This window comes from Micromys minutus (genome assembly GCF_963924665.1).
Source record: "Micromys minutus genome assembly, chromosome: 1".
In the NCBI taxonomy this organism is placed as follows: Eukaryota; Metazoa; Chordata; class Mammalia; order Rodentia; family Muridae; genus Micromys; species Micromys minutus.
The window spans coordinates 149643271-149787449 of NC_137969.1; the positions used below are offsets into that span (position 1 = coordinate 149643271).

A 144179-nucleotide genomic window follows, 5' to 3' on the forward strand; every position below is an offset into this window, starting at 1 on the left:
TATAAACCAGTTAGGAAACATGCCTAGCTATCCGCCTAGATATTTGTAAATATACGTGGATCTCAGAGTCATTATTTTCTGGAGTTTGGGACCAGGAGGAAAAATGTAAACTGTACCTCCCTTCCTCCCTCCCCCTTCCCTCCCTCTATCCTTCCCTCCCTTTCTCCCTCCCTTTCTCCCTCCCTCCCTCCCTTTCTCCCTCCCTCCCTCCCCTCCTTCCCTCCATTCAAACTTCCCTCCCTTCATCCTTCCCTCCCTTTCTCCCTCCCTCCTCCCTTCCCTCCCTCCTTCTCTCCCTTTCTTCCTCCCTCCTCCCTTCCCTCCCTTCCCTCCTTCCCTCCTTACCTCCCTCCCTCCCTCCATCCCTCCCTCCTTCCCTCCATCCCCCCTCATGTTTTTGTGACTATGCCTCACTAGGAGCCCAAGCTTGTCTCAGACTTGTGACAATCCTCTGGTTCAGCCTCCTGGGTACTGGGATTACAGGTACATGCTGCCCACACCCAACTTCATTCTGTTTTTGTTCTACTGGTTTTTGTTGTTGTTCCATTTTTCTATTATTTTTGTTGATTTCTGTCCTTCTTTCTGCCTCCAGCTTTGTTTGTTCTTCTACTTTGGTCTCCTAAGGTGGAAAATTCGCCTTTTATTTACACACATCTTCTTCCTAGCACATTTAAAGCTATCGACTCCCCTTAGAGCACTGTTTTAAACGTCTCACACGAAGCTAAATACTCTGTGGGCTTTGTTTTCATCCAGTTTAAATTATTTTCCAATTTCCTATTACCTCCTCTTTGACCCATTGGTTATTTAGAAGTGTCGTTTTAAACTTTCCAAATATTTGGGGGATTTTTCAGATGCTTTCTGGCTTTGGTTCCTGGTTTAATTCTGCTGTGGCCAGAGAACATGCTTGGTGTTATTTAAATTCCTTTAAATGTGTTAGTTTTTTTTTAAGTCCTAAATTTGGTCTATTTTGGTGATTGTTTCCATATGTTTGTAAAAGAAAGTGAGTTCGCTGCTGGTGCTGCTGGTGCTGCCGGTGCTGCTGGTGCGGCTGGTGCTGGTGCTGGTGCTGCCGGTGTTGCTGCTGCTGGTGCTGGTGAAGCATTCTACAAACATCCCTCAGATTAAACTGACCTCTATATCTTCTATGTCTCCAGGGACTTTTTGACCACTTGTTGTATTTGTTGTTTCCAGAGGACCATGGTGGTTATTAAGTACCAGGTGGTGTTTCCAGGCCTCTTTTAGTTCCATTAGCTGTTCCTTCAGATATTTTGAAGCTCTGGCATAGTGAACACTTGGACAGGATTGCCATCCCTTTCCGGAGGATGACCCTACAGGCCTTGTTACTGGCATCTTCTGTCACTAGCAATGCACTTTCTTCTGAGATTTATTTTGCTCAATATTCATGTGAGCGCTCTAACTTACTTCCAAATGGCTTTACACAGTATTTTTTTATGAGCTTAGTTTAATCTATGTCTTTTTATTAATAGACAGAATGTAATTTTGTCTCTTAAAATAATCAAAGTGTTTGTTGATGTTTAGATCCTTAGCATCCATGTAGAGAGTCAAATGTGGCTGGGTACATATGTAACTCTCGTGTTGGTGTGAAGTGGGGTAGAGACGGGTAGATTCCTGGAACTTGCCGACCAGTCAGTCTAGTCGATTAGAAAGCTAGCTCCATGTTCATCGAAGAACTCATGTCTGAGAGGGGTAGAGGAGGGGGCTACCTAACAAAATTCTCAAAGCTAGTCATGGGAAGCTTCCCTTCGAGTTGTTGGTCGGGGCATCAGAGTCTTCTAAGATAATACGGTCAATTGCTGTTGCCCCTGGTTGTTTCTTAGACCTCAGAAGTAAGGCTCCACTGCTGATACCACACATTTCAGACACTGGACTGGAGGGACCAATCTGGAACTACCCAGGAGCCACCTGCCTGAGGACAAGCTCTCCCAGCACTGGGAGGAGCTACTCAAACTTTCACACAATGGCTAAGATGGCCAGATATTCTGAGTCACACTAGTGGCTTCCATATCTTGAGGTAACCAGCGTCTTTTGAACTTAGCCTTTTAGGTCCACTTGATCAGAGGGAATTGTAAAACTAGCCAACTCCCCATGGATATTATTAACTCATGAACCCTGAAGAAGCACCTGTTACTGCCATTTCCTAAGACAGTATTTTTTTTCTAACTGTATTCTAAACACTTAACTTTAATTCCACAGGTAAGAATGTTTTTTGTGTGCAGTAGGTGGGGTCCCTTACAGAAAGCCACAATCAGACAACCTGAAAATAAAAACTGGCTGTGGGGTCATTAACCCCAATTCATATATATACAACACAAGCCCTGTTCCCAAGGCGTGATTAAGAGGGTGTGGAGATAGCTTTTGCGAGCCAGAGGATGAGGATGCCACTGTGAAATAGCATCTTCCACATATGATGGGAGCAGAACTCAACATCTCGACAAACACTGTATTTGCTTAAATAAGACCAGCACATTGATAATACCATTTGACATGTTGAAGTGGATGAGGGAAATTCACCACACACATGTACACACACACACACACACACACACACACACACACACACACTCATGTGCCACACAGACATTCAGACATACACACACCAGACACACACAACACAGACACACACACACCACACACACACACATACACACACACACCACAAATAATTGAAGAATAAGAGACCATGAATTTGAGAGAGAGGGAGGGGACAGCAGATGAGCTGGAAAGGCACAGGTAGAAATTATGTAAATACAATAACTTATGCATTGAATTCTAAAATATAACTTTGAATTAAAAAGGAGTGACAGAGACAACATCAACCTCTGGCCCCTACACACCTGGAAACACACATAAATAAGCTCTCTCCCTGTCTGTCTGTCTATCTGTCTCTCTCTCTCTTTGTGTGTGTGTGTGTGTATGTGGTGTGTGTGTGTGTGTGTGTGTGTGGTGTGTCTGTGGTGTGGTGTGTGTGTGTCTGGTGGTGGTGGTGGAGGTGGTGGTGTATGTGTGTGTGTGTTGTGATGGCAGAAGAGGGTATCAGATCGCTTGGAGCTACAATTGCAGACAGTTGTGAGCTGTCCATTGCGGGTGACGGCAACAAGCAATCCTACCCACTGGTCACCTCTGCAGCCTGCAACAGCATCTTTTAACTGGCATTTGCATTCCTCTGTTTGGGCTGTTATCAATGCCCCCAACAAAGTGCCTTAAAAACCATCACTCAGTTTTCTTTGTCCTGGAAGTGAGAAGTCCTGAGTTAAGATGTCAGCAGCCAGCACATAATGGTTTCTCCTGAGACCCCTCTCCTTAGTTTGCAAGTTTATCTTTAGAATCTCACATAAGCTCATTTACCTCCCAAAATCTATAAACACAGTCATATTCTGAGGCACTAGGTCAGACGTTTTCAACTAATGGGTCTTAGTTCCCTAAATACAATTTGTAACAGTAACAAAATTACTGTCATGTTGGGGAACTAACTGTGTTAAAGGCCTGCAGCAGAAGAAGGTTCATAGCCCCTGGGACAGACAGGGGCCTAGTAAGTCAATTCTGGAGGTTTGACAGTCAGCCCATATGCCATGATGTCAGTTAATGAGACAGTAGACATGTTTGGGTTGAAAATCCATACTTCTGGCTCCTGGTGATAGTTTCCTATGTTCTGTTTTCCTTGTGTCACATTTTTTCAGGTTGAATATTTATTATTATTCTCCTTTATTCATTTAACTTAACATTTACTTTAGTGGTTGCCCCGAGTCTTAGAACACCTTCAAAGGTCAAAGGTCCTTCATGTGCTTCATGAGCTGCCAGGCTCTTACAACAACACCGTTGGGGCAGGACTGCCTTGTGCTTACCTTCACGTGTGCTGTAAGCCCCGGGACAGGGACACTTCTTCGACCTTTTACAGTGATTTAAGATTCCCCTCCATGTCTGCCATCTCTGTGCTCCTTCTTCCTTCCTTCTGTTATTCTTGGCTTTGGCTTGTAATCATCTATTTTGTCCTGAAGAACTTTTTTTTATTTCTAAGCATGCCGGTCTGCTGGCAACTGATGTTTTTCAGTCTTAATGTTCAACAGGAATAGTTTTCGTTGGCTGCTTGTGATGACAGGTCCCATTACATGGAGTGGAACCCTGGGTGGACAGTCACCAACCCTTCCCACGTCCCCTCTCAGACCTTCACAGACCTCGTTCTGTGGTCCTTCAAGTGTTGTGTGTTATTTTTTTTCTGCCTATTTCAAACTTTGCTTTTGGATATTGATTTCAGCACTTGAACCCGATGTGTTTGAGGCCCCCCATCACCCCGGCTCCCCTTCCTTTCACCCCAGCACCTGCCTCTTCTATCTTCTCAGAGCTCTTACATCGATAAACATGCATGGCTGGGTACCTGTTATTAATTTTTAAATTATCCATGTGTAAATAACACATACATAATAAAATTCTATTTGTATGTGTGTAGGTGTTGGGTGGTGTGATGTGGTGTGGTACGTTGTCTGTGTGCATGTGCGTGTATGTTCATGTACGTGTGTGTGTACGTGTGTGTGTGTGTGCATGTGTGTGTGTGTGCCTGTGTGTATGTATACCTCAGAGCACAACTTTGTGGAGTCTGTTCTCTCCTGTTACCTATATGTTGGTTCTGGAGATGAAGCTCAGGGTGTGAGGTGTAGGCAGCAGCTTTTTACACACCGAGCTGTCCCAGTTCTCCCAGTCAGCGTGCTCTAGAACATTAGCTGTGCTTGCTCTTCCTTGTCACCGTCTAGTTCTTTGCTGTTCTGCCCCCCTTACTTCCTGTTTGGGTGACTTCCATTGCTCTGTCTTGGTTCACTGTTCCCCCTGCTCTGTCCAGTCTGCAGACGAGACTTGGAGGTCAGATGTCACTCTCTTCCCATTTCTCATATTTCAACTTGTGGTGCTCCCTTCTGACCTGTGGTGCTCCCCTCTGACCTGTGCTGCCTCAGATCCCGCTGCTTACACTTTCTATCTCTTTTCCCACTGTTTTTGCTAAAAGTTTTAACACATTATCTACAGTTATTTTAAATTTCTTATCTGATAGTTTCAATATCTGTATCATATTTGTTATATTGGTTGCTCTCATTTTGTCTATCTGTGTCTCTAGCATCTATCAATCTGTCGTCTATATTTCTACCCACCAACTACCTTTTAATTATCTTTCTTTATCTATCTATCTATCTATCTATCTATCTATCTATCTATCTATCTATCTATCTATCTTCCTATCTATCATCAATCAATCTATCATATATCAATCAATCTATCAATCTATCTATTATCAATCAATCAATCATCTGTCAATCAATCTATCATCCATCAATCATCTATCAATCAATCTATCATCTATCAATCATCTTTCTATCTATCTACCTACCTATCATTATCAACTATCCATCACTTATCATTTTTTTCTTGCTTCATTGTGTGCTTTATAACTGTATTGTTGCTGAAAGCTGAACATCTTGAAGTAAACACTGGGCATGGTCAGGCCTCCTTACTCTTTACTGGACCTTCATTATGAAGGGTTGAACAGTGTGAGGAATCGAGATACCTTTGGATTTTGTTGTTGCTATGGTTATCCCCAGTGTGCCATTAATTTAATTTTTTCTCACACTGCTGCATGTTTGGGCAGCAGCTAATTAGCCACAATGTTTTTTTCTAATGTGAGTCCTAACTCATCTTTAGGGCTTTTTTTTGGCTTATAGATCAAGAAAAATGTTTGTGGGTGCGTGCATGCTTATTTTAAGATCCATTTTATAAAACAGATTGATGTTACTTACTCACTGCTCAATGGATTTTGGATGGGAGTTAGTGCTTGGGAAGAGAGACAGTCTAGCTACTGAGTTCTGGCCTTTCATGGAGGTGTTTCTGACTTTCATGTGCAGGAGAGAATATTCTCTATCTGCATGTGCTTTCAATTTTCGATTTGGGATGGAGGATGCCTCATCTTTCTGTCTCCTGGATGCAGCAGCTGATCAGCGATGCCTTAAATATTTATTGTGTTCCGTCTGTCCCAGTAGCATGTTTCTCCTCAAAGGAGGCTCTTTTCAGAACTGCTTCAACACTGCTCCTCTCTCCCAGACCTGAACCCCTTTTGTCTTTGTTCTTGTGAGCGGTAAAAGTAGTTCACATAAAAAAGATATCTGGGAATCAAGCCTGCATCCTTTAGAAAAGTGGCCCATGCTCTTAACCATGGAGCCATCTCTCTGACTCCTCTTTTCATGTAAAACAAGGAGTGTGGGGGCTGGAAAGATGTATCAGCAGCTCAAACCCTGTTCAGTTGCCAGCACCTACATGATGTCTCACAAACACCTGTAACTCTAGCTTCAGGGCATCTGATGCCCTCTTTTGACATCCATGGGTACCAAGCATGCACTATGCATGGTGCACTCAATAAATGCAGGCAGGAAAAATACCCATACACATAAAATAAACATTAAAAACTAAATCAGGGGTTTTCTTTTAATAGCCACAGGATATCTTATTATATGAGCATATTGTTCATTTACAGATACCACTTATGTGGACAGCTTTTCCTATTACCATTTAGGTTGGCTGCTAGTCTCAATACTATTTACAGATGGTTTCCCTATGGACAGAGGTTACTTGTGGCATAAATGTCTGCTCATGGACCTACACACATGTGCGTTACGGTTACTGCCTCAGCAGGGATGGCCTTTATCTCAGTTCTTCCCCACAGTTCAGGAGAATTTGCCTGGTCTTGCAGTTTTGCCCAAATAAAATGCCCTCCTCCACTGATCTAATGGAGCAGAGACAGTATCTCCGTGGGTTCCATTTGCATTATCCTACTAAGAGTTAAAGCAAGGCTCTCACATAGGATAAAGAATGCTTTTTGTTTGCCTTTTGGTTCTTCAGAAGTTAGAGGGGTCTGGGGTGTCTTTACAGACCTCAGGGAAGACCATTCCCAGGGTCAGATTCGCTCCACACTTTTGCCTCCTCTAGATTCAAACAAGGAGATTGGGTTTGCCGTGAGAAGCTTTAGTGTGTGTAAGAGGTTCCTGACACATCTGTTTATGTATTCATTTATTTATGTAGCAAAATTGGGCTTTATCAAGAAATTTTGAAAATCTGAATACGAGTTTAAGTACAAGCCTTAAGGGGGAGAGAGATATTTGGAGAAGGAAGACTGTGAGTCTAAGATGTGTGTGTGTGTGTGTGTGTGTGTGTGTGTGTGTGTGTGTGAAAGAGAGAGAGAGAGAGAGACAGACAGATAGAGATTAACTTTTATTCCATTAATAAGTAAAAAGAAATTACCAACTGAAGCAATGTCATCTTGAATCACCTAAAAGTCTTGTCAGAGATGAAGTCCCCTGATGTGTTCCTTCCCTCTGGAGGGTCAGTCTCTTAGTGACCAGAGGGATGGACATTTCTGGTTGAGTTGATGAAGCTTCAGGAACTGAGTTCAGGTGTTTTCTGGGGAATTTGAAGTATGGGCTTCTCCGTGGTCCACTCCAGCCTCCTGGACAGGCCAGCTCAGAGCACATCTCTAGGGTATTGTGGAAGCTGAGTTTGTGTTTCCCTGTAAGGGGCTGCTTCTGGATGACTAGAGCACACTTCTGCAGTGTGGGCTAAGCAGAGATGGGTCCAGAGAATGCAGGAAGGCTCTCAGCTTTGAGAAGCTGGGGTTTTATTTTATTTGTTCCATAAAGGAAGTAATAGTCTGTGACTAGGGTGGCAGTAGAGGAGATAAGGGACCAGCATCAGACAAATCCCAGAGCCACGGTCAGAATGACGGGATAGGAAGTCATGGCTGAGCATAAATCTGTGGGAGAGAGCCGAGCTCCCTGCCACATGGGGCTTGAACCAATTGAATTTTATTTTTTAGGACCAGTTGGAGCCTCATTAATCTGTGGGTTACAAAATTAACTGTCCAGTTTGCAAAGCTAACTCTCTGACTAGCTTCTTGTCTCTCCCTGTCTTAAAATTCTAGTCGAGCTGCAGAGATTGATGGGAATGCAGGTGGTTCGCTCAGTGTCTACATTCCTTAGTCCTAGCCCTTCCCATCTCCCAAAGCACTGAACTTCAAGTCCAATGGTGCCTGTGCTTCAAATATCTCTTCTATTTAAGGACTATATCATGGCTTCTGGTTTTGTCCAACAGAGCCTCTGTATACCCAAGTCAATGACGGGCATATAACATCCAGAAACTGGCTAGCCATTGCCCATACCAGTGTGTTTTTCAGTTTCTGAGAAGCTCAGTCTTTCAGGGTTCCACAGTCTCAGAAGTGGAGAGGAAAGAAGAGGGTAGCCATCCTCAAGGGATGAATACAGCATTTATGGATGCTCTAGGTTACACACAGAGTTTTTACTGGTCTCTTGCTGGGAAGAGACACCATGACCATGGCAACTCTATATAAGAAACGCTGGATTGGGACTTGCTTGCAGTTCCAGAGGGTTATTCTATTTTCATCGCGGCAAGGAGCATGGCGGCACACGGGAAGACGTGGTGCTAGAGCAGCGTTCTACAGCCGGATCCCAAGGCAGCAAGGAGACATTGGTCCTGGCTTGAAACCTCAAAGCCTACTTTCAGTCACACACTTCCTCCAACAAGGCCACACTTCCTAATCTTTCCAAATAGTATCACTCCCTGGTGACCAAGCATCCAAATCTAAGAACCTTCAGGGGGTCGTTTTTATTCAAAACACCACAAACAGCTCACTCCAATTGTTTTCTATGACCTGGTGTTGCTTTAAACTTGTTCTTCATAGTTTTTCTTTCATGTAAAACTATGGCTTTCCTTATTTCGGAGAGAAAGAAGAGTTCCTAACTTCATACAAGAGCATCCCTCTTAAAGACAATCAGAGTACAGAGGGAAGAGAGCTGTGTTTTCTTAGCTGACAGTGCCTGATTCAGAAATACCATACACAGGATGGACAGCCTTTGTCCTTCCTCGCTTTCAAAGGTACTTCAGCCTGACCAGCTGGTCCCAGAAGCTCCAGCAGGAACACATGTGGCTGGCGCAGAGATTCTCCGGGAAATATTTAGAATGAAGAGATTGGCGGGTGAGTTTCAAATGCAGTGGCTAAAGGGCTCAGTAAAAAAAGGATAGTCAGCAAAGGGTTGGAGGAAATTTCTCATAATCCAGTTTGGCTATTGGCAAAGATTGCTTTGAGGATGGAAGACATTCTCTTGGGTGATTTCCCATGGTTCCTAGTGCCTACATCAAGATTGGACGTGCTTGGTTCCTGGTTTTTCCGGTAAGTGGCTCCTTTTATCAGAGACTCTTTTCTTTCCTCACAAAGCCAAAGCACTTGAACTTCTGTTTGTGAGAAGCACTTCCTGTACCCCGGTCACAGTAAGAACCCAGCAAACAGCTCCTGGTCACTGTTCCTGGGCCTCTGTCAGCATCTGCAGCCTGTGAAGCAACAGTCTGCAAAGAAATGCTCCTGTTCTGTGTCCCACGCTGCCATCTGGAGGTCATGGTGAAGAACATGAAAATAACTGAAGATGACGAAGATTAAAGATACTGATCACATTACTAGATGTAGCATAACCATCTAGGCACAGACCTGACACTTGTCAGGACTCACCCCACCTGATGATTAGATTCGGAACCTCACTAAATAAAGTGACATCACCTCTGTTACTTGGCCTTTATGACCCCTCCTCTCCTGAAATAAAGCACTCAAAATCTAGAAATGTTAAATGCTGTCCTAGGACCACACTGCCGAGAAAAGACAGAGCTACAGTTGGAACCAAAATTCATGCTTATCTGGAGTGAGAATTTTGGTTTCTTTTAAATGAGTTTTATGTGGATATGATTTTGTTTTAATCTCAGAATGGAATGTGGGGCTGCTTCAGTTTGTCCACAGCAGTTAACTGACTGTCTCATGCTCAGGAAGGCGGGGCGTAGATAGTTTAATTATGGGGACTCTGGAGAGGGTATGGATGGGAGAGTGCTGAGGGGGCCTGAAGAAGCTGCTGCTCACCCCCCCCCCCACTGCCCCTGTTTCAGGTGGTCACCAGGTCTGCTCCTTGATTCTTATACTTGTCCCCACCTCAGAGGCTTCCTGTGGGAGGCGAGGTGTGATAGCACTGGACATCTTCCCTTGCTGTGGCAGTGTCTTGACTTGTAAGAGAGTGATAACCCATCATTCAGCTACTGTGGATCCCACAGGGTCACAAAGAGCAGACGAAGCCTTTTGACAACATCATCTTATGTAATTCTCATATTAACCTTAAGATGTAATGTTTCCTTAGACATAGTACTTTAAGAGGCTACCCTTTTCCTAAGAGGTTTAAGGGTCATAGCAAAATTAATAAGGAAGTGTAATTCCTTCTGTTTTTACACCCCTAAACCCCCTCAACATCAGCATCTTCCACCAGAATGACCCATTGGCAACTTATTATCTCCCAAAGTCCACAGATTCTGTCGTGAGCATTAAAGCCACAAGACTAGAGATTGTATCTTCCATTATCTATTTACAAAGGAGAACAGCTGGGGAGCAGCAGCTAAGATGAAGGTCACATATCAGGAAGTGGCAGGGATCCCAGCCTGTATTTTATGCCCATCTTTGTGGCTTCCTGATGAGGGTTCATCCTGACAGGCAGAGGCAAAGCTACTAGCTGGAGCTTCCACCTGGGAGAGCCACAGTTTTTTGGGGTTCACAGATGCACCTTAATAGGCTTTCTTTTGTAGTTAGTGGTTTCCTGTTACCCCACACTTGCTGGGCTTTCTCACGGGGAGCATGGGCTGGCTAAGGAACAGAGCAACGGGATAGGTTGGTGCTGGAGACGTTCCTACAGACTGACTCAGATTCCCGATCTGATATCATAACACTGACATGTATTTATTGCCATTGAATCAGTTCCTGCACCATAGGAAGGCATATCCAAACCCTCTCCTAGACCATCTCTCCCTCATTTCCAGTACCTAGAAGACTTGGGGTATAAGGTTAACATCCTTTCTTGCTCCTTTAGAACATTTCTGACCTCTCTGGTCAAGCTCTGGCTCTGGTATGCTGTCTAGCCATTCCAGTCCACACCTGTTCAGCCAGTGTGAACTGCACTGCTGGCAGCCAGACTAGACTTAGTGGAAAGAGCGCAGCTCTGTAGTAATCATCCGTGTTTTAGCCTCTGAGCTCATGGCTTAGGGCACAGCCTTGTTTTCTGAGCTGATAATTGTGGTTTAAGGCCAGGAAGGGGGTTTAGGAACCAGAGAATATCACAGAATTCCTATCACACCACAGTTTAGCAGCTGGCAGCCCCCATTCCCAAACAGGATGCTCTAACTCTGAAGAACCTCCCATCTTTAAAGTATGCCAGATGGGGCTGCTAGTCAAAAACCCGGGGGTCTCAAAGCTCAGCCTGACAAACAGCAGCCAGCTCTGTTTCTGTCAGAGGCATTACAACTCCATCCTAGGCAGATCTACAGAGCCTATTGGATTTCCTCTGCCAACAGCAGGTGTCGCTGTCAGTCTTCCTGTGAGGTGCCTGGCACCTTCCCCTCCTGCAACCCACGAGGCAGTGCTTCTAGCCCAGTGTGGAAATACACACTCCAGATCCACATATATTGATTTAAATACCACCTCTCTCAGAAATTATTAGTTGGATGCTTACCTCAAGCTACTTCTCTTAGTTTTTAGTGTTATTTTAACGCTGAGAAAATGAATGGTAATCTCTACTTCAAAGATTTACATGTCACTAGATACATACAAAACACAGAGCCCAGCATTGTCTCTCAACTCAAAATCTGTTCTTCAGTGCCTGACTTTGAAATACTTGACTTGGATGTACCCTATATACTTGTCTTTCTCCACCGGCGCAATGTTCATCTTCACCACTAGAGGATGATAGTGAGACGCCGCAAGGCTTAGTGTGATAGCCATCAGCCCTAAGGGAGTCCCAGGTCCCATCTCCAGTGAGCCTCTCCAGTACCCAGCGAGGATCCTCCTAGGCCCCAACTTCAAACTTTTATTTTTGGTAATTGTACATGCACAGGAATTAGTTCTCCCTATTTAAATAGTGGGCGTGACATAGCAGGTATTTTGAACCGGCAGTACAATAGCTCTCAGCTTTAGAAGGTTGATGTTAAAAGTGATTTCAAAACAGAATGTGGCCACGCCCCACCGGAAGCTATGGCAACTCCAGAATTTGTACCTTCAGTCTGAGCCAATTGCCACTTCCTTCTGGGAGGGCTCTGATGAATTACCACTGTACACACCTCTGCGGCGGTCCAGGAATAACCTTATCCCATGCGTGTCTGTTTTTTTTTTTTTTTTCCCCACCGCAGACAAGGGCATTTGGGATGAGCTGAAGCCTTGGTACACAATATCTGAGTCAGTGACCTGGTTATATGATTCTGTTACACAGCCATAAGGAGATGGGAGTGGACAGAAATGATGACCATAGGTGAAATCCAGGGTTCTCTAATTGGGCTTTGGGCTACTCCTACCTGGTAAGAACTCAGTATTACTTTTGGGGAGCAAGGGAGGGCTTCAGGGGCTAGGCCAAACTAATTGAAAGTAATTAGGGACACACTGGGGCATAACTTTAAGAAACCCACACCAGTCCCCCAGTGCTCACATTGTGAGTTATTACTCTTGGTTTAGCTACAGCCTGGAACTGGACTTCTGGCAGGCAGGGCGAGCCTTGCGGATGGACCGTAATTAGTAAAGATCGCCATTAGGTGTCACTGTCTCCCCAGCATCTGTCCCCAGGCATCCGCTCCCGTACTGTGGGGAGAGGGCGCTGTCCGACTTGCTGCTCCGGGCAGTGTGAGTTGTCCTCAGGCTGTTGGGTAACATGGTGATTAACTGCTGCTTTCTGTGATGGTTGCTGCTTAGACTGTTAGGAACTTGCTCCCCAACACTGTCATATCCTCGAGCCAGAGTCTTGATTTTTTGGAGAAACAGCCCAGACAGAGAAAGCTTTTCCCCTAAGACACACAGGGGATAGAGACAGAACAGACCTCAGGGCTGGGCTGTTCCAGCTTAAAGCTGTCTATCTACGCCACCATGTTCCTTGTTTTCACGTTGCTCTGTGCTCTCACCACTCACAGAGCAATCGGTGTGTACCCAGCACAGAGCTGGAAACCAGACACGACAGCATGGCATGTGATCGACCCGGACAGTGTGTGTGTCGGGGCGGCATTGCTCGGTAGCAGGCGATTTTCCTCTCCTCAGTCATATCCAAATGTGTATATTTCCCCCTCCAGTAACAATGCCTTCTGCTCTGAAGCACGCACCTGCAGCCTTATGGGGTGTACCTGTGGTTGGCTGACGGGGAAGAGAGGACTAGGGCCTGTCTGATGATGCACTATACAGGAACCACCCAGAAATAGTCCCTCTCTGGGACAACCCCGAGAGACGCCAGTGGGCAGAACGTTAGGAGCTACATAGGGTTGTATATTTTGCTGTGGCAACTCAGATGATTACCAGGCGGGGATCCTCAGAGGGTACTGGACTCAGCAGAAACCTTAGAAGTTGGAGGAGTTGAAGTGGGAGCTGCGACCACCAGGGGGCAATATTTCACCACATTCCACTAAATCTAGGACCAGTCTCCCAACACTGAGGAAAGTTATATCTTCTAAGGGAATCAGTGTGTTTGCAATAATGTTCTGGGCGCAGAAAATAGATAGGTATATCAGCCGAGACGGAAATCTACTTCCCAAAGGCAGCATTGTCTCTGTTGTCCCCCTTATACTCCAGCAGCTATGGAGTCAACACAGCTGCAAAACCGAAGAAGCGTGGCCCAGAGTTATTCGGGGTTGTTCTCTGAGGACGTTTTGTGGTTTCAGATCGAAGGATACAGCGTTCCATGTATGTCCTATGTGCAGCCTGTGGGAGACCAACCGACGAGTCCAAACGCATCTGCAGAGGGTTCTGGCGTGCCACAGAGTGAGAGTGGGCACCGCTGCCTGTGGTTAGAGCCTCCAGCCTGCGCACTTCCGAGCCAGCCTTGTTTTCCTCCTCTGCCTTCTACCAGACTGCAAAACTGGGCCCCATTACCCATTCCGCATTCATCGTCTTCAGATGTGGCCAGCCCCACACTGCCGCAGCCGCATGCCCCTGCCGCAGCACTGATTATTGACCACTCTGCTGGGATATCAAGCACTTTGGGCTTGGTTGGGGGACCATTAATCAACAACCTTGTCAGAGTGATGGATTCTGTTAGGATTATTGCTTAATTAGCTTGTTTGGGGCAAGAAAATCAACCGGGACATTAGTTCTCTAGCCAGAAGGAAGAGGGAAAGTGAACACAGGCGGTAGGAAGGGGTCTAGGAGCTCCTGGGAAGGAGGTAGCCAGGGTACTGGGGGCGGTGGGGGGGGGGGAACCTCTGACAGAGCAAGCCTTTTACGCTTGACCTCCAGACATCTCTGCTCTGTCTGGCTGTCCCAGCCGAGAGATGCCCAATTCGGTGGAGTTGAAGAACAGCAAGTGCTGAGATCTCCGGGAAGCTGTAAAAATCCAGATTCCCAGGCCTCGGTTTGAATGTGCCCGATCAGACTCTCTGAAGATTTTTGTTCTGTTTTGTTTCTAAGACAAGTTATTCCACGTGGGTTTTGTGCACAGTACCACGTGAACAAAATGGAGCCTCAGCCTCGGAGGTTCTGAGAGTTAGTTAACTCCAGTGAGAGGTGAGCAAGTCCACATTTTTTTTTCACCAGATACGCGTTTCCTGTGGGCTCGGGTGGACTTTATCTCCAGCTCCTCTACCAGCTTCTGTGCACGCGGCCTCCTCCCCGACTCTGCTTTGGTTTCTGTGTCATCCCATCTCTCCTGGCTTTGCTTATATTGCTCCCTGTCAGGCTCCCTCGGCTTTCCTGCCATTGTTTTTGTTTTGTTTTGTTTCTGAAGTCCCCATGTCAGGTCTTTCCATCCCTCATCTTCCTTTCTTCTTCTCCATCTTCTTTTTCCATTTGTGCATGTGACTATCTCTTGGCACCAGGCTCATTTTACACCCCCTTCTCTATTCTTTCCTGTCTGGTTGGGGCTGTTGCAGTTTGATGTCAGAGTGTGTTTGTGTGGTGCTTAGAAGGCAGAAGAGGAAGACTTGTTCTACAGGAAAACTGAGTCCCAGAAAGCATCTGCAAATACATATGCAGTGGTCCGGGTGTGAACTTCTTCAGCTTTGCTTCCCCCTAAAGCAGAAAACACCCACTTGGTTATCAGTTTCTCCAGGTTCACGGAATATTTGTAGTACTCAGTACTACAGTACAGTACTCAGTACAGCAGCAAACTCACAGGCTTTATCATCGGTGAACTGTGGAAGTTGGCAGGGCTGTGAGCATCTGAGGTCTTTAAGGCAGCGTGCTGCCCTTGCTTTGGGGCCTCTCCTGACCTTTGCTGAGGGACGCACAGAGTCCAGAGAAGGTGCAGAGAAGGGATCATGCTGGCTGGTCCCCAACCTCCAGACAGGATGTCAGAGTCTGTGTGTCATGTTATGGCTACTGTATTCCCCACCCCTCCCCCCGTGTGCCTCTGTGAGTCAGCATTTCGACCCACTGGCCAGGTCACCTCTCTCCTTATATGTCCTGCTACTTTAAAGAGAAAAATTAATGCCGGGCCTGGAACAGAGTCTGAGGAAGGATCCTGTTCTGAATCACTGAGGACACCAGTCACATAAATAAAAAGGAAGCCTGGTCAGCTCCAGGGCTGCTGGCTGTTGACCCTATGGCCATAAAACGAACTGCTTTCTTGGTACTTCAAACCCAGGCCAACCCAGAAGGGGTCAGGGTAACATGGGAACAAGGCAGCCAAGGGTACAGGTGTGCTGGACTTTATACACAGATATTCAGAAGGTCACCCTTGAGCTCTTCAGAGATGGCTGGCTCTGTCTTCTAGATTTGTCCTTGTAGCAGAGCTTGTGGTGACCCAGGGGCCCAATATTTTTGCACACAGAAGATTGTATGTAACAGAGCAATTCAGCTCATTAGATATTTTATTTTAAATTTCATGAAGGGTATGTGAAGTGACCAAGATCAACTCTCTGCAATATGTGAGTTGGTTGGCTATGTTTGTTGTCTGTGTACTGGATGTGGTCACTTCCAAATGGTGACCTTGTTCTTGCATGAGTGTGTGTGTGACACAGCACTCTTGCCTATGCTGTCTAATGGGATTTTTTCACAAAATCACGCTTGGAAGGTTTTCACCTTCCTGTCTTTTCCTCACAGACATTTGCTGTTCTTGTTTAAACCCAAACCTCCCCCAAGCTCTTGTATTGTGAGTATCTGCTCTCCAGCAGGTGGCGCTGTTTTCAGAGGTTGTGGAGCTGGGAACCTACCTGATAGGTATAGGTCCCTAGAAGTGAGTTTTTAAGGCCATACAGCCTGGGCTCTGGTTCTGGTCCTCTTGTTTCTGCTTTCTAGACCGCTATGATGTGAGGAGCCTGTGCCCCATGCTGCATGAACATTGCGATTGCTTTCCCACCACAGCGGAATAAAATCTGAAGAAACCTTTCCTCCCCGCAGTGGTTGTATCAGGATTTCCATCACGCAGACGAGGAACTGACTAGTACAATCTCTTCTTGGGAGATGCTTCCAGAGTTGAGGTCTTACACTGCACAACCTCCAGAGAGGGGTCTGGCTTGGTGAGCTTTTGAAATGACCAGGATTCAAAAATGAGCATTTTGAGATACTTAAGGAGCAGGTGAGGAACGAAGAGGAGGAAGGTGCCCATTTTGCTAGAATTTCCCCCCCCCCCGCGTTGTACTTTCAGAACCAGACCCGAGGTTCTTCTTTCACACCAAGATGTTTCTGTAGAAATAAATTTTATTTTGCCATTTAGTTGTGAAACAACTCTAGTGCGGATACAAAAGAATGTGGGGATTTTATTTTATTTTATTTTATTTTTGTCAAATGACACTGATTAGACCATTCTTGGGTCACCAACCACCTGGGGGTGCATAAACAGGATTAGACTGGTTTTTCCAAGAAATGGATCCAGAGAGAGTGTGGGAGGGGACGGAGTGCCAGTTTCTTTCTGCTTTCTCTCAGGAGTGGACACTTCCTGTTTTGTTTTCCTGCAAGTGCTTAGTGATGTCAGAAAGTGCTCTGGTGACCTGTGACCTCAGGTTAACGAGAGCCTGCCTCTGCTAAGACCTCCACTCAGTCTCTCCACAGGCATCTTTGACTCTGTTTCAAATGCCAGGATTAGCTGCCATGGGGTTTGGTACAGTTCCACTGAGAAAGCCGTTTCCTCTGGTGACCACCAGGAGCGTATCCTAGAGAAAGACACAGAATCTCGTAGGCAAAGGGTTCCGGGAAAGCAAAGTCTGTCCCTTTCTTCAAGTGACCATGGAGGCCTAGCCCCATTCGCACTACGTGGAACAGATAGTGAGCCTGGGATTTCCCACTATGACAGTGACTGGTCTCCCAGGCTCCCCTAGCAGATGGGGATGGTCTTATCTTCAAAATCCGAGGACGACACGAGCGTGTTCCTTGCCTGGTTTTATATCTCTATCGTCTCTCTCTTCATCTTCTAATATATTTTATCTCACTTTTTGTTAAATCAATATTTAATTTCTACTTTATTACAATTATATATGTACTGTTCACCGCAGAGTGAGAAAAACACTCTTGTATTGCATTTCCTTTTTTTTTTTTTTTTTTTTTTTTTTGGTAACTTTTTATTCTTCCAGGAGTTACTAATTACCTCATTTTTTGTCTGTATAATATGTCATTATCTTAATAATTCTTACAAAATTCTTTAGCAGAATTTCAAAGCTTTCTGCATGATGAAGCCGCCCAAGGAACTATATTGATTCCCCCTCCCTTCAGCTCACCCTTCTGATGCTCTAGGTGCTCTTGCCCTCTGCACAGTGTCTGGTTCTGATAACTGTGCCTTTACACTGGGGGGTCTCCTGCTTCAGACCCCCTCCCCCAGCACCCATCATGCTCTTAGAGTGTGCATGTTAGCTTCATAATGGAGTACGTTTCTCTTCAAAGCCAGCTCAGAAGGCTAGACACCGATCTGGGTTGGCTGTGGTTTCTAGTGGGATCTAGTAATTTTCGTGTTCCCAGCTTCTAATCCAGATGCTCAATTCCTTTTTGTTAGTTTTTTATTTGTTTTTTAAGACGGGGGTCTCTGTGTAGCCCTGTTGTCCTGGCTGGAGAGGTCACTTCAACACCAGGCTGGCCTGACATTCAGAGAGATGCACCTGCCTCTGCCTCCCAAGTGTTGGAATTAAAGGCATGTACCAACATGCTTGGTTCCCAATTCTTAATATGATTTACATGGGAGAATTTGATCTGAACTTCTGATGGTCTCCTCTGCTTTGTGATGCCTTCTTCCACACAAAGTCAGCCAGGCATCACAGAAGGAATTTCTAGGTCTGAAAGGTTAGAAGAGATGCATTTTTTTTGTGGTCGAAGCAGGCCCACTCTGAGGAGTTGTGGACGGCAATAAACAAGATCAAGGTTGTTGCTGCCTATTTTCCACTTGCACATAGATTAAGGATGGCTGTGCGGTGGAGACTGGTAGAAACACTAATTTGTTAGAAGGCACTCTACTGCAGTACTGTCACCAAGTCAACATGGATGCCAATGGCTTTAGCTAAACAAGCTTTCAACGAGATGAGACCCATGGTGTTCTAAACCTCTAGACTCTGAAGTCAGTTAAGATCAACATGCTTTTTCTGTCTTAGAGCACTCATAGCACCTTCTGAACTTGATCTTTTAACAAAATTGTCACCTACAATGTGGCAGTGGCGGTACATGCCTTCTTCAGAACAGATAGGTTGGAGGAGAGGGTAGAAGAGCTGACCAGTCTGACTGAGGTTATTCACATCTTAAGCTAAGTCTTAAGCAGGGGCTGGGGTTGAAATGAGGCAGAAATAGAGGAAAACGCAATTCTAACATCTGACAATTGTAGTACAAGCCAAGCTACTCAGCAAGTCTGGGGTACATGAAAGGTTTCTTGTATAGTTTACAAAATGTGACCCAGAAAGAGAACGGGCTAATGACGTCTCCATCACTTTCTTCTCTGGGGAAGAAGCTCATGTAGTCAACATGACATGCCCCTTGATTATTCCAGCAACAATATGGCAGACTCAGCAAGACCCAAATGACAATACCAATGGGCATGCCAGCATGGAAGGGGGAACCTTTACAGGGTTTCACATCTAGACACAGGACAGCTAATGACCACTGAGAAAGGGTGAATTACTCTCTCATGGATGAACTCCCTGATTGCTTATATCTAGAATCATCCACTCACAAGCAACACCAACAGACTCAGCAGGCTGTGGTTATATATTTGTACATTTATGTATGCTTACATATATGTAATTATAATGAAAGAAGAAGCCATAGATTTGAGAGGGACAGGAGAGAGGTTAGAGGGAGGAAAAAAAGAAGTGATGTAATTATGTTTTAATTAAAATAAAATCTAAAAACGAATGCACAATTTCTTCTGTGACCTGAGAAATGGTTGCTGAGTGCCCACACAATGCTTTGTGCTCAGGTAGCAACAAATAAGACAGATCTAGGCTCAGCGTCCAGCAGGAGATGGAGCCATCAGGCAAAAAGCTAAAAGAGTATCAGCCAGCTACACAGAGAGGAGGTCCCGTATCCTGATGGATGATATCAATTAAAAACTCGATGTTAAGTGGGACATTCATAGCACAGCCCTGCCTCCCAAGGCCCAGGCATCTTCTCAGATGAATTCAGAAAGAATGGAAAAGGCAGAGGTGTCGGAGCACTGTTCTAAAATACTGGTTTCCAGACATGACGGGGCAGCTGTGCATGTGACCCAGAGCAGCTGTGACAGTATGCCCAAAACCTGGGCAAGGCAAGGTCAAGGCAGACAAGATTTCAACATGGAGTCATCCAAAAGCCCCACCCCTAGCTAAGGAGCTATTGGCAGGTGGTGAAAGGGACTCTCTCAACTGCATGGAGATCGAGACAGAGTCTGTTTTCTTCAGAGACATACTCCTCACGAGGCTGTTCAGGTTCTGGTAGAGAGTCCTGCACCCAAACACACATAGACAGCACTAAGCAGACTTTTGGGGGAGGCCTGGGAGGAATTATAGGGGAGGAAATGGGAGGTAGATTTGATCAAAATACATTATATACATGTATGAAGTTCTCAAACAATAAAAGAGAATAAAACCTATCACTGACACAAGTGTTCACAATCATGGACATACTACTTATTTCTGAATGGAATTTGGATGCAATGCTTTCTGAATAGAAGATAGACTGGCACCTAGACATGAACACAGTATAATCCAACCACTGCATCGCGGCTGCAAAGGCACCACAGAAAAAAGTGAAAGTCACAGACCTGGTTTTTAAACCTCAGCCTGGCCTTGCATCTTGAGCAACTTTCTCAATTGTAAAATTGGGAAAATAGTAAGGAGTATTTGTTGTAACATTAAACACACTGCACCCCCACCCCCTAAAAATAGAAACCTTTAGATTTAACACAATATGGAATACTCAACGACTAGTAATCTTTGCCAAGATCAGGAACATAACAACGTCTGTCTGCCTGTTCCTTTATTTTTCTTTGCATCTTAAATATCAGTTCAGAACTGTAGTAAAAATTTTATCCAGGGTCACCAAAGGAGGGAAAAAAAACCCAAACCCACAGACTAAACCAAAGCAAACCAAGACAAAAACCCAAAGTAATAAGTGAATATGATTTGGAAAATATCAGATATGATTTATATCTTTAAGTGCAGAGAAGACCAGAGGTCCCCAGGTGAAGCTTTGCACAGGCAAAATCCCCAACCAAACAAACCCTCAAAATAGTTCCAAAGTCTAAATGACAAAAGCTAAATTGCCATAACGGCATGTTACAAGAGAGGTAGAAGTCAACGTGTGTGACCCAAGGCTAGACCCTTGAGTACTGCCATTGAAAGTGTAAATAACTGAAGAAAATTAGACATGATCGACCTCATCAAACTTAGAAGCCCACAAACTTCAGATGATACCACCCAGAATCACAAAGACAAAAATGAAACAAACCCTCACAAAAACACAAAGGAGGAAGGATCTGGGAGTCGGGGGAGGGGACATGTAATAAAATATATTATACAAAAACCATTTTAGTTGAAAAATAAATAATTTTTTTTAAAACTGAGAAGACAAGCTAAACAACAGGAGAAAATATGACAAATAACACGATAAATGATTAGTAGTTAAAATATAAAAATAACTCTTACAGCTCAGTAACAAGAAGATATTAAAATATAACCCAGTTTCAAAAAGCAGAAAGGATTTGAATAGAATTCTCTAAAGAAAATGTACGAGTAGCCTATAACCAATGGGAAAGAGGCTCAGCATCATTTGATATCAAGAAAGTGCCAATCAAACCCACAGTGAGGTACCAGTACAAATCCATAGAGACAAACAGCACCAAGTGATGCTCAAACCTTTCATTCCCGGTAGGAAGATACAAAAGGCAAGCAGCGTCTCAAAACTTCTCAGTCACTCAGTTGCCATGTGTCCCAGCAGGCCCATCCCTAGCTGTGTAACCATGTGAAGTGGGAACATGTATCCATCTTGACGCTCACCCACAAGCATTCACAGTGTAATTATTAATGCCAGTCCTGAAGCAGAAATAACTTCAACATCTACCAGTTGTTGAATCAAACATGGTGCGTGGCATCGACAAGATACTTCTAGGAATTAAAATGGAATGAAGAATTGAGGTACTCTTCAATGTAGGTGAGTCCGAAAACATTTTGCTTAGTGAAAGACAGAGTTACTAAGGGCTATTCATTGAGCTCGCTCACATGATTCGACACCCAGAACAGGCAAATCTACAGATTGGGAACATAGATTAGTGCTTGCCTAAGACTAGAATGCACCTGGAGAGTGGCTGCTGGCTGAGTGGGAAGTTTGTTTATAGGCAGATGAAAAATGCTCTAAAATTACATTATTGGAATGACTTTCAGTAAATGGAATGGAATAAATGCAGGCCTACAATTATGCTAACACCACAGATGTAGCATGATTGTGTGTGTGTGTGTGTGTGTGTGTGTGTGTGTGTGTGTGTCCGGTTATCGTCATGTAGCTGGTCTGGAGCTCACAGTATAGCCCAGGCTGGATAGGAAATTGTGATCATCCCATCTCTTCTTCCTGTGCTCTAAATTCTCTAGGTGTGCACCTCCGTGCCCAGCTTGGACTCCATGCTTAAAGTGGGTAAACTGTACCATGTGAATTGCGTTTCAAACCTCACTAAAGAAGAGAGAAAGAAACAGGCAATGAGAAAACTATGTGTTGAGTTTCATAACTGGGGAAGGGTATGTGAAAAACTTCTGTGCAAGTTGTCTGCTTACAACTACAGAAAGAAAGCGCAAGTGTTGAGCTACTACTATCCAGGATAGAGCAGACAGTAAGGTCTGAGATCTGAGGCTAGGAATAACAGTGTCGATGGTAATGGTACTACCCAGGCATGGTGGAGGTAGATGAGGGAACAGGATGGTCAGATGGATGGGCAGAGGCAGATGGTACAGGCCCCAGGGACTGACATTAAGGACAATAGACTTGCCTTGTACAAGAAGAGGGGGAGATGTTGAAGGATTTTCAACTTACAATGCAGTAAATGGATTTGAATTTTTAAGAGCGTAACTCTGGACTCAGAAAATTGATTTGAGGAATGTGAATGGAGACAGAACAATAAGATCAAAAGCCAAAGCAAAATCCAGGGAGACAGATAATTTCTCAGAAATCCAAATTGGAGTGAGGATGTGGAGATACTTAATTCCTATGTGAAATTCATCTGTAATGGGAGGAGAGGAGAGAGGCAGTGGTTGTTGGAAGGGATTTGGAGCTGGAAGAAATTCAAAAGATACACGTGCGTGGATGAGGCATAGGTGAGCCGCGGGAGGTGTTAGCATTCAGAAGGTAGAAGAGGGAGTTCGTTCGATTGGGCCCCTGCAAAGTTGGACAGCAATGGGATATGGAACTCCTCCAGAACTTGAGAGAAGGAGGGATGGTACCAAAGCAAGTGCAGTTGTACATGTTCAGTCAGAATGCCTTCATCTTCCTCTCCTTGGTTTCTCAGTGCAACTCACAAGCTGTGTGTGAAGGGATGTGTGCAGTGTTATAATGTCAGAGGGAGCACTGTTGGGGTAATGACTAGCATTGATGAGAGAGATACATGCATATGAAATACCTATGTGGCATATAATATACTTCCTCCTTCAGCCTTCAGAACAGGAGACCAAACAAGAGTCAGTAAAAAAAGAATTGGGTTTCCCCAAAAGAAACAAGGTAGAGACAATCCAGTGAGCTTAAAGTTTCAAAAACATAGATCCTGTCAGCCAACGTAGCTTCAAGGTAAAAATAAAAAGAAACATTCTTTACATTAAACATATATATGTACATATACATATATATACATAGTGATAGGCACAATAAAATCGGAAATGACCTTTTTCTAAGGAGTGAAAGGGAAATTTAATATAGCTGAGTAAAATCAACTCTTGTAGATTTATAATCACTAGCAACCATCAAAATGTTCATCAGGAAGTATTGATGCTTAAATATTACATCTTTATGCAGAGTACCCTTCTTCTAGTTTCAACATGATTCATAGATTATCAATACTATTTATGGAAGTGATAGAATTTCAGATTGTGTGGTGGTGAAATCTGATCATCAACTTGACTGGAGTAAGACACACCTATGGGATCAGTGGGGTGCACTTTTGGGTGTGTCTGGAGGGTATTTTCAGAGAGTACTGATGGAGGTACTAAGACATGTTCTGAATGCGTTGAGGGGTACCTCCCCAGGAATTGGGTCTATACTGAAGGAAAAGGGTGGGGGAAGAAGGAATCCAGGTGAGTATGGATGCAAAGCACCAGCTACCCTGCTGCCATACTTTCCCTGTAAACACATACTGTGTCCTTTCCAACTATGGGCAGAAATGAATCTTCCCTTCTGTAAACCACTGTCAAGCATTTTGTCATAGGAACAAGTAACTAACAGAGAGGGCGTTGATCACAGGGTTGTTGCATGGAGATCCAACCATGACAACTAAAGAAGAGAGACTTTGGTGGGGACCTCAAGTTCTGGCATGTCTAGTTTGTCTATCTGTCTAGCCTGTCTGTCTGTCTGTCTCTCTTTGTGTCTTTTCTGCAGAGGTCTAGGGAGTAGAGTTTCTGTGGATGCATGAATAGAAATTTCCAGGGCATTAGATGGCTTGTCTTTAGGTAAGGACTACATAGTACTTGAAGATCCCCAGACAGTGGGAGCACAAACTCAAGAGCTCTTCAGATTCTAGAACACTCAGCCAGAATTTCTGCTATAGCAGAATTGGGCAATGTGTCTGTAGATGCCCTGTTACTCTGGTATGTTCCATCAAGGTTAAAGAGGGAATGGGCTTGCTGTTAAGTACAGGTTAGAAGCATACACGCCGATAACCATCCATGTCTGTCACCGCCCAAAGCCAGCCAGGCAACGAACGGTACAGCTGCCGTGGCTGGCTCTCCTTCGCCAAGGTCAACAGTTCATGTTGCTCCACGGTACATGTTCACCATTTCTAGTCTCTGTCTGGAATGAATCATCACCCTGAACATTAATTAAATGTTGTAAATTTCTCATTCACAACTTTCAGGATGCTCTCTTCACGAGCATGTCTAGACGGAACGAGCATTTTAGCCTTGAAACTCAGGAGCACGGGGCAATGAGGTCTTGGCTCCTGAAGATACACTTTCTGAAGTCTCTCAGAGGCTGTTTCTAGGGAGTCTTACGTGTCCTTCTTACAGGCAGAGGGGGAATGTTCAGAGGAAGGAGGAAGGAGGAAGGATGCTGATGCTGCCATGTCTTACCTGGTCCAGCGGGTTCTGCTGTACTGTACTTCCCACCTCAGCTGTACATGACCAGGTTCATCCACTGAGAAATCAACATCATTAGAACAAATATCCCCTCTCCCCTGATTCCCGCTGCGTGAGTCTGCATGTGTGCAGGTGCACGCATATGTACAATATTCGAGTTTGGGGCAGATGTCTTCCTCACTTTTTGAAACAGAAGACTCCATCGAACCTAGAGTTTACCCATTGGGCTAGGCTAGTTGGCCATCAAGTTTCAGAATCCTCCTGTTCTCTGCCTTTCTGGGGCTCTGGGATTAGAAGCATGTACCACCATGCCTGGGCTTGTGTGTGGTGATGTGGACCTGTTTTTAGGTCCTCAGACTTCTGTGCTTAGTTCTTTCCTGACTGAGCCCCAGCACCATGGAACCAATGCTTAGAGTCGGTTCCCTTAATATGGAACAGGGCAGACACACACGGAGGGTCTCCCTCGGAGGGTCTCAGTGCAGCGTCAATGCCTTTTTCCGCCTAATTTCACCCCCAACGCTCCGTCACAAGACATCTTTCCCCTGCTTTCTAGGTAACTCCTCTACAATCCTCCACTCTACCTGCTGAGCAATTGAAGGGTCCCTATCATTTTCTAAATAGCCCAGCAGAGAGAGGTGTATGTGCGTTGACCAGCTGGCTGGTTAGGTGGCTCTAAAATTTAGGCTTAATGTACAGTGAGCTTGGTGGATTGTTTTTTACTTCCCGTTTGGATTTATGACTCCCACATAATCCTCTGCTTTATTAAGCTATTGGAAAAAAATAAAATCTCTCTGCCAAGATCCTAAAGCAGCCTGGCAGCCTGCAATATATAAAGGCAGTAATTGGAAGCAACTCCCCCCCCCCCCATCCCTAGCCTGCCTGGCCTTTGATGGACTATTCAATATACCCAAGGAAGAAAAATGCCCCTTGGAACTGGATCCGGAGAGTGTTGTCTGGGACTGTGCCTGGTGGGGAGGGGAAGGTATCTCACCTCCATTTCTGTCAGGTAGATGCCTCTGCCATCCTTGGAGAGGTTTCGGAATGCCTCTAGGGTAGACAGAGAAAGGTTTTGATAGGCTTAGAGGTCATCAGCTTTCAGGTGTCCCCAGAATATGCCTTTCCTCTCTTTTCCTCTCTGTTTCCTTGGGGTAGCTCGGGGTTCTCCCAAAACAAATATGAATATTCTCATCTCTCCCTTTCCAGATTCAACCTTGCTTCCCTTTTCTTTGCCTTTTGTGAGGGGATATGGGATATTTTTTTTAGATGGGCACAATTAGGATCTCCTGAATCTATTTCAGAACTCGGGTTTCTATTTTACCATCGCAGGGCTGTATTTTCTTCATTTTTACTAGGAACCTTGGGCTTTTCAGATGTGCCCCATGGCAATTGAGATATCAAGATTCAGGGGTGTTTCTGAACCCCGCTCTGCATTTCCCTCATCCCCAACAGCTGTTTTGAACTGCTCTGTGGCTTGGGGCCTCACATAAAATTAGTTTTAAAAAAAGCTATTCTGCTTAAATGTGTGGAAACCTCTGGCCTCCAACTTTGGATTTTTATGGCTTGAAAAAAGACCTTCTGCCCACATGCATTCACTTGTATGAAATTCTTTCAGTAGAGACTAAAATACTCCATTGCACAAGTAAAGAGTAGACTTGGTTCTAAGCATAACCCGGAGAGGGTGATTTAAATTAACCTCACTCCTCAGACAGAAGAGAGTGCAGAAAGGAAGACAGGGACACAGTTAACAGTACTGCCACTGGTGGGTATTAGAGTCTGGTATTCTCTGGAATTTCTAGGTCCATGTGTTTGAGAGTTCAAACAACCAAATGGACAGACATGTGGATAGGAGCTCAGGCAGAGTCAGCTTATTAAGAAAGAACATACACCTGTGCTGGTGGTGGTCAGAGTTAATTGTCAACTTGACAGAGTCTAGAGTCACCCGAAGAAATGGGCCTCTGGACATGCCTATGGAGGAGTATCTTGACTGTGTTAGTTGAGGTGGGAAGATCACCTTGGGCATCACCATCCCCTGTCTGGGATCCTGAACTGTGTAAGTAGAGAAAGGGAGCTGAAGAGCAACATGCATTTATTGCTTTCTTCTCAGTTGTAGATGTGACATAACCAACGGTTTCAAAGTCTGGCTACCTTGACTTGCCTGACTGTAAACTATTCAGCCTCCTTTTCCTTGTTGCCTAGGTCAGAGTATTTTATCACTGTAACAGTAAAGTAAGACAACTTTCAAAGGAAGTAGGCCAGAACATGGAGGAAGGTTTGAAGCTCAGCAGCCTGGTGCTAAGAAGATAGCACACCTTTCTGTGTCCTTTCTATAACACCGATTACCTCACCATTTGCATAATACTATGGGCTTTTTTTTCTTTTTGAGAATGCATTATATATTCTGTGTTGGTTTTGGTTGGGGAGGTTTGCAGTCTTCCTCTTGCCCAACTGGTTTCACTCATACATGAAACTCACAGCAGTCTATGTAAGGCTTTTGCAGACCTCACCTTCTGACCTATTCCTTGCCACAACACTACTGAAGTCTAACTACCTTGGCCCTCTTATATCATGAGAGTCTCAGGCAGGACAGCAACCAGGTACTAGGACATCAGGGCTTTTCTGGCCATTTCTTGAGTTCACTGGTCACTGTGAATGTCTACAGAAAACCCCCAGGGTCACTTACTTGCCATGGTTTCCAGCCGTATCAGGAAGCAGACAAGACTGGGGAAGCTGACCTGGCCAGAGCTATTGCTGTACCTGAGTGTCATGAGACTCAGCAGCTCATTGCTGATGAAGATTTCTGAAAGGAAGACTGGGATGGGAAGGTGAGCTGAGAGGAGACTGAAGATGGGGTGGTCCTCTGCCTCGTGAGGCTCAAGAAACCTGCTAAGACTGCCCAGCATCTGTCTATCTCATCCCCCACTCAAGTCCAGTATGTCAGCCGGGCCCACCCCACTCAGGGTCTCTCCTGTTTCTTTAGAGGGTTGGCTGCTGTGTAACGTCACAAGTCTGCAGCTTGGCCAGAGACCAACTCAAGAGACTCCAAACACTGACATTCCTCTAAAACACATTGTCTTTTCCAATAATTAGATAATCCTCATGCAGCATAGAGGTGCCAGGACACCTAAGGGCTATAGTCCAGGCCTGCCTCTGCCAGGTTTTTCTTTGCTGCTGATTGCATTCAAGTATCTTCCATCTAGATGTCATGACTCTATGTGAGTCCTGTATATGGGCGCTTCTAATGTCGGCAGGTGTGGTCCTTGTGTAAGAGGGAGATTCAGTCCTAATGTGCTCATCCACGGATGGGGCACAGAAGGGAGATGACAAGTCAAAGCTTTGCCTCAGCTGGGAAGATGGTAGGCATCTCGCCTTCTTTCTTTGACCTTGTCATTTCCATCTTTAGTTATAAGGTCCAGGGAGGCGCTAACCACACAGGTGGCAAGTGCAGAAGGCCAGCAGATGTTGCTCTGCTAGGTGGACAGACCCTGGAAAGCTGTGCAGAGATGAGCTTGGTGGCCCACGGGCCTCCTGCAGCTAGAGGCACATTTGTGTTTTGTAGCAGAGCTGATAAAATAGGAGCCAAATGCCTTCAGATCAGGCTTGAGTGTTCCCAATAGCCACCTGCCCTGCTTCCGAAGGCTTCTGAGCTGAATTGGAAGTGGTCTCTATTCCCCTCCCTTGTTTTGTTTTGTGGTCATTAGGCGCTTTTGATGATGTCATCTTTAGCTGGATCTTCAGTAGTTCTCCAAGTGGTTTGCCTCATGTGTCAGCCACATAAGTCTTAGGACTTGCTGGAAATATACCTTCTTTAGTCCCCCCAGACCTCCTGAATCAGAGACATGGGGCAGATCAACCTTCCTAGTTCTAACAAGCCATGCAGGGCACTGCAGGGCATCTCAGCTCTGAGCATCTCGGCCTTCTACTTCGCTGTAGATCCATGATGCTGGGGTACTGCTGCTGACAGTCAGACTTAAGGAGAGGATCTGTGCTCAAACGGAGAGCAGCGTCTGGTATTTCTATCACTTTCTATGCCAGTAACATGGGAAGAAGAATTACAGAGGCACTGTCTCCAGAGTTAACCTGGGGGAACATTAAGGAAGGTGGCCATTTTCTTCTGTAACCGTTATGTGGTGTGTCTTCCCCACAGGTGAGTGGAGGTAATGATTCTCGCTCTTCCCAGTTCTCAGCCAAGTGGAGACAATGAAAGAAGATAAAGTGAATAGTTCTTGGTCAACTATGAAGCACCCCAGGTATCGTTATTATCATCTCAGGACAGAAAGCTTATGCCTACTTGAATTCAACACACGCCATTTGGTTTAATTTAGCCTTGAAACCTTCTGTGAAGAGAGACAAGTAAGATCCCCAGCCTGCTTTGTGGATATTTAACCCTGAAAACCCAGACAGTGATCTGGAAGCTTCTGGAAGATGAACTCCATTCCTTGTAGGTTACCATGTACTCCTGCCCCCCATTCCTCTCCCTCTCCCCCCTTTTCCCCATAAGTCAGAGCTGTGCTGGAGAGAAAAGGTGGCTGAAGAAATTTATGGGTACGGGACTGCTCAGTCTGTAGGCAGGGAGCTCAGATCTGAGTCTGGTACTGAAAGCTGGTCAAGGTCAATGTGGATAAGGGAGGACACACAAGCCAGAGCTCTCTTTTCTCCCAACCACCCAGTTTCACCATGCCAGCCTTCCATATGACATGCTGGGAATACAGGCCTCACAATGCCCCATAGACCCATGCCATCTAGGCTCACGAGCCCCATGTTACCTGTATTGTGTACGACCTTCCATAAGTCTGAGCTGAGGAGAACTCCAGAGCTCCTCTGGATGTTCTGGAAAATGTGCTGAGGGGTAAAAGAAGCAAGAAGGCTGTGAGGATGTAGGTCCTGCAGGTCTATTTTCCATGCCCAGTGGAGACCTTATTGAAGTGTGTAAGGAGCCAGCTTACAGAGAGGTAGAGGAGGGATGGCCACACCCCTTAAGCCTGTCAGTTGGTTCACAGCTGGGCCTGAAGCTCCCCCCTCCCAACCAGTTCCCATTTCTTCTTCTCACTCTAGACACATGGGGCATTCAGCTGCCCCTGGAGAAGCACATGGTCTCTCTACAGCAGTGCTTCCCAACCTCCCTAACGCTGTGACCCTTTAACACGGCTCCTTGTGTTGTGACAACCCCGAACCATATCATTTTTCATTGTTATTTCATAGTGGTAATTTTGCTACTGCTATGAATTGTAAATGTGTTTTTTCTTTTGGAGATGGATGTTTGCAAAAGGGGTCACGACCTACAGGGTGGGGAAAGCTGCTCTAGAGTCTGTGCTCAGTAGTGGTCAGGAGTACAGACTTAAGAGATGATCTGCCTGGGTTTAAGTTCTAGCTCAACCATTGGCCAGCTCTGTAACTGACCCTCATCAAGTTACCTCATATTTCTAGGCCTCAGTTTCCTCATCTGCAGGATAAGAAGCCAATGAGCAAACATCTATAAAGTACAGATAATTTACCAATACCTAAGCGTGCTTTATTCGAAGATACCAAAGTTTACATTTTCACATACAAATCTTGCTTGTGCATTAGTGAGTGCTCCACAGAAAAGACCAGAAGCCGGTTAGAGCTGAGTCCTGGCTCAAGTATGGTGCAGGAGGTAGTGACGATGGCAGCAGCAGCCACTGTTGTCTCCACTCTTGCATTTACTGGAGACCTTTTCTATCTTTGTAATGCTCATTGTAGTCCTGGCCTACAGTACAGTCATTAGATGAGGAAGTTAAGCCTCCGGCAGGTGCGGACCTGATCTTGGATGGAGCGGGCAGGTGCCCGGGTCTGAGCAGAGAGTGCCTGACTGCCATCTACGTGCTGCTGGCTCACAGGTGCTTTCTCATGTCAAATTAGCAAATCCCAGATATGTAAGGCAAATCCAACCACGGGGTGGGGTGGGCAGTGGGTGTGGGTGGAGGCCAATGGCTGCAGGACAATGTCTTAAGAGCCTCCTGTTGGCCTTATTTGGTTTCTGGTAGGTCTGAAGGCAGACACTGCGTGATTTCTATTATATAGCCTTGTTCATTTCGTAGCTGACTAGCTACGGCAGGATAGAGGGATTTTCAGTGCTGCTATGTTAAACACACTGTGGAGGTCTCTGGGGAAAAGATGAACATGGGAAAGAGCCTGCTCTGGAGGACCCGGGAATGTAATGGTAGGAGGTTCCTGTCAAACCTTCCAGTGTCTGACAAGAAGTCAAATCCTCCCCCACCCCTGTCCTGTCAAGGGTCTTGGCAGGAGGATTCAGCCTTACAAAATGTTCAGAGATAGTGACTTGATTAGTCATATGATATATTGGCACTCTTCATTTTTAAAGCAGTTTGTGTGCATGCACATATGGCTGATCACGTTATTTATTTATACACTCATTTACTTATTTGACATAGGGTTGGTTTCCTCTATGCAGCCAAAGCTGACTTTAAAATCATAATCTTCCTGCCTCAGCTTCCTAACTGCTGGGATCACAGATGTGTGCCATCATGCCTGGCCAGATTAGACTTTTATTTAGTTTGTATAAATATGCCCACTGCAGAACACAACCTGGGACCTATTAACTGGGTCTTAGTAGTTTCCCTTTAGCAAGATAATCTTTTCTTTTCTTTTCTTTTGTTTATTTTTGTCTCATCTATAATTTTTAGTGTGACTAGATATCACTTTTAAAACAAGGAAAAGTTCTTTTTAAGTGTAAGATATTAAGACACGCAACGTGGTTTGTCCTACAGGTGTCCGCCAGAAGGTGAGGAGTCAGAATCAACAATAATCAAGTCACAGGGACAGGAAAGAAAGACTTGGCAGGAAAGGCATGTCTGAAGCTGCCTGCATTCTTAGGACGAATGAGCAGTGACCAGGCTTGAGATGTGGGGATGGGAGAGAAGGGGGCAGAGAAACACAGGCTCAGCATTTATAGCGAACAGCAAGGTATCTTACAGTTGTGTTTCAGATGAAGTCTGATGAGTACACATGGCCTCTTCTGGACTCAAAATTAGAGACTTAGCTCAGGAGGTCTGTGTGCTGCTTTGAAGCATCTGGACTTTGTCCTGAGGACAATGGAGGCCACACCTAAGCCAAAGGCCAACTGTGTTTGCTTTGGTAGATTCTCCCACAGAAGCATTAATACAGAAAGAGATGGGTTCAGACTAACAGTGTTTCAATATATATCATGGCAGTTCTAGACACTGTCCAAGGTAAGTCCTTTCCCCAGCCTCACAGAACATTCCTCAGCCTGCCACTCTGGCACGCAGGCCTCTGTTGTCTGTCTGTCTCCCTAAACCAAGTGTGAGGTGACTTTGAGGACAGGGTGATGTTTCCCATCCTTTCATACCCAAGTGTGGGGACATCCAATAAACACTTGCCCGCCCGGGTTCAGTAAGAGTGTTAGTGACATCATAGAGAATGCAGCCGTACCTGGTAGTGGATAAGGCGACTCTGTAGTCTTGCAAAGTCCTCCTGATCCAGCCGCCCATTGGCTTTCAGCTGGAGGACAAGTTAAGAGCTAAGCCGTCCAGGGGGTGATGGGGGAGGGGATCTGTGTGTCCTGCTAATGAAGCCAGAGCAGCTTCAGACTTCAGCTAGTAATCCAGGGCCATATTGGCCCCTTACCAGCTGGCTCCCACTCTATCTGAAGGTGACCTGGTTTAGATTCGTTTTCCAAAATCAAATGTATTGTTAGAAGGAAAGATCTCTGAGAACAAGGCATCCAATTCGATTATATCCAGCAGGAGGGAGAGTGCCCCCAACCACCAGTTGTCTGGGCTCCCTGGGAAGGGAGGGGAGAGAGGGCTATGCAGGAGCCTTGAAAATGCAGAGATAGTGTGGCTAGGTAACCATACCATCCCTTCCTGTGTATAAATGCTTCCCTTTCCACTCCTTTTGACCGGCAACTAATTTGGGGAAAAATAATTGAACTCTGAGAGATACCACACTACTCTAGCCCTAGACCCCAGGGGAGGCTCTATTTGCAGTCCCTAGGACAATGCACAGGTCTTTTCTATCCCTTTCTCCTCTGCCCCCAGTTGGGTGCCCTGGCCACAGGGCTGCAAGGACCATTTGGATTCTTCTGCATCTTCGAGTGACTTCAGATCACAGCCAGCTGAGACAGGGCTGATTTATGATTCCATCAAGAAGCCTTCTTGTTCTACAATGGCTGGCTTCAAATTCACAATCGAGTCTTGTTAACCGTGTGAAAGAGGGGTGATCTGTCTCTCTCTGGAGACAGCTTCGGCCTTGGGAGCTTGGGAGGTGCTGCCAGGCTTGGGATCCCTCCTCCGGTGTTTCTCCTGCCTGGGGCAGGGTGGGGGAAGAGGTCAGACAGAGGGGGGAGGCTTCTTGGAGAGGGTGTTGGGATGAGAGCAAAAGCAATTAAAGCTTGATTTTTGGTCCTGTTCCTTATGGCCATGAAACTGGGCTAGCCACTGAATTGTCTACAGGTACAAACACATGTGAGCCAAAAGGGGCTCCACAACTGTGCACTGTGGGCCAACAAGGTTTGTGAGTTTTCTGTGGTTATCTTTTAAAGTTAGGAGTCTTTTGAACAAGGAATCCAAGCAGTGAAGAAGGAAAGGATGAAGGGATGTAGCTCAGACTGTAGAAGGTAACACAGGCGGAGGTTAGAATGTAGAACCTGGAAGCTTAAAGTCCTGTTTCAAATCTATGCATAAGCTCCAACTCTCTGAGTGGGCTGGGAGAAAATAACCTCCACGGCCCCTGTGTCTTCCATTGTTCAATGGGTTAGTAGCTGTTGCATCTCGGGCTGTTGCAAGTGTGACAGATAGACTTCCTTATGATTCCCAGTCAGTAGTGACTATTGCTATGGTTTCAGTGATAAGCTAGATTCTGGAGTGACTCCGTATATAATTAGGATCCCAGGGAAGCCCACAGGGGGTGGTGGGTTCCTAGGGCTGCAGGAGGGGGTGACTGCAAAGGATACATCCATCAGCGCCATGATGCTTTGGCACTGGTCCAAGGAGAAAGTGTCCTCTGGAGGCCCTGAGGAAGGAGAAGACTGCAGTGCTGTAGAGGAGGGCACCGTGGTGAGGAGGGGGAGCCAGCAGGCGCCTAAGCTGACGTACCTGTTAGGAACTCCTGGTTGAGAAGACTCTGAAGTTGAGTGGCATCGATGTCTAACCCCTGGTCCAAAACACGGGAGAAAAAACGGGTTGTGTGAGACTCTGAGGCATCTCTCTGACTTCTGAGCCCTTCCTTTCCATAGTGTGCCTACCCAGTCTTTGTTCCGGCCTGCCCTGGGTTTTGGCCATGTTGATAACTCCCTCCCTGAGCATCCATCACGATAGTTGGTCCTGGCACTGGCTCCTAGTATGGGCTCCCTCATAGTGCCCCCCTCATTTATTACTGAACAAGACAAGAGTTTCTTCCTCCCCTTCTCATTATGGCTGGCACCAAGGGAGACCCCCAGGGAGGACGGCGGCAGGATGACCAGCATAGCCCTTTGGGTGTATTCTCCACTGTCAAAAAGATCATGAGATGTGTGGTGACTTTGTACATGTACGTGTGTGACAACAGAGCTGAAAGTACTCAAAATCAGGACTGCTAGAAGCTGCTCTGGTAGAGCATAATACTTAGTCTTTCCAATTCTAAGGGAAAAGGAAGGTATTATAGTTCCCCTTAGATTAAAAACAGAAATCTACTGCAGTTGTGGATAAAGAGGCCATTTTCTCGGCCTGCTCTTGGAGTGAGGTCATGGCTCTGGCCTTTCCCTGCAGACAGGCCCTGGGAAGCCTGGTGGGTAGTGTCTTCGACGGCAGTTTTATAGAGAAGTACGGATGCTGTGCTTCAGGGACTTTGGATTCTCAGTGGGTGGCCCTGTAGAGTGGCAGTCCGTGTCTCAGAAAGTGCTTCCTAGACGCCTTCTGAGAACAGCCCACCACAGATACCAGCTCTCACAGCTTCCACATGTTGTCCCTTCTTCTCCTGACTCTGACAGCACAACTTTGCTCCAAAAGCAAGAGAGCAGCTTCATATTCTGTTCTTGCAAGGCCCCAGATAGAGAAGCATAGACCCTGAGCTGCCCTTGTCAGATGCTGGTCTTCAGGCCATTCTTCTAATCTCATTGTTTGGGAATAACAAAGAAGCTGGCTGTATGTGCCCTCTATCAATTGAGTTTCTCTTTGAAAGAATCGTGACCCCTTACAGTAGCTAAGGAGGGACTCATTTTCATAACATTATCCACTAGTCAACTGAAGTGAGCATGGACCACATCAACCCCCTTCTCCATATTATACTAGGGCACATATGGACCTGAGTCTACACTCCATCACACATCAGAAGCACGTACAGAATTTACAGCAGGCATAGCAATGGTGGTTGCTCAGACAAGTCCCCCAAGATCTACATGTAGGGACTGTGGAATGTCAAAGCTCCGTGCCGTAGAGGTCCTTGGGGGAAATGTCCTAGGAGTTTGGAAACTGTTTGCAATTGAATTCATAAAGGACGGTGTTTAGATCTGCTCTGTCTAACCCTGGAGCCCAAATACATGATTTCTTTCTGACAGGGAAACCTGTTTATGCCATCAGTGCTGCCATGGCTAATAAAGCGACTAGCATCTCAGGGTGCTGGTAAATACTGTATGAATAAAGCCAGTTAAAACCAAAGCGAGGAACCAGGAGAGAGGACACAGTGAGTACATGAGTGCTCACAACCTCTGAGCATGGTCTGAAGGCTGCACAGGATGGTGCCAGGGTGCCTTGCTCAAGGATGCCTGCCTAAGAGGTGACCTAAGCACAATGTCCCATCTGTCCTATTCTAATTCCAATAACCGATGTCTAATACCAGCTAACAACCACTCTAGAGGGAGCCAAACCTTTGGCTGCTGCTTGGAAGAGTCCTGATTAGGGAGTCTGTATCATCCTATCATATGACAGATTATATTTTTATTTTAGAAGTACAAGTGCGTGGCCCTATGTGAAAATGTACCACCTGCCCTGGAGAAGCCTAGTCTCAGGCATCTAATCAGGTCTTGCTGGTCACCTCAGAGCAGCTAGCCCAAAGTCGGGCATCTGCTCCAGGGGAGCTAATCTGTCTTAATTCAATCTGACAGAAATGATTGAGCACCTCCTCTGGGCCAAGGACAGTGATAGGTGGTTGGGGACAAGGACTGCATATGAAGTTGTCTCTGCCTTTGGCAACTCACAGACAGAGACAGTGGTCTTCTGGGTCAGCCTTGTTTCAGTGAGAGCTGACCTGAATCCTGGGCAAGTGCGGAAGAGCTGCTCTTTCCAACATTCATCCCTCATTCCAGCCACCCTCTCCATCTACCCCCTCTCCTTTTGGTGTGTGGGTCCATCCACATCAGAGATGCCACTGTGCGATTAGCCCTCTGAGTACAGAGACAGGGGCGGCTGGCAGCCTTCTTTCCTCGGTCTCCACTTGGCCCACAGTACACAAAATCATCTCTGTCATTTTCTGCTTCCCACACCAACACTGTTATTAATGGTAAAAGGCCCATCCCACGGAACCACTGGCAGCTCTTTTATCCTGAGGAGTCAAGGAGTTCTTTATAACAGTTTATTAAACCATTAGGAAAGCCCCATGTGCACATAGGTGGCTTGGCAGGAAGAGAGCTGCTGGGGCTTTCTGAAGCTGGCCAGCTCCAGGGAGGAACAGTGCCAGGTTTGGGGTGGGGGATGGCAGAGCCAGAGAAAGAGAAGTTTCTGCCAACTGCTTGTCTAAAGGCTTAAGCCACAATATATCCCTTACACAGATCATAATTATCTTCTCATTGCCTAAGCTCTATGTTCCAATGGGATTCTACCCACATAGGGACATCACATGTCTCCAGAGCTTGGCAACCAGAACATCTGGGGATGGTCCAGGGCTAATATGATCAAGTCTTTTTTTTTTTCCTCTGTGAATTCTAATACACAAGTGGAGATGTCTCTGTTCCTGGACTTTCCCTCTCACCACGGTGAGATCCATGGGTGTTAGATAGCATACCTGATCCAAGTATCTGTAGAAACTGCCTTTTGGGGATCCATTTTCTGAAAGGCTTCCCTGGATCAAAGGGAAAACAGTTATGTTAAATTTCTGGGAAAGAGACCACTCTTCCGCTACAACCTTGTTTTAGTAAAAGCTGGTCTGACTGAAAGATGCAATCAATCTGCCTGAATCTAAGACAGTAGAGTAGTGGCTGGGATGAGGTAAAGGAAATGGAAATTTAAGGGGGTTGAAAACTAAAGTCTGTTAGGAGGAAGATACTTGAGTCCAGTCTGGTCTTAGAGGACTGGGCTTCTTTTCTGCCACACCTCTTAGAGCTACCAGTAGCCTATCAGATTGTCTTTACATTCCATGGCCAATAGCAAATCCAGGAAGGAGAAAGAGACTCTTGGAGGATACATTGACAGACAAAGACAATAAGCAAGATCTGCACACCTACCTTGAAGGTTCTGAGGTTGAAATTGCTGTTCAGATTCCTAGAAAACCAGGGGAACAATGTGACAAAAGTGACCTGCACCGTATTCCCAGGGGCCCACCTGTGGAGGGTACCCGATGACACAGAACATCTTCCACAAGGATGAGAAGAAGGCAGCCTGGCAGCAGATACACGATAATCTTATATTCATCTGGGGCGGGCACGGTCTGGGCTTCTCACTGTTGACTTGTTCATACAGAGATACACATGGGTGGTGACTTTTACTGCCAGGATGCATATGACCTTTGACTCATGGTCCTTCTTGACTTGACAGCGAAGACCTCTATGACTATGTAACACCTGCCTCAGGCTCAGAGGGACAGGACCTGCTGATCTCAATCTGTCCCATGACTTAACATTCAAGGCCCTCTAGAATCAAGGTCTGTTTTCAGGACAGTCCATCTTCCTGGTCTATCCTATCCGAATTCTGGCCATGTTTCAAGCAAGGGGATAAAACACACAGTGTGATTTTCCTGTGCACACTACTGACAGCACTCATTTGACACAGCCCTGGCTCACTATGTCCCCACTCCTGATTAGCCTCTTTCTTCTCATGTGTATGGTCTTCTTGAAATTATTAAGTTCTGTTTACCTTCAAGGACCAGCTTAAATGCTGTATACTCTGAGAAGCCTTTCCTAGTTCTTGTGGCCAGAAGCAGTCCCTCCCCTCTGTCCTTTAGTATGGTTTTACACTGCTGTTGAGGGCAAGTTACTTGTTCATGGACTTTCTCATTCCCCATTGTAGTTAGCATCTCAAGAGCAAGACTCATCTTGTGTCCCTGGTGCACCCTGTGCTAACACACAATGCACAGGCCACTGTTCATAAAGGCACTCTGAAGTAGACTAAAACACCCAGGGCCCTAGCCTTCTATACCTGTCCTTGCCTGGCATTTTGAGGAATATTCGGAGCAGGAACTCCACTTCTTTTCCGTGTGCTGAGGGAACCACTACATAGGTCCCAGGATTCAGGTGGAAGGACCTTGTGAAGTTGCACTTGGATACATAGTCTATGCCCTGGGCAGCAGTTCTAAATGGGGAGAAAAATGCAGGCAGCAGTCTTTTCTCCAACTTCTGGAACTAGAAGAAATGAGATTATTGTGAGAAAGCCCCTTCTATACATACAACCTGGCCGTGAGGACAGGTGACTCCCCTTTAGAGCCTTCTCTGCTCACTGGGACCGCACTAGTGCTGACTCAGACTCAAAACTAAAATACCATTTCCCCCACACAACAGTATTTATCTGCCAGGTGTATCCCATCTGTTGTCTGTGGCCACAGGAGTCCCAGCCATGGATGTGGCCCAATACATTTGTAGATGACCAAATCATGTTAGAATGTCAGAAAGCTGAACTTGGCAGATTCCAGATACTATAGTGGGTGCACAGACATTTGACAGGTGATTTTCTCTCACTAATCTAATGGCATTCTGGGGTCCTGGTTTTCTCTCTTATTTATGTGCAAACAAGACATGGGAACCAGTGACATTGTTCCAGTGTTGAATTTTTCTGGAGTCCCCAAAGCTATGTCTCCTGTAAACCTTTAATCATATGCTGCCATACAGCTGCGGGGTTGAATTTTCTTCCCCTGCTTACTTTCGTCTCCCCAGCAAGAGTCCTGGGATTCCTTCTCATTGGAAACTAATGGTTCTCAATCATACTCCTTTTATTTCAAATTTTCTCTCAGATAAAACAATAAATATAATGCAATTCCTATTACCAGATGTCACATACATATTCTATAATAAAAACCCCTTACTAAACAAATTTTCCTACTACATGTGAACATGGCGATTCCATTTAGAATGGTTATGCAGCATGAAATGGTTATTGATGGGCTCTGCCTTGGGGGAAGAACAGGAATGGGGAAGCTTCTATCAAGAGATAGAGATGCGACTTGGGCAGGGGATAGGCCACTGCCTTGGGTACACAGCAGAGGGCAGGTAGAACCCCCAGAGCAGTTTTACCCCTTTCAACAGCAGCCCCTATAGGCTTGGGAACCTGGTTTGCTTAGGTCCTTTTGACAGAAGTAATGAATGGTGGGGCCGGTTCTTTTTCAAAAGAGCAGCTATGCCCTCTGGCACTATGTGTGCAAAGGGGTGTGAGCAGCCTTCCTCCTATAATAGGTTCGATGGCCATGCTTACCAACTGCTCTCCACCCTCGTGGCATTTCAGAGTGGACTTGCTCAGTGGCAGTGAGCAGTGTGGCCTGGGGATAAAAGGAGACCTTGGTCCAGTACTCAGAGTGGCCGTGTCACACAGACCCAGGGCCATGCAGCACAGAGCTGGCAGTTACCCCATAGCAGAGCTTTTGCTGTTTTCTGGTTCAGGCCCTGCCATGTTGTGTTCTCCAGCTCACTGAATGGATGTGATCCATTCCATTCATTTGAGAGCTTCTCTCAGAGCCCTTTTAAGTTTCCTCCTTATGCAGGCACCAGGGACCAAGGCAGACTCTAAGCCCAGCTTTGTGGTTAGGCCACAGTTAAGGGACAAACCTTTTTGCTGCCAACTTTCTGGCTGGATTTTTGAGTACCCCTGCTCTTGGAGTTGCTACCCTAGATACTGCCTATTTCTTGGGGCCTTGTACTAGCTTTGGGGTGGGGCACTGTTACCATCTGCTGGCTGTGGCTATGAACACATCCTGTTTCTTGTCGATACACTCTATTTTTCTCTTGGCAGCAGAAGAAGTTACTGCTGAGTTTATAGCCATGGCAAGGCAAGGCCTGTGTCTGTGAGATCAGGCCCTCTGAACTCCATTGTCTGTCTCTATCTTTCCTCAAAACCTTCAACATTTTCTTTTCAATCAATACTTGATCAGGTCAGGTAAGGTTATTGGATTTTAAAAAAAAATGTCTATTTGCTTATGAGAGATGTAGGGGTCTGCCTTGAAATTATATGAAGCCTGTAAGCACTGAGGTATGGTAGACCTATTTGGAGACTAATTCAAGCGTCTGTAGGTCCTTCCCAGATATCCCTTACTACTGTCCTTATGGTAAATGCATAGGAACCAGTTGGACCAAGCTTCTCTTTGAGGACCAAATGTGTCAGGTTTTTTTTTACAGTTGAAGCCTCTTTTGGGTGCTCAAGAGAGAATCATGTGAGGTCCAATCATATACCAAGATGCCAAGTTATTCATGCCAAATCCTAGTTTGTTGACCTGTTTGGAGATACCAAGCTAACTGGTGATTCAAGGTGTAGTAAGGATGTATTTGTAGACCTGGGCATGTGGATAGGTATACAGTTGGAAAGGGCATAACAATTTACCAAGGAGTAGCATTAGAGATGTGGGAAGTCAGTGAGGACAGCAGTGAGCCATACCTGGGAGTCTACCTGTGGAAGAGAGAGAGAGGCTTCAGGAAGTGGACACAACAGAAAGACAGCTGGGTCCCCCATTCTAGCTCAGGACCCATGCTATTTCTTGTGTGGTCAGCCTGTTTGCAAAACAGGGCACGTGCTGGGAGTGGGGATACATTCTTCATTTATTGTGCAGAGTTGTAGAAAAGGAATGCCATACTGGTGTAGGGAGCAGCAAAGGGAGGAAGACTGAAGGAAGAAGATTATCTGAGATGGGGTAGTGTCTACTTTATGTCTTAGCAGGATGTGGTTATTGTTTATGCTATGATGGTGGTTTAGGAGGAGGCAGGAGGACATGGCAGGACTAGAGAGAAGACACAATTCTCAGTCAATGGCAGGTTTGAAAAAGTCAGAACAAAGGCCTTAATATGGAGACTGTCAATGGAAAGACAACTTCTTTGATCTCCTTAGACAACTATCAACATGATAGGAGTTTTTATGGATACCCACTCCCCTTGGAGAGAATGTATGTGCACATACAAATGGGGGAACAGGTGTGCTTCCATCTTTCCATCTGCTGGAAAGACACAGTCTCATCTTTATTGCTACAGTAGTTGTATCACTACAGTTTTAAGGGCCCGTCTATGCAATATGCAGGGTATTCACTAAGTCATTCGAACAGATGTTTCAGTCCTAGTCCATGTGTGTGGAAATGAAGGCCAGGCAGAAGCAGGGAGGAAAAGAGGACAGGCTGTATTGCTTCCTTTTCAATGAAGCCCCACTTCCTACCAAGTGCAGTCCTTCCCTGTTAGCCTGGGTTGAGGTCCTACATGTGTAGACCAACCACTTGATGGGTGTGATCAGACATTTTAGCCATGGATACTGGGAGTGAGGTGCCAAACCCTGGCCTGGAGTAGAGGGTCTCTCTAGGGAATGAGGACAGAATAGCACACCCTCTTGTCCCTTTTATCTGTCCTGGTTTTTGTACCCACCACTGGGATTTGGTTGATATGACAGAGCAGTGTGCCCATAGCTGTTGGGGAGTCACAGGCTCCCACTAAGCTTGGAGCCCCATTTCAGCTGCATCAACACTAAAATAGCTCAGCCCTAGGAGCTCCATAAGCTTGGATACTGGCAAATTCACTGCTTCTTTCTGGCTGGAATACAAGGAGAACTGAAGCTTCTTTTCAAAAATTGATTAAAAATTTTGTTTATGTTTGCTAGCACTTGGTGCATGCCCAGTGCCCAAGGAGTAAGAAAACATTGAAAACCCTGGAACTGGAAGTTTAGACAGTTGTGAGATACTATATGGGCACTAGCAACTCAACCTAGGTCCTACAAGATCAGCAAGCACTCTTAGCCACTGAGCAATCTTTCCAGTTCCCCAAGAAACTTAGCATGAGATCGAGATGATTATTGATATTCAACTCAATCAGGATCCTAGAAGGACCCCTGTGATCACAAGAAGTCTGAGGAAGCCTCTGGTCTGAGGGGCAGCTGAGAAAGAATTCATCTCTGTGCAGAGGAGAGAAGGAAGCTTAGAGAAATGTTAGAAATAGAGCTGATTATAACCTCACTGTAGCTCCTGAACCATAAGCATGTTTGCCCATTGATTGTGGGTGGGGCATCTAGAAAATGAAGTTCAAAGAGTAGGAGGGAGCTGCACAAGACAGTTCCACAGTTAGACACGACTCTACAGACTGGCCTAAATAGCTACTTCTGGGCTCAAATATTTGATATAAATAATGCGTGAACATTTCAACCTCCTTTGTTTAATTAATAGCCAAGTATGGGCATGGCTGGCTAGGGGTATATAGCGAGGTGGCTGGAATGAAAGTAAAAGGAACACCCAAGTGGAAACATCCAGGTCACAAATCTCCTTCAGCACCCAAGGGCTAAAGATGGGATATTTGGCTTCCTTAGCTACTGCAGTAGAAACCTTCATGTTTCCTCCCCCCAAAGTGGAGGCAGGTGCTGGGTGGCAATTCAAATGACAATCATCATTACTGCATCCTTAGAAGATGTTCTTGAATAATCTGGACAGGCCTGAGACTTAAATGTATTGTGTTGAATCCCAACAGTCTCTTCTGCTGGAGCTCTGACTCTTAAAGAATTAAGTAAAAGAAGTAGGAATAAGGAAGGGTGAGCTATGTTAAGAGAGTAGAACCCAATGGGCTCTCATTCCAGAGCCTGAGTCCTTGTTCCTCTTGCTGCTCTGGATACCATGAGAAAGGAATGTATCTAAGCCCTGCTGAGACCTCTGGGCCTGGCCTATAGGTGCTGAGATCAAACTCCACTCATCACCCCCAGCAGTTGGGAAGATAATTCTTTTTCTCTGAGCTTGGCTTTTATATCTATAAAACTGGGGATAACCATAGTTTTGAGACACTAAATGAGAACATGTTTGTGACTCTAAAATGTCACATCTTTTAAGGTTCCTTTCTGGCAAGAGCCACAGCTATGAGCAGAACAGTTTCCTGTGAGCAGAGGAGGCAGGGGACATGTTTGGCCACAAATGGGCTGAGAGTACTGTCTTTGAAATTTACTTTGTCTCAGTCATTTCATATAACTGTGTACCAGCTTCTTCTACTCTAATGTGAGAAGAGGGAACTACTTACACCTCAGGGATTCATAGTCTCATTTGAACAAGGCTGCAGGACAAATCATGTGAGAATCACTCACTCTATTTCTGGGATGCTTTGAATTTTTTAGAAAAAGTGACAGCAGAGTCATTAGATTTTTTTTTAATTATAATTTTTCTCTTTTAAATCATGAGTTTTTAAAAATAAAAAGGTTATTTATTTATTTTATGTATGTGAGTACCAGTACTGTCACTATCTTCAGACACACCAGAAGAGGGCATTGGATCCCCATTACAGATGGTGGTGAGCCACCATGTTGTTGCTGGGAATTGAACTCAGGACCTCTGGAAGAGCAATCAGTGCTCTTAACTACTGAGTCATCTCTCCAACCCTTAAATGGTGTTTGTTTAAAAAAGAGTTTCTTAGTTAACCATTTCATGGTTTGTGTATGTGCTAGCATTGGGGGAGCAAGGGAAGTGGTTGGCAGTCAGTGGAGGAAAGGAATCTGTGCTGAAGGGAAAACCTGGCTTTGGATGAGCAGCGAACAGATCTTATATGTCAATCACTGAGCTATATCTGGACTTGGGTCTAGAGTCTAGACCACAGACACAAGAGGAAAAATAATTCACTGACTGAATTTAAATGGGTGAGTGTGTATGCACGTGTGTGTGTGTGTGTGTGTGTGTGTGTGTGTGTGTGTGTGTGTGTGTGTGTGTCTTAAGCTCTTTGAAATTTAACCAATGATCTTCAAAAGCAACCCAACTAGGCAGTCTCTGAGGAACTTGTTAAAATGCAGACCGTTAGACTCTGCAGGTAATATTCTTTGATTCAGGGGTTATGGAGCTAGTCTAAGAATCTGCAGAATTATCGAAGCTAGTCTTAGGCTTGAGTGCTTCTTGAGATCCAGGCATTAGATTCTGAAGCATGCCTGGAAAAGCTGTCCCATAAAGTGGCAGAGGTAGGGGACGTCTGCCATTGAGGTAGGGGACATCTGCCATTGAAAACATGGTCAGGAAGCTGGAGGGTTTCTGAGGGGTGAGAACAAATGCTGCTCTTGCCGAGCCCTGTTTCCAGCACCTGAAGAGTACAGCTCTCAACTGCCTGTAACTCTGGCTCTAGAGAAACTCAACCCTCCTCTAAAGTCCATGAGCACCTGCACTCATACATGCACATATCTACACATAAGTAGACCCATAACTAAGAATAAAAATGTAAGTCACGTGTGATTCTCCTTCAGTTTACATTTTTCTTAAAATATCAGAGCTGGACATATGAATGCCTTTAGGATTTTATTACTAAGTCTTCCAGCTTTGCCAGTGTCTCTACTGAACCCGAAGTGTACACAGTATCTTCAAAGAACAAGACCCAAAGCACATTGCTTACCTTGAATATCTGGAACTGTAGTGGAAATATCTCCTCTTCTATCTTGCAGCTTTGTGGCATGATTGTGAAGGCTATGACGACATTGTTACCATCAGTGGGTTCTTGAACACTAAAGAGGTACTGCACATCCCTCTCCTGTCCTCCTGGAAGGGAAAGAGCCATTACTGGGGCTCAGAACATTCCTAGGGTTCCAAGGATACTGCTTATGGGATTGTGTTTAAACTCTGTTTGAAAAGTTAAGGCCCACCACAGCCATAGTCAGTAGTTATGAAACAAGTTCTTTATATTCTAAGCCCCAGTCTCTTCCTCTCAGAAACAGAAGAGGTAATATTATACCTAGTTGAGCAAAATTGTCTCCTATAAATTCAGCCCCATTCCCCCCTTTCTCTGTGTGTGTGTGTGTCTGTGTGTGTCCTTGTGTATGTGTGTGTGTGTCTTCAGGTATGTGCTCATATGTTGGTGGAAGCCAGAGGCCAACCTCAAGTTTTAATTCCTGCCCAGTGTCCTGCCCAGTGTTTTGTATTGTGTTGCTTTGTTTTGTGAGACAGGGAGTCTCAATGGTCTAGGACTTGCCAGCAGGACAGGCTGGCTGGCCATCGAGCCCCTGGAGTCTGTCTGTCTTCACTCTCTCAGCACTGGGATTATGAGAGCCCATCACCATGGCCAGCCCTAAGAGCTATCTAGTAAAATTACAGAATCTCCCAGTGTGCATGGACTTATTATACTGGTAATAAACATTGGAACCTTGAATGGCATCAGTCACCAAGAGCCAGTGTACACAAGAGAAAATAGATGGTGGACTGGTCATGTACCCGATCACACTGATCCCAGCCAGAGCAAGAGGAGAGCACACATGGAAATTATTAGACTCAAGTGCATGAAGTAGCCAGGAAAGCCAGGATACAGATGAGTGGATATTCTTCAAAAGGCCTGGGTCACAACAGTTGAGTTCTGAAAGGTGAGTCGGGAGATGTCGAAGACTATCGTGGTCATGGCCTTTCTATGAGTACTAAAGAAGATAGTGATTAAAATGCACTTAGCAGCATATAGCGGGCACTCAATTGATTATCCTCTTCCTTCTCTTCCTTGGAAGGTATTCCTAGAAATGGGCCTTGCTGTGTAAGTCTGGCTAGTTCACTGATTCTCGTCATATCCCAGGAAAGGGACTTTTGTGCTGCGGCCAGGCAGGCACTGCTTAGGGAGCGGAATAAGAGCTGACTCAGCATGTTTAATAGTCTCCTCCTGAGCCCCTCAGGGACATGGCTCTCTGAGGAGCAGAGTGATCACAAGAGCCCGCAGAACAAAAGAAAGCATACCTTAAGGTCTGGGGTCATTGAAGGAAATCTTTCTGGACCAGGCAGATGTGAACATACCTTCTCTCACACACGTGTTTACATGTTTTATGGAGTTCCAGTTTAGTGGAGAATGTGCTAGCTCAGTTGAACTGCACCCCAGAGGTAGCAGCTTCAGCCACCAGTTCTCCCAAACAGGGAACAGGATGGACAGCAAAGGTCATAATGGAGGTCCCTACTACTGTTTCCTCTTGAGCAGGACAGAATTGTTCACCCAGCATCTGGGTGGTGCTCTGCAGCTTTAAGAGGTGTGTGAGGGTTACTGTCTATACTATTTACAGCTGGGGAGGTTGAAGACAGAAAACAGTGTTATTCCCAGACACAGCTAGTGTGTGGAAATGACGGTGGTTTAATGAGGCTTTGACTTTTTTCCCATGCTCTCTCCACAGCCTTTCCTTCTGTCTTAGACATTTACTGGAGAGCAGACAGCCAGCGCTCCACCCTGAAAGTGGGCGAAGCTGATTGGCAGGATTTGTAGGATGCCAGGAGCAATGATTGCCCCGCCCACCCCCATTAGCAGCCATCATGCTGCAAGAGTAGTTGTCACTTGAGGCTCACTCCTTTGCTTTCTCATTAGGTGGTCTAACCAGACACTATAGCCAGAGAAAAGTTGGGATTGAGTTAGAGCTGACAAGCTACAAGTCTACCAGAATGACTACCTGCTGTCTTTCTTGAGATCACTTGGTTCCTAAACCTCATTTGTCGCCAGCTCTCGTCAGGTGTGACTCCATGATGTGTAGTGATCGGGATCTGGTTACATATGTACAGGCTTGAGAAGTTCTCCTGGAAATCTCGACAGGACATCCTGTGAAAAATAGACACACAGTCCAAGTCACTTCTGGTCCTGTCCTCAGTTCCAACTTCCTGTCATGTTACTCTGTCTCTCCATGTGTGACTTACCATAGGCCTACCCAAAGACCAAAGTATCTCTGGCGCATTCAGTGCCATGCCTTTCTGCCCTGAGACTCTCCTCCAGTGTTAGAGAGGACAGCGGTAGGGACACTTCGGGGTGTTGTGTGTCACCTGGCAAAACCACTTTCCAAACTCTGTTTTAGGGTTAGTGGGACAAAAGCCAGGTTCTTTCTGCTCTCAGCTTTTCAAACTGTTAGTAATCTTGCCTTTGCTTGTTGCAAATTCATTGCTGAGGTCTTCAGGGAAACTCATTGGTACCACAGTGAAAACCTGGCTTTGTGCTAGGATTAAAATAGAGACATTGGGGAAGATTTGTGTTTCTAATTGACACTTGTTTCTGATTCTGAGTAACTCGGACTCAGGCTTAGAGATATTGGGGGAAGATTTACCCTTCTAACTGACACTTGTCTCTGCTTCTGAGTGACTCAGACCCAGGCTTTCTTTCCTTATCTCAAGATAAGTGCTTTCTTTTTTAATTATTTAAATTGGTTCTTATACAGTATATTTTGATTATGTTCTCACTCCTCCTCCAGTTCCCCTCCCCTCACCCAACATTATGTTCTCTCTCACACACAAAAGATGAACACAACAAAAAAGGAAAAAATAGAAGCAGACAACAAAAAAGCAAACAAATAAACAAAACAAACAAAAATCATATCCCCAGATAGAGCTTATCTTATTCTGGTCTGCTACTTCTTGGCATGAAGCCTGCCCGGGCATATGGTTGATATACCCAGTGACACTCCACTGAAGAATAAAAGCTTCTTGGTGAAGGGTGGGACTTTCCTTCTCAGTGCTGAAATTTTGTCTGACTTGAACCTGTGCAGGTCTTGTATGGGCTACCATAGCTATACTTTCTCAAGTTGCTTTTCTTTCTCCTGTTCTTTGGGAAGTATCTGAGGTCCCTGCCACATTAACTGTACAGATCTGTCTGTCTGCTTCTCTTCTTTTTTCACATACACATGTTAAATCTCACAATGATCCATCACTGAGCAAACTAGAGGCTCCTCCAAGAAATGTCCTTCTTCTCTAGGATGTGCACATAAGGCATGTCATGCGGTTTCAAGACCTGGAGTAATGAATAGCTTCCAGACAAGAACAGTGATATCCTGCCCAGGGCCAGGCTGGTAGATTCACCTTCAGTCATGCTTTTGGACAGTGTTATCAAAGCAAACTGAAGCTGCTGAGTCCCCAGATGAGAGAAGATAAGGGTGACAATCATACCTCCAAATTCAAACTTCTGAGCAGCTACCTACCCCTTGCCATCAAAATGCCCAGAAGAGCCCAGTATCTCATCTCCAAAAGAACTTTCACATCAAGAAGAGGGGACATAGTGCCTGCCATTCAAAGCTTTCGTGACTTGCTAAAGAGTATAAGTTCCCTCTCTGTGGATCTTTGAAACATTAATTTATATCCTCATAAAAGTTTAAGGAAAGCAGCTGGGATGGAGGTCTTAGAAAATAAGTACTCCAAACATTCTTAAAGAAGGGCAGATACCAAAACTCGCCATCTTCCTTGTTCTCATACAGCTGGTTTTTCCGTGGGTCACTGGTTTCCTTCCATTCCTGGGACCTAGGGATGGATAGAAAGACCAAGAGTGAGCTCTTCCACACCCCACTTTTGTTACAATCCATAATTAGTTATATATGAGAGAAAGCCCAGGTATCTATATCTAGCCTCCAGGATCTGTAGAATATCATAATGGATGGTATTCTCCAGTTCCACCCATTTCCCATACATTAACAATGGGAAAGATGAGGGAAGTCATGAGGGTGATAAAGTGGGAGAATGATCATAATACATCTCAAACATGTATAAAGATGCCATAATATGCATAATTAATGTCCACTAATGAAAACAATCTCCCATTTCTAGCCATCTTCGTCTTCTTCCATCTCTGTCACCAAGCTTGGACACAAGAGCTTTCTGCTCTCTCTACCTTGATAGATCATATTCTTCACTCACTGACTCTACCTCTCACAGATGCCCTGGGCCCACTTCTCCCTCCCTCTGCCACCACAGCCCAGCCCACCCTTCCCTTCCTCATGGACAGCAGTTGGTGTCCTGAGCATAGTTCTTTCCACTGTCTTCCCCATTCTCCACACTACCACCAAGATGAGCTCCAGGCCAGAAGCTTGATTCTGTCAGTTTCCTCCTTATGACATGCTGGTGGCATCCAATCACTTCCACAGGGAAGTTCAAACTCAAGAAAACCACAGCCCCTGCCATCTCCCCAGGTTTAACTGGGCTGCTCCTGCCTCACCCCTACCTTTGAACTTTCTGTTACAGCAATCGCTCAAATAACTTCTTTTCCTTAAAGAGGGTTACCCCACCCCCACACATATACCTCCTGGCTTTCACCATGATGCTCCTGTGTCAGAAAGACTCTCTCAAAGCTGACCCTTCTGTTACCTAAGGGTTACTCTGTCTAGAGCTCACCTGCTTCACACTGAGACCCAGCTCTTCCTTTGGGCTTCCACAGACCTAGTGTAGCTACTCTGCCCATTGCTTCTTATTTGTCTTTTTAGGCTCTAGGTGCCCAGAGAGCAGTGGCCTTCCTTTCCATGTGACTACCACACACCCTGGCACCTACTCCATGCAAAGACATTTTTTTCCTCTTTTGCTTAGTTAACTAAACTGGAGTGTTGATATGTTCCAGAAGCAAGTTCTGGGGTGTGATGGGAAAGAAACCCTTCTAGGCAAAAGGGAACAGCTGTTCCTCCTTCAGTTTGAGCTTTCAAGCCATAAGCAAGCTCCACAGGTTATATAGGCCCCGAGGCACAGACTTTAATGAGATCTTTCCCATAGACAAGCTTGTATCAAGAGCTCTGGTCACCTCTGTGTCAGGATGGCAAGGCAGAGACCACCACCCAGGCTTCTAGCTGCTGGCTGAGGCAGTCAGATGTGTTATTGTAAAATGGCAATTTTATAATTAAGCGATAATTACATTTTCTGCAGTGTGTAAGGGAAAATAAATGTAGTGTAAATCAATACGCCATTGATTCATGCAAGTTTGCCTTTAAGTGTGTGCGACTGAAATTTCAATTATGGCTGAGATTAGACCATCCGGCTCTCGCCATCCGTCTCCATTCCTATGGAGTGGGGAAGATATCGACCACCTGCATGGAGATGGTGATTGTGCGGTCCCCACTGCTGCCTTCTAGCCCGGTTCTGGTGAGAGGGGCTGACCCTCTGCAGTAAGTGAAGGGGCATTGCCCTACAGACTGGGCACTGCTCTGCAAAAACACACCTTCCTAGAGGCTCCATTCATGCTCATTCCTGTCGGGTATAAGCTCCAGGACCGTCCTTCCCATCCTGTTCCTTTGCTGCAGCCCAGAGTTTCCTGGCTAGGGAGGGGGGTCCAAAGCACACCCTGTGCCCTTGCCACAAGGACGCCTAGTGCTCATTGCCATCTGCCATGCTTTCCCGGATATGCCCACCCACAGGACGCTTTCTGAGCTCTCATGTCCCTCGTGGCCTTTACTGGTCTCGGGAAATATTAACTATTTTGAGTTTATTACTCTGATCACCCCAGGGAACCTGTTGTCAATGCCTTGTGCTACTCCTGTCAGCCAATCAAAATATTCTTTGGACCCACAGTCAGCAGCTTGGTGTGCTGCGCATGGAGAACTGGGGACAGCCAGAGGTTGCTCAGACTTACTTCTAAAAACCATAAAGGACAATGCAGGCTTTGGGGCACAGGTGTGGAACCTTAGCTCCTGCAGAGGCTGAGGTGAAGGGGTAGCAAGCATAAGGGCAGCTTGGGCTACAGAGTGAGTGAAACCTAGTCTGAGCCATCAAACAAGACCCAGTTCCACACAGATACTAAAGGGGGCCACAGTGAGGTGGTTAAGCGCTCGCCTGGCATGCACGAGCCCTGTGTGGAACAAGAATAAGGCAAGAGAGGAGAAGAAGGCACAGGGATAAAGGCAGTGTGGAGGCTGGCTTGGTGCATGGCTGCTTTCCCTCGTTCATGTTCCTCCTCCCATTATCCAGGGAGCATCTTCGTGGTTCCAGCCTGGTTTATTCTATAGATTTCTCTTTCTTTCTCCTCCTCTTCCCTCTCACCTTCTATCTCTCTCTCCTGTCTCCCTCATCCTCCACCACATATCCCTTCATCTCACACTACTTACTAAGAGCCTTTACGACCAGGCACACACCAGCCTCAGACCCCACACCAAATCAAAATGTTTTGCCTCAGCTTGGCCCAGAATCCAACTGGGGTATTGGCAGCTGGCCGTTGGTCCAGCAGCACTGGCTTGTGCCTTCCCGAGCTCACTGTGCACACTGTATTGATTTTCACTGCTTGTTGGGTCCTGTTCTGTTTGTCTGACACACTGTGTTTCCTTTCTGATCATTCTCCCATCCCTGCTGGTAGTGAGGCTGTAGCCGCTGGGCTGTGATGCTTTTTATAGGTCTGTGAAGATCCGGAGCAGAATCCGACAGGCCCAGTCCTACTAGTCACCAAGAGAAGCGAAGAAAGTATTGCTACCTCTGTCCTTCTATTGTCTTCTCCTTCTCAGTCACCATGGCACAGGGGACTCCCTTGGGAGAATGAGCAGGTAATGGAGGGACAGAGAAAAGCAAATATTGAATGTTTTTCTCATATGTGGGAACTATGACAATGTGTTTAATTGTTCACAGCAGACAGTAGGGCACAGAGGTCAGGCCATGGCAGCTGGGAATGACCATTCCAGAACCTGGGGGAAGTTGCTGAGTGGATACTCATTAGGGCATTCAAGACCTAGCTACTCAGCCGCTCCTACCACAAGCAAGGAGCATTGAGGTGTAGGTGCCCCGAACCCAGGTCATCAGGGTGAGCATCTGAGTCTACTCAGGAAAAGGATCACCTAGGTCATTGTCTCAGCACTGTCTGGCATGAAGCCAACTCTCAGCTGCTCCTGTGGTACCATCAGCATCTGAGTCCAGGGAATCCCTTCCTGGAAGGTTGATTTTGTTCTCCAGTGGTCTCTGCCCAAGGGGAAGCTCGGCTCCCTGCCCGCCTCTCACCCTCTCTGCTAATCCTGGGTGCATGACATGAGATCTCAGAGATTTTTAGAAGACAGACACAGGGTTTTACCATCTGTATACACATCAGAGCACATTTTGTGACATGTATGTGCTAGCTGTCTATAGATGCCTGGAAAAGGATGTCCTGGGTGCATAAGTGGGTGCCCACAGCCGTAACCAGTGACGAGCTTGCCAGCCCTGTCCTGGGGATTGCATTGGTTTCTCCCGGGTTCTCAGTGCAGAATCTCTACCTGCCCGTGTTCCCAGCACTCACACCCATCTCTCCAGCGGCCTCTCCATTCTGTGTTGCCCCAGGGGTTCCAAAGGCGGATGATTTCTTCCCAGCCTCTCTGGTACTGGATCTGTAAGGAAGAGCAGGAGAAAGCAAGTCACGGCTCTCTGGCAAAAGTGGGTAGAGAGCTGAGGTATGAATGCATCTGTTTTTACCTCCCAGGGCTAATTTAACTTCTGACCTCATTTGGCTGCAGCCAGGAGAAAAATGAAAAGAAGAAAAAAAATCAATGCCTCTCTTGCTGCCTGCATAGAGTTGGAATGAGAAAGGGAGAGAGAAAAGGTGTCAGGAGATGGAAAGGACCCTGTTTTGCTCAGCCCCCAGTGGGCACAGTGGAAGATCCATTGTATTGGGTGGTGTCTCCTGGACCTGGGTGAATTCAGATTTAACTGCAGATGCCTAGCATGGGATGCTGAATTTGGCTGTAGAGGAAATGACAGCCTTGTGGTCCCCTGCCTCTTCTAATCTGTCACACAGAAGGCATCTCTATCCCACCTGCTGATTGTGCATTCCTGCCAGCTGCCCACCTGGACTTCCCAGTGCGGAAGACAGAGACATCCTTGGAGCAAGGCTAGCCAAGGCTAGCCTTTTCATTCCATATCTTTCCCCTGACCAGACACCCCGGCCTTTGAGAAGGTGGTCTCTAATAGTGTGAACCCCCTTCTTCGTCTTTATCACCAACATGTATGGTATCGTTTCAGCTAGTGGGTGTGGCTATGGAACATCAGAACAAAGAACAGCAAACCATTAATTAGCCCACACTTCTGGGAGCCAGGAGCCCTCAGCCTGGAGACGGGAACTGAAACATGATTGAGTTTTATCTGGGCTACTGATCCATGCGAATACTATCTAAGGAGATGGAAGACCTAGGGGAAGGAGGGAGCAGCCAACTGACTCCATGTTAGTGGTGGCTAAGAAACTGAATAGCCTATTACTGGACAACCAGAAGCTGTGCACACGTCCCAGCCAACTCCCTCTCAGTTCTCTGGCTTGGAATTTCTACGATCTATGTCTTTCAGAGGAAGAAACAGAATTATAGAGGTGAAACAACTTTTGTGGGACTAAGCAAGTGGCAGGCAAAGGGAGAATTCCCATCACAGCGGCTGTCAGTCCCTTGGGATAGGCTCTATACTTTAGAATTAGATATGGATAAAGATCCCTTATGGCTTTGTCCTTAGACTTGGCTGTAAATCTTGAGTCATCATGATTAGGCCCATGTGATCACTGTGAGCTCGGAAGAAGCAGTGTTGCACATAGCCTAGGCCTTGTCTAGAAAAAGGTCTTTTGTGTTTCTTTCCAGGTCTGCTCAATCTCTCACCAGGATGCACCATATGGCAGAGGCTCCTGGCACACACCTAGGCTCCCATCCTATCTGACCTACCCCAAGCCTATCCTCAGCTGTCAGCAATTGCTGGTACCCCCCAAGAGGGAGCACAAGAAATGGTCACCTGGTGTGCTGCAGAGCTTAATGAGCCCCACTTGGTGTCCGGTGGAGTCAGGGGCTCAGTTGGGCATAGGGAGGAGATGTAGCCTGTGATTCAGAGGGCTTAGAGCTGGGCTAAATGAGGCGTGCAGATAAACACTCACCCCTTGGCCCAGGGGAGTTGCCAGCAGAGCTAGGTGCATAATAAAAAATGCCAATTTCATTTATCTTCTTGTCTGTGTCCTGCCTGGAGGGAGGATGAGCAGATTAAAAAGCATACTACATTTACAGGCTGGTTTAATCTCAGCACTTGTGGCTCTGAGTTATACCCCTGTTGCTCCCAACAGGAAGGGAGTCTCTAACAAAGTCAAATCCCTGAGTCTTGTGTGTCCTTTATGGCATTGCCTAATTGATAGCTACATTGGCTGTGGCCAGGGGTGTTGGGGTCATGTTCAAAGCTAAGGCCATGGGTAGGGATAAAAATGGGGTGGTTCCCTGATTCACTGCTCTGACCATCCTCCTGACATTAGTCAGCCTTTTCAACAAAGATGTCACTGAACAAGAGGTGGCCCAGGTTATATCTATTCTAAACAGCAACTCCTTAGATGTGTTTTTTTTCTAAGGAATACTAGTTTCATTGACTATTATTAGCTCCATGCCAGAAAGGTGGTTTCATTTTAATGGCTGATTCAAATCAAGCAATGCACCAATACAGGCAGGCACTCTCAGAGCCTTTAAAATGTTGATGTGCACTACATCTGTGGGAGGCAAAGATGCAGAGATGCAGAGATACAGAGATGCAGAGATGCAGAGATGCTGGAGATGCTGAGATGCTGGAGATGCATCCTCTTAATGTATCAGTTTGCACAGCACATCTCCTGGAGGTATATTCTGTGATGAGATCTGCTTAGAAAAGCAGAGCAGTGTTCTACAGGCCACATGGTCCCATCTGTCATCCCAGGTAAGGTATTGTATTCAGGCCCCTCTCATCCTGGCACATACATCACTAACTGACCACAGCTCTCTTTCTCCAATTCTGTAATCAAATATCAAAGTCTTGTCAACATAGAAACCCAGACAGTGTGGCTGAATGATCTCAGTTGCCACATGAGATAAAATCTATTTGCAAACCTAAGACTTGTTCACATCTGGGAGAGTGGGGTTAGAGGAAATGGGATGTCTACACATGTCCAGTGTGATGCTAGTATTAACAATCCTCATTGATAATTCACAGAAGTGGTTGGGAGGATAGAGAGTATTGTGCACAGTTCTAAGGACTGGAGTACGTAGCCTTCACGAGCTTTCTCCTGGAAATGCCTTCTAGAGCTCTTTCATATATTTTGTGATAGAAAAATAGCAATATCATCTTCTCAGGACAAGGGCTGATGAGTTCCTTCATGCATGCAATTGCATTCATCCATTCAACAAGCATTTATTGGATGCCTACTGACTTCAAGTATGTTGATGCTAGTTTACCTGTTTGGAGGCAGGTAGGGGACAGAATAATTCCATACTGTGAACTACGGCATGAAACACTAGGGCAACTGGATTTATTTTCATGGATGAGAGAGACAGACTGGCACAGAAGAGGTTGGACAAGTTGAGAAGGCCACAGGGATACTTGATACTCTGCATTCCCTACTTCATAGGTATCCTTGAGGTATCTTTCTTGGAGTTCTGAACTCTGTTTCTTAGGGCACAGAAGCCATGTTTGACCTCAAGAGTTGTAAGGAATGCAGTAACGAAATGTTGTGGGAAACCCTTGTGGTGGATCAGGAAATGTTGTCACTGCACTGCACTGTGTTTGATGACTGCATATGCAAACTAGTGGGAGGGGCACATGATCAGGCAGCTAGCTCACAGGCTGCCATTTTCGTGACCTTCAGAAAGATGCTTCTCTCATCAGCTCTCAGTTTCATGATTTCAGAACGGGGCAAACTGGACTTCCATAGTGTTTCCTAGATAGATTGTACTTAATCCAGAAACCTCCTCACACATTTTCATTCACTTACAGTCAGTTCTCTGATAGACTGCCCTTCTCCTCCTTGGAGCCAAGAAGCATCTGAGCAGATAAAAGAAGCAGCCAGAGTTTTTCCAGCCACTGTATGGCTGGCTGGGGAATTAAATGGAAGCCAATGGTGTGTGTGTGGGTTGGGGGGAGGTTGTGGATGTCTTAATGTCTACTATAGAGAGCAAAGAATGGCCCCTGGCCTCTTTCTTTTCCCAAGCTACAAGACAAGGACAAGGGTACAAAATGTGTCTTGAACTCACAGGTAAAATCTGCTACTGCTACTCTGAGTGAAAGAGTTACCCACAGGCTCATATATTTGAATTACTGGTGCCTAATTAGTGGAACAATCTGAGAAGGATTAGGAGGTATGGTCTTGTTGGAGGAGGTTTGCCACTGGGGATAGGCCTTGAGGGCCCAAAAGCCTACATCAGAGCTAATATCTCTGTCCCTCCCTCTCTTCCCCTCTCCTACCTGTGGATACGTATGTAAAGCTCTCGGCTACTGTTCTAGCACCATACTTGTCTGATTCTCATCATGATGATGTTATAACTCTATAAAACTAAGCAAGCCCCAGTTAAATGCTTTCTTTTCTAGAGTTGCCTTGGTCACTGTGTTTGTTTACAGCAATTGAACAGTGACTAAGACACTCACTGACCCAGAATCACCTGCTTACCAAAGAAAGAAATAAATGCTATACTGTTTGAGCAACCATAGGTTAGAGGATCTGTGTCCTATCAGTTTGGTTTATATGTCACAAATGAAATGAGTTTCAGGATAAAGAATCAATTGATTGATTGATCCTCCCTTCCTATGATGCGAATCCCATTCCATGATCACTTCACTGAAAGCAAAGACATAGAGGGAGAAGGAGCCTAGGCACCATGACTTTGGAGAAGGAATTAAGACTTGCTGGTGTGGAAGCTATGGTAGGGTGAGAGAAATTAATACTCTTGCGGAAGCATCTGATTCTGGCTCCTGTGTAGAGGACCATGAGGACAGACACCAGGCCAGCAGGTGAGCATTACCTGCTCAGCCCCAGTCACTGTGTACGCATGCTGGCTCACCAGTCCATTCTCCATCACCTCGGCCTCTTCTGTCAGCTGCACAAAGGAAGAACAGACACTAAAAATATTACCCATACATTCAGACATAGCACAGCTGAATTAGTGAGCCGCCACCCAGCAGAAAAGGAGTGTGTGTGTGTGTGTGTGTGTGTGACCCAACACTTTATGCCCAGGATCTACCTACCTCACTGACTATGAAACTCACAGGCTCTGAGGACATGTGCTGATTGCTTTGCTGACCATTTGTCATGCGCAATACATAGCATAACCATATCAAGTAAGATCTCTAAGCACCAACATCCCTCTGCAAGGAATGATGTGACTTGGCCAATGTTTAAGAGTACAGAAAGTATCATGTAGACAGGCAACCAACATTTTTAGAATAGACTTAAATAGTTTGGACAGTACATAACCTATGAGACCTGCTACTTCTATGACAGGTGAGAATCGGGTCTCTTTATAAATATAAAGAACATACAATGAAGCTACTAGTAGCTATGAATTTGGAATCTCTGCCTCAGAGAGAAGAAACAAATGGACACTTCTAGGTGAAGAAAAACCTTCTGGGTACCAAGGATGCCCCAATTTACTCACCCCCTTTGGGGTGGCACAGGCCACCATTGAGCCTGCCTGGATGGCGGTCTTCACTGCCATCAGTAGATCGGATGGAGAAGAATGCAGGTTAACGATGGTGACCACTCCTCCTGTCAGGTCCACCAGGGCATCAGGAAGGTAACCATAGTGTAATTGGGAATAGGAGCCAAGCAGCCTAGGAGGGGGAGGTCAGGTTATCCCCGGAGCAAGAATTTGTAAATCAACCCTGTGTGTGTTCCCTGTTTGAAGGACTTCTCCATCTATAAGGGGGGGCATGAGCCTCTCAGGAGGAGAGAAGACCAGGGCCAACCAGCCCTTAGAAAATACTGAATGTTATTTTGATGAGAATCTGCTTTGTTGCCCTTTCACAGTCTGAAAACACAGTAAGCAGTGGCATGTGCAAGACCACCTTAGGTACACGCTGAAAGCTGAAAAAGAACTCACAAACCCATGTTCAACCTGGCAATGAACAGCCTTTGTTCTAACCCCGGGAAAACTGATCCAGAACTCTTGTTTGTAATGCCCCTCCTCTTCATGGAATTTAGGATGGAGGAAGGATTTAGTGAAGCTGGCATAAGAAAAGATAAGTCTGGCATACATCCCTTCAGACCTCTACTCTGGATACCACTCCTCCCATAGCCTGTGGCCCTCTGCCTCTGTGCTCTTACCTCAGAAATACCTCGGCTCATTGTCTCAGACTTGCTTCCTTTTTGCTTCTACATCAGACGTGAGCCCTGATCATCATCCCCTAGCTGTGTGATGGCAGGGCTTGGCTTAGCATCTCTGAGCCTGCTTTACAACCCATCACATCCTATCCGAGTTCTTTCCTTTGCTACCTTTCACAAGCTCTCAGTACCTGGAAGGAAAGGGCTTCTTCTCAGGCTCCCTTTGCTTATTTGAGGAGCAGGACATTTAAATATGCCTCACCGAGTTAAGCAGTATAAACAAATATGGACAGCATAGAGAAGGACCTCTGGCCATGGCCAGCATCACGAGGCACAATGGTCTGTGTGTCTCCTTCTCCCTGCTCTAGATCTGTTCTGTCCTCTACACCAGCATCAGGACATAATTTCTTTAGAAGGGACTGTCAGTGATCACATGATCACATGTCAATGACCTCTTAAGATGTCTATTTGCTACAAGAACAGATAACTAACAATGGGAGGAAACAAACTGATCTCAGCCTGGATGTCCTCAGCTCTGAGTTGAGGTTCATGCAGGTAAAGAGAATGTCAAGGGTACTTACAGGGAGAAAGTTCAAATTGGAGAGGCTTCTAGAGCCTGGAGGTGAACAATAGGGCTGGAGGAAGTCTGTGATCACTGGGGATAGGGGAGAGAGAGAGAGAGAGAGAGAGAGAGAGAGAGAGAGAGAGAGAGAGAGAGAGAGTGAGAGAGAGAGAGAGAGAGAGAGAGAGAGAGAGAGAGAGAGAAGAGCGAAGGAGAGGGAGAAGGAGAGGGAGAGAGGGGGAGGGAAGAGAGAGGGAAGGAGGGAGGGAGAGAGAGGAAGAGAGAGAGGGGAGAGAGAGAGGGAGGGAGGGGAGAGAGAAAAGGAGGGAGGGAGGGAGAGAGAGTGGGAGGGAGGGAAAGAGAGGGAGGGAGGGAGAGAGAGAGAGGAAGGGAGGGAGGGAGGGAGAGAGAGAGGGGGAGGGAGAGAGAGGGGGGGTGCTCACCACAGCTGTCATGATGCTTTGTCACCTGAATGCAAGAATTCTGAGTGAGCCCTGTCCTATCCCTCAGTTTAGCATCACCTTGGGGGAACGACTGTCTTCATACTCTGATAGAAGAATCCAGGCATCTAAGCTTCAGCCCTACAGGAGACTGAGCTGCTGAAACTTTTACCCACAGAGACACTGCAATAGCTGATACGAAGCCTGACAGATCTTGTCCCCATCTCTTCAATCTCCAGACACAGATTGCTCTGTCCGACACTTGGCCGATCTTATTAATTTACTCCCAGACTCCCAGCACAGTGATAAGTAGGAGCTGGGAGTCTACATGTTCACCGGGCTGTTTCCATGACCTCAGAGGGACTGTGGCCTATTTCAGAGACAGTTTGTGTGGGGGTCCTCTTATCAGGCACCACACCAGAAGCCTGATCTCCCATGGCACTGACAACATCAAGAACTGGCAGAAGGAAAGTAACTATGGAGGCAAGTGTTGGTTCCAGCGTGATCTTGACCACTGTGTGACTTTGGGCAAGCGACGTTCTCTCACTGAGCCTTAGGTTTCTTAGGCTTTACAGGAGGGAGGACTCAATGTTCAGAGGCCTCGTTCTCTGTCTCTGCAATTCCAGCCTTCACTTGTGTGTTCTGTGACTCTACTCCTTTGGTGGGTGGGTGTGGGGGCAAAGCTTTTAAATAGCTTTAGTCGGCTGAAACATTTTATCCCCAGCTAGATTTCTTTAGGCAGTAGAATGTGGGATTTGGGCCTAGTCTCCCATTTCTTTTCAAGCCGAATGATTGCTTTAGGTTGGCCGTTTAACAAAATGGGGTCAAAGTCATCACTTCCGTCTTCGAGCTTTCTAATTCCCCGTGAAACACTGGGCTACCTCTTTATATAGGGAGGAAATGAAGCCCAGAAGTGACGAGAGTGAGATCTACCCTGGAAAGATAATGCTAGTGTTTGTGTAAATAGCTTAGCAGCAAATTAACCTCCCAGAATGCCTGCTCTGGTTCAGCAGCCCTGGTTGTTAGCTGGACTTCTTTCTCCAGCATGAATGCTCAGCTCTTCTCTACAATAGAAGGGAGAAACAACTTTAGTTTTTCACAAATTGCCTTTAAAAACAGAAAGGAAGGTGCACACAGAACGGTCTGGAAGAACATCTTCATCTAGACTGTGAACCCAGCCAGGCTAAAGGCCCATGGCGTGGAGTCCTGGGCATGTGACCGAGGGATCAAGGGATTCATCTGCTTCTATCTGTGGTCTCATGAAGGCTTGGAGGCTCAGCTTCTTCACAGGCGAATGAGAAGCCTCCCAACCCTATGACCCGTTCTTCTCAAGTATGTGGGATCCGGTGTCTTTTCTCAGTGAGCCATGGCTCTGTGATCCCCTGCCCCCTTCTGTGAGGCATTGTTCTCTGTGTCCGCTCATGTCTTTCCTTTGTTTCTCTGTGACATTTGCGGTCCACATCTGTGCCCAGGCCGTCCTTCCGGGGAAATGGTCTTGTTCATAGCTCCTGCTCACAGAAGCCCTGCAGCGCGGTTGAGAAAGCCAATGGGGCCCTATATTGAACCTGCAACTGAAATCTTAAAAGGAACAGAAGATAGGGTCAGAAGAGAAGATTGAAGCCAGAGAGAGACAGAGACACAGAGACACAGAGAGACAGACAGAGGCAGAGACAGAGAAGCAGTGAGACCAAGCTTTTCCACCGGGCACAAGAGGCAGAGGATCCTGAGGAAACTGAAGTTAGTAGAAAGGGCAAAGATGAGACTGAGAGTCAGGCAGAGTTCTGGGCTCCTTCCTTCCTTCCTTCCTCCTTCCTTCCTTCCTCCTTCCTTCCTTCCTTCCTTCCTTCCTTCCTTCCTTCCTTCCTCTTTCCTTCCTTCCTTCCTTCCTCCTTCCTTCCTCCTTCCTTCCTTCCTTCCTTCCTTCCTTCCTCCTTCCTTCCTCCTTCCTTCCTTCCTTCCTTCCTTCCTTCCTCCTTCCTTCCTCCTTCCTTCCTTCCTTCCTTCCTTCCTCCTTCCTTCCTTCCTCCTTCCTTCCTTCCTTCCTTCCTTCCTCCTTTCTTCCTTCCTCCTTCCTTCCTTCCTTCCTTCCTCCTTCCTTCCTCCTTCCTTCCTTCCTTCCTCCCTTCCTTCCTCTCTTCCTCCCTTCTCTCTTCCTCCCTCCTTCCCTCCCTTCCTTTCTTTCTCCTTCCCTCCCTCCTTCCCTCCCTTACTTCCTCCCTCTCTTCCTTCCTTCCTTCTTACCTTCATTTATTTTTTTCTGTCTCTGTCTCTGTCCCCACCCTGGTCTTCCTTCCTTCCTTCCTTCCTTCCTTCCTTTTTCTTTCTTTCTTTCTTTCTTTCTTTCTTTTTTCTTTTTTTTTCTACTCAAAACCATTTCAGAATGATAAATCTGGAAGTCCTCTTACTGGGTGTGACATATGCCTATGAGTAATCTAAGAATAGTCAGGTGGCCTTTAGAACATTTCATTAGGGCATACCCTGTGTGTTTCTTAGGTTCCCACATATGGGCAGCCATTTGGCCTTGCTTTGGCTTTTTCAGTCTAAGAGCATAGAGGGATGCTGTCTTATGTTAAAATTTTCTCTTTTTTTGGTTGTAGAAAGGCTGAGTGTCTCCTGGTCATAATGAGAGTCTTTAGACCAGTTCCTTGCTCTGTATAGATATGTGTATGAATATCATTACACATACTCACTTGAGCCAGACTACTCAAGTGTCTGAAGCAGTGCCAAACACAGTGCCTGGCATATGGCAAAATGTTCAGTAGGCATATGCTGAATAAACAACCCTTGAATCCCAAGGAAAACATGTGATCTGTGGTGCATGCAAATTCTGAGTTTGTCCCGGAACATCTTGTGTGGACCATAAGAAGGAGCAAGTCCTGTTCATCTACCCTCCCCCATGTGATCTCATAACAGCCACACACGACCCTCAGTTTGAAGTGTTTCTCTAAATCTTTTATCTGTCTCCTTCTCACTGGCCCCACATGTAACCCTTCCCTTGCTGTGGAGTCTTATCCATCCTTCCATCCCCATTCAAACTCAGCTTGTGTCTTTGTTGTCCAGGGAGCCAGGATCACTTTCCCATCTATCCCCCAATCAGACTTTGAGAATTATAGATTCCGAAACCTTTGTAACCACTGTTAAACCAACCACGGATTAAAAATGTTGAAAACCAACTTTGTCGGTACCAAGCACGTACAAGCATCCCTTGTCATCATTTCCTAAAAAATAGTATCACAACTATTTGCATAAGCTTTATATCATGTTAGATATTATATGTAATATATATGTAGATGACCTAGGGCATATAGGATGTGTACAGTTTATATGTAAATACTATTTGGTTTTATAGAAGAATCGTGAGCATCATGGTTTCTAATACTCATGGGAGGGCCCTGGAACCATTCTCCTTCAAATGCCATATTTCATCTGGATTTGGTGGTTTTTCTTTTTAAAACCTTTATGAGGATCAGATTCAGGAGGAGACAGAGAGAAGTACAAAGGGTCAGGAATTTGAGCAGAGCTGTGTAGCTGTGGGAATGGTGAATTATGTGTAGCCACCAGAAATCCCAGTACCAGGAAGGCAAGAGGCTCCCAGTACCCAAGAGGAATGACATCTGAAATACCAAACAAAGGGGAGAGAGAAACTGTAGAGACCGTATCCAGAGGATAGCCACTGCCTCCAGTTGAGGGATGGGACCACCCATCCATCTCAAAAAATTTAACCCAGAATTGCTCCTGTCTAAAAAAAATACTGAAGGAAAGGCATCCAGAGACTGCTTCACCTGATGGTCCATCCCACATTCAGAATCCAAATCCAGACACTGTTGCTGTTCATTTGGATTGTTATATCTGCCTATCACCCACGTTACAGGAGCTTAGAGCTGTCTATCTCACATCTCATTATGTGTCTGTGGGTCCCTCATCACAGTCCCAGGACCAAAGCTTGCTTTGGCCATTACTTATTAGAGTGTTTCCCTTGGTAACAAATGCCCAGGTGCTCAAATGCACATTGTTTATTTATTTGTTTTGATAGAAGGTTTCACTACGTAGCCCTGGCTGGCCAAAGATCTGCCTTCCGCAGCTTCCTAATGCTGGGATCAAGGGTGTGGGCATTGCACACCACACCCAGGACATTGCTTGCATTCAGAAGAGATATACAAGCTGCAGGGCCAGCTGGCAGGAAACATCTGTGAGGGCAAGACACAGGGCAGGTATAGCCAGCCTTGAAACTGGGCAGAGAGGCTGGCCCACACTTACTTGGCATAGGCTTTCTCCATCAGGCAGGGCCAAAATTCCTGGTTGCCTTTGAGAGGATTCACAAAGAGGAAGCTCTTGCCTACAACAGGCAAGCGGTCGTCAATGACTACTTCCACCCACTGGCCACACTGCCAGAACTGAAAGAAAGACAAGGATCTGTGTGAGGTTCCTGAGCTCCTGGGTCTCAGCATGCTCTTCCACTGGGATACCTTCTCCCCTCAGACTCAGAGGCTCAGGAATATGCCTTAGTTTGTTTAGCCAGGGCAGTAGGGAGTTTCTCCAGCTTTCTCACCTAAGCCAAAACATTGTATTGCAGCTTCCGTCTCCCAATAACAAATTCCATCCAGAGCAAAATCCCAGCCCATAGGGCATATGCATGCCAATTCCAATGGCAAAAGATAAAAAAATGGGATATAAATCAAAACAAAAAGGGTAAGTATCTCAGGGAAATCTAGGCAGGGAAGAAAGATGTCTGGAGTGTACTCCGGCTTTGTGATTAACTGTAGCTTTATTTTGACATATCCTTTGTGAGCTTCAGACACAGGAGGCTCCAGATCTTTCTTGCCATACAGGGCAGCAGAGGAAACATATGTTAAATAACAAGAGGAGTGGCAGATATGGGGCTGTGACAAGGCAGGACAGCTGACCCGGAGCTCAGGGCTCCGGGAAGGAAGCATGGCTGGCACATTGCTAACACACCTCCAATAATGAAGACATAATGGGTGAAGGTCTGGAGGCAGAAGTGTGTGGCTGGCTCAGGAGGACTGAACAGTGACAGCCTAACCCTGGCCCTTCTGTCCTCATGTCACACCGGCCTTGCCATTATATGAGAGAGACCTGGCACTCTTACTGCTAAGAACACAAAGGAGCCAGATGTTCCTCTCCAAAGCAAACTGCTTTCATGTTTAGTATTCAACTCTAAATGATTCACCCAGGGACATCAGCAAATGAGGAACATTCATTACCAAGCCAGTCTTTGTTGGTTTCCATTAGGCTGGATGGGGCACCAGGACTTGCAGTTTAGAGCTGAATTGAATGAAGGCATGTCTCCCCCAGGTGAGCTTGCTAAGGGGGGGTGGATGTGAGTGCTCACCCATGCCACTCTTTCCAATGTGGGATATCTCAGGGTTATTGTACATACCTGATGACACACTATCAAAGCAGGGATGGAAACAGAGACTGAGATGTCAGTGGAAACGAGAAAAAGATGTGTTTGTGGTCATTGACAAGCTGACTGTGTCTCTGTGGCACAACCAGATGACTGTTCCTCCTGAAGCAACCAGTAAGCCGTGTTGGCGGTAAAGTTCGGGAAATAGGGATGCTGTTGAGGGCCATCAAAGCAAGTTAACTGCAGTTCCCAAAGGGAAGGGAATGACAGGAAGGCCCTTCATTCAACTTTGGACTACTTGTTTAGATATGTAGATAGAGTGGATGATGTCCATTTGGTAGAACTGTGCCTGGAGTTTGATTTTGCCTCTTATCATCTTATAACAGTTACTAGGCAGACGCTTACTTTACTTTCAGTCAGTTCCCATCTGTCAAATGGTGGTAAGACAAAAGAATTACCTAGAAGGCTAAGACTGAGATCTGATGAGACTGAGAGAGACAGTGCAGTTCCGATGGACTGTCATGGCAGACAAGGGTGCCCTGGGACAAGGGTGCTACAGTGGCCAGTTTTGTCTTAGAAATCACTGTCATTTCAGTCTTCTCTCACTAGTAGGACTAATCAAACATTTGTTCTCTATGCAAGGAGAATACCAGACAGGATTACTGTTGCCAGGTGTGTGTGTGTGTGTGTGTGTGTGTGTGTGTGTGTGTGTGTGTGTATGTGTGTGTGTGTGAAACACAGCATGTTACGTGTGGAGATCAGAGGACATCTTGTTGAAGACAGCTTTCTCCTTTCACCCTGTGGGTCCTGGGGATTAAACACAGGCTACCACCAGACTTAGGATAAGTACAGAGGCATAGTCATTGTACCAACCAATGGTCCTGGGATAATTGTCTGGCTTTCTTTGTTATATAAAGGGGCAGAGTGAGTCATGCTGACTTTGGCCATTCTCACCACCCAGTGTATGGCCCAGCAATGCTGGCAGTTCTATGGTGAGTCTATGCTCAGTTCCATTCTGGATGTTCTACAGTGCTCTTTGTGCATTTTTCAGATCACTATCAGCACAGCATCTAGGGAGCCTGTCAGAAGACCTAGCATTGTCTAGTTAGACTTTGGAAAGTGGGGAACAGAATAAAAAGGAGGTACAGCAATTATGGAGTGAAAAGTAGCAAAAGAAGGAGATTGGTCTATGGGCTGAATGTCTCATTCACCCTCAGGAAAGAGTATGTGTGTATTATACATGTATGCATTTGTGCATATGTGCATATTTGTGTGTCTATGTATGTCTATGTGTGTGCATACTGCCATGACTGAGCCATCTCTCTAGCCCAAAAATATTTCTTTTAGTTTAGATTTTAAAATTTATTTATATGCATATATGTATGTTTGTGTATGTGTGTGTGTGTGTGTAGATGTCCAGAGAGACAAGAAGATGACGTCAGTTATCCAGGAGATGGAGTTATGGATGGTGGAAGCCATTCAGTGTGGATGCTGGGAACTGAACTCGTCTTCTGTAAGAGCAGTATGTGTTGTCAACTGTTGAGTCATCTCTCTACCCCTAAGAGTAAGTTTAGAATTATACATTTCTGAATGTATCCTAGATACATTTTTGAGCTCCATGAAGAGACAGTCCATTACAGATTCAGGATTTTACAGTACAGTGTTACCTACACTGGGATTTTCTACAACAATGGAAATTATAAGTCAGTGGGACAATGGGCATTTCGAGGAGAAGCAATGTGACAGAATAATCCAGATCAAACCAAGAAGCTCTTCATTGAGAACAGGTATATTTTTATGTAATCTGTAAAGGTAGTGCAAGGGATAGCTTCTCTCTGGTGAAGTTAAATAAATAAACTCTCATGGTAAAAAGAAATGGGGGCAGAAGAGTTTGCCACGCAGTAAGTATTGAATGTTCCTTATAACATATATCTATATCAGTGAAAGTGAGATTGATAAAGCATAAAGAAAAATCTCAGAAGGTATATGTGTGCCTGCCTATGTGTTTTCTTCTTCTACCCTGTGAGTCCTGGGTCTTGAATGCAGATCACCAAGCTTGCTTGACTCTTACCTGCTGCAGCATCTTGCTGGCCCACACATAACAAGATGCTAAAGGAAGTACCAGATATTCCAGGAGCAGCTTTGATTCATTTTATTGAGAAACACTCTTTCTGACAAAGCATAAATATTAATAAATAACTCTGGTTATCCCTGGGTATGAGGACAAATGTTTAGACAAATCTAGTATTGATTAGTTAGCTAAGGTTCCAGTACCGGGTATGGTTTCTGTCTTGCTGAGAAGGTTTAAGTCCAATTAGAGAACTGTTAGTTACCGCCAAGTTATGTATGCAATGCCCGTAGGGTTATTGTGCCATGCTGTCACTGTTATGGTTCATGGGTATCATAGCTCATCATAGCTGGGTAGGACTGTGGCTGTCCTATTCCTTTGGAAGTTTGAATTGTGCTTTATGGTACTCTGAAGGCTAGTTCTCACACAAGCAAGTAACACTACACTACACACACACACACACACACACACACACACACACACACACACTTACTTAATGAAAAACGAAGCCATGAGTTTGACAGAGAGCAAGGAGAGATGTATTGGAGACTTTGGAGGGAGGAAAGGAAAGGGAGAAATATTGTAATTATATTATCTTAAAAATAAAGTTAAAAAATAAATAACTCCAAGAGAAACACATTATGCCAACCAGTTAATAGCTGTAGAAGTGTTAAAGAAGACATATTTTTAAAAGATTTGACTGTTGTTTGTTATGCTTCCCTTTTGGTCTACTTTGCTGATTGTTTGATTAGCAAACATTCCTTAAACTATTCAAATAACCAAGAATGTAATAGCAGCACAACAATAGTGAGACTCAAACATGATTTAAAAATAACGCAAGACAGAGAATAACTTCAGACGTGGCACAGGCACTCAGATTCTAAGGAAACTCTTAGCAAGCTGGAGCTGGTGGTGTCAGGAGAGCCACTTGCTAAAATCCAGAGGAGTACGACTTTGATTCTCATCAATCTTATTCAGGGAATGTGACAAAGCAAAAGAGGACAATGATGACTGCAGTCAGGAAAAGAGGAAGAGCAATGGCACCTGCTTGAAGATCCAGATTCAATCACAGAAAAAAGAGAATTTGGTGAGGTGTCCAGAGAGGTTTCTATGGGACAGGTGGTTATTTCTCTCTTTTCCCAGCAATATCTACTTGGATGGTGGGGAAGAGAAGCCCAAAGAACTTCACATTGTCTATACAGTTGTCAAATATTTGAGAATAAATTTAGCAAGAAGGATAGAGCACCAATAGGAAAATGTAACTGTAGCATTTTATGGGCAGGCATAAAATCAGTTCTGAATAAATACAAAGATATACTTTGCATCTGGAAAGGAATAATTAAAACAACAAAAATATAATTTTTCCAAATTAATACATAAATTACATGCTGTTCTATTCTACATCACAGTGACTTTTCTGTTTAATTAGACAAAATTGTTTAAAAATCCCCAACGGAAGAGAAATGTGCGAAGATTACCAAGGTATTTGAGCAAAGAGGAATGAATAACAAAGCGGAACTTATCCTCTCAGATGCTGTGATTTCAAACCCTGCCATGAATAGTCTGCGTGGCACAGAAACAAAGGGCAAGAACTCAGTACTCATCACCTTTAGGGCACTGGGTCTGTTACTCCTTCACTAATTATCATGTGCCCCATAGAGCATGCCCATGGGGCTCCACTGCATCCTGTTTCTATCATTTCGATTTCCACGCAAACATCTCAGCTCTCCTCTATGTGTGACTAAGCCATAAACAAAAAGCAGCACCATGCTTTGGAGAAGGACCATGGACATACAGATGTCACCTTCATCTCAGGCTCCCAGGCCATTAGAGTAGTCATGACCCGTATGAGCTCGTCACAGGGGAGTATACTGGTGGTGCACATACCCGGAACTGGAAAATCCCAGCATACTGGTAGGAGTAGCTTTGGTCTACCAGGATCTTCTGCAGACACTGTGGGTTCTGGGTCAGGGAGCCCAGTGCTGCCAGGAACCAGCAGTCTCCTGGGAGTGGGGTGGGGATAAAGCCATAAGAAGACAACTTGGTTGTACCTGGAAATACCACTCCCAACATTTTATGGTTCCTGGGTACCAAATCATCCAATGATTGCAGCGTGAATATCGATCTGAAATCTTTGAGACCAGAACATTTTCAAATTATTTTAAATTTTGGAATATTTTCACATACATATTAAATGACATTGGAAGGAGACCCAAATCTAAATATGAATTCCTTTATGTTTCACATACATCTCCCTCATATACTCAGACTTACTTTTCTTACATCTTATTTTTCACACGCGTGTTTTAACTATGATCTCCCATGTGACATGAGGTATATAATTTTCTTCCTGTGATACCATGTGGTACTTAAAACATTTTTTGACTTTTGAACAGTTAACATTTGGGGGTTTTGAGCTAAAGATGTTCAACTTATACTGAATTTTTGCCCAGTATAGGCCTGAGGAAGAAAATTGGGGAATAAGATTTACTGAGCCAGTTCCAAGCAAGATCAGGAAAGGGGTATAGTGCTGCCAGTGTAGGTATTGGGGGGTTGAGGGACATGCTCTTGTGTGGAATGACAGAGAATCCCCGAACCAACTTTGGCAATTAAGGGGTTCAACTTGCCTCCTGATTCTTTTTCCTAGAATTTCCCAGGGTTGGCATTTTTTTTTTTTTAAATCACTAAACCGTGTCAGCTATGATACTTTCTACAATTGTACAAGCCACACTGGTATTTTCCTTAGCTAAAGTTTGCCCTGACTATTTCTATACAACAGACTCTCCAGCCCATGCAGGAGTTTATTTTATTTTCCCTTGAGGGATTAGTAGCCTTGACTTTCTCCACAGGTATCTAAATACTCAATTTCCCTTTCTCAGTCCCCCTCCTTCACTACCAATGCGATCAATTTTCTGAATGCTCTTTCATACCAGCCGCTGTGCTCAGAGCAGAAATCACAAAGGTACCCTCAGACCCCTTTCTCCAGCTAGGGGAAAGCCTAATGGGCAGATTACAGGCTTGTAGCAGGATACAGGGTTGGCATGGATAGAAGCTAGATACAGAATAGGTACCTATGAACTAGGCTTAAGACAATGATTTCTCCTGTGAAGACCAAGGCTAAAGGATGGGGTGGGAGCTATGGCATCTTACCTGCTCTTCCTTGTTGAATGTCAAACCTGCTTGCATCTTCCAGAATGAAGTGAGGGGGGCCAACGGATAATTCCTTACAAAAGAAAAGGAAAAGCTGTGAACCTCTTTCCTCCCTTTGTGCATCATCAAACATATCATCCACTTTCCCCTTGAGGGATAGAGGTTAATTCTTAAATAGGTGCTTGAAATAGGAATTGAGAAATTTTGCTTTGTTCTTCAGGTTTTATTGCTCTTAGGGAAGCAGGTGGTAAAGGGATGGGTACGAAGCCAACAAGACAAGCAACAAACGCACAAAGAAACCGCACAAGGAAATGACATACATAAGGTCTGAAGATCTTTCTATCAAATACTCAGTGTCTGCTCCCAACAAGCCCGTGTTTGATTAGAAGGTTATAAACTAAAACTGAATGGTATCCATTCATCAGATGAGGCTTTGAGAAATATCAAGATGGCAGTTTTTCCAAGAAAAGCTTTTCTGAGGTAGTATCATGCCTCAGAGATGAGCTTGGCCATTCCCAATTCTAGACACCACCCCTGTGCTACCAAGCTTCGGATTTCCCAGGTCTTTGCCTACCCTGCCCCCACCTACTCAGAGACTAAATCTGGGAGACTGCTGTCCTCTCCTGGCATCTAGCCCACACATATTTTCTGGACACTGAAGAGGAATACTATAGTGTCAGTGGGACAACATCTGGAGGAGTTTGGAGGACACTCGGCAAATGGAGTATTATGAGAGTTCCTAAGTGGGATCTTCAGGCACTTTTAGGACACACCGGAGTAAAGCTCTGGCTCCTACTCTTCAGAACCTGTCATCTTTGTGGATTTGTTTCCTTCACAAAGCCCAGGGACTTTTCTCTGTGACCTCTCTGTGTTGCTTTCTGTCTATTGTATGTGCTTGCATAATTTGGTAATTGTTCTGCTACTGTTCCCTTTCACATTGACACTAAGTCCTTGCAGATCAGGGTCTTAGTGGCCATAAAAGGACAGAGACCTCTACCATATACAGCCCTTCAGTTCTTGTACTGCCAGGGCTTCCCAGTGACAGTATAGGCCAAGGATATGCCAAGGTGCATGCACCTGCATTTTCTCAAGTAAGGGCATCTTCATGCCAGCCTTCACTTGCCTTGTCAACAGTGAACTGACCCCCTCAGATACCAGGAGAGGTGCAGTTTGGCTGTCCTATGGGGCCCCTGTCATAAGCAGGGGCAGGGGATACTTTGAAAGTTCTCCAAATCACATAAACAGAAAAAGCTGCCCCGGGGGCTTTGGTCCTGTACTGCAGAGTTCATTTTAAAACAATGTGGAAGCACTTCAATGACCATTGCTTGTCACTTCTACTAGGAAAAGGAATTACAAGTCTCAGAGGAGGTCTACTATGTGAATGAACACATTCAGTTCCAAAGCTCCACTCATAGGGATAGAAAAGGAATGTGGAAGTATGGTCCACAGTAAAAGCCTACTCAACAAAAAGCATGCCAGGCACCTGAAACCTTTCCAGGAGCTAGTGAAGTCATGGATCTTGGAGAAGAACCTACAACCACCACTTTACTAAAACAGCACAATACCCAACTAAATATCTGTCCTTACATTCACAGATAAGTATAGTGCTCACCCCTCGTCAAAGAGACTTATCTTTGCAATGGATGGAGATCACTGAAGAAAGCTGCAACTCGTCAAAGTGCAGAAAACAAGATCATGTGGTGTACATTTCCATGGGATATCTACAATCCCACACCAAAAACTCAGGGATCATTGGGGGAAGAGGGTGACAGAAAGATTATAAGAGCCAGAACAAGAAGCTCACTGTGAGACTGTTTATCCTAGAATACCAGAGAAGCTACACCTATGAAGTCTCCTCAATATGGCTGCCTAAACATGAGCTGAGCAATGCTGATGCCAATAGACATGCTAACATGGAAAGAGAGGGGGTCCTGAGGTCCTCCAAACACTACAGGCAACCAAGGAATGCTGAGAGTGGGAGGGTCTTCTAAGGGAAAGATCCCCTCACTTTATCCAACACTGAATGGTAAGCCCGCAAATCCTACACGTACAAGTAATATTATAGAATCGATTAAGTTGCATTTATATTTCAGTAATGTGTAGGTGTGTATATGTGTAACAAAAAAAGAAAGCCTTGAGTTTGAGAGAAAGCAAAGGGGAGTACATGGGAGGTGAGAGAGGAAAGAAAGAGAAAGGGAAAAATGTGATTGTATTATACTTTCAGATATTAAAAAAATACTCTAAAAATAAAGTAGGTGAAATATATAGAGTACAAAGTCAGATGTGGTGGAGCTGTCTTGTAATCCCAGCACCCGGGAGGCAGACACAGGTGGATCCCTGAAGCTTGCTACCAACTAGCCTAGCCTACTTGGTAAACTTCAGCTGAACATGAGAGACCTTATTATAAAAGTCAAGGTGGGCAGTAGCTAAGGATAAATGACAGCTGAAGTTGCCCTCCAGCTTCTTTGTGCCATACACTTATGTAGGGTTATGGTTCTGCCACACGCATGGCCTCTTGGGGAGGTGGGACTCAGAAGTTGGGACCCAACATTGTTGCAGGGTGAGTGTTGGGCTGTAGGGAAGCCCAGGGACACCACTCAGGGATAGGAAAGCACAGTCTGAGGTTCGGGATAGCTGGAGATGCCTCAGGGGTCCCCAGACCTGTGATGAGGTCAGGGTCATCTGGTTCTCTGGCTCTAGGATATTCAAGTGCAGAGCTAAGAACAGGGTAGAGGGCATGGGCTGTATCTGGTCCAGGGCCAGGGAATATGGGGGGTTTTGGCTAGTCTCAAGGGGAGAGTTCTTGGCTTGATGGGCAGTGGTAGGCTTGGGCTTGGTGGAGGTTGTGACTGGGAGTGCAGAGAGGCCTTCTACGGGAGAGGGTGGCTCCACTGGTGAAGACCTTCTACATGACTCTCCAAGGTAGATCTTGATGAAAAGAGGCAGTCCATGGCTTTAAGGCATGTATTGTCATGGCAGAAAGTGGATGTGTTAAACCGTACCCCACTTCTCAGAGTGGGCCTAAAATTAAATACCTTTTGCAGGGAGGAGTGTCTGGGAAGGAAAGCTTATTGGCCAAGCCCTCTAGGCTTTTAGATACCTCATTAAAATGAAGATCTGTCTTGAACCACAAGTCATGTGCTCTACTTGTGAAAAAACTTGGGGTTTTGCCCTATGTGACTGATGGCCACAGATCTATGGGGGTTGGGGGCTGCACCTAGTGACCAGGGCCTGATGCCTAGGAGCAGGCAAAGTTTCTATCATCCCTTCAGGGTCTCCAAGGCCTTTAGCCTCAGCTCAACTGGAGTCCGCACTACCTTTCGTTCATGGTCCCACATATGTGCACATATAACACGAAGGTAGAGACCATGGAGGTTTGAGGCAGGAGCATGGCCCATCCTGCAGTTATTTCTATCCATTGCTCTGCTCCTCAGCTGCTGCTCCGTTGGCTTTGGTCCCATGACTTGCTCAGCAGAATGTTGTGTCTGGAAGGTTTCTGCAGACAGATTGCACATAGAATCTTGCCCTAACATTTCTCCTCAGGTGACCTGGAGACCTTGAACATTTCCTTCTTTGCTGTAGCTCAATTTAGGGACAGTTGAAAGAGTTGAACTCTGAAGCAGGGTGATGACCACCATTTATAACATCTACTGAGCACTAGCTGCGGTTCCCCTATTCTAGTCCCTGCAGGCTCCTCACGGACTCACCAAGCAGGAGGCCTTCCATTCTGCAAATGAGGAAGGATGTGGAACACTTAACACAGGATCTGACAGGGTTTGTTGTTCAATAATTATTGATTTCTTTCTCCTGTGTGATAGCTGCAAAATTAAAATGGCTGTGCTCATAGACAAACCCAAAGCCTTGAATGCATTCATTATTAAACAAGACAGAATCAAACATAAATTAAGCAGTCAATTCATAGATAATGGAAAGAAAGAGACAAAATAGGAGGAAGGAAGTGATAAAGAATGCAGCCTGTAAGTTATAAAATAAGCCAGAAATACAGCAAAAATAATAAGGTAAATAAATTGTGATGCTTAGGATAGTGTCTTTACGTAGAACTGACCTCTAAAGAAACCCAAATAAAAGTAGATATAAAAATGGGCTTTGGAAATATAAAAGCACAGCAGGAAATTTTATATTGATCAATTAAAAATACTAATAACTTTCTAAAAAAGAATTAATGACAAAATGGCTTAAATTAATAAATTATACCCTCAGATCAATAACCTTGGTCAATATTTTTAAGATTCCAAAGACTATCACTCTAGTATACCCATCTATGTAGTTTTCCTGCTGAATTCTCCTACACTTTTAGGGGATAAACATGTCCTGTGTAATCTACAGTTTCAGTGTTAAGGAAAGAAAAGAACTGTACTGCCAATTAAGAAGTCAGTGAAGCTCTAGGCTAAGCCAAGCTGCCCTGAGCAGCCTACCTTTCTAGAGGGCCCTCCATTCTTCTGCTGCCTCCCATTCACCTCCACCAGACTCCTGATCTCTTTACAGGTAAGCTTCCCTCCCCCCACCCATCTTCCTGCTCTCTGAGCCCCCTGGGACAAAGCCAAGATTCCCTGAACAGCCTGCTATCCCAGGGAACCTCCACCTTAGTCTACCTTCATCAGACCTGAAGCTCCTGAACCATATAAAGTTTCAGGTCTGGAACCATACAGCTTAAGTATACCCATCAGAGGTCTGCCACACCTGGACCATTGAGGTTCAACCCTCTGCCCCTGCCTCCCACCCCCAAATCTGGACTACAACAAGAACATCCAAGATTCAAAACCATCCAGATGGCTAAAGGCCCTCAAAGAAACACAATCAACAGGAGCCAGAGCAACATGACAGCTCCAAAGCACAGCTTTACATAGTGCCCCATCATAGTAAGCTTCAGATATCCTCACACAACCAAAGCACAGGAAAGCAACCTTAAATCCAATCTTATACAGATGACAGAGGTCTTTAAAGAAGACATGATTAAATCTCTTAAAGAAATACAAGAGAAAGCCATTGCAGTACATTGAGCTCCATAAGAGACAGCACCAGGGTCTGTGCCTCATGAAGGAAAATCAACTGAACATGGGCAAAGGAGATCCTAAGAAGCCAAGAGACAAACGTCCTCATGTGCATTCTTTGTGCAAACCTGCCGGGAGGAGCACAAGAAGAAGCACCCGGATGTTTCTGTCAACTTCTCAGTCTCCAAGAAGTGCTCAGAGAGGTGGAAGACCATGTCTGCTAAAGAAAAGGGGGGATTTAAAAATATGGCAAAGGCTGACAAGGTTTATGAAAGAGAAATGAAATCCTACATCCCCCCAAAGGGGACACCAAAAAGAAGTTCAACAACCCCAATGCACCCAAGAAGTCTCCTTCAGCCTTATTTTTGTTCTGTTTTGAGTACCGCCCAAAAATCAAAGGCAAGCATCTGGCTTATCCATTGGTGATGTCACAAAGAAACTAGGGGAGATGTGGAACAACACTGCAGAGGATGACAAGCAGCCCTATGAGAAGAAGGCCGCCAAGCTGAAGGAGACGTATGAGAAGGACATTGCTGCCTACAGAGCTAAAGGAAAACCTGATGCAGCGAAAGGGGGTGGTCAAGGCTGAAAAGAGCAAGGAAAAGAAGGAAGATAATGAGGAGGATGAAAAGGATGAGAAAGAGGAGGAAGAAGAGGAAGATGAAGATGAAGATAATGAATGAGTTGGTTTTAGTGCAGTTTTTTCCCTTGTCTATAAAGCATGTAACCCCCCTGTACACAACTCACTCCTTTTAAAGAAAAAATTGAAATGTAAAGTTGTACAAGATTTATTTTTAAGTTGTACAGTATATTTTTTGTATAGTCAACTCAATACCAAATGTGTCTTTAGCTAGCCATGTCCTGGTGGTATTTTCAGTAGCCACTAACCTTGCCTGGTACAGTCTGGGGGTTGTAAATTGGTATGGAAATTTAAAGCAAGTTATTATTGGTACACAGCACAAATTAGTTATATATGAGACAGTAGTTTGGTTGTCTTCTTTCTTTTTTTTTAATCTTCAGTTGTCTTGGAAGCAGTTTATATGAAGATAATTGCTTTGTTAACTGAATACCACTCCGTAATTGCAAAAAAAAAAAAGGCTGCTTTCTTGACATTCTGAATTCTTCTAATTAAATACATTTTTTATTAATAAAAGAAAAAAGAAATACATAAAAATACAATCAGATAGAGATCTTTAAAAGGGGAAACAAGTAAATCCCTTAAAGAAATAGAGAAAAATACAATTAAATAGGTGAAGGAAGTAAATGAGACTTTGCAAGACCTAAAAGTAGAAGTTGAAGCAGCAATGAAAGCACAAACTGAGAAAATCCTGAAGATAGAAAACCTAGGGAATAGAACAGGAATAATAGATGCAAACCTAGGAGATGGAAGACAGAATCTCAGGCATAGAGGATACAATAGAAGAAATTGATATGTCAGTCAAAGAAAATGTTAAATCTAAAGACCTCCTGATACAAAACATCCCATAAATCTGGGATACTGTGAAAAGGCCTAACCAAAGAATAATAGGCATAGGAAAGGTGAAGAGTCCCAGCTCTAAGAACCAGAAGATATTCTAAAAAAGAAATCTTTTGGGGCTTAAAGAGAAAGATGCCTATAAACATACAAGAAGCTTATCGAACCCCAGTTAGACTAGAAAATAAAAGAAAATCTTCATACACATAATAATCAAACACAAAATTTATAGAACATAGAAAGAATACTAAGAGAAAAAGGCCAGGTAACATACAAAGGCAGACCCCATCTCAATGACACCAAACATCTCAACAGAGACTCTAAAAGGTATCAATTCACAAATCCAGTCCTACAGAAAATACTAGAAGAAAAACTCCAACCTAAAAAGGATAATGAATCCAAGAAAACACAGGAAATAAGTAATTCCATATCAACAAAACCAAGAAAATCACACAGACACAGACACAGACACACAGACACACACACAAACACACACACACACACACACACACACACACACACACACACACACACACACACAAACACCACCAACATCAAAATAACAGGAAATATCACTCACTGGTCCTTAACGTTTCTCAACATCAATGGACTTGGACTCAATTCCCCAATAAAAAAGGCATGTGGGGAGAGAAAAGATGTGAAAACAGGATCCATCATTCAGTTACATACAAGAAACATACCTCAGTCATAAAGATAGACATTACCTCAGAGTAAAAAATTGGAAAAACATTTTTTAAGCAAATGAACCCAAGAAGCAAGCTTGAGTAGCCATCCTAGTATTTAATAAAATAGGCTTTCAACCAAAATTAATCAAAAGAGACAGGGAAGGACATTTCATACTCATCAAAGGAAACATCTACCAAAATGATATCTTAATTTTGGAAATCTATGCCCCATACACAGTTACTCACATTTGCAAAAGAAACATTGCTAAAGTGTAAATTGCATATTGAACCCCACGTATTAATAGTGGGATATGTCACATAAAACCAAGTATACTGAAACTAATAGAAGAGGAAGTAGGGAAGAGCCTAGAACAAATAGGCACAGGGGAAATTTCCTGAACAGAACATCATTGGCTTATGCTCTAAGATCAAGAATCGATAAATGGGACATAATGAGATTGCAAAGCTTCTGTAAGGCAAAGGATGGTGTCAATAGGACGAAATGACAACCAACAAATTGGGAAAAGATCTTTATCAAGCTTACATCTGATAGAGGGCTAATATCCAACATATACAAAGAACTCAAGAAGTTAGACTCCAGAGAACCAAATAATTCTATTAAAAATGGGGTACAGAGCTACACAAAGAATTTTCAACTGAGGAATACTGAATAGCTGAGAAGCACCTCAAGAAATGTTCAACACCTATAGTCATCAGGGAAATTCAAATCAAAACAACTCTGAATTTCTAAAGTCACACCAGTCAGGTTGGCTAAGATCAAAAACTCAGGTAACAGCAGATGCTGGCAAGAATGTGGCGATAGAGGAACACTCCTCTGTTGGTGGTGGGATTGCAAGCTGGTACAACCAATCTGGAAATCAGTCTGGTGGTTCTTCAAAAAAACTGTACATAGCACTACCTGAGGACCCAGCTATACCACTCCTGAGCATATACCCAAAAGACACTCTAGCATATAACAAGGACACATGCTTCACCATGTTCATAGCAGCCTTATTTATAATAGCCAGAAGTTGGAAAGAACCTAGATGTCTTTCATCAGAGGAAAGGATACAGAAATTGTCATACATTTAAACAATGGAGTACTACCTGAGTATTAGAAACAGTGATTTCATGAAATTTCTAGGCAAATGAATTGAACTAGAAGATATCATCCTGAGTGAGGTAATCCAGTCAGAAAAGAACACACATTGTATGCACTCACTGATAAGTGGATACCAAAAAGCTAGGAATACCCAAAAAACAATTCACAGACCTTAAGCTCAAAAAAGAAGGAAAGCCAGAATGTGGCTGCCTTAGTCCATATTAGAAGGGAGAACAAAATACTGACAGGAGGAAACACAGGGACAAATAGAGGAGCAGGGACTGAAGAAAAGGTCATCCAGAGACTGCCTCACCTGAGGATCCACTCCATATGCAACCACCAAACCCAAGCACTACTGATGATGCCAAGTAGTGCTTACTGGCAGGAACCAGATATGGATGCCTCCTCAGAGGTTCTGTGAGAGTCACACAGATACAGCTGACAATGCTTGCAGCTAACCATTGGCTTGAACACAGGGAATGCAATGAAGAAGCTAGAGGAAAAAACTGAAGGAACTGAAAGGGTTTGTGATCTTATGGGAAGAACAACATTATCAACCAACCAAACCCTCCAGAGCTCCCAGGAACTAAAATACCAACCAATGAGCACACATAGAGAGACCCATGGCTTTAGTTGCATATGTAGCAGAGGATAGCCTTGTCTGGAATCAATGAGAGGAGAGGCCTTTGGTCCAGTGAAGGCTCATTTTCCCAGTGTTTAGGAATGATAAGGCACTGAGGTGGGAGAGGGTGGTTGGGAAAGGGAGCACCTTCATGGAAGCAAAGGGAGGGGGAGGCAGGATGGGAGTGGAGGGAAAGGAGATTACATTTGAAATGCAAATACAGAGAATATTAGATAAAATGAAAAATAAAGAGAAAATAGTAGGAGTCTTCAAAACCCTACTCTCACTAATTGACAAAACATCCAGACAAAAGTTAAACAGTGACACAAGGAAACTAATACACATTATGAATCAAATGGCCCCAGCAGATATGTATGAAATATTTCACCTAAACACAAAAGAATATACCTTCTTCTCATCATTCCATGGATCTTTCTCCAAAACTGACTATATATATTCATTTACAAAACAAGCCTCAAGAGATACAAGAAAATTGAAATAATACCTTATATCTTATCAGACCACCAAGGATTAAAGTTGGACTTCAATAAAGACAGAAGTACTGAAAGTCCACACACTCTTACAAATTGAAAAACTCTCTACTCAATAATATCTGAGTCAGGAAAGAAATAAAGAAATTAAAGACTTTGTAGAATTCAATGAAAATAAAGGCACAATATACCCAAATTTATGGAACACAGTGAAAGTAGACTTAAGAGGAAAGTTCATAGCTCTAAGTGCCTCCATAAGGAAATTAGAAAGTTATCATATCAGTAATTTAAAAGTACACCTGAAAGCTCTAGAAAAAAAGAAGCAAACATATCAAAAAGAAGATCAGGGCTAAAACCAATCAGTTAGAAACAAAGAAAGCAATACAAAGAATCAACAAAACCAAGAGCTGGTTCTTTGAGGAAATCAACAAGATAGACCAACTCTTAGACAAATTAAGCAAGAGACAGAGAGACAGAACACAGATAAACAAAATCTGTAATGAAAAGGCCGACACAATAATGGAAACCGAGGAAGTTCAAAGAATCATTAGGTCTTGCTTCAAAAATCTGTAGTCCACAAAATTAGAAAATCTTAATGAAATAAAAGATTTTCTAGACAGATTACACTTCCATAGTTTAATCAAGATGAGCTAAACTACTTAAACAGCCCCATAACCCTCAAGGAAATAGAAGTAGTCATTAAAAGTCTTCCAATTAAAAAAAAAAAAAAGGCCCAGGGACAAATGGTTTTGGTGCAAAATTCTACCAGAACTTTTAAAAAAAATAGCTAATTCCAATATTTCTCAAATTATTTCACAAAATAGAGGCAGAAGAAACTCATTCTATGAGGCCACAGTCACACTGATAAATCTAAACCACATAAAGACTCAACAGGAAAGAGAACTTTATATTGATTCCTCTTATGAACATTCATGCAAAAACACTAGATAAAATATTCACAAAATAAATACAGGGACACATCAAAGCCACCATCCATCAAGATCAAGTAGGCATCATCCCAGGGATGGAGGGATGGTTCAATATACGAAAACCTATCAACATAACCCACTATATAAACAAACAGAAAAATAATCACATGATTATCTCATTAGATGCTGAAAAAGCCTTTGATAAAATCTAGCACCCCTTCATATTGAAAGTGTTAGAGAAGTCAATGATACAGGTCACATATATAAACATAATAAAAGGAATATACAGTAAGCCAATAGCAAATATCAAACTAAACGGAGACAAACTTAAAACATTTCCACCAATATCAGGAACAACACAAGGATGTCCATTCTCTCCCTGTCTATTCATTATAGTACTTGGAGTTCTAGCCAGATCAATAAGGCAACTAAAGGAGAACAACAGGATAAAATTGGAAAGGAAGAAGTCAAAGTATCAATATTGGTGTAGTGTATGATGGTATATATACAGAACCCCAAACATTCTCCTAGAGAACTCCTATAGCTGATAAACACTTTCAGCAAAGTGGTGGGATACAAAATTAACTCAAAAAAACCACTAACCATCCTTATATAAATCATAAATGGGACAAGAAAGAAATTAAGGAAACAACACCTTTTATAATAGTCACAATAATATAAAATATCTTGGTATAATTCTACAAAGCAAGTGAAATATCTGTCTTCAAGACCCTGAAGAAGATAGTAAAGATATTCATGATCATGAATAGGTAGGATTAACAGTGAAAATGGTCATCTTATCAAAAGCAATCCACAGATTCAATGCAATTCCAATCAAAATTCCAACACAAAGTTTTATAGACTTTGAAAGAACAATTCTCAACTTCATATGATAAAACAAAAAATCCAGGATAGCCAAAACAATACTAAATAATAAAAGAACTTCCAGAGGAATCACCATCCCTGACCCCAAGCTATACTACAGGTCTATAGTTTTTATCACTATTGCACATAGCATGGTATTGGTACAGAAACAGACATGTTGATTAATGGAATTAAATCAAAGACCCAGGAATAAACCCATATACCTATGGACACTTGATTTTAGATAAAGACAAAACCATACAATGGAAAAATGGAAGCATCATTAATAAATGGTACTAGATGTCTGAATGCAGAGGAATGCAAGTAGATCTGTACTTATCACCCTGTACAAAATTCAAGTCTAAGGGGATCAAGGACTTCAACATTAAACCAGATTCACTAACTAAATCTCATAGAAGAGAAAGTGGGAAATACACTTTGGTACAGGAGACAAGTTCCTGAACAGAACACCAATGGCTCAGGCTCTAAGATCAACAGAGGGCAAATGGGACCTCATGTAACTGCAAAGCTCCTTCCGGAAGGCAAAGGACACTGTCAATAGGACAACCAACAGCTCACAGATTTGGAAAGAATCTTCACCAACCTTACATCTCACAGAGGGCTAATATACAAAATTTACAAAGAACTCGAGAAGTTAGTTAGTTAGAAGTTAGACACCAACAACCCAAATAATCCAATAAAAAAAATGGGTACAGAGCTAAACAGAATCTCAACAGAGAAATGTTGAATGGCTAAGAAGCACTTAAAGAAATGTTTAAAGTCCTTAGTCACCAGGGAAATGCAAATCAAAATCACCCGCAGAATCCATTTTACACCTATCAGAATGGCTAAGATAAAAACAAACTCTAGAGATAGCACATGCTGTTGAGGTTCTGGAGCAAGAGGAAAACTTCATTGTTGGTTGGAGTGCAAACTTGTACAACCATGCTGGAAATCAATTTGGTGGTTTTTTTTTCTTCAGAAAACTGGGACTAGTTCTATCTCAAGACCCAGCTATATCACTCCTGGGCATATACCCAAAAGATGTTCCAACATCTCAGAAAGACATTTGCTCAACTATGTTCATAGCAGCTTTATTTGTAATAGCCAGAAACTGGAAACAACCTAGATGTCCCTCAACTGAAGAATGGATCAAGAAAATGTGGTACACATTGGAATACTATTCTATATGTATATATTACACACACACACACACACACACACACACACACACACACACACACACATACATGCATGTATGGTATATACTCACTTATAATTGGATATTAGCCATAAAATATGGGTAACATGTTGTGCTCCACAGACCCAAAGAAGCTAAACAAGAAGAAAGGCTCAAGTGAGGAAGCTTGAATCGCACTTTGAATCGGGAATAAAATAGTCATAGGAGGTAGTTGGACAGAGGAACCTGAGAGGGAGGGAAGTTGGTGAGTAAGTGGGGAAGGTCCAGGATCAGGTATGAAAAAGAACAGGAGAGATGGCTAGACAGCCATGAGAATGAATGCGAGTCTGAAACATGGCCTGGAGCGAGGGAGGTGCCCAAGTATCAATGGAGGTGACCTTAGCTGTGTTTCATTATATTGGGGATATGGAACCTGAAAAGGCTGCCTCCTGTATCCAGACAGGAACCATAGTGGAGTGAAAGAGACACCATTCCACCCATAAAACTTTTAACCCAAAATTTATTCTGTCTGCAAGTAATGCGGGCACAGGGGATTGAACAGAGACTGAGGAAATGGCCAAACCAGTCCAACTTGAGACCCATCCCATGGGCAATCAATCACCAGTCCCTGGCACTATTAATGATATTCTGTTATGGTTGCAGACAGGAGCATACTGCTCTCTGAGAAGCTTCACCAGCAGCTGATTTAGACAGATACAGCCACCCACAGCCAAACAGTGGATGGATCTGGGGCTCTTACTGAGGAGTGGGAGGATTTGATTGTGGGTCATGAAAGGAATAGGAACTCCACAGGAAGACCACAGACTCAACTAACTTGGACCCTCTGGGCTCTCAAAGTCTGAACCACCAACCAAAGAACATACACAAGCTGGACATAGGTCTCCTCACACACATGTAGCAGATGTGCAGCTTGACCTTCATGTGGGTCCTGAACAACTGGAGTGGGGCAATCTCCCAAATGCTGTTGCCTGTATGTGGGGCATGTTATACTAGCTGGGCTGCCTTGTCTGGCCTCAGTGGGAGAGGAAGCACCAAGACTCAAAGAGACTTGAAGTGGGGAGGGGACATGGGGGGGGGGGAAGAGCACCCGAGCTGAGAAAAAGGGGAGGAGTGAGGGGGAAAGAATTGTGGGAGGGGGTGATAGGGAGGGGGTAAGTGACTCAGATGTAAAGTGAATACATAAAACATTTAAATTAACTTTAAAAAAGAAACCAGTGAATTCTTATGTACAACATGAGGGTGAAAACACATGTACACATATGTACACATCTGTACACATGCACACATACACATGCTGACATCACAGATCAGACTGACTTAGACTAGCTTATCATCACGTAGTAGTTTATGTAGGAATGAAAAATGCAAGTATAGTTTCATTTTGGGATTTCTTTTTTTTAAAATTTTATTGGATATCCTCTGTATTTACATTTCAAATGTTATAGCTGCCCTGCTCCCCTCCCTCCTTCCCTCAACTTGATTCCATGAAGGCGCTCCCTCTCCCAAACACCCTCTCCACCTCAGTGCCTTGGCTGTTGATGGTGTTGTTCTTCCCACGAGGGTGCAAATCTTTCAGCTATATAACAGGAAATAGCATTTACAGGGACCAAAAGTAGGAAACTTTATACCCTTTTGCTAAATGTTATGAATGCATTTGAAAAACACACATGCTTTTACCAAAATAATGGATGTTATAAGCAAAGCAAAACAAAACAAAAACAAAAACCAAAAACCTCAAAAATACTAGAAGCAAAAGAAGAGGAGAAGGAGGAGGAAGAAGAAGAGGAAGAAGAAGAAAATATATAGAAAAGTAGCTAGTTAGGAACAGAATAGACCTGAAATTATTGGCCAACATCAAGTTTTCTAGAAAACAGTCGTATTGATTGCATCAAAGTTGGGCACAGTCTCAACAACTCCTGTCCCCTAAGGGTCTGCCTCATTTCTCTTGCTGGGCCTGAGGACCCTAGCCCTCGATCAGAGAGGGAAGGCAGGAAGGGGTATTGTGCTGGTCCTTGGAGGCATCTTAGGTTGCACATCTGGCTTCCCAGAGAAAACCCTATACAGGACATGTGCAAATGTGACTGAGAAAGAGCAAGCTCTGGGCCTGGAAAAGTCCCGGATTAGCAGGTGGCCGTGACAAGCCAGGGAAGTGGGGGCACTGCTTGTGATAAGATCTTAAAACAGATCTGTGCTCAGCTACCACATGATGGTGACTCAGAATCAGCTGGCACTTTTGTAGACCTTCCACACCTGTGAATCAGTTGGCAGTCAGCCAGAGGTAGCATTCAAGATTAAAAATAATCCCATGGTAACTCTGAGGCCCACCAGTGGTAAGAAAATCAGGCTCAGAGGAATTTAGTGGTATGTTCCAGATCAGTTTGCCATGTGGGTCTCTCTTCTCCTTCCAATATCCTAGTAGCCAAAGTGTTCCCAGCTTGAAGTGCTTGATTTTGTGAGATATACAGACAGAATCTTTGAGGATCAGAAATGTTAGGTATGCTAAGGAAGTTGTAGTAGTTAATGTGATATGAAGATTTAACTGAATCACAGGGTCATTTATCTGGTAAATATTCTCTCTGGTTGTGTCTGTCAAAGAAGGGGTGGGTGAGGTTCATAGTTGAATTAGTTGACTCAGTAAAAAAGTCTACCCTCACAGTGTGGGTGGGAGTATCCACACTGATCAATCCATCAAATGCCAGCATATAACAAAAGGGAGAAAGAATTTGTTCCCCACTTGAGATGACAAAATGATTTTCTCCTGGTCCCAGACTGGACCTGTGGGTTTCCTTTCTTTCAGGTCCCTGACTTAAGACTTTCCTATATTTCTAGGTGGCAGACTGTATATTGTGGTATTAATTAACATCCCTAACTTTGTATTTAATACTTTGTAACAAATTTCTCCTCATAAATTCATCAATAAGTTATATATAAATATATTAATACATATGAGCATATATTGTCAATAAAAATATTGATAAATCATTAAAACTATATAATTATATATCAGTGCTATATAGATAAGCAAACACATATAAATATATATCATAAATTTTGCTATATATTTGGAAAATCTGAATAATACATAAACCATCAATAATCATCAAACTAAGTAACTATTAAATTAAGTAATCATAATGACTTAGGTCTAGGCTCTAGGTCCCTTTCTCCAAACCAGGTTTGGATTACTCTGTTATATTAGGGATGTGAGAAACTCATGTAATGCAAGTCTTGGCAAACACCCTATCTGAAGTGGCACCACAAAAGAAACTATTCTCCATCATCTTTAGAGGTATCAACCTTGTATAAGAGTATTTGCCTCAGGGTATTTTCTTTGAAGACTTCTCATGAATTTCTCACACAAGGTACTGGTACTGTGTAAGAGATCATGAATAATAAATAGTTGCCTTTGCACAGCTGTGACTAAAATGCCTGGGGAAACTTAGAAGAAGACAGATTCATTTTGGAACACAGTTTGGGAAGTCAGTTTAATGATACCCTTAGTAGTAACATTGTGACATGGTTGTTGGAGACTGGATAGAAAGTAGAGAACAGTCAAGGCATTGGGGAATAGGAATACATTTCAAAGGCACATCCTTTAATGACATACTTCCTCCTTCTAAGCCCTACCTCCTAACACTTCCAGAACCATCTAAAACATTGCCTTCCTTCAGCATACAAGCCTCTGGGAACTTTGATATTCATCCTGCAACACTTAGACTCGGCATCTTGTCACATAGCCTTCCAGATGGTGACTGGGATTTTCTTTGGATAGGTAGCAATATAATTCCTTTGCTATTTTTTTCTGAGAGAATTATGATGTGTTGGCATCCCAGATTATTATTTTCTTGGCTCAATGGCAATTGGCTTTTGGCATAATTATGCTGGTACCTTCTGCCACAATCATGTAGTATGGCACAGGTTTGGTTTCACCCCATTGATTTAATCTATGAAAAGGAACAAAGAGATTGCCTAAGAACAGAGAGATTGACTTTCTGGAGGGGTTGGTTCCTGGTGGACCATGTGAGGTTGGAGAATCTGATAGTTCATACATTGTCTCTGACAACTCAAAGCCAAGAATATAACATATAACATGAGGTTGCAATGACACCTTATAGGGGACAATGTATTGTGAGGTCAGGCACTTAGGTGTTGGATTGTGTAGCTGTGTAACTTCAGACTGGCCATTCTTCTCTTCCCACTTTTAAATGCAGAATCAGATTAGTGGTGGTTCCTCATAGTTTTAAAATTCTTTCAAAGAGTTTAAACCCATAACACTGTGTGTGCCTTGGTCTTTCTCTGAGCCTGGGCTAGGTCACTTGTGGTTCTTGTTCGTGGGGCCTTTCATGTCATCACATCTGCAAGCTACAGTAGTCAGGGACACCATAGTAACGATGAAGTATATACCCAGGTTTTCTTTTTTGGACCATATGTGGAAAGTCTGTCAATAAAAATTTTCTCATGTGTACACATGAGCTTGAAACCTGAACAAGTTACCTGTAGATAGTCACCTACACACTCATGCATTGATTTATTTCTCTAAATTCTAACAAATCCTATTAGGCATGAGAGTTCATGTGGATAAAAGTGTAGCATGTGGCCTTGGGAGTCTTGATCTCACTCCTGGGTCCTTCTCTCCTTCTCTCCCTAATGCTGTCCCCTCAGTTGAGCTGTATCACCTGTCCTAACCTGCTTTCTTTCTTGTGACATTAAAATCAATAAAAGCTGCAAGTAAGATAAGCTATATGGAAGCCTTTAGAAATTATTATACAAATACTAGTATCACTAATTTGGAAAGGAACACATTAAGAAATATGTTTGGGAATATATGCTGAAATGAACAATGGATAGAGCATGGGTCATCCCCAGCGCGTGAAGCAGGATGGGAAAAATGAACATGGCCCCTAGCTGCCTGTACCGTGGATTACTAGGTAGAGTCTCTAAGAGTCATTTCCACTTGCCTCGGTTTCTCCTTGATGCCCAGGTTGAGATGCTGTTGTAATTAGATAATTAGACACCCTCAGCTCTTTCTAAATAGGAGTGTTATACAAGTCTCAACACTATAAATAAGGCCTCATATAGACTGCTCAGCACCTTGGTGAGGGAAGCAAAAATACTTTCTAAGTGAATCTCATCTTTCAAAACAGCAGAGGAGGGAAACTGACCCTTCAAAATTTCCTTAAATAGAGCTTTCCATCTCCTGAGGTGGTAAAGACAAAATAAGGGAGCCATGACTGAGGGCCGACTGCAAAGGGCTTATGGGCCCAATGACACAAGACTTATTAATATATCCAGCTTTCTTGAATTACCATTGAAACCCTACCTGGTTTTCCACTGACTCTTTTATTCCCCCGAGATATGACTGTCCAGTTAAGGTAAGAGGTTTTTTCTTCAGAGCTTGGTGTCTTGAGTTCTTTTTCCTGTGTGTATAACTGAAACTACTAGTTGCATAGTTTTAGACAAGATAGACACTCCTATTCTTTCCAGGGAGTCATCAGAAATCACCGACTGTACAGCCTAGTCTGGGCTATTTAATATGCCCAGTACAGTCCATGTTCTCAGTGCCTGAGAACTGCTCTCACTAGCCTTTATAGTAGTTTCTTGTTTTAGGCTGAGCTGGCAGCTTTGGAGGCATGAGGATATAGTACCAGTCACCCGAAAGCATTTGCCATTTAGTTCCTATACATGTGTCACGATGAGCCCATAAGATACTTCAGTCCACTGCAGTGTTTCCTACTGAGCTTCATGCTTCAAACCTGAGATAGTTCTAGGAGCCAGAAGGGATCACCCTCCTGCAAGGTAGCATCAGTGGCCATCTGCTGAGGTGGGGGAGTCAGGGTGATTTGATTGCCACCCTGTGAGACCACCCCAATGTCACAGGAGTCTGTGATGTCTAAAGTCCTTTTATAGATGACCAAGGCTTTATAAGACTAAGAATTTGATTATAAAAGAGAGAGGCAGAGCAATTATTGAAATTCATCCTGTGGTATAAATGACTTACATAATATATTCCTTTTGAGTAAATTCTGGTAGGTAGGAAGAAAGGAACATAAAGGCACTGACACCTGGAGAGAATAAAGGTGACAGACTGATAGATGGGCTCAATTAAGGAGGTGGAGAGACCCTAGAGACCAACCAGCACAGCCTCCGTAACCATGATACACCATTTCACCAGTCATAGAACTGAGATGTTTTAATCTAGCTGTGGTCATTATCAGAACTGAGTTAGAAACCATGGTTCAGGCTCTGCCACTGAGCACAGAGCCCTCCCATTTTTTGGACTGGATATAAAACCACAGCAGAGAAACCAGATGAATCTTATTTTTTCTATCTTGTTTGGTTTAAGGCTGGACCACACTCTTTTCACAAGGAAATGCTATGGCACACAGCTCCCAGATTCGCAGGCATTGCTGTGCTCCCAGATGGGGCTCACTCACCTGTGGTCTTTTCCACTCCAATTTTGAAAGGTGCTTTCCCCTGAGCAGCTTCTGGCCAATGGAAGATGCCTCAGCAGGAAATGTATCATCGATAAACAGCTGGCCCCTGATCAGGCAACGATCCCGTAAGGACCTAAAGTCCTGATTCTTGAACTTGACCACGGGGGTTTCTGCATCATGTGCCATGCCTTGCTCTAGAAGTCCTTCCTTCTGGTGAGAGAAAGGAAAATGATTAGCGCCAGAACATTCTGATGCCTCTCACTTCTGTCTGATCTGAGACTAAGATCTCTGCTGTCTATGACATAAAGACCCTGGGTGGGCAAGCCTTAACTAGAATTTAATATTCACACTTCCTGCTCATGTTCAGTTTGGTATACTGAATTAGCTTCTCAAGTGTGTTCTCATATGCATCAGAGACTCTGAGGGCATTTGTTCATTTAATGAACATTTATTGAGCACTGACCTTGTGCCATACACTCTTCTAAACGTTGGCAATCCAAAGATAAATACTTCATGACCTTTATCCCCAGGGGACTCATTACCAAGTGAGGAAGATGAATTAGACATTTCAACAACCAGCTATCATTCAACAGACACTACTCAATTAAAAATGTGTACAAAGTCCATGGCCGTGAGGAAGAGGTGCTATAATTCTTCTGGCAATCTGGGAGGACATTCCCATAGGTGGTAACATTTGAATCTTGCCTTGAAGGGAGAATTTGCTCACTGGAGAAATGGTAAGTAAATTTTAGGTGGTTGTAGCTGACTTGGGTAGCAAGTCCACAGTCATGGGGCATGGGAGAATAGGAAGTAACTTGGAAGGCTTAGTGGGGTTCAGTTGGGAATGAAGTAGTTAAGCATTTGGGGGAAATTGCTAGAAAGACAGATTGAGAAAGTCAAAAAACTTTTTTTTTATTGTTTTGCCTTGTTTGGTTGTTGTTTTGACAATCGCTTGCAAGTGTGTGCATGTGCGATTGTGTGTGTGCTTGTGTGTGTGTGTGTGTGTGTGTGTGTCTTGGGGGCGGCATATAAGCTGCGTTCTGATATCTTTAGTGCCCTCAGGAGAGACAGTGGTGGAGTCAGTAGAGAAGACGGTGGAGGGTAGACAAGGTTGATTACAGGAAGAATCTAGAAGATTAGAAGATGAATTAGACAGGGAGGAGAGGGGAGGTTGTGTCGTGAATGGCCACATGGGTTTTAAAGTTGGTATTGCATTTTTACCACATATGTTCTGGTCTAAATACTGAACTAGCATCAGTGTCTTGGAACCAATCTTCCCACCTATATGAGCTGATTGTGCTGACCTTATAGGGTTTGTGATGTATTACATAAGACCAACGCACTGGCTGGTTTTGTGTCAACTTGACACAAGCTGGAGTTAGTACAGAGAAAGGAGCCTCAGTTGGGAAAATGCTTCCATGAGATCCAGCTATAATGCATTTTCTCAACTAGTAATCAAGGGAGAAGGGCCCAGCCCATTGTGGGTGGTGCCATCCCTGGGCTGGTAGACCTGGGTTCTATAAGAAAACAGGCTGAGCAAGCCAGGGGAAGCAAGCCAGTAAGCAACATTCCTCCATGGGCTCTGTATCAGCTCCTGCTTCCTGACCTGCTTGAGTTCCAGTCCTGACTTCCTCTGGTGATGAACAGCAATGTGGAAGTGTAAGCTGAATAAACCCTTTCCTCCCCAACTTGTTTCTTGGTCATGATGTTTTGTGCAGGAATAGAAACTGTGGCTAAGACACCCAGCCAAGAAGTTGGTATACAGTAGGGGTTAAATGTCAGTGTCTAGTTTTTTACAAACATTGTCAATAAAGGTTTAGGATTCTTGTCCAGGGAGCCATACAGGTATCTCTGATGCAGTCTCACAACATAGACTTCACATCTTCCACCTGTGAAGCTAGCCTCAAATTCACAGTCACAAATTCACCTGATTAGTGGGACATGAAGAGAGAGCCCTTGCAAGTCTTAAAGTTCTGCTATTGAAGCTTTGATAAAGGTCTATTCTTGTGGCATACAAGGTCCTGATATCCACATTTCCTATTCATTACTGTTTAGCATTAAAAAAAGTCTAGTGAGAGAGACAAGAGAGCATGGGAAACTAACTTATGAGAGAAGAACACAAACTGACAGCCACGACTTGTGAATCCTAGAAAAACATATGCAAAATTAAAATAACTTTGCAATTATCTTGCAGTTACTTGGTAGTGGTATGAAGGAGATTACCGAGATAGCACAAATTCACAGGCAGAGTAGCACCCGTTAAGTGTCATTGTTCAAGCACATTTGGAGGGAAAATTGTACTTATAATTTTCTCCCAAAGAAGATATGAATAATTTACATTGGCATTATTAGACTGAGCTCTGTAAAACTAGCATTGCTACAGATCAAAAATAGTTAAATCTAGCCAGTTACACATAGTTTAACCTAAGGTTAAAATAATGGCTAAATATAGGCAATTTGAGTTGTTTTTCCCTAGTATCATATATGCATTTTTTTCAGTTTAGTTATTGGGGAAGAAAAACAAAAAACAGACCAAAATATTCCGTATGCCTCAGCATCTGCAAAGAGGTCACACAGAGAGCCCACAACAAATTAAATAACACTGACAGAGCTGAGTAACAACAACCTATCACTCAAGAGCAGAAAAACAGTGATAGAAATTGCCTGTCAATTCAAGAGAATGGCAGTGACACCCAGTAATGAAGAGGTAGGGAATTGTGGGTTTGCCAACTGTGTGCGTGCTCAGGGACCAGGGAACCAGCACAGTATTACCCAGCTTCCTGCCTCTCCATCAAACATTGAATTGGAGTGTGTGAAAATGTCTAGCAATGACCTAATTTTGGTTTATAAAAAACCACACCGTAGTTACCCTTAATAAAACAATTATGGGATTGCTAGTAAGGAGTCCTTAATTGCATGTGAAAATTAAAGTTTAAAAGATTTAGTTTCATTTTTCTTCTGGAGCCATTTGCAGGTTCCACAAGTGGGGCAATGAGTCTCTAGCTCATTCCAGAGAGCACCCACTGCACATTGCTGGGTAGTGGTGGCCAAAATTTAGGCATGTACATTTGAAAGTCACTGTCCTGATTGTAACATGGAGATGATTTTTACATATATGGCAGGGCCATCCTGGGACTCAGAAGAAACTGTGCTCATAGGACGTGTAACACCACAGCTGGTAAACAGAAAGTGTTCCATGGGTAATGTTATTAGAACAGTGACCTTTATCATCAAGTATAAATGGGTTGTGTCATAGTCTGGCTGCTAAGACAGGAGACTTGCTGTACTGGGGGCAGGCTCGGGTCTCGGGGCCTGAAAGATGCAGGTAGGAGGGCGATCATGCCTCTTGTATTTGTTCTTTGATGTCTGCGCACTCACTGGGCTGTCCAGTGTCACAGTGGTAGATGAACATCTGCTGCTGGATGATGTGGGACACTCTGGGAAAAGATCTGGTTTTTAGTGTTTATTGAAAACAGGATTTTTCTTATTTCTTTGAGAGTTTCATACACTCTATTGTGATCATATTCCCCTCTGTTCTTCTCTTCCTCTTTCAATTCCATATGCTCCTTTTCTGTCCTGCGTGCTGAGTCTAGTGTGTGATGTCCACATCCACTTGGGTGTTGGGCCATCTCCTGCAGCATAATTAACTGACCAGAAGCCACACCCTTTATAAAAACTAACTCTCCCTCTCCCGGCAGTATCGATTATCAATGGCTCCACAGTCAGGGTAAGAGTTCATGCCCACCTCTGGGGGAGAATCTTGATGACTAACAGAAAAGACAGAGAAGGGGGTTCATTCAGCTAACACGGAGGCACACTTGTGTACACACGTGCCCACACTCGCACACACATGCTTCTCACCTACCGTGTCTCCTCCTTTCTAGATTGTTTATCTGTAGAACTTGACAATACCCAGAAAGAACCACTCAGTTTTACCACCTGTCGCTTTGGAGGGGACTTTGGGGTTCTTTTCCTTTCTTCTCTCTCTTAATTGCCCCACATTGTATGAGGAAGCAAAACAAGAGAAGATGCTGATTTGAGAAGCAGAAAGTGCAAGAGACAAAAGCCCTGCCTGATGCTCATCGATAAGTTTGGCTGCTGAGACTCTCTTGGGAGAAAGAAATGCCACAGGAGAGGTTGGTCAATGGGAATGAGGAGAAACTGAGAAGCTGGGTAAGCTAGTGAGTCACCTTCAGAAAGGTGTGTTTGGGGGATGAAACCTCTCCTTCTGTTGACCTTATCAACTATGAATCAGGCTAAGTCCAACCTTCTTTCCACTCCTCTGCTGAGGGGGAGCTGTTTTAGTCATCTTGGGCTGCATAACAAAACATCACAGACTGGGTCCACCAGCAACAGATTTTATTTTCTTGATTCCATCTGAAGGTTAGAAGAGAGGACCAGTTCTGTGTTTTCATTTCCTTTTTATATGAGGCCATGGTCTTTTGTAATTAACTCCTTCCTTGTGTTTTCATCCCCAGACAGAGTAGTGCTAGGGGCTAGTCTTACATAAAGTGCTTAAAATTGGGTGCTGAAAGCACATATCATCTCCATCCTCTTCCTTCCTTAATCCCACAAGCCAGCAAATAACTGGGCTTCATTTCCTTCCCCACCTCAAACACTGACCTATAATGTCTACAGCAATCTCTTCAACAATGAAAGTTCTTCTCTCTGCTTTAATGAAATGTCATGCTATAAATATGCTTGGCATACCTTGTCTTAAGTGTCTCCACATTAGATCTCTCAGAGTGGAAGTGTTGGGTATAGAAGAAGCACATGCAGTCCAAGTCAGCTACATTCTTTTCAAGACTGAGACTCCATTGCTGTGCCCCCAGTGACTGGGTATTGGCAAGCTTCTCATTAGTATCCATCTAGTGTGAGCAAACAGCAACTCCTTGCAGTCTTAATTTGTTTCCCTGATTAGTGGTAAGATTGAACATTTTTCAATATATTTCTTCTCCATTTGTACTCTGTCCCTTGAGAAATGAATATTTACATCCCATGCCCATTTATCCACTGGCTCCTCCTTGCTGATTTGTAAGACTTCTTTATCTTCCTGGCATATGCATCTTTGATTGGGTCTATATGGTGCAAGTGTCTTCAGCCAGCTTGTGGCTTTATCCTTTTCCAGTGTCATTTGAAGAACACGGCTATCTTCTAATTCACACAAGCATACTAAAATATCAATTGGATTTTTATAAACTGAGCCAAATGTTAACTAACAGTTGTGGGTATTTAATATACAAAACTGTGCAAATTTTCTTTCTTTCTTTTTTAAAAGTTGATTTGTAATTAACACTATAATTTTTTCTTATTTAAGGGTATTTATAGCTCTGGGACATCTTTAACAAATCTGATGCAGATAGAAGAAAGCTGAAATATACTCAAGGGACATTTTGAGCATTTAGTAAATAATGATAAAGAAAGAGGGCATGTGTGTGTGTATGTGCACATATGTGTACATATGTGGTACATGTGTATGTGTGTGAGTGGTGTATGTGGTATGTGTGTTTATGTGAACATATGTGTGTGGGGGTGGTGTGTTTGTATGTGTATGCATGTGAGTCTGTATGTGTATGTGTGTGTAGTGTGTTCATGTGTTTGGGTGTGTGTATTCCTGTTTTTTTATAAGAACTGTTTTTTTTTTTTAAATCTCATCTTACTCTGCACATGTAAAGTGTTAACACAGACTAGCTTGGTCAGGCTGTGCATCCTGCCCTGTGGGAGCACAGTGTAGCACAGTGATGCTGGGGCATCACGCTAAACAAAACTCATAGTTCAGTCTGACCCAGAGATGCAGAGAAGTGAGTCTGGACTACTTTGGAATTGCTATACTGTAATTTTTACCTCAGCCACCAAAGAAAAGTTTTGATATTTAAATGAAGCACCTTTGCGACATTTTCATCAAGTTTAATAATGGAAATAAAGGAGAACCACCACCCAAGTGCTGACAGAATCATAGCTCTAAGAATTAAGAGGATGTGTGACCCAGGTGCACACAAAGCTGTCTTTGCTTATGAAGGCTGACTGTGCATGTGCAAAATGAACAGGCCCTGTCTTAGCTAGACTTCATTCTGAGTAAGGTTTGCATGTGTAACTTCTTGGTTAAATGGACCCTGTGTTTAGGGTCTGAACAACTACTAAGGCAACGTGTTTCTCTAGATGGAGTGGCTCCGGTTCTATATAATAAGCTGCTCTTGTCCCCTACGGTATTGGATGTGTGACTTTGGTAATAGGGGTTACATTCAAGAAGCCCATCATTGCTCTCTCTGTTGTGTCCAAACAAGAGTCAGATTTGTCTAGAAAGGCTAGTACTTCACTTGCAGGCAGACTTTTGCCATGTAGTTAGACCCACCTGGAGCAGGGGCTGACTTTATTAAACTTGTACAAACAAGTCATACAGGCTAGAGGCAGGCCAGCCAGGCAGGCAGGCAAGGAGACTAGAAACCATGATTAATATCTTAATGAGTTTCCTAGAAGAAAGGGCACAGAAATGTCATTGTTCCCAAGCCTGGCATCCCGGTTCTCAAACCTTCTATAACTGAGAAAAGCAGGTTGACCATCTCTGGAACCTGAGCAGTTACTGGGTTCTTGGCCTGTCTGCTGTGGGACAGCCCTTGTCAGACTGCTGTATCCGTACCACATAAGCCAGTCTAATATGTTTGATTTTAATGCATATTCAATCTTTTGGTTCTTTTACCCTAGAGAATGCTGACTAATACACCATCACACACAATACAGGAATCACTAGTCACACGCAGCCCTTGAACTCTTGCTATGAGGCAAGTGACTGACTTTTAATTTGATTCCATGTCATGTCATTTACATTTAGATTGCATTTAACTGTACCCATCAACATGCAACTAGTGGCTGCCTTATTGGACAGCACCAAGGAAAAGACAGCTAATGACATAAAATGCCACAGAACAAGGAAGAACATAACAGAATTTCCATGGGACTCATCAGGCAGAGGAGAATGGCTTCGGAAGGATGCACACATTGCTGCGTGTAGTTCTCTCTCAACTTTGCCCTGCTGGGCTCTCTCCCTCTCCATTCAATTACATTCCTGTTCCTCCAGCATCCAATTTTTTTTTTCTACCACCAACCCACTCAGTCATTTTCTACCAATGACAGGCTCAGGAAAGCAGTTCCCTCAGGCCTCCCAGTGACAGGTGCCTGGGCTCTTCTGGTGATACCTACAGGAAGTGCTTGAAATATTCTTGCCACAAAGGGTGAATTCTCTGAATTTTCCCCCAAGTCAGCTAAGAAACAGGAAGCTATGTTCAATTGTTGCTTGTCCAGGAGTGATGCTCATACTCCTCTCCTGGTTGGTGTTTCTCAGAACAATGGAAATAAATCTGATGTAATGTAGCAGAACAGGACAAAGGATGGCTTTCCCCTTAACAAATCCTCATTTGAAATGGTGCCCAAACCCTGCATGAGGAGCGATCTATTTCCCACAACAGTGTTACAGCAAAACCCATTACTAATTCCACAACTCAAATTAAAACTAACAGAGCTTGAAGGCTGGGGCTGACACTCTCTCTGCTGACAAGGAAGAAGGAAGGGTGGAGGAAGGGGCCCGCTCACTCTCATGTGTGTGTGTTTAATTACACTGTTTAACACGTGGAGAATAATTTAGTCACTAGAGTGGAGAAAATACAGCACTTAACTGCTCTCTGGCGGAAAAACACTCGGAGCAAACCACTATTAGCTGTATGCTACCTTGACATACCTCAGAGCTTTTGAAAGAGAAAATGAGGGAGGAGGGCAAGGAGGGAGAGAGAGAGGCCAGTCAGACAGAGCCAAGGAGAGGGTGGGACTAGGGACAGAGAAAGATGGTAGAGAGGGAGAAGGGGAGGAGGGAAGAAAGAGAGAGAGAGAAAATGGAAGCAAAGGGGTTTGGACAGAGAAGAAGCAAGGGGGTGGGTCATGGGAAGAAAGAGGCCTTGGCACAGAGGATTATTCTCCCAGGAGAGCTTGAGGACCTGGTGCCAGTGTGAGAGCAAACACCGATGGCAGGACTTGAAGACAGCTAAACTTCTGGGTGAGTTTTGACCTGAGTTATGTTCATAACCTCAGATACCTCGGGAAGATCCTAGCCCTTCATAGCCTAAAAGCCATGTGTGGAGGTTATGTCTCCCAAAATGTCAGATGTCAGAGGAAGATTCTGGTAGTTTCTTTTTCTGTTGCTGTGTAAATATTTTGACAAAAACAACTATAGAAAGAAGGGGACTGTTTAAGCTTATAGTTCAAGATCTCGTCTATCACAGTGGGGAGTCAGGGAAGCAGGGGCTTGTAGTGAGTTTCATCATACCCGTCACTGGGAATACAAGGTACATGGATGCGCTCAGTTTGCTTTCTCCATTTTATAAAGAGTGGTCTTCTCCTACAAGGGAATAATGCTATCCACAGTTAAAATGGGTCTTCCCACATCAATTAATGTGATAAAGATAATCTTCTACAGGTCTGCACATGATCTTATCTGCGAGTTTATTGCAGAACCAGTCAAGCTGTCAAGCAATTTCTTCATAAAGATTGTAGTGGGTTCCATTTGCAGAATAGACAACTGAGGCTCAAAGTCAAGCTTGAGAGCTAGGTAACACTTATGGCTTCTGTGCTAGAAGGCTGGAAATCTGGCCTGCAAGTAACCCATGTGCTGTTCCCTTAATCAGGCTGAAAGGGGTGGGAGTCTGAAAATATCTTCCATGCTCTGCGATAATCTCTAATCCACCAACTGGCCATGGGAGTGGGAGACATGAAAGAAATCAGGTTCAGATTTAGAAGCAGTGAAGCATTTCAGCTCTGCAGCAGGTGCCAGAGAACTGAGTGCTCAGAATAGAACCATCTAGCGTCTGCCAGTGATGGGGCTTAGCTTCAGTGTTGGCTGCCAAGGAGACTGACAACTTGGCATGAGAGCACAGAGTGCAGAAGGCTCCTTCTGTGGGTCAGCAGACACGGTAGCCATACCACCCTCTTTCCATTGTTGTGACGATGAACCCAGCTTCCATCCTCCCGTCTCCACAGCCTCCCATTCTTCTCCCAGCCTCCCCACCCCAGAGCAGTTGTAGAGCTTAACTGATGGGAACATCTCTGGAAACCCCAGGTGAAAGCGAGAATGGAAAGGATCTACGCATCCTCTCTCATCTCAGACAGTGTTGCCTTCTCTAGACTCAGTTTCTCCCTTTGGAAGATTAAGCAAATTGGACTTTTTCCCCTAAGTTCCTTTTTCCCCTTTAAATGTATGGTCTTATTTCTGATGCTAGGAATATGTGAACTCTTATGCACACTATGTGTTTCCAGACAGTATGGTTGAGTTCCTTGTTATGTTTAAAAAAATTGTGTCCCAGTGCCCACAAAGAAGAAAATTTGTCTTGGTGTCTTTCCTCTCTCCAAGGATCTTTGATGGATATTTGCTATTAGCAAAGTTACCTAGAAAGCTCTTGGGTAGACTGTTAGCTTTATTCTACCAACAAGGTAGGCTTCTTTCTGGATTCTACAGCTGGATGCATTCCAGAAAAACTGTCCTAGACTTCTGGGAGTAGTTTTTTTTCCTATCTTTGTAGAAAGCTTGTGCTTCACACTCAAACTTAGCTTATTCAAATTTTCTCTTAAGCACATCAGGAAGACTTAGGAAGTTGGTGCTGGGCATGTACTAAGCTAAAATACCAGGTCATAATGAGCTTCTGTTTTTGAACAAAGTTCCCCAGGAAGGATCCAGCTTTCCCATCACTTCTCAAAGATCAGATCAGACAGCACTAGATTCAGAATCTTTCTTCCATTCCCTTTCTTTAAAGAAACATGTTTAATAGAAGTTGAGGTCATATTTATATAATTCACTTATTCTTCAAAGATCGCCCTTTGGCCTTTCTTCTTAGTCTTCCATTGATATGAAACAGAGAGAGAACAGATAAGAGATGCAGACAAAGGCAGGGAGAACACACAGAGAAAAGGAGATCCAGACAGAAAGAGTCCAGAGACAGAAAGGGAGCCAGAGACAGCCACTCAGTGGGAACTGGAGAAGAGACCTATGGAGAAGAGACCTAAGGAATGCAGAGACAAGATGCAGGGAGATCAGGATCTGCCTGGGCTGGGCATTCTCCTGTATTAGCCTATGGTACTGAAGCTGTGCAATGCCAGGGCTGCTCAAACTCCACAGGGGCATGCAAGTATAGCCTGGATAACAGAGGCATTTGCTGTGATCCACTCCTAGATGGAGTTCTTGAAGGATACTCACAACCTGCCTCTTTCTCTCTGCCTCTGGCTTCAACATGGGGGAGGAGAAAAGTCAGTGGAGGTAGAAGACTGGCCTGACATACAACCTTGTGGCCTGGTTATTTGGGGCATTTGAGGTCAGTGTTACACTCACAGGGTGTGGGAGAGCCCTGGACTGGAAGCCGGGCCTAACACTGACCCTACCTGGCCCTTCCCAACACGGAAGAGAAGAATACGCAGTACAAATAGCCAAGGTACTTTGACCAAGGAGACCATGCCCCTTTCCTGAGAAATCAATCTGGGACATCTAATGCTGGTCCTAGGTCTAAGCCACATTTTCAAGTAGATAAGGCCACACCTCAGGGGTCAGGAAGAGGGTGTGAACCAATGGGAAACAAAACTTCTATATTAATTGTGTCAAAGAGCAGTATGAAAGAGAACAGACTTAGAACACAAGTCTACACATATAAATGTGAGTGTGACTGTGGTAATGAGGGAGGGGCAGACTTAGAACACGAGTCTACACATATAAATGTGAGTGTGACTGTGGTAATGAGGGAGGGGAGGCAGACACAAGAAAGCTAATAAGGATGTCAGAGCTGCTAAGGCAGCCCATGTGTCTTTCTCCATCCATTCATACTCCCCAGCTCTTAGATTTCCAAGTGGGGCTAGATCACTTGTGTAAAGGACTGTGGGTAAGGAGGGAAAACCAGTAATAGAAAGAAATGGTTTAGGAAACTGCTGGTAAGAAAGTGTGGGGTGGGTATAGACAAGACAGGCCCCAAGCAGATAGATAAGCATTAACTCCTCTTCCTGGGAAGACTTAGGGGATGTTGGCATAACTTTTATGTTGCCTGTACCACTTTTCAAAACAACTGAGGTTAATAGGGAGCCCTGGTGGCCCTGTGCCCATTTATGGAAAGCAACTTTAGTAAGTGGGCAAATAAGCTTCATGCACAGGTCCAGGGGAGACACTGGTATAAGAACCTGAAATGGCCCATACACACAGAAGTCTACCAGAACATCTGGGATCAATTGATTCAGAAAGCTCTGACCTACTTCTCCAAGAGATAGCACCTTAAGTGTTTCAAGGATGTTGGGGATTTCAGAGCTGGCCTGAATGCCACAGTTCAGCTAGTTGGAAGACATTTGTGATATTGCGCAACATTCTTCTCATGTATGACTCCACTTGATGGGGAGGCAGTGGGACAAACTTACTTTGTACTCTATATGGACTCTTTAAAACATTAGATGCATTACTGGACATAAGCAATAAATACAGATTTAAACAAATAAAGACAGTCAGACTGTTTCTGGGTCAATGCAGGAACTGGATGAATTGGCTCACAGCTGCTTTTGAATATATTACAGCAACAGAGGTTAGAAGGTCGACCATGCATCCCACATTAAACTGTCTTCATCATGAAGGTGAGGAACCAGGACCTACTGAACTTTCCTGGCTGTTTACCAGGAGATTCAGCTTTGCAGGTTGATGAACTTTCTACATACTTCCGGGTTTCTCATTGTGTCATAGAATTTTTATGCAAAAACAAAACAAACCAAAACTATGCAGAACCAAAAAAAAAAAAAATAGTAAAGTCCCTTGAGAATTCAGGGATCAAGTCAGAGGAACCACAGAAGCCATGCTTGAAAGCAGTGTTTTCTATGGGCATTCAATAGAGGAAGTGGTTGTGAGTTCAGTGTCTTTCTTCTGGCCTTTTCATAGCCTTTATCTGAAGATTTGAGTCATGACCCTCCAAGTAAAGAAAGGGAATAGACAACATGTATAAATGGTGGTGTCAACCCACTATTCTGAAGAGCCCCCAGCTCTCAGAAGTCAAAAGTTGTTTGTCTCAGGGTCTTTTAATTTCACCTATCTTTTCAGTGTCTTAGTCTCTCTCTGTGTCTGTCTCTGTCTCTGTCTCTCTCTCTCTCTCTCTCTCTCTCTCTCTCTCTCTCTCTCTCTCTCTCATTTGTATGCTTTTCGTTTTATTTTGTTTTGTCTGGAGAGGGATCTCATATAGCTCATGGGGGCCTCAGATTCTGGAAGATGGCTCATTTCAGGCATGTGCCTCCATGCTGAGTGTAAATGGTTGTTGTCAAACTGAACTGTTGACAATGGTTATAGTCACCTGGGAGATGGGCCTTTGGGATTGTCTATAGGGGGTTATCTTGACCATCTTAATTCAAGTAAGAAGACACACCCACTGTAGGTAAAACTATCCCCCAAACAGAGGATTCTTGAGGGCACAAGAGTTGAAAATGTTAGCTGAGTACTAACACACACATATATATTCATTGTTCTTATCTTCCAACTGTAGACATAATGTGGATTGTAACCTCAGCTTTCTGATGCTGTGATTTTTTTTTTCCAAAATGAGAGACTATAACATTGAACTATGGTCTGAAATAATTCCTTTCCCACCTTAAATTGCTTTTGTTATAATATTTTTTTCACAACAACACAACAAAAACTAAGATACTCAGCTTTTCAGTTGCCTTTTTCTACCCTGGAAAAGGAAGTGCCTCTGCCAACTGGTTCAGAACTCAGATGAGGTACCAACCTTCAAAGATTAGATATAGGCTTTTCAGTGAAGGGCAAGAAATGCAGTAACACAGCTAGGCATTCAGAAGAGTGAGTTCATCTGACCAAAGGAGGTGTGGGAGACAAAATGTGCATTGCTTCTTCTGTAGTCTCTATACAAGGAAAGACAGGATGTACAGCCAGCCCAGTGATATGTCTCGCCATGTCTCTCTGTAAAGAGAGGTCAGATGAGTGACTTGCTTTGATTTCCCATCATTCTCTTGTTGCTTCCTATTGCCTTCACTCTTGCTGCCCTGGGATAGTAACTCCTAATATGTTCATACAGTGACACTTAATCTTTGTCAGTAGCCACTTAACAAGGAGTCCAAGATAAAAGTACCACCACTAAAGGACACAGCTTTCTAAAGCAAAAACCGTAACTTGTACACTGTTAAGTCCTTTGTACTTACAACCTCACCTAAACTTTCAGTCTTGAGAGGAAGGTGGTAGGAAGGCCACCTCATCTAAGTGAAGAAGAAATGGGAACAGTTCCAACAGATAAGACAGTAAAGGACACAAAATTTGCCCTCGGAGCCAATGAGGAGGCCATTCCACTGTGCACTGCCCTCATGTACTTTCTCTTCCATAGTGTTTAGTTAAGAAGCTCATTAAACAGTCAAGAAACCAGGGCACAAAACAAGGTGGGACAGAACTCTATGTCTGCCATTTTCATTTAGTAGATGTTTAACAGTCCCTTTCTCCGTCTACAAACTGAAAATAATGAGTTCACACTGCTTAGAACACTTGTCTGTTGCACAAGTAGCACATTATTATACCCATCACTTCACAGAATAATAAACAAGTCTTCATATAGTTACTGTGCCCCCTTCCTTCTAGGAAGCAATGGAGGTTGAGTGGGGTACAGAATAGGGAAATTCAAGAGAGTGTGCTGACTAAAGATCCAGTCAATGTCTGTAGGGGTAAACAGAAGTCTACCTGCCATTTGTGACTGCATCCTAAGCATAAAGGGAAATCTGCCTTTGTTCTAATCTGGGAAGTTGGAGGTTGACCTAAGCAGCTGGAAATGTCTCCCTGACAACAGCATAACATCTCAAAGACAGGATAACTTCAGCAGACTCAGATATACTTATGTGACTGTGACTGCAGGAGGGTATAGAGGCTCCCAGAACCATGTCAGTGGTAGTGACCTGCCTTTTGTGTTGAGCTCAGTTCTTTCCCAACTTCTTCTTTGTGGCTATTACAGCAGATTATTAGAAAGCAGCATCTGGGCTCTGTGCTTTCTTTTGGTGAATACATATTGAATACCTGCGCTGCCAGAACAACACGTCAGTGTAAACAGAAGTCATGATTACTGGACCACAGTCAGAACAGTGCTTGCCACAAAGGCCTGAGTAAGCAATTTTGAGTCTTGACACCTATGTAGAAAGTTGGGCATGGTGGCATACACTTATCCCAGCAGAGATCATAAGAAGGCAGAGGCAGGCAGGTCTCTGGGACTCACTGGCTGTTGTTCTAGCAGAAGCAGTGAGACTTGGGTCCCATGGTACTGATTCACAAAACAAAGTAGGTAGCTCCTGATTTAGCACCCAAAGTTGGTCTCTGGCCTCTGTATGCATGCAAACACACACATACACTCACATACACACACATACACACACATACACTCACACACTCATACATACATACATACTCAGAACATAATAAGTAAGTAAATAAAGTAGACAATGACTGAGAAATGACACCAAAGTTTACTTTCTAACTTTACACACACACGCGCGCATATAACATATATACATTTATACCTGTGTAGGTCCAAAAGAAAGGTTAAAGTAGAAGGAAGAGAAGGAGGAGAAGAACTCATGATTCCTGTCATTTGAATGTTCTTTGGTCAACAGTGACTTCAGGTTGTGACTCTGTATGAATAGAAAGCAAAGGTGACTAAGTGACCGAGACCTGTGGCAAAATTGTAATAAGCTTCTCTACAAAACTCACCTTGTGTTTGTCTCTCATTGGTTCTAAAAGTTGAACATAGATTTTTTAATACAATGTATTCTGACCAAAATTTCCCCTCCTCCTGAGTCTTGCAAGTGTCTGTCTCCCTGGACTTGGTACATAGATGGGCCTGGTTTTCAGAGCCCCCGAATTCTGCACTATAGCCCTGGCACAGCACACAGATCCAGCATCAGGAGGAAGGTCTCTGGCAAGCACATAGGTTCACAGATGGTGGGAAGATTACCTGGGTCCAAAGCCTGAAAGACAGCTGCTTGCACCTCACCTGTGTCCTGTGCAGGTACATCCAATAGAGCAGCACCCTGTGGCAGATGTTCCCGCAGGAAGCCCACTGGGATGAGGCAGCTGCACTGGCCAACCAGTCTTGAGGGCTGGAGAAAGGTAGAGGGTCGGGGGACAGTACTGTTCCCTTGGAGGGAACACACGGGCACTGGCAGTTCCAGGTTCTGCCTGCTTTTCCCTCTCAGCTACTTCCTTATATGGGTACAGTTGGCACTGCAGCCCCACCCTAGTTAAACAGTATTTCCAACCTTGGCTCTGGGGAGACAGAAGGAGGGAGATGATTGGCTTTCAACAGGGAGATCTCCCAGACTACCAACCCCCTGGACTCCATTCCCACCTAACCCTGCCTCACTCTGATACACCTGCTGACTGCTTGCTTGCTTGGATTCCCACTGTTTTCAAGCATCTGCATGGCTTCATCTTCATTTTGTTTCTGGGACTTGGTGATTTTACAAAACCAGAGAAGCAGCTTTCCTACATCCTCATCCTGGAAGCTCAAGTGCCTTGTCTTCTCTGCCAGGAGTGGTCACCCTCAGCAAGTGACATCTCATGTTCCTTCCACTGAAGAACACATTTTCTTTTTACAAATAAATTTCAGAATACATTAACCCCTGGGCATGGTGAGACCTGAAAATGGACTCTGCATCAACTCTGCTTAATGGAGTGTGGGAAAATGGATGGTGCCTGTGAAGCTCATGTCTCCTGGTTGCAAAACCCTGATACTGCAGTTCAGCCTGAGTTAGAGGAGGTAATGGGGAAAAGATGGGCAAGGCGGGACAAATGTAGAACTCACTAGAAATAAAAACGAACATCTGCTCACAAACTGATGGGGATGGGAAGAAAGGAGATTGGAAGGTGGAAGGAAGAATGTGACCACTTCAGAGACATAGCTTAGACCATCCATGAGAGACAGCCTAGTGAGTGGGTGCCCTGGAAAGTTGGTCATGGCTTGGCTTACTGGGGGCTTTAAAGCCCCCCATAAGTTCTGACTATCAGATCTAAGTAAGCCCTTCCTTTCAGCCTTAGTTTACCAATCAATGAAATGAATCTTCCTTGATTATTGGGACACACTCTATTAGAGTTTTCACTAAAACCACAACAAACAGCATACTTTTTATAACTATGAATAAGTACTATATGCATGTTTGTGGTGCATGTCTGATTTTACTGATTGAATACACAGTCAAAAACAGCGGAAAGCCATTAATATTAAAAAAAGTGGAGAAAAAATGTTTTAGAAAACCCCACCCACATGATCCTATATTAAGATAGTGTCTCTAGAAAAATAATTAGTCTTTTTTAATGACTTATTGATGATGGCCTTGTCTTCTCTCATCTTGTGAATTATTTTTACTCCCGAAAGCAAGAGTCCTTGTCTCTATATTATTCAGTGGATGACTGTTCAAAGGGAAATGTCTCCTGACGGAGTGTTTGATGCAAGCACATAAGCCCCATTTACTGATCGTCAATCATCAGGATGTAAGAATAGAGAATGACCAAGATGAAGAGACTGTTTGCTGGTCTGGCTCCGTGGCTCTCTGCATTCTCCCTCCCTCTCCTGTATGCTCATTATAGCCAACTCTCAGTGACCCATGCTTCTAGTGAATTTCGTTCTGGAACTATAAAGCCGATGACGCTTACCCTAAAAATCTTAATTGGGAGGAGCTGAAAGGGGTTGCAACCTCATGTGAAGAACAACATTATCAACCAACCAAAGCCTCCACAACTCCCATGGACTAAAACACCGACCATTGAGCACACACTAAGAGACCTATGACTCCGGTTGCATATGTAGCTGAAGATAGCAGTGTCTGGCATCATTGTGAGAAGAGCCCTTTGGTCCAGGGAGGGCGTGCTTTTCCAATGTAGGGGAATGCTAAGGCAATGGGGTAGAGAGGGTGATTGGGAGGGAATGCACCTTTGTGAGGGAGGGAGGGGTGGGGGTGGGGTGGGAGAGGGGAATAACATTTCAAAAGTAAAATTCAAAGAGTATCCAATAAAAAAAAAATCTTAACTGGATTTCCTGCTCAGAAAGAATGTGGCAAGCTTCTTACAGCGTACCTGTTGTGAAATGCAGCCCATTGGTCCCCAAATGGGAGGTGCAATAGCCACCCCTTTCCTGTGTCTGTTGTCAGAAGCTTCTCCTCCCACTGTCATTACCTGTATGTAACAGACACACAGATCCTGTGCAGGTCAAGCCTGGATTTCTGGGGGCTGTTCCCCAGATCCTGGATGAAAAAGCTGTGTTTCCCACAGCCTGTGGTAATACCACCCTTCCTGCAGTGGCTTGGCTGTCCCTGTCATGGCTGCTTCCATACCTGTGCTTGTGACTTTTCTTGATCTATGGCCTATAGAAGAAACAAAGGGAAGTCTTTTCCAGAAGTTGGAGCTTGAAGAAGAACAGAGACAGACTGGACTTATGTACTTAGCCCAGGCTAGAGTTCTTGGGTCAGCCTACTTCCCAGGGAAAGTCTGCTTTTCTAAAGGCCCCCTTAACCATGGAAGTGGCCCAGCCTCCAGCCAGCTCTCTCCAGGCCTAAGCTTGGGTGCAAGAACAGCCTTTCCTAGCTCCCTCTCCTGGCTTCTCCTTATCTTCATCCTCTAGCCCTGTGTTAGACGTTTCCATTGTGTCCCTTTATTGTGCCTTTAAAAACCACTGGTTCCTATGCCCCCCTCTGTACTGGGCTCAAGACGCATAATTGTAGACTCTGGTACTTTGACTCCCTGCCTCCTTTTCCATATAACACTTTTATTGAATCTCTGGGAGTTTCAGAACATGTACCTTGGCCACAAATCCTTTCCACTCCTTCCATGTTTGCTCCCCTTTGTGATCCCTCCCAACACCCCCTACACACACAAGAAGTAAAAATCAACACCACCAACAAAAATCAAATTCTACTTTGTGTTATCTATAAACTCACTGTATCATAGTGAAACCCTCAGTGGCCTGCCCCTTAAACAGAAGTAAGTGTTTCCTCTCCCACACCTCTGCCAGATGCCATCAAGTGTGGAGGCCTACACATCAGCATCTCTGACACACTTTTTAAGAGTTCTTTTCAGTGACTTCTTGTCTGGGCTGTTACTTTTTGGAGTTGGAGTGGGATGGGTGTAGGGGTTGTCACTGCAGCCTTCCGTGTCCCTCCCTATCAACTGTGTGACTATAGCTATCAAAATCACAGAAAAAGTAGCTTTCTTGCTCTTCACAGAGCATGGGTTGTGGGCCTCCACACGGTTTCTGGCAACAGAACAGACTACAAATACAGCCTCCCACATACACTGCAGAGGGGGAGTGGAAGGAGGAGGGGAGACAAGGCCCATAGGAGGCTGCCTAAACCACAGACCTCAACATGGCCTCAAGTAACAGCTTAAGCCATCCACAACAATATAGACCCTAGTGGCAGATAATCATGTCCACAGATTTCATGTGACAGCACGGACCATAGACCTCCAATGATCTTTGGTGGCAATATGAACCATTGACATCAACATAGAGCTTGGGTGCAATAGGACCTTAGACCCAGATGGCTTCAGTGGCAGCAAGGATCTGGACACCATTATGGTCCCTGGTTGCAGCATGGCCTATGGTTAGGTACTTCGACGACTTTAATGAGAAAGACATAACTGCCAGCCACATGATTTGTAAGCACTGTGATGGTCATTAGCACCTTCAGTAAGGTTCCCAAACAGGGGAAGCTCTTTGAGTAGAGAGTTATGGGAGACCTCACTGCTGAGTAGAAGATGCAGGAGAGATGGTGTAATTTGGACATAGTGGAGTGTACATAGACAAAGCAGGGAAGTGAGAAGGCAAAAACCCTGGGCCTACTTGGTGACTTTTCTCCAAATGAATCCCCAGAAACGAGCAGCCAGGTTTAGAAACTAGATCTCTATGAAGACTGGGCATGGCAAAGTATACTTTTAATCCCAGGGCTAGAAAGGGCCAAGGCAGGTGGATCTCTGTGAGTTTGAGACCAGCTTACTTTATATAGCTAGTTCCAGGACAGACAAAGCTACAAAACAAAGAGATACTGCCTTTAATATGTGAATGTGTGTGTGTGTGTGTGTGTGTGTGTGTGTGTGTGTTGTGTGTGTGTGTGTGTGTGTGTGTGTGTGTGTGTGTGTGTGTGTTACAATGGGTACCCAGAAGTCCTCTGGGCACTTCCTTTTCATACTGATCTTTCAGGGCACCCCAAAGTAAAATGCACTTAGTCTGGTTGGTTTGAATAAGCCCCATTCTGTTTTCCTTTGTAACAAAACAACATTGTTGATTTAAGGGATTAAAAATATGTGTGCAAAAATATGACAAAGAGCACCATTTGGAATGGTAAACAGGTCTACAGAGCACTTGCCACATAGCTAACAGGATCACCTATCAAATTTCGTGTGGGTGGAAATAACAAAGTCTAGAAGGGAAGCAGATATTTGTTGGTGTAGAAAAGTTAGAAGAGACAGAGCAGTCGGCCAGCTTTGCTACTACAGACATCATTCCCAGACCAGAGTCGGGCCTAGATCTGTTCCACTCTGATTTCTTACTATGCTTGCAGGGCAGGATCCCATCAACAGCCATGATTCCCATTTGCATATTCAACAGAGGAAAAGTCAAAGTGTGTACAAATGGCTGGAGAGGCAGAAGCCACAGGAACAGAAGACTCCAGAGAAGTTTAAAAACAATGGGATAACTCTAATTTCCTTTGTGTCTTTCTTTCTATGTGGTGTATCCATACAGAACTGAGAACTTTCCAACATTCCAGGTTACACTTACACTTGAAAGGTTGCAGGTCAACTCAGTATTCACCATTTTGTAAAGCTTTCTCTCTGGAAAGACCTCCTACATGTTTTTGGAGACCTGGCATGTCTTCTGGATCTCCACAGAGCATGCTCTGTCACCTCTGGGGTATGGGAGAAAACCTGCCCTGCCCAGGGTGCAGATCTCTGACCCACTAATTATCTCTAGCTTTACTTTTTCCTCTTCAAAATGGCTTCTAGAACCTTACACACAATCATTTCTGTAATGGTATGTCTATCATGATGGTGGTGGTGGTGGTGGTGTGTGTGTGTGTGTGTTAAGATTCTAAAGCTTCCAACTGAAACTTGCTGTTGGTGTTATCATTCTTTTTTTGTCATACACACCCTTTCCTTTATATTTCAAACAAACTTCAGATCATAATATTGTTTTATATCCTGTCCTTCCCACTTAAAACTCAATCAGGAACATGCTTCTATGGTGTTATATAATCTTCAGAGCCACCACTCCTAATGACTGAGTGGTACTTCAGTGCTTGAATATTGTTTTGTGACAGAGGAGACATCTAAATAAAAAACAGTCAAGCTGTACCTATTTGTAGCTTAACTTAAAAGTTAGGAACTTTGGTGGTCCACAACTAAGTGATGTATCATCTCCCCTTGCATTGTAGGGAAAATGGTTTATATGTACATGTAGATGTATATTCCTATGTATTTGTATTCTTATGTACTCATACATATTCCTATATATGCATATATATTCTTATGTATTCACATAAATTCCTATGTATTCATATATATTCCTATGTACTCATATATATTCATATATATATGTAAAACAAAGAAAAGGCATATGTTAATTTGAGAAAGCACAAGAGAGAGTATACACATACATATATATGGTATACACACATATATACAAATAGAAAGAGTATATGCATACATATGCAAATAAACACACACACATATATATGAATGTATATGCACACAATTGAAAGAAAAAAGAATGTAAACTTGAGAAACCACAAGGGAGAGTCACACAGGGGAGAAGGAAAGGTAAGGGGGAATGTGATATGTTTTAATTTTTCATAATTACATTATAATTACATATTGTAGTATAGTCATATAATCATATCATATATTATACTTTAATTACATTTAATTTTAAAACATTATTTGAAAAAGTGACTGTTTTGCCCTCAATTCTGGTTAGTGCCACATTGACTCCAGTCCTGGGAAATGCTGATTTCTGCATGTCAGCCTTCATCTGGACTTTGTATAAATGCTTTGCCAGTGATGGGCAAGGTGGCACTTGAGACAGATCCACCTCCTTGCTAGCATCCTCCACAAAGCCTCTCTCCTCACTTCCCAAAACTCATCTTTGGTCATTGGTTTTTCCATGCTCCAAGCTTCCTGACTCATGTTTGGTGACAGGAGATCATCTTGCATTTCTGAACATTTAAATCACTTCTGGATTTTATCTACTACGAATCTGCTGGCATAAATCTTCCTAAATGGTGTTGATAGATTTCTTATGCTAAACTCCTAAAAGCGAAAGCACTGGGTTTGGAGTCATGAGCACTGAATGATTTTGATTTTTTTTTTGTTCAAATTATATTTGTACATGTGTATGTGGTCATGCATAAGCCTGTGTGTGTGTGTGTGTGTGTGTGTGTGTGTGTGTGTGTATGCATATGTACATATCACAGTGCATGTGGGGAGGTCAGAGAAATTCTTTATGTATTTGTTTCCCTTTTCCACAATGACAATCTGAGGCAGCAAATGCTTTTGCTCACTGAGCCATTTTCACCAGCCCAAGATTTTGGTTTTTATTGCTAAAATATTCTTTAAAAAAATCTGTACCCTTCTAGCACTGCACAAATGTGACTTTTTTAGTCTTTGAAGTTTGTTGTACATAGTTCTATATGTGTGGAATACCCACATGTTATATTCATGTTGCATACATACATGTGTACATGCATATGGAATCCTAAAGTTGATATTGGGGTTCTTCATCAATAAAACTTCACCTTATTCATTGAGGCAGGGTATCTAAGCTGAACACAGAGTTACAATGTGGCTATCTAGCTCACAGATCACTCCAGGAATCTTGGTAAGTAATTATCTGGTATTTACATTTATGTGGATAATCCTAACTGAGGAATCTTAGCTCCTATACTCAGCTAGTGTGGCATCTGCCTTACTCACTGAACCATCTCTCCAGCCCCACCTGGGGTGTTTTAACTATAAATTATGCTTTTGCTGGTTTGCCTAGGGAGGGAAAATGAGGAACTGGATGGTAGAAAGTGAACTACGGAATCTAGAGGATGCGTCAAGTGCCCATACAGCCAGTACCATTTCTTCAGACTCAGCTCCTTCATCCTCCCTCTCCGTGGACCATGCCTCACCATTGGAAAGGCCTTGACAATCCCAAGGAAAGTCTTGTATTTCCATGTTCATGTGACTTTATATTGCTCTTCTGTAGAAAATCTGTCACATATCCCCTGCCCAGTCTAGCCCTGTACTGCCTTTCAAAGTATTATTCAAACATCACATCTCTTCTTACTACCTACTAGGAGCAAAAATTCAGTAAATATCCGTAATTTCTAGTCCTGGTATACTTCTCCGTGGTATTCTATGTATGAGCCTTGATTAAGTATTCTCTATGGCAGATAGCATTTCATCATCTTAACCCTACACACACACACACACACACACACACACACACACACACACACACACACACACACACACAAGAGTAGCCATTTTAAAGGTTAAATCATGTACTAAGGATCACATACCTGTGACTAGTCAATCATGATTTAAACTCACTCCACCTGTACTTTAACGGCTAAGGGATCCTGCCCTCTATGGATTTTTCTCCAGCTTCCTCTGGCTTCCCTCTACCATGCAATCTTTTGCTCCCCCACGTAGGCCATTAGGCACTTGATCATCTCCCAACTAGTGTATGAGCTACTTACAAGGCATGGATAATATATCTTCCATATCTTAAAACCCCTAGCAGATCCATGGCCTATAGTAGCTACACAATAAATCTATGTGGCATGAAGTGCAGTTCCTAAATCAAGTGGTCCTGTGCAAGAGTTGTGAGGTCAACCATTCATTAATCTTGGGCTGTGATAATCATTTCATCTAGGAAAGAAAGCTGGAGTAATGCAGGAAGTTATAAGTCTTTAAGTTTTCAAGTCGCTCTGTCCTGTCCTTAGCACATAAGTGGGGGTTGGGACAAGTTTGTTAATTCTTAGCCTGTGTCCTCATTAGGTGTGATAGAGCTGCTAAAACCCAAAGTGGGTAAAATGGAGTCTCGCTCATTCCGGGTTTGATGGCTACTCTTTAGTAAGAGATTTAGTATCAGGAAAGTAGAGGTTAGAAGAAGTAAGTTGGTACAGATGCTGGTACTCTTCGGGCAGAAAAGAAGATTACTTATGGGAAGGATGAAAGTAGAGACCCAGGGCAGGTAAGTAGAACCTCACAATGACCAGAGTAGGAAAATCTTAAGTAGAAAGGGGGGTACATTTTCACCAGCTTTGAGAATAAGTAATTCAGATTATGTTAAGAAGTTCCTGGGCAAATTGAGAGCCTGGTAATATATTTACCTCTGGTGTTACCATATGTTGCTATACCTACAGAAACAGAAGGATCTAGCCGGAGAGAAATGAGCTCAGTCGTTGACAGAGAGCTATAGTAATGGGTTGACTGAAGGGAAAGCAACCACCCCTCTGTTTTGGTGTAGTGCAGTTCATGCCACATAAATTTATTGTGTACTTGCTATAGGTCATGGATCTGCCAGGAATCTGAGATATGGAATATATTTTATCCATGCCTTGTAAATAGTTCACAGACCAGTTGGGAAATGACCAAGTGCCTAGTGGCCCACCTTCCTAATGCTGCAACCTCACGTTGTGGTGACCCCCAACCATAAAATCATTTTCATTGCTACTTTACAACTGTAATTTTGTTAGTGTTATCATTAGTACTGTAAATATTAATGTAAGTATCCGATATGCAGAATATCTGATATGTAACCCCTGTAAAAGGGTCATTCAACCCCCAAAATGTGAGGCCATGACTCACATATTGTTTGAGAACTGTTGGTATAGTGGCTGTGGTGCAGGGGCTCTAATGGAACATAAGACCTACTTATGCTGAAGGAGCAGGGAGATGACGCCTGAGAGAAGTGTGTCTACACTGGGAGCAGGTGCCTGGGAACTTGGCGTGGTTTAGCACCTATGAGATTTTATGTTCTTGGAATTGTCACTCAGATCCATGTACACATCATCTGAGAGAGAGAACACTGTTGTTACAGACTGTGAACAGCTGTTTCTCGTTCTGGGAGCAAAAACCCTGACTGGGCTAGAATTGGGTAGGCATTTGGTCTGGTTTTGTTGTCCTGGTATAACAGACAGTGTATAGATTATTTGGCTCATGGTTCTGGTACAATCACAGGAAGTGCAATGTCGAGGTAGCAGAATATCCTGACCCCAGATATTGTATCATCCTATGGGAGGAAGCAGGAGACAAGACCTGCAATAGGAGATTGAGAGAGATGACGTCACCCCTACAACAAATCTACTCTTACAACCACCATCTTACTCCCATGATAATAACACCAATCCACTCACCAGACACACCTTTATACTGGGAATTGGTTTCCACCATTTAAAATACATGGAACATGTCGCTCTGTGATGTGATAGCTGCAGTTTGTTTGTCCTCTGAAGAGAAGCTCCTATTCTCAATGGGAAAGCCCTTCGGTAGGTGTCTTTGTTTCTTGTCTTGTTGTGATAAAACATTGTGACCAAAAGAACTTTAAAGGAGTTAGCTCTTAGGTCCAGAGTACAGTCCATCCCACTAGAGAAGCAGTACAGCAGGACCTGAGAGAGCTGATCACATTGTATTTATAGTCAGAAATAGACAACAATCCATGTATCTATGCTCAGCTCACATTTTCTACTCTATAGAGTGCAGAGCCCTCTGCCTAGGTAATGATGCCACCCAAAGTAGACTATCATAACACAATCATGACAACCTCCACAGACATGCCCAGGAGCTAATCTAATCTAGACAATCCCTCATTAGGACTCCCTTTCCAGGTGATTCTAGGTTGTGTCAAAATGATCACTAATGTTAACTACCACAATGCCCTTAACAAAATGATCTTGGTCAGCCAGAGCAAACTGGCATAACTTCTCGTGGACCCTTGGGCCTTTCTGTGTTCCTAAGGTGTTTAATAAAAAAACTAGCAAAAGGGAATTCTGTGCTCATTTGGAGGGACAAAAAGAAAGGGCTGTTGGGTGGAGCTGTCTCAATCTCTACCTGGCTTAGGGATGCCAAAAGGACTACTGATATGGTAGAGAGAAAACTGGCTCAGCAGATGATTGGATTTTAAAGAAGGAAGAAGAGGATGCTAAAGCCTGAGGCAGTGCAGGTTTCACTTGGGACTCTTTCTGGGGCTGCTTCCTGCTGACATTTACTGCGAAAGATAATGAAAATAATTTCATTACTATGAATGCTCATGTCACCACCAAGTAATTAAAGAAGAAGTTGTAGGTGGCATGTGCAACTGGGTATGAAGAAGGCACAAGCACAGCCCACGAGAAAGCCTTAACCACATCCATGTCTGCTTGTTGTTTTTACAGTGTTCAGAGGAATATTTGTATCTACATGATAAGAGAACAAGATTGGGTACGTGTATACAAGCCTATTAATATCTATTTTTGTCATCGTTAGAGGCATTTGAGCATCCCAAGAAGACAATCATTAGACAATGGGCCAAGCCTGAAGATAAGCACAGTGTGCTCAGTTGCAAACACTGCCTCCGAACAGAGCAATCAAGCCTTATTCATTTCTTTTTCAGCTCATTATGATAACCTTTTATTATACAAAACTGTCAATTCCATTACACAATGACAAAAATAATATTTGGAACAATTCATGAGATATGTTTACCATACCAGCTAGCAGGGGAAAATGAACTAAAAGAAATTAGCTGAAGCGTACTCTCTGCCTTAGATGTTCATGGACATGTTGATACATCTGTGCAGACATGATCAGCTCCTGCACCTTGGCTGTGCATTGGAATTGGGAAATGCACTGTGTGCTCTAGGAATCACAGAAATGAGATACACAATGCTTTTCTTTTCTTTTCTTTGAGACATAGGTAACTGTGCTGAGGGGTTAAGGTGTCTGGCAGTGAGCTCTGAACAGCAGGTCTCAAAGTCCTGCGGGGAAGATTCAAATTCACTCAGGGAGTTTAGTAAGCAATGTGGATTCCCAGATTTCACCCTAGAGATTCTGGTCATATTTGGTTTGAGATCAGAGAATACACAGGTCTAATCAGCATCCCAGAAGATCCTACCTAAGTATTCATGACTCCAGCCATATATGTAGCAGAGGTTGGTTGGCCTTGTTGGACATCAATGGGAGGATAGGCCTTTGGTCCTGGGAAGGCCCAATGCCCCAGTGTAGGGAAATGCCAGGGTGGGGAGGTGGGAGTGGGTGGGTGGGAAGGGGAACACCCTTATAGAAGCAGGGGGAGGGAGGGTGAGATAGGGGGTTTCCAGAGGATATTCAATTAAAAAATAATCCTCGTGAGCATCCTTCTTCTGGCTAGTTAGATAGTTTACTACATGTGTAGGAGGTCCTTCTGAAGACATAGGTCCTGCTGGAGCAGCATTTCTCAACCTGTGGGTCACAACCCTTTCCAGATGAGTTGAATGATTTTTTTTCTACAAGAGTCACCTAAGACCATGAAGAAAACCCCACAGATATTTACATTACAATTCATAATAGTATAATTTTATGGTTGGGTGGTCACCACAACATGAAGAAATGTTCTAAAGGGCCACAGCATTAGGAAGGTTGAAAAGCACTGGTCTAGAGGGTCATCTGACCTTCAGCTGACCAGGAGACAGCTCCCCCAATGAGCTCTGCCCAGAAAGTGCTCTTTGTTGGTATGGTCAGAATCTGACCACTCAGGAGGCAGAGCAAACTTGTGGAATAGATTTCAGTGAGCTATTGGTGTGTCTGCTGCCTGCTGGTCTCCAGAGAGAGATACTTCTCAGTCCTGGCTATACCGTAGATCCCTGAGGGAATTTTTAAAGATGTTTATGGTTGAGCTGTGCCCTGAAGCATTAGTCAGGATTATGGTAGTGGGATGAGGATGTCTGTCAGCAAGGGACGGGGAGTGAGGGTTAAGAAGGCTCTTTCCTTGTTTGCCTTCTAGGTTCTTTCCTTCTGGCCCTGATGGGTAGTGGCAACCCTAGGAGTTCATCACTAGAACTCAGTGCCCGGCTGCTCAGAGGCATCATGTTCACCCGCCCATTGAACCCTGTTCTTTCTCTGCACCCCGAAGCCCCCCTCTTCTCTCTCACAGTCAAAATGCTCCTCTTTAGCATTAAGCCCTAAGGGAAGATGCTGGTTGGAAGAGTCCTCCTGGAAAGATACATATGTCTATAGCTCTTTCATTAGTTTATAAGTGACCATCGATCCAATGGTCTTAGCCAAGGCCTGTGAGGCAAAGTCTGAGTGAGTTCGTGCACAGGTTTCGGGGAGGAACTGTTAGGCAGGGTCAGTGCCTGGGACAGAATGAAGCAGGAATCCAGGCTAGCATGGACAGATGGGGACAGAAATCATGGAGGTCCTCAAAGCAAAGCCTCTGGCACGGGTGGTTCCTATAGCTCTTAGGAACCCACCTACACTGAGACCAAAAGCAGCTTTGTAGAGTCCCCAACATGAACTGGCAATTTAGTGCTGGTTGTCCTTGGGGGCAGGGGGAGTTGTCCTTGACCTTTGATGAGGTATTTCTCTTAAATCAGCGGAAACAGAGAAAGCTTCACCAGAAACTCATGTGAACATGTGGAGGAGGCAGGGAACTAGATCTGTAATCACAATTTACCCACTATTCATGAGACTAGCCATGCCTCAAGGGTGTTTTTTTTTGTTTTTGTTTTTTAATTTTTATTGTTTGAGAAGCCTGCCAGTATGAAACTAGTTATCTTAGGAGGTGGCATCCTTTAGAGGCAACTTAAGCATGTTGTAAAACCTCTTGAGTGTCTACCAGCCAGCATAGCCCCTTCCTAAAGTTAGGATTTTAGCCTCATCACTTAAAATCTCACTGGCCCTGTTGGCTCATCTTTAAAATGGAAACATATGTGAGTTCAGTGCAATGTCTCTGGGGTCTTATGTTTCTGGTATGGGCAATGGACAACACTTGGGACACAGAGCTTATACTTTTGGTCTCTACCCTGAGTGGACTTTCCTGCCCTGGTCTCTCTTTCCCATATGACTGCAGGATCCTTGGACAGTACTAAGCCATTTAACTTCAGTTCTCACACTGTCCTGGTTGCTGAGAATCTGAACGAATTGGTAACGCCCTTACCAGGAACACCGTTCCCATTTGCTATTGGACTGGAATATCAGGTTTCCATATTTCTCACTAGAGCATAAAGAAGTGCCTTGACCTGTTTTCCTTTAAAGAACAGGGAGACTTGAAGTATGAGGGAAATATGTCACCCAAGAACCATAACTGCCTATCACCATCCTCCTGGGTTTGAGGAAGCCCCATGTCTGTGTGAGGACTAACTCCAAGAGGAAAGGCTGTGTTTTATTCACAGGTCATAAGTCTCCCAAATATTATCCATTAGGAGGCTTATTAGTAACTAGCCTCAGAGGAATGCTGTGAGCATATTAAGTGCCAAATCAAAATGGGACTCAAAATAACACATTCAATATGATCCCAACTATGCTTTGCAACAGCTAAGAAAAAATTCTAGAAGCAAAAGCTGTCAAGATGTCACCATAATTTCCTCTTTATAGTAAGATTGTGGCTGATTTTTTTCTCCCCGCCTTTTTAAAGCCATTTCTACTGTCGTATATTTTCCCACAAAGAGCAGGGAGTTCGGTACAAAAAAGGAAAAATAAATCAGGAAATATGTTCCCAGCAGGGGGACCCTCACGCCATCCCGCCCACAAGCTTCCTCCTAGATGACAGTGGCATGCAGTGCAGAATGCAAAGCTAGCCAATCTTACCACTCCCCAGAGTTAAAGTGTCTGTGCAGAGAAAGAATCAAAATGCACACTTGTGCTAATCACCGTTCTGAGCCGGGAGGCTAGGTATTTTCTGGGGGCCACATTGTCAGTCGAGGGCTACCCGCCGCGTGGGGGAGATTTCCAAGCCCGCACAAGATAATTTTATCACCAAGGACAACATTTGCAGTTCTGCATGAGTGGCTCTCCTGGTGTGATAAAGACAGGAGGCCACTGCTCAGGGGCCAGCGCTGAGATGGAAAAGGCTGAGAAGTCTAGCACAACATGGCTTGGGGGAGTGGAAGCTGTATTTATACAGGGAGGCACTGAGAGGCGGGTGATACAGAAGAAGGTTTATTGGGTGCTATCCATCCTTACAATGTGACTGATGTGGCAGCTGTCGATCTTAAAGTTTCTTGATCATCCTCTTGGGACTTTGGGGACAAGTACTATGTTTCTGACTTTTATGTGTCTTTTTTTTTGTGTGTGCACTTGTGTGTGTGTGTATGTATGTGCATACAGAGGCTGTGGTGTGTGTGTGTGTGTGTGTGTGTGTGTGTGGTATGTGTATGTACATACAGTCAGTGTGTACAGAAGCTGTGTGTCCATCTTTTAGAGGAAAGAGTCAGCTAGGCTGGCTGATTAGTGAGCACCAAGAGTCTGCCTGTCTGTGCCTCCTGTGTACTAAATAGTCACATGCTAGCACACTCTGCTTCTTATGTGTCCTGGGTATTGAACTCTCTGTTCTTTATTCATTTAAGGCAAGTGCTTCTCTGGTTTCCTGTCACCTCAGCTCTCAAGTGTCTTTCATGTGTACAATCTATTATTGGGGGAACCTCTAATAGGAAGCTGGGACATTTTGATATATAAAAAGAACAATTTTAAACTGAGAGAATTTAGAAGTAGGGGACATTCTGAGATTCCTGTGCTCTATACTTTATCTTATGGTGAGAGACTAAAAACCCCTGAGAGACTCGTGAAAAGCCTGGATCTGGCGTCAGAATCCAGACCAAAATTCTCTGTCTCAACAGAATTTTGAGGCATGCTTCAACACCCCACCTCTTCCTTCACCAAAACTTCTAAAACCACTCACTCACTGCATCCTTAACCTCTGTCCCTTACCTGGTGACACCGTATGGAGATAACCAAGTTAAAATGAGGTTGCTGGGACAGTCCAACACGATTGGCATATGAGGAGATGGTTTCCATAGACTTGGGGACAAACTGACACATCTGAGAAAATGTCCTGTAAAGGATGAGGTAATGAATTTGCAAATTCATATAAGTATCCAGGAGTAAAGTCTGGAACACCCTTTCTAGGGCCTACAGAGGAAACAGGGATGCCAAACTTGACCAGAGACTTTTGGCTTCCAAAGATTTGAGGCAGTAAGCTTTTGCTGCTTAAGTCCATGGCATAAAACTTTCTTACAGGCAGCCAGGAGATTCCCACAGGCTTTTGTAGAGGATGAAGTTTTACTGTTGGTCTTCCTGGAGAAGTCTCTGGATTCCAGTTATCTGTTTCAGCTTGTGCTGCACAACCATTAATAACTGGGCTTTGGAAAGACACAGACAAACAAGGTTACTCAGAAGCTGATACGTCTGAGTCTAAGATCCTAGGGTTCGTCGCACACTGGCCTTAGTTAGTCAAGATCTACTGTAGCGAATTCTCTGCCCTGGCAAGTGTCTGCCTGAAATGTGCTATTAAAAGAGGTTTGAATCAGATCTCTTATTCTCTGTTCTTTCTCTCCTTTGACAGTAACTAAATGCAGTGTTTTGTTTTCTGCGGGTCACAATAAAATAAACATATCTATATCTAATACCAAGAAGGCAAGACTGTAGTTCGGTACAACAAAGACAAAGGCAGGGCCAGGAGACAACACCAAATGGCTGCCTCTGGACACAGAGAAGCACTCAGCCCAGAGCACGACCCCAAAATCATTTAGACATTTCTTTTTTATTGCTTCTTGAATTTCTCAGCTAGATGTTATTCTGAGACTAGGATAAGCCCTCGAGTGTCATTAACCAAGGAATCAAAGCAGGTGTGCTGGGCTCAGTGGTAGGCAGAGGCTGCGAAAGAGCAGAGGACCATAAGGAAGGAGGGCAGGGTGGGAATGGAAGCCACACAATCTCTGTTCCCATTTCAACAGCTTCCCATAAATCCCTTCTCTTTTGCTTGTAAGTTCTCTTTAATAAGCAGAGGATGGACAGCTTGCTGTCAAAAGTTACTCCCTGGCCAGGACAACCTTACCAGAGATGTCTGGCCGTGGTTTGTGTCCTCTCCTTCTTTGGTGTTCCTCTCAAACCAGTACAGACTGCAGCCCACAAAGCAGTGAGGGACCCTGGAACAGGAGCTGCCTCTCCCGACACCTCTCTTTCCAGGAAAATATCCTGAAATTCTAATCTGTTGATACATTGCCAAGCAAAGCCATTTATCACGAATGTGTGTGTGTTTGGGAGGGTGGTTAGCTTTGATGACTGCAAAGCAATGTGGAAGTTGGAGGTTTATTCCTATGGAGAGGCACGTATGGAAAATCAGGGTGGAACTCTCAAAGCCTACTCCTAAGCCCAGATGAATAGCTCAAGGATGTAAAACGGCAGATGGCATGGATTCATCATTTAAAAACTTTAAAAAAAAAATCTTTTCCCAGTCATTGGAGTTGTTCCTTCAAATCTTAATTGGAAGCACAAATTAAAAAAAAATTTTTTTTGAAAAAAGAGTTTTTCCAGCTTAAAAATGACAAGTGACTCAGGATAAAATCATTACCATCAAAAAGCATCGGAGAAATGGAAACCCAACCCATGGTGAAATACTACCTCTTGGATAACTGGTACCCACAAACAACAGCAAACAGAAAATCCTGTTGTCAATGAAATTAGAATCTTGTGCTGGGCTGGAACACATAACACATGAAGGATCTGGGGAGGGTCTCAGTAGAGCAGAGCTAGAAACACTAACTTTGCAATTCCACTGTGTGTGGGAACCCAAAAGCCAAGAGGGCAGGATCTCAAGCAGATACTTAAGTAGCCATTGGTAACATAGTAGAATTTATATCACTCAACTAGGAAAAGAGCCCCGCTATTTCTAAAATATAGTCTATACACACAATAAAATGTTTTCACTTTCAAGGGTGGGGACCCTGACATGTGCTACAACACAGATGAATCTTGGAGACATGTTAAGTGGATAAGCCAGCCACAAAACAAACACCGTAGAGCTCCACAAAGATGGATACCTACAGAAGTCACAATAATATTATATGTGTATCTGTGACAACATTAATAGGCATGCATGTTACACATATATAACTTACTAAGAGATTCTCTGGATTTTTTTATCTTTACTTATTTTGTATGCATGTGTGTGGAGCATGTGCATGTGGGAAGCATGTACGTTCTTTGTTTGCATGTAGAGGTCAGAAGACAACATGTAGGAGTTGTCATTTTCTTCCACTATGAAGATACTGGGGATCAAACTCAGCAACTGTCCACTGAACCATTTCTCTGCACCCTGTGTTTGGATTTTTAAATAAACCTGTTTTCTGTATTAGGGCTTCCAAAAAGATTAGGTACACACCTCTCCTAGACAAAGTTTCTTACTTAAGTACTTCAGAGGAATCTGAAAGAAGTCAGTACTGTGGCTGACAGATGTCTGACTTAAAAATCTTGGGGTTCATTACATACTGACCTTGGATAGCCAAGATCCCCAGCAGAGCTGTCCTGCCTGCCTGAGATGTGTCATTAAAACAGATCAGTAGTTCCTGTGCCTTACCATGCCCTCTCTTCTTTGCCAGCTATTGCAATGTGTTGTTCTTCCAAGTTTTAAAACAATGTAAACAATCATAATGAAATAAAACCTCATTCTTAAAAATTTGCTATCTGTAGGCTGGAGGGATGGCTCGGCAGTCAAGAACAATGGTTGTTCTTTCAGAAGATGTAAATTTGATTCCCAGCCCTCACCCAGCAGCTAACATCCATTTATAATACCAGTACAAGGGGGTCTTATGTGGGTGCTACATAGTAGTGCATAGACATGCATGTGGCAAAGCACTCCTACACTCACAAAAATAATCCTTAAAATTTCATATTGATGAATGTGACTCGGAAGCGGTGGCTCTCAGCCTTCCTAATGCTGTGACCCTTTTAATACAGTTCTGTTATGGTGTCCCCAAACACAAAGTATTTTTCCTGCTACGTCATAACTAACTTTACTAGTATTACGGATTGTAATATAAATATCTGTTTCCCGATGGTCTTAAGCAACCCCCGCGAAAGGGTCATTTAACCCCGTTCGGGGTGGTGACCTACAGGTGAGAACCACTGCTCTACGGTGTATCAGAAAACTCACCTTAGAATTAAATAACCCAAATCTCAACTGCAGGAAAATCATACCACCGTGAACCACTAACAGGTTCCGTAGAAATAATTGCTTCTCGAGTCTCTCAGCACTGAGGTAAATGTGCCAGCTTGGATCACCAGGTCGATTGCAGCAGGGCCTTCAAACAGATTGATCTTTTCCCCTCAGGGCCTGGCGCTGCTTAAAAGCTCTTTCCTCCATTGGTTCTTGAGATAAAATTCGGTCTGCACTATTGGATGGGGGGCATTATTGCTTAGTGTCAAAACTTGAGAAAATGAAGATTATAGAAAGTTTCATATTGCAATATTTTAAAGGAATTAGTCTAAGTGAATGACCCAAAGTTACCTGTGATCTATTTTAAGGAGACAATTTAATTTTATTTGCAAAGATTCAGTAGGATTTTGGCAATCTGAATATGGACACAGTTTGCAAACGTGTCCATTATGTGACAATGGAGATGTAATGTTCTGATTTCCCAGTGGATGATGTTCCATTTCTAAAATTTCTTTTTAAACTGTGTGCTTTTAATTTAGTAGAGGTCTAAGAAGAAAAATATGTAGATAATAAGATATAACCTTGGTTAGCATTCAGGGATAATCCTTTTGAAACAGTCTATTAGCTTCTTTTGTGAGTCTGCTCTGTGTTGGGGGTAGGGGCCATCCACATGTAAAGTCCATTAAGTGGGGTGAATGACCCATGAGAACTTGAATTTTGAGAGAATTGATTTAAAGTGGTGTATCCAGGAATGGGTCTCAGCATATTTGTGGGATTTAGCCTAAAATTGGTTTCTGTTTATTATCTGTATTTTCTCCTTTGGAGAATATATTTACATGCTAACAAGGTTGAAAGTGTTGAAATAAATCATGTCAAATGAGTAAGCTTCCAGGAGGAGGGGAGTGTTGACACCAGGGGGAAAAAACATAATTCCCCAGGGAGAAAATGGGGGAACCTCAGAAAGTGTGAAAACCCATGGATAATGGGTAGAAGATTAGTTCTCCCAGATCAGTGCCAGGAGGAGGGTAAATTATGAAATGTGCCCTCAGGGGGAGAGTATAAAACAATTACACTTAATTTTATTAAGAGTAAATTACAGCAAGTGCATGTAAAGTCTCATCACCACCAGGCACTGCATGTACATGATTGTCTGACCGTCATGTGAAAAGAAGAAGAAAAGCAACCACCACCCAGGGCTCACAAAACAAAGCCTGCAACTTCTGTTTTCTCTTTGTTTGTTTGCAAATTTTTATCATATATTTTTTCAAGATGACAGACACCATTTCCTTTTCTATTTTTTTCATTTACTAATTTGTTTATTCTTATAGCTGCACCCCCTTATTCGAGTCCCCCCACTATACAGTCCCTCCCCCTTCTTTCCTATCCTTCTAGGCTGGGCACATCCTCTCCTACTGAGGCTGAACAAGGTAGCCTAGATACAGGAATGAGATCCTCAGACAGGCAACAGCTTTAAGGACAGCCCCTGATCCAATCATTGGGGTACCTGCATGAAGACTAAGCTGCACTTCTGCTACATATGTGTAACATGGGTGGGGTGGGACGGGCCCAGCCCATGTATTCTCTTTGGTTAGTGGTTCAGTCTCAGAGACCCCCCCCAAAGGTCCAAGGTAGTTGACTCTGTTGGTCTTCCTATGGAGTTTCTATTCCTGATGGGGCTTTTGATGCCTTAGCTCTTCCACAGGACTCCCTGAGCTCCATATGTTTGACAGTTGACCTTGGCTCTATTTCAGTCAGCTGCTGGGTGGAGCCTCTCACACAGTCATGCTAGGCTTCTGTCTGCTAGCATAACAGAGTATCATTAATGGTGTCAGGGATTGGTGTTTGCCCTTGAGCTGTGTCTCAAGTTAGGCTAGTCATTAGTTGGCCATCTCTCAGTCTCTGTTCTATTTTGTTCCTGTACTTCTTGTATACAGGACAAATTTTGGGTTAAAAGTTTTATGAGTGGGCTGGTGTCCTTATCCCTCCACTGGGAATCTTGCCAGGTTACAAGAAATGGCCACTTCAGGTTCCATATTCCTACTGCTAGGAGTCTCAGCTAAAGTCATCCTCTCCATCCCAGGTCTCTTGCATGTTTGAGAAATGCTCACCAGCCAACAATTTCTATTAATTTTCTTGACCTCTGGTCTTCTCTCATTGCCTCTCTCCGCACTTGATTTTGACTGCCTTCCTCCATTTCACCCTTGATTCCCTCTCCTACCCAGATCTCTCCACCCATCTGCCTCCTATGACTATTTTATTCCCCCTTCTAAGTGAGATTCAAGCTTCCTTGCTGTGGAGTGTAACGTGAATATTCTGTACCTTTGGCTAATATTTACTTATAAGTACATACCATGCATATAATGGGTCTGGGTTACCTCACTCAGGATGATGTTTTCTAGTTCCATCCATTTTTCTGAAAAATTCATAATGTCCTTGGTTTTAATAGCTGAGTAGTATTGCACTATGTAAACCAACCACATTTCCTGTATCTACTCTTCATCTGAAGAATATCTTAGTTGTTTCCAGCTTTTGGCTATTACAAATGAAGCTGCTATGAACATAGTGGAACATATGTTCTTATGGTATAGCAGAACATCTTTTGGGTATATGCACAGGAGTGGTATATCTGGGTCTTCAGGTAGAACAATTCCAAATTCTCTGAGAAATCACCACATCATTGATTTCCAAAGTGGTTGTACAAGTTTGCACTCCCACCAGCAATGGAGGAGTGTCCCCTTGCTCCACATCCTTGCCAGCTGTGCTGTCACTTGAGTTTTCGATTTTTGCCATTCCTATGGGTGTAAGATGGAACCTCCGAGTCATTTTGATTTGTATTTCCCTGATGAGTAAGGAGTTTGAACATTTTAAGTGTTTCTTGGACATTTGAGATTCCTCTGTTGAGAATTCTCTGTTTAGCTCTATACTGGCTGCATTTTAAAATTGGGTTATTTGGTTTGTTGGTGTCTAACTGCTTGAGTTCATTATATATATTTGGATATTAGCCCTCTGTCAGATGTAGGGTTAGTGAAGAGCTTTCCCCCATCTGTAGGCTGGTATTCTATCCTATTGACAGTGTTCTTTCCCTTACAGAAGCTTTTCAGTTTCATGAGGTCCTATTTATTAATTGTTGATTTCAGTACCTGAGACTTTGGTGTTTGGTTCAGGAAGTTGTCTTCTATACCAATACATTCAAGGTTGCTTCCCACTTTCTCTTCTATTAGATTCCGTGTGTCTGGTTTTATGTTGAGGTCTTTGATCCACTTGGACTTGAGTTTTGTGTAGGGTGATAAATATGAATCAATTTGCATTCTTATTCATGCAGCCTTCTTATTTCTGGGTCTACAATTGACTCCATTGATTAACCTGCCTGTCTCTATAGCAATACCATGCAGTTTTTATTACTATTGCACTGTAGTACAGCTTCAAATCAGGGATACAGATACCTACAAAAGTTCTCTTATTTTACAGAATTGTTTCAGCTATTCTGGGTTTTTGTTTGCTTGTTTGTTTTTGTTTTTCCATATAAAGTTGAGAATGTTTCTTTCAAGCTCTGTAAAGAATTGTGCTAGAATTTTGATGGGTGGGAATCACATTGTATCCGTAGATTGCTTTCAGTAAGATGGCCATTTATTTTACTATGTTAATCCTACTAATCCATAAGCACGAGAGATATTTCCATCCTCTGATATCTTCAATTTCTTTCTTCAGAGACATGAAGTTCTTGTCATGTAGGCTTTTCACTGGTTTGGTTATCATTATACCAAGGTACTTTGTTACTTGTGGCTATTGTAAAGGGTATTGATTCCCTAATTTCTTTCCCAACCTACCTATTATTTCCATGTAGGAGGGAATCCTGATGTTTTTTAGTTAATTTTGTTTCCATCCACTTTGCTGAACGTGTTGATTGTCTGTAGGAGCACTTTGGCAGAGTTTGGGGGGTCACTTGTATGCTATTATATCATCTACGAATAGTGATAGAGTCCTTTCTTTCCAATGTGTATCCTCTTGATCTCCTTTGGTAGTTTTAGTGTTCTAGCTAGAACTTCAAGTACTGTATTGAAGAGATGCAAAGGGAGTGGCATCCTGCCTTGTTCCTAATTTGAGTGGAAATCCTTTAGGTTTCTCTTCATTTAATTTGATGTTGGCTGTTGACTTGCTGTATTTATTGTGCTTAGGTATGGGCCTTGTGTCCTTCCCAGTCTCTTTGAGACTTTTAATACATTCAGTGTTTTGATTATTATGTGGTGGGAGGTTTTTCCTCTCTGGTCCAAACCATTTGGCGTTCTGTAAGCTTCTTGTATGTTCATAGCTATCTCTTTCTGCTAAAAACAAAACAAATAAAAAGTAAAAACTGCTTGTCTCTAAATGGTGATATTATGAAAATTTTTTTACTCTGTGGATTTTTCTATGTTTTAAAAAATATTTATAAAATTCAATCTTGAAAGTATTTTTAAAATTTGAGTGAAAAAATATTTAAGCTTTAAATTCTCACTTAATTGAAATTTTTAATTTTTTCACTGTGGTAAAAATAGAAGCTGATTCCACAAAATTAATACCATATTAGCATATACTGTAGGGATTCAACTTCTGAGTGTAACCCCAGAAGTGCTGGAAAAGTGCTTCAGACAGATGTTCACACATTTCTAATAGCATTGTTCACAACAGTGAACCATGTGACACAAATGTCTACTTGTGGTGGGTAGTGAACAAAATATGTACAGTCTTGTTCAGCCTTATGAAGAAATAAAATCCTGACACCCTGGGGGAGCCCTGAAGACATTCTATTAACTGAACTAAGAAAAGTCATGCAAAGGAAACCCCTGTATGTTTTAATTGACTGTGGTCAAAAGCAGAGACAGAACATGGAACAGAAGCTGACAAGAGCAAGGAGCGAGGAACGAAGAGTTAGCGTGTCCTGCGCAGTTCTGAAGATGGATGATGATGTTTGCACAGCAAGAGTGTTCTCAAAACGCCACTAAACTCACTTAATCACAGTTAACACGGCAAGCTTAAGGTTATGAATATTTTATCACAATTTAAAAACTATTCTCACCCAGTAGAAGTTGAAGTTCAGATGACACTGGGGGCCTAGGTGCAGTTAGTGACAATGTTGCAAGCTGGCATCACTGATGCTTGACAGCTAGAGTGGTACAGCTGAGCTGCAGAGCCAACAGGACTGACAGCGAAACTGTGGGCACAGGAGCCACAGGGTGGAAGAAAAGCTATCAACAGTGTCCAGCATGTGTAGCCTAGGTTTCCATTGTGACAGGTATGATGGCTGCTGCTCTAAGCTTGACAACTTTAGACTGGGTTTAAGAGTGGAGACTGGGTCTCTGTACCAAGTGCCAATGGAAAAATATCCTGATAACATTAATCTTGAATTGGGAGGACCTGCCCACTGTAGGTAGCACAATTCCCTATTTGAGATCACTGACTGCATAGAGAAGGGGAACTGAGAAATAACCATGACTTCATCATGCTCTGCTTCCCGACTGCAGAGGCAAAGGGGCAGCAACTTTAAGCTCTTGTCTACTTGACTCTGCCTTCATCATGGACCAGACCTTTGAAATGTGAGCCAAAATAAACCTTTTCTTTCTTACCTTGTTCTTGTCAGAGATATCATTACATCACCAAGAACATAAGAAGATGGCCAAGAAGTGACTTGCCCAGTGTCCCAGGGATGATGGAGACAACCTAGATCCTGACCTTATCAGCCTTTCTTTCACAATATGTCAACCTTTCTGTATCCTAAATGGCATAAGACAGAATGGCAAGACAGGAGGTGACACCACAGGGCCTGGGTGAGGTAGAGAGAAATGGAAGACAGGGTAAGCTAGCATCCAGGAGGGTAAGAGTCAAAGCTGTAGACAAGAGCAAACACTTAACCAAGGCCCTGAGTCTGCATTGAACTTCTGATGATTATGGCTTGTCAGCATGGTATACTGATTCATAATTATTTTATGGGAGTTTAGCAACTCTCTCTGAAACTGGCACAGAGCAGTTGCAGAGCTCTTAATCTTGGATGTTTATTACCCACCATTCAATGAATAGCTTAATAAATCTAAAGAAGTTCAATTTATGGGGATGGTTATGGCGTGCTATTCAAATTTCAAGCAATTACAATAAAACTGTGTCTATTGAGGGTAAAGTGCTCCCCCATCCAATATGAGAATTTTGAAACTTGACATCCCCTGGAGCTATTCTTTGTTTCTTATCTGGGCCACAGGGGACCAGAGGCTGTCTTGGGTTGTCACGTGTCTAGAAAATGCAGGGAACACAAGCCTGTTATTCCTATTCTGTCTAGGAAACTAGGGTTCTGGAGACTCACCGAGAACTCTATGAGACTGACACCAGAGCTCAGCTTTCACAAGCACTAAGCATCCTTTAAGGGGTAAAGTGAACAATTTGGGGAAGAATGGGGTTTTCCATAGCTTCTTTTAGATTCATAGGTTTCTTTGTCTGCTGTCAGGAGTTCAATGCCCCTGTGGATGGCAGTAGAGTCAGAAATAGAAAAGTGATGTATGCACTCCTTTCTCTCCTCCCTTCTCTTTCTCTTCTCCTTTCTGCTTCCATCTGCCCAGTCCCTCTGCACTGCCCCATTCTCCCTCTCCTCATGCCACTGCTCCTTAGCATGTGGGTTCCTTCCACTCCTGACACATGGCACACTGTTTATCTACTGAGAGACAATTGGTTGAAAATGATGCCAAATTGAGCAGCTCCTGGGAGGGAAGAGTAAAGTGGAAAGGAATGGGGCCAAAAACGGACAGCCACTCCAGTCTTAGCTGTGCCTCACATTCTGACTGTGTTGGCTCTGCTAAGTCATTTCAACTGTTATCCCTCTGTTCCTCCTTTGTAGTCTAACCTTGTGCCATTCTACAGTTCAATGAAGAGAACCATGGAAGGCAGGAAGAAAAGGAGGTCCACAAAGGAGGTCCCTGTCTGAATGAGCAGACTGTCTGCACATCACCAATAGGTAAACAGCTAACTCCACCTTCTTCCAGCTCAAATATTTATTGAAAATTTAATGACATTCCATGAAGTTCAGTATTCAAAACTTTATAGAAATGAGAGACACAGCCCAGCCCTCTTTCTTAAGGTTTCAAGTATATCAAAAAGATATGTATTCAAATAACGACAAGGAACATGCTAAAAAGACATTTTGAAGAAAGATTTGTAGGTACAGAGAAGGAAGGTCACATGTTTTTGGAATTGATTAGGGCTTATTTATATCAACCTTCACAGAGAATTTATATGTGAATTTAACATTAAAATGTGGTAATTTAACTGATATTCATCTCAGAAGGACTAGGGACAGAGCATCCCAGGATGTTTTAGTGAGACTTTCTGTCGCTGTGACTAAACACCATGACCAAAAAGCAAGTTGGAGAACAAAGGGTTTATTGAGCTTACACTTTCAAATATAGTTCACCATTGGAGCAAGTCAGGACAGGAACTCGAGCAGAATTAAAACCTGTAGACAGGAACTGATGCAGAGGCCATAGAGGAGTCCTGACTACTAGCTTGTGTCAAGTTGGCAAACAAATCCAGCCGGCACACAGAGAAAGTGTCCAGCTTAGACAAAGAGAACTAAAAGTCCCATCACTCAGTTACTGTACACTGGAAGTGCAGGCACACTAGGACTACAGCAGACAGAGCCTCTGATGCTACAGACCTGGGGTTAGAAAATGGAGACAGCCTGAACCACAAGGCACAGTCTGGGGAGAAATTGGAAATGAACTTAAAAAGATTCAACCCCTAAAAAAGCTTCCTTGATGAAGGCCGAGTGTAAGGACATGTATTTGGAGTGTAGCTGACATTAACAATTTAAGAAGATGGCAGTAGTAAGTTCTCCTCTAGGCTCCATGACTTCACTGGAGTATTTGATCAGGTATATACAGCCTAGGCATAAATTCCCGAATCTTGTGTGGAGTGTAAATTTAATTAGATGGTCCCCAAGATTTAAGTTCTGCTATTACACTCTTGGGGATATCCTGCTGTGGGTAGCCGTCATTGTGGGTCACAGGTTTTACAGATAAGCAATGACTATTGGTTGCTTTTCTCTCTTGGAAGCTTGCATAACACCTTCCAGTTTTATGAGAGCTAGTCCTTATTGAGGAAGCTTGCAGGTTAATTCTGAAGTGTGTGTGTGTGTGTGTGTGTGTGTGTGTGTGTGTGTGTGTGTGTGTGTGTGTATGTGTGTGTGTGTGTATAGGGTCTTACCTTCAAGTTTTGGGAGACAACTGAAGGCAACAGCAATAACCTATATTGTTTTGGGAGATCATTTTACAAACCCATAACTGGTTAAACTACCAAGAACAGCTGAGTGTGCACTACCCAACCCCACTGATATATCTATAGCACACTCTCCATGTTTAGGGCTCAGGGAACATGAAAGAGAGGGTGGGAAAATTCTCAGAGCTAGGGGACCAGAACATCTGCTAGGAAATAGTGCCTTTTATATATGACAGGGAGGTTACACTCAGGAATCTCAACAATATGGTTGACTAGACCAAGAGCATAAGAGTGACCAAACCACCTGACACACCACCAGATGGGGGGAATCTCAGATAAAGAATTATGGCCAATTTGTAGCTTCTGAGAGGAGATTCCACTTTCTTCTGGGATAAACCCTCCCATAGGTTATCCAAGTCCAAGTGGTTATTCCTAAGCACATGTGCATATACCAGCAACACTAGGAGTACTCAGCACACTGTGTGCATGTGTGTGTGTGCATGTGTGTGCATGTGTGTGTGCATGTGTGTGTGCATGTGTGTGTGCATGTATATGTACACATGTGAGATGATAATAATTAAAGACAAGGAGGTAGTAGATTTGAGAGGGAGTAGAGAGGAACAAGAGGAAGGATTGGAGAGGGGAGGAAGAAGAGTGGAAATGATATAAATATAATACTCATGTATGAAATCTCAAAAATTAAAATTTTAAACAAAAATATGATTCAAGTCCAATATATCTTGGAAGGTCTTAACTTTAGACTTAGGCCTTTGTATTATCTCCTTAGGGTAACAGGAACCAGGAGCTGACAAAGAAATCCTAGTGTGGGAAGCCTACCCCTTTTATGTTTTAGAACTAAAACCAAGACTACATTAAACAGAAGGATAATAGATGCTGAGAAGCAATTAGAATGTTATTACTGTAATCTAGAAAATATAATAAGAAAGGATTTAGGACTCCCTACATGGGACTGGGGACAGGAGAAAGCATGCAAAGTGTTTCTGAGACATAAGCAAGAGTTGGTGACATTGAACAAGAGAGAGGTGCAGATGATCAGAGCCAATGACCTGGGGAGTATTTACATCACCCTTAATGTTGGGGAAGCCAGAGATGGCTGTAAAGGAAACACATGCAGATACATCTGAGCTGTGTGTGACTGGAGCTAAGCTGGCAGTTACAAACATGGAATTCAGACAGACGGCAGGGGCCTGGGCCAGTGCCTAGAGATCCCTTCCATCTAAAGAGTAACACTGAAAGCCATGGGGATCTATTAAACTACTCAGAAAAAAATAAAGAAGACGAGCAAGCCACCCAGTGAAATTCTTGCAGAATGGGACAGTTAAGAAACTTAGAATGTGCCCTTAGAGAGAATGATATGCCACAATGATGGGAAAAAATAAAATTAATCAAAAGAAAAAGGAGAAATACTGCCCAATGTGTGCTCATAATAAGGAGGAGAGCCATTCAAACCACCGATAGAAAGCTATTGCTTAAGTCGTGTTGATGCCTAGAAGCCGATAACAGTACACAGAAGCTTGTGAGTACCCTATAGTCCAGTGTGTAGGAAGAAGGTATAAGATGATGAAGCTCTGCAGTCAAGAAAGGCTAATGACCATTCAATACATGGTCATCATAATCACTTTTTATAATTTTTTTAATTGAATACATGTTTTTTCTTACTTTCTTGTTTATTCTAGGTACTTAGCTAGATGATTCTTAACTGATAATGCAGATGCCTTGTTTCAGGTGGTCAGCACTGAGTTGTAGGCAGGAGAGCACATAATGGTTCAAGGGTAGCACCAGGGAGGAAAACTGTGCTCTGCTTGGTAGAGAAGTCACAGAAACTTCTGACAAAACACTGTTCTTTGGGATTTAAAACAGAAAATGCCTGCTGGGGCAGGAAGGGGGTAGGAATTATTTCACATGGGATAAACAAACAGGATGTAAGAAAATGGTGTCACAAGCAAATTGGCATTTGTGGGTCATGAAGTATGAAGGGTGTGCCAACTAGTAGGGCAAAAAGACAAAGGACACAAATGGCATCAGATATCATGCTTAGGCAGAGAACTTGACCTTTACCTCGTAGGAGAGAGAAAAGGCACAGAAAGGAAGACATGGAGCTTTAAAAATGTCTTTGATTCCAAGCATTCTATTTATTGATTCCCTTCTCCAATTGGTTCATCTCACTGTTATAGTTTTCAGCATAAGATGAACATTAAATTGTTTTCTTTTTTATTATCTTTCTTTAATAATTAAATGGCCTTCTGAGTACTATTATATTTGTCTGAGTTGTTATAATATTTTTCACTGGCATCTAGGTAATAAGTTATCTCTTTTTAATTTCCTCTAAAATCAGTGAGATGGAAATTTAAGAAAAGCCAGAAAGCATAAACAAATCTAGATTTTATTCTTTGAGAAAGAATAATAAAATATACACACCCTTGTGAGCCTAATTAATATAAAAGGAAGAGAACATAAAATATACAAGATTAAAAATAAAGAAAAAGCCACACCATATTTACATGCTTGAGTTATATAATAGCACAATATGAAACCCGAGAGTGAGTGAATGAGCTCCAATCAAGGAAACATCTAAAATCTATTTAAGAGGAAGCATCTATAAAATCTCCTCTATACTAAAATCTATTTAAGAAGAAATGAAGAAATGGATACCTCAACTTGATCAATTATTAGAGAAGTTGATAATCTCATTAGTGGGTTATTACTGTGATAGTTACCAGTCTCCCAAGCTGAGTGTTAGATAACCCAACAGCAGCAATCCCATTGCAATCTAATCATCCTAGACAATAACAAAAGATAGAAACCTCTGGGTAATTTTAATAATAAAGTCCAAGAACTGCAGAGGAGAATTATATGTGCCAATATCTTTTATTAATGCGTTGCTACTGTAGCTGCAAAGCAAATGTCCCCCATAGACTTGTGTTTGAACACTAGGTCCCCAGCTCCTGCCACTGATTGGGAAGGTTGTAGGATTTTTAGAAGCTTCACTAGAGGACGTGGGTCACTAGTCAGATCGAATCTCCTGCTCATCATCTGTTTCCTGAGTTTAGGTGCAACGTGAGCAGCCAAACTCCCAGCTGTGCCCCATGCTTCCCAGGGTGCCGCATGTACCACGATGGACTTATTGTTCAGAACTGTAAGCCCTCCTCTCTTACATTGTTCTTGTTATGGTGTTTATCAATGCATTGAGAACAAAACTAGGGAAGACACACAATGAAACATTGGCAAATAAAACATGACAGTGATCAAAAGTATAGCTTATTATAAATAATAAGCTTTTATATTACATTCTATTTGCTGTTGCATGGTGCATGCATATGTGTATACACGACATCAAGTGCCACAGTGTGCACGTGCGGGCTTGTGGACAACTGATTGGAGTTGGTTTTTTCCTTCTACCTATATGTGGGTTCCAGGGTTTGAACTCAAGTCCCCAGACTTGTTCAGCAAGTGCCTTTACCCACTGAGCCATCATACCAGCTTGCCTAAGAAGATCTTATGCTAGATGTTGCTCAATATAAGAAAATCTATCCAAATAGTATTTCATAAATACAATTATATCAATATGTAACAATTAGATCAATAATTGGGATGTAGATATACACATTCATTTGTGTATGATATGCAAGTTATATTTATAGATTGTATATTGATATATGATTGTCTCTAACATGGTATTAATGTGAATAATAATTTTATATAACTTGAGTGAACTATGATGTAAAGTTGAGAAAGATTTACTAATGAATACTATCTAGAATGAAAACAAAATGCATGTGTATTTGAATATACATAAATCAAAATAAACTTTAATAAGAAGCTGCAAATTCAATGTTTTTCCTTAAAGAAAAAGAAACAATAAAATGTCAGGGAAAATGGCACAGTAAAAGCCTCCAAAAAGTTTCTTCTCCATAAATGCAAATTTTTAATGGTTTACTTATTTTTATTTTATATGCATTGGTGTTTTGCCTGCATGTATGTCTGTGTGCAGATGTCAGGTCTTCTGGAACTGGAGCTGCCATGTAGGTGTTGGGAATTGAACCAGTCCTATATATAAGGACAGTCAGGGGTCTTAATTACTGAGCCATCTGTTCAGGCCCCATCCCCCCACTTAATAAACGTTTGCAGAGCTCTGAGATGTAACCAAATCCTTATAAAACCCAGGGTGCATTTGTGGGTGGAGTCATGTAAGAGCAGTGGCATCAGAGCACCTTTCCTGTCCCTACTCCTATCACTTCCTCTCCCAGCTCTGCAGCAGATACAAAACTAAACATTCCTCATTCAGACCGAAAACCAGCAGTCTAGCAGCCAGCAGGACAACTGCTTCAAAATCACTAAAAACAGACATAAAGACGTACCACAGGAATTAAGACAGTACACTAGAAAATAGCCACTTAGCACAAAATATGACAGAGACAGAGGAGGAAAGTGAGAGAAAAGACACATGATGTATACAGAGCAGAGAGTGTAAAGGTGGCTATAAATCACACCTCATTGGTTATATCAAATGCAAGCACATTAAATATTAACAACAAATTGTTAAACTCTGAACAAAAGGAGGAGACTGACAGACTAGATTTTTTAAATGAGCCTTCTCATGTGCTGCCTATAGGAAATACATTTTAAGTTCAGAAGAAAAGTAGGTTGAAAATTCAAATATAGGGAAGCTATGTTGTGCAAACAGAGTTTGAGTGGATCACAAGTATCAGAAAATGGACTTTAAGCCAAAACTTATTACTGGGAACTTAGGAGGTAATCAGGATAAATACACATGTATTTTACATGTATTTTACAACTGAATCACCAAGTAGATTAAGCAAGATACATAATGAATTAAAAGGGAAACTGACCATTGATAACAGAACTTGGAGTCTTTAATGCCTACTTTCAACTATGAATTACCAAACAAGAAACTAACACCAGCTAAACACATCTAACAGACACTCACAGAATATTGTGTTCAATAAAGCCAGAACACACACACGCACACATTCACACACACACACACACACACACACACGCATATAGACTCAAATATACACAGAGCATCCCTCAGGTAAGAATACAAGAGAGCCTCAATTAACCTTCACTTAAAAGGTTGACACCACGCCAATTAAGTTCTCTCTCCACAATGGATGAAAATTAAAAATCATCAGAAAAAAACTGTGGGAAACACACAAATTGTAGAAATTTACAAACCACCCATGTTTTTTAAATAGCCATTTAAGTTAAAAAAAGAAACACAAAAGAAAACATGCAATTTTTAAAACTTACAGAATATAGCAAAATAATATTTACAGAAAATGTATATGTAGTATAAGGAGATGTTAAATCAATAACCTAAAGTTCACCATGAGAAATAAGAAAACAAATTGGAGCCAAAACAAAGCATTAGACAAGAGAAGGTAAAGGCACAATAGAGTAAAATCTTGGAGATAGGTCATAGGAAAACAGTGGCAAAAAATCAGTAAAATTCAAAGTGGTGTTTTAAAAAGTGAATCAAATCTTATTAACCTTTATTTAAACTGATCAATAGTAAAAAAAACATAAAACTCTCTTAAAAAATCAAAATTACAAGTGGAAAACGGGCATTTGGACTGGCGAGATTACTCATTGGGAAAAAGCAATTGCTGCCGAACTTGCTGACCTCAGTGTGATCCCTGAAATCCACATCCTAGAACAGAGAACCTATGAGCATGTAATAGCATAGGCACACACACACATGTACACACACACATGCACAATACACACAAAAAATGTAAAATTTCCAATGATAGGGTGTTGCTATTGACCTTAGGTAATAAAGGGGAATTTATTATTAATACACAGCAAGGTAAATTGACCTTAGGTAATAAAGCAAGATTTACTATTAATACACATCAAGATAAATTGCAGATTTATTAACAAAGGATGTATCATCTCTGGGATGATACATACCGTGGAAGGACTGACTCATGGGGTGGCACAACAGTTGATTGTGAGCACCAGCTTGACTGGATAAAGAAACAACTGGAGTCCACTTGTGAGTGTCTGTGAGAGCACTTCCAGAGAACTTTAACTGAAGGGAGGAGAGCTTTATAGAATGTGGATTGAACCATCTCCTGGGCTGCGATCCTAGACTACATAAAACGGGAAAAGTGTAGAAGGCCCACACTCCTCTTGGTCTGCTTCATGTGCACAGAGATCTAAGCAAGGCAACTCTCGCCACCACACCTCTGCCAGGATGGAACTCATTTCTTGAACTGTGAGCCAAAATTAAACCTTCACTTTCCTGTTTTACTTGTTAGAAAATGTCTGGTCACAGAAATGGGAAAAAAAGCAATATTAAAGAAACAAAATCCGAATAAAACGTTTTGTCCTAAGAATGCAAGGTTACCTTAGCATATAAAAGCCAAGCATGGTAAGATGTCATTTTAATAGAATAAGAAACAAAAGCCCTTCTCTGGAGAGGCAGAAAAAAAAAGCTTGAGAAAAAAATTCCAATATGTTCTTGTGATAAATGAAGAGCTAATTGATCCTGGAAACAGACTCCCAGATAAACGGCACCTACAGAACCCATCTACCGTCTTTCCTGTGAGAGCAGCAGCTAGACGAACATGCTGTCCAGAGACAGAGTGGGGCGTCTAGAAACAAGCCTTTGGTTATCAGCAAGGGCACCAAGAGTATCAGGTGTGGAAAGAATTGTCTTTCTAACACACGATCCAGGGACTGCTGGTTCTCCACATGCAGACAAATGAATTGAAGAAGAGCCCCACTTCACTCCATAGACACAAAAATTAAATCACAATAGATCAGGGACCTGTATTCAAAAGCTAAAATTATAAATGACATAAAAGAAAACACAGGTACTCAGATTCTGGATGAAAACTAGCTTCTTAAAAAGAAATCTATGAAATGAAAAACACAGCCAACCGGAACCTACCGCAGCCATGGTCGCAGCTCTTGCTGGGATCCTCTGTCCCAGATAAATTGCTCCTGAAAACCAAGGTAGAGCAGGAGCTAAAAGAGGAGGATGAGAAGAGTTAGATGAGACTCTGTCCGAGAGACCCTGGGGTCTGACGGAGATGTTTCTGGAGAGCATCCGGTCTGCTACCAGAGCCGCCTTTGATCACCTTTGATCTCCTGCTCTTCCTGGCTCAGAAGGTGTACAGATTTTCTAGGGCAGGTTTGCAGATGGACCACCCCCTTTGTTATCCTGGTTCTTTCTGTTGTCTTTAAGACAGAAACCTTGCAAATGGAGCAACAACAGCAACTGCAGCAAAGGCAGAGACTTTTAAGGCCTAACACTGGACTGTCAGGAGGAACGCCAGGGGCATTTCCCACTTTCTGGAAAGATCTAGATTGTTACCATGGTATTTGTCCTGGTGGGAGAAATTTGAATTTCAGTTATTTTTGAACTGCTGATGGCTTGAACGTCTTCTTCTGCCCCCTTTTTATCGTTGGCACATTGATCTATTTAAGCCCGCTGGGAAACTTCTCATGGAGAGACCCCAGTTGTGCCTGTTCCCTTCATAACACCGCCATTACTGCCTGCTCTCACTCTGACACGGGAACAGGGCCACGTGGAAGGTGATTCTACTCTACTGCTTTAGTAAATCGCTGCTAAGGAAGTTCTCACAGGCCCACAGCGGGAAAGGTACGTACCCCTACCACTAAGGACTTCTCTTTTTAAAGAACGGAAATGTCCAAGACATGGAAACAGAGTGGACCTGACAAGGTCCATCACACTTGGTGTAGAAAACAGCCAGCAGGGATCCGCACACATGCTGGAGGGAAGGGAGGCTGTCCTCTCAGCCACGCAGGGACTGTGGTGGGTAAGGCAAGTGCTTATTTTCTTTACACATTTTGGCTCTAAGACCTTTGTAAAAAAAAAAAAATCAGTGCTCCCTCTTTTTGTATTTAAATATTAAAAGAACTCCAACTGAAAGCATCAAAAACCAAAACAAATAAAAAAAAAAAAAAACAAAAAAAAACACACAGTCAACCAGAGAAAAATAGACTTACTAGACTTTACCAAAATTGTAAGCCTTGCTTTCTCAAAGGACACTATCCAGACATTACAGACAAAATAGATGAGAGAAAATATTTATCACATAGTATCTATAATATATAAGTGTAGAAATAACTGTTTTGGTAGTTCACCAATGAAGACAATCCAGTTTAAAAATGGGTTATGGCTCAGTTGGTAGAACACATGCTTCAGACCAAGTGCTAAGCTAAAATCTCCAAACAGAAAATAATTTCAGTGGTTCCTTCTCCATTGAGGACAAAGAGATCTCCAGTAGCTATACTTCTATTATTGGATAAGTAAATGCAGTGCAAGTCAAACCCACGGTGAGATACCGTTGCAGCTCTCATCTTCCCGCTAAGGAATCTGTAATAAGAAGAAGTACCAAGTGGAGCCTGGAAACTTTCTACGCTGGATGACCATCAACACTGTAGCTGCCCTGCAAACAGTTACTCAATAGTTAAGCATAGAGCCATCATGCAGACTTCAGGTGAAAGCCTGTTTGTGGAAAGAGTCATTCAGATCCTGTGGCTGACCTACTCCACCTAGGCCAAAGGTAGAGACAGTCAAATAATCACTGAGTAAGAACAGAGAAGTGAAATCAATGAGATGTGATTATTTCAGAAAGAAGGCCAGAGTTTCAGTTCATGCTCCAGCGTGAATGAACTTTGAAAACCTGCCAAATGAATGAAGCAGAAAAAGAGGCCTTATGCCATAGGGTTTGTTTCTATGAGATAGGAAGACCAGGTAAATCCACAGAGACGGGACACATATGGTGGTTTCCAGGGAAGACAGCAGCTTATTCAGGTGGTTAATAGATTCCAGGGTTAGACAGTGGGAACAGCTACAAATCCTGTAACTCAAAAATCAATGAGTGACTTGTGCACTCAAAACAGTAACTTTCACCGGGTGTAGTATGGTAACTTAGACCTGAAAAAAATTAGGTTATGCATCTTGGAAAAGATAACAGAGATAATAATATACATATAAAAATGTAACTCAAGCAGTATTTAAATTGTTAATTTCTCTACTGTGCAGAGAAATTAGAAATTGACAAATAGACCAAATCCCAGCCAATAGAGTAAATTATACCAAAATACGATTCCTAGAAGGGCATATGCAAATGGCTCGAAATATGTTCACTTCACTGACAGTCACAGAAATCCAAATTAAAATAACAATGAGGGATCTTTTTGCACTCACCAGACTGGCAAATATCAAAAGGAACTATCATATCTGCTCTGAGCAGAGACTGGGAGGAAGAAATGGGGCCACACACATTGCTGCTTGGGACAGGGATGGAGCTACGGTTTTCTGGAAGTAAACAAGCAATGCCCATTAATATCCAAAGTACATAGAAACACTAATCTAGCAATCCAACTTCCGTGTTCTATCCCAAGGAAATTAGCTAGCAGCTTCTAAAGATAGTGGTGGAGACACAGGCACATTGTTGCTGAATTAGTTAATGGTGTTTATAGTGATGTCAACCTGAATACACTGTTGTATTTTTACATACATTATATGTGAATGTGTATAAAAACAAGGATGAATACCAGAATATTTGAAAAGAATTCCTTGGTTTTCATTGGACAAGTAAATAAATTAATAGAAACACACACACAGAGTATTCTTTTAATAACATAAAACCAATATATATATATGCACTACATATATCCACGTAGATCTGTCTATGATCATACTTTTAATATACCCATAAAGACAGATAGGAATGATTTTGGCATTTTTGGTTAGAAAATGTGGAGATGCTACAACTGACCTGGAAAATGTTCCATAACCACTTCCTGTTTGGAAAAATTCCCTTCAAGAAAGAGGTAGAAGACTCATGGGATGCAGGAAGTAAACCAACCTCACACGTCAAAGAAAGACAACATTTACAAGACTCACAACCTCAAGGTTTTAGAAGCAATAATCAACTGCCGGGGAGGAGACTCTAGCCAGCCAGGTTGCACAGAAGAAACTCTCCAGCTGCCAGTAAATCATGCAAACTGTTTCAGGGGTGAAGCTTTCTGGTACTGGGATGAGCTTCTCAGCAATGCAGCTGCTTTTGAGTCATGTAACCCTTCATCCACGCTCCTCTACGTAGCCCTAGCAAAGAACCTTGAGTCATCGAGTTGGAGTCTAGTATAATTATTATACTGTCTGTCTGTCATAGATTTTCCTTCTCTGGGCTGAGTAGATGTGTGTGTGTGACCTCTTTACCTAAGAAAAGTCTCACACCACAGGAAGACATGATGGAGCTCTTGGCGAAATTACACTAGAGTTGAAGCCATATAGTTTCTTCATGAAGTTTTTCTAGTAGAACGCTTTCTACGAGACTTCAGCTCCATGTAAGAATGAACTCAATAATTTTCCTGCAAGAATAGGTGGCAGATTCATCAATGTCCTGTTCTGCTGCCACCACTCCTCCATTTATCTCGGAGGCTCTCTTCCCACAGGTATGTATGGAAGAAAGCACCCACACAATCTCCACCTATCTGATGCTACCTACAATCTGGAGCGTGGAACCCAAAAGAAACAGCTAGGATCAGTATGTTTCTCATCATATCTTGTCTTAGAGTTTATCCTTGGTCTTTAACGATTATAAAGAGATCCAGCCTATGGTCTCACTTCTGCCTAGCCTTTGCAAGCCTGAATTACCTGCAAACAATAAATAAGCTTCTAATATGTGCAAAGTTTTCTCTAAGCACCTGGACTTGGGGATGAGGAGGTTGGTGGAGACGTGTAGAATATACAAAGAGGTAAACAAGGCATCTGCTCTGGATGAGCTCATAGCAGCAAGAGGGTATGAGAGGTCAGTTAAGAGGGGCAGTCACAATCGGTGGGATGGGGCCTTTTCAGGCTGGTGGAATGGGTGTTTAAGACCTACTTAGAGTAAATGTGTCTACTCTGCCATGTTTCTAACAGGAAGTGATCCATGGTATCTCTGCCAAAACATCTCACAGAAAAGAAGAAGGGTTCCCAGGTAAGGAAAGAGAAAACACCAAAGAGATAGAGGAGCAGGGACTAAGCCCAAAATCCAAAATGTTCCAGGTTGGGCTCAGGGGAATCACTTCAGCTTGTGAAGCCATAATTATGTGGGGCCAAGAAGTGATTGCTCTAGATGGTTTGGGGTCATGAATGTGGACGGCAGTGAAGGAAACCAGAAGGTTGGCTATGCGATCAAAATCTATGCTACAACTCCCTCAAGTTTTCTCACCTGGCTGGATTTCATGAAGCATTTGAAGAATATCTGTTAGTCCAATAATCTACAGGGAGATGGTAAGAGATGCTTACATCTGGTACGGCCTGCATCTCCAGTCTCTTCAAAGAAGACCAGAGCCCAGAACAGGAGGAGGAATCCCATGGTGGGAGACTGGGAGGGAACCTGGAGGGTCAAGCACTGTGAAGTTCCTTCCTTTAGGGCCTTGATACTTTTGAGACACCCCCTCCTCAACACCCACCACCCATGCTTTCAACCTATAAAAGCTGCCTTTTTAATCTAAAAGAGAAAAATGGATTCAGCCTCCAGGTTAATGCTATTTGCTGAGTGTTTCAGAGAGGCTGCTCCATGCAAAGACAAACATCACAAGCTCACAGGATGCAGCTGTGGGAGAAAGGTACCCCTCTTAACCTGTGTAGAACAGTGTGCTTCTCTATAAAACCAGAGGAATAGCCCCTGCCCCATGTCCGGAGGAGCACATCTTATCAAATAGATGGTGTCTCATTGTGCTCAGCAGAAACTGGCCTGTAAGAGTGTGTGTTGAATCAATCCACGTATCTGGGTCCAGCTAACGTCTCTTGCCTGACCATGTAACAGGTCGAATATAGGTCATCTGAACAGTTCTGCTGACATGTCCAAAGGTGAGGTCTTTATTGCTTGTATAGGATGATCAACACTAGACAGCTTTGGCTCAGTTCCATGGGTACATTCTCTGGATTCTATGAGCATGGATAAGTGGTTAAAAAAAAAAAAAAAAAAAAAAAAAAAAAAAAACAAAAAAACAAGGATGAATTTAGATGCCCCAAACCCTTTGCTAGCCACTGCATGCATTTTGTCTCCTAACAGACCAATGGCTAAACAAATCACATGGTCAGACCTCATATCAGAGAGGAATGTCATGGCAGAGTTATATTACATAAGGCAGAAATATGGGAAGTGAAAAAGAGTCCAGCCATTTCTTGCACTCCACCACAGCCTCTATAAACTATAAGTTATGCAAATAAATGTAAGGTAACATTACTATCTAAAGGCAATTTAATCAATGCATACTTGTTGAATTGATTTACACAGGCATTGGCCTGTCTCAGACCTGATTACTTTCACAAGTGTCTCTCCAATCACCCCACAGTTTTTCACAGCAAAAATAAGAGTCCATTTCAAAAGTACCCATAAATTTTTTTCTTGGGCAGCTGAAGCTGTCTGCCTTCTTTTTGTCTGAGATTTTAACATGTGGATATGTGTGTGTGTGTGTGTGTGTGTGTGTGTGTGTGTGTGTGTGTGTGTGTGTGTGTGTGTGCCTGTGTGTGTGCTGGTTTTCTGTTTCCATTTAGTTTAAGTCATCAGCAGTAACTTTCACTTGGCAATTCCATCAGGGCTCTTTCTAAATGTGCTGACATTTCAATTAAATGTCAGTGGCATCATTGTGTTTACCAGCTGGAAGATTTGTAATGGGGAATATTGGTAGTGCCAGAGACTAGAGATTTCCATTTGGTAAAATGCCAGCCAATGTCTTTTGTTTCTTACTCTCCCATGGGTTGTCTGCACGTGGGTTTTAACAGCCTGACTGGCTCTTCAAGTCATCTCTGAAGTTATAGGTCAGCACTATTTAAACTGCTCCCTGAATCTTAGCAGAATGCTTCTTTGGTCAAGCTATCTTTTTAATTTTTTTTTTTTTTTGAGAACTTGGAATACACTTTTCTAACCTAATTAATCAGCCTTAGCTTGCCAAGTAAGTGATTACAAAGCTATCATCTGCCACTCTATACACACACACGTGAATGTTTGCATGTACCTATGTCTATGTAACACATATACACACATACACACACACACCTATGTGTGTGTGTGTGTGTGTACTTTCTCAGGTCACAGGCTAAACAGTTATACGGCCCACTTCTGTGACTTGATAGTTTTGTCTGTGACGTTGAGACATTGAGACACTTATTGGGTGTCTGGGCTTCCAGTTCCTCACCTGGGAATAGGGTCACAGAGTTCTGAGGCTTAGATGAATCTCACATTTAAAACACTCAGAGTAGTGATGAAACATTACTGTCAATACAGTGCAGCAAAATTAAATGCAATTATATTAGATACTGAGAAGGGTTTAAGAAAATGACTGACATCCAAGATTCTTGACTAAAACAAGTTATTAATATGTTGGGTTGTATACGTTTATAGGGTGATGCTGATATTTCAAAACACATGGAAAGTGTGCATCACATCATGCAGTTAATACTCCCATCTCCTTTGCATTCCTTTCTTTTGTAGCCTTTGAGCTCCTCTCCTCTTGCTTGGCATCAGAGGTGAAGGAAGTTTCTGTGCACTGCACTAAGGAACATGTGAGTTTGTCTTATCTAATTGGGATTTGGTGCCAATTATCCAGCCACCCTCCAATCTCTCCCACACACCCTTCCCAACTTAATCTCATTTATTAAAATGTTATTATTGTCATTGATTGAGTTCAAGAAGTTTCCTATTCCTTAAAATTGAGTTTTAAAGATGTACTAGAAGCAACTACCATTAAGCTGTTTAATGCATGTGGATTTCCAGGTAAGATTTCATCTGCTTAAACATGCTCTGTTTCTTAAAACCTATGGAAGGTTGCTTAGTCATTCCATGTGATTTAGGAGCTTACAGAACTAACTTTGGTGGATATACAAGATCTATATGGCCATGAAAGACAAATTCCAAATGCAGAGATGAAGTCATTCCACAGTGGTCTGTGCTAGCACAAATGACAATGGTCTATTCTATAGATAGTAATTACCTTGTCTATTGACTAGGGCTGGAAATGGTCCTCTGAATGGTTGGTAATGGTTGGAAGTTTCTGCCCCTGTCCACAGAAGGGGCATTGCTATTTCTAGTATTTCTGGTTCAACCAAAGCTACACATTTAGGAGGGCTCCAGAGGAAGCCCACAGCAGCTCTGCCTCTTAACCCCTGTCACTGTGTAGGTGGATTGCTGCAACCTGAGTTAATGCAAGTTCAGGACTGGTCTGGTAGACCAGTAAACCCAAACAGAGCAGCTCTCCATCTTCTCTTCAGCTAGGGTGCTACACAAAGCTATGCTTGCAAGATCTTCATGTCTGTTGCTTCCATGTCTATGGAATATTAGTGATGTAAAACAGAGGAATGCAGCTAACTATCAGCTTAATGTGGTATTTCATAAGAGGCAGAATCTGCTTAAGATGGTGACCCAGGACAGGCTCAATCTTCTCACTTCACAGATAGGCACACTGGAGTTCCCAGACCCAGCTAGACTTTCACCAACAGGCCTCTGACCTCAAAATAACTATGAATTTATTCTAACACCATTTATTG

General features: G+C 43.4%; 1 protein-coding gene across 1 annotated transcript; it reads right to left on the reverse strand.

The window, feature by feature from the left end:
* Positions 1 to 24799: 24799 nt before the first annotated feature.
* CAPN13 (calpain 13) lies at positions 24800 to 88379 on the reverse strand (the record flags this gene model as incomplete). The annotated part of the gene is made up of 19 exons (XM_080939355.1): positions 24800 to 24826; positions 25760 to 25815; positions 27449 to 27577; positions 29532 to 29607; positions 32197 to 32265; positions 33719 to 33777; positions 33861 to 33918; positions 37181 to 37217; positions 38091 to 38293; positions 44462 to 44613; positions 46482 to 46627; positions 48232 to 48306; positions 52021 to 52106; positions 56496 to 56570; positions 57129 to 57303; positions 63053 to 63189; positions 68116 to 68231; positions 69379 to 69457; positions 88194 to 88379. The coding sequence occupies 19 exons, from the start codon at positions 88377 to 88379 to the stop codon at positions 24800 to 24802; spliced, it is 1941 nt and encodes a 646-aa protein (XP_080795481.1).
* Positions 88380 to 144179: the final 55800 nt, after the last annotated feature.